A 105,402-nucleotide genomic window follows, 5' to 3' on the forward strand; every position below is an offset into this window, starting at 1 on the left:
TATTTTATAACAGGAAGTTGGTACCTCTAAATCCCCTTTGCCCATTTCGTTCATTCCTCTTCTCCTTCCCCTCTGGCAACCACCGGTTTGTTCTCTGTTTTCACGAGTCTGTTTCTATTTTTCCTTTGTTTGTGTGCTTGTTTTGCCCATTTTTATATCGGGTTGTTTGTCTATTTATTGCTGAATTTTAAGAGTTCTTTATATATTTTGAGCACGAGTCCTCTATCAAATACATGATTTGCAAATATTTTCTCTCATCTTGTGGGTTGCCTTTTCACTTCCTTGATGGTGCCCTTTGAAGCACAGAAGTTTTTAATTTTGATGAAATCTGATTTTTTTTTCTTTTTGTTACTTGTGCTTTTAATGCTCTTAAGTTATAAACAATTGCCTAATCCAAAGTCATTCATGTGGGGTTTTTCCCCCCCAAGAATTTTATAGTTTTAGCTTTTACATTTAAGTTTGGGATTCATTTTGAGTTAATTTTCATATATGGTGTGAGGTAGGGGTCCAACCTCACTCTTTTGCATGTAAAAATCTGGCAATCCCAGTATCATCTCTTGAAAAAAACTCTTCTCTTCCCATTGAATGGTCTTGGCACTCTTGTTGAAAATCAACTGACCATAAGTGTAAGAGCTCTTATTTCTGAATTTTCAACTCTATTCCATTGATCTCTGTGTCTGTCCTAATGCTAGTACCATGCTGTCTTGATTATAGTAGTATTAAAATTGGAGAAGGTGAGTCTTACACCTTTGTTCTTCTTTTCCAAGATTGTTTGGCTCTTCTGGGCCCCTTTACTTTCCACAAAACTTTAGGATCAGCTTGTCAATATCTGCCAAAGGTAGCTGAGATCCTGATGGGGACTGAGTTGAATCAATTTACATGGTATTGCCATCTTCTGGGTTTGTTTTTGTGGTCAGATTTTCTCCTGGTTTTTAATCACATTCCCCCCCTTCTTTGTACATTTATTAATTTTTTATTGGATGCCAAACATTGTGAACTTTACATTATTAATCTGGATTTTATTGAATCTCTTTGAAGAGTATTGGACTTTTTCTGGTAAATGAGTTACTTGAAGGTTAGGTTTGATCGTTTCAAGATTGATTTCAAGCTCTTTTATAGTGGGTCTAGGGTAGCTTTCATTAAGGGTTGATTTAAGTCTACCTTTAAGGCATGGCCCATCTGGTTCTTTACTGAATTTTCTATGTATTCAGTGAGATTTCTTTACTGTGACTGGCAAGAATCTTCTTACCAAGCTTTCTAGTTCTATGTGAGCTCTGGGAATGATTTGTCTTCACCTCTGCAGTAATTGTTTTTCTCTTGAAATGTGTTCTGGTCCAGTTTTGTGGGGTTTCACCTTGTGCCATGTGCAGACTAGTATCCTTCCTAAAGCTTCAGGGGATCCCTTGACAGGGTCTGGGGCTCTTTTTCTACATAGGTACCTCCTCTTAAATGTTCTACCTCAGAAATTCTAGCTGCCTTTTGCCTGTCCAAAGTCTGGCCTCTGACTCCTTAATCAGTGAGACTGATGGACCCTGTTTGGGGTCCCCTCCTTGCACGCAGTGGGGATTCCCCTCTAGGCAGACAGCACATGTCGATGACCCAGATAATGGTAAGGCTCACCTGCTCTGCTTCTCTTTTGTCTCATGGACAAAACACAGTCCTGTGTGTTACCGGGTTTCTAATATCTGAAAGTAGTTGTTTCTTTTGTTTGTCCAGTTTCTTAGTTGTCTGTGGCAAAAGGATCATTTTGCTCCAACTTACTTCTTCATGGCCAGAATCAGCAGTCCCTCGCCCTCCTTGGAATACCCCAAGTCCTTTGTCTGTTGCTCTTCCAAGGTTCTTCCCATTTCTGATCTTATCATAATTGTCAGTGCGAGTTTTACCTCCCCTGTTGGACTGTGATCATCTCAAAGGGCAGAGGGCTTGTTTTATTCATGTCTGCATCCCTCCTAGTTGCCTGGCATATGGTACACATGTGGTGGGTGTTTGATCTGTCCTGTCTGTCTTCCTTCAGGCCACCTCAGATCACATCCCCACCTCAGAGAATTCCTCCCCACACTCCAACCCGGGGGTAGTGCCAGAAATGCTGGTCAGTCTCCCCTTCCCACTGGGTTCCTGTGATTAGTGCAAAGATGGTCATGAGACTCGATGCAGGACATATCAGAGCCTTTCTCTGGGATTTTTCTTTCTCTTTCTCTCTCTCTTTTTAAAGATTTTATTTATTAATTTAACAGAAAGAGAAAGGGAGGGAGACAGCAAGAGAGGACATAGAAGTGGGGGGAGCATCAGAGGAAGAGGGGAAAGCAGGCTTCCTGCTGAACAGGGAGCCTGATGTGGGGCTTGATCCCAGGACCCTGGAATCACAACCTGAGTGGAAGGCAGTTGCTTAATGACTGAGCCACCCAGGCGCCCCATCCCTGGGATTTTTCTACCCAGGAAGAGTCTTCTTTTCACACTGGGCAAAGGTCCAAAGACAGCAACCTGGCACTCCCTGAATCCTACATTCCCATCAGAGAGAATAAAGGTGACAGAGAGAGGGAAATGGAAAAGAAACGGGGAGAGTCTCTCTCTCTCTCTCTCTCTCACACACACACACACACACACACACACGCAAGGGGACCTGAGTCCCACCATCCAGACAAAACTGAGTAAGCTCAGGCTTACTCTTGCCCTTTTTATGAGTTAGTAAAATAAGCCAGTCATTTACTTTATTTATTTTTTTGTCTTAATATAGTTCTGTCAGTCGCAAATCAAAGGGACCTGACAAGTAAAATCAGCTCTAGACACTTGCTGAGTGAGTGGAATTAATTCAAACACTTGCCTCATACTCAAAGCATGTGAGGTAGTTTCCAAAAAGAAGCAGGAAGATAAGAGAAAAGTAGACATGGAAAGTAAAAAATGTGAAAACAATTTAAAAGAGAACATGAAGATCAAGATGAAGAATATAAATAAATACGGGCACCTGGGTAGCTCAGTCGTTAAGTGTCTGCCTTCGGTTCAGGTCATCATCCTAGGGTCCTGGGATCTAGCCCCATGTTGGGCTCCCTGCTCGGCGGGAACCCTGCTTCTCCCTCTCCCATTCCCCCAATTGTGTTCCCTCTCTTGCTCTCTCTCTCTCTCTGTCAAATAAATAAAATCTTTTTTTATTTTTTTTTAAAGATTTTATTTATTTATTTGGCAGAGAGAGATTACAAGTAGGCAGAGAGGCAGGCAGAGAGAGAGAGGAGGAAGCAGGCTCCCTGCTGAGCAGAGAGCCCGATGCGGGACTCGATCCCAGGACCCTGAGATCATGACCTGAGCCGAAGGCAGCGGCTTAACCCACTGAGCCACCCAGGCGCCCCAATAAAATCTTTTTTTAAAAAAGAATATAAACAAATAAAGATGAAGCCCATGAAATGTTCTTGGCCCTATTACCTACATATCATGTTCATCTCTGAGCTTCCTGGCAGCCAGAGCAAGATGGGAGGTATAGTCACTTAGCTTCCCCAGCCCCCTCACCCCCAAGGAGAAGAGAGCGGAGCACCTTTAAGTTCTTCAGGGGAAAGAATGTTTGTCCTAGACTAAAGGAAAAGTTTCAGATGGGGCTCTGTGAGGAGGTACTGGGGGTACTGGGTGGTGTGGCCGAGGCCAACCCCAACCACATTCCAGCAGGCAAAGTCTGTAATGAGCCTCCTGTGTCTGGTTCTCAGAGTAGGGTCCTAGGGAACAAGTAAGGTTGCCAAGTTTAGTCGTTAATTCTGTTGGCCTTGCCTTGAACTTTCAGTGGCTCTAGTCACAGTTAGTCACTCCCTGCTCTTTGAAACACTTTCTTCACTTGGCTAAGAGCCCTCACTCCCTCCACTTCTTCCCCACTGGGCTCTTGTCTGGGCTCCATGGCCATGTCTCCCTGACCTCTCTCGACCTCTAAATGCTGGCAGACCCAGATGTAGTCTCCAGACCTCTCCTCTCCTCACCTGCCTCTCCGGGCACAAGCCTTCCAGTACCTTCCCTGGATGACAGTCCCTCGTTCCACACTGGCCCTCGTGTCCAACCTCTCTAGAAGTCGGAGGGACCTTTTAAAAATGTGAATCATGGGGCCCCTGGGTGGCTCAGTGTGTTAAAGCCTTTGCCTTTGGCTCAGGTCATGATCCCAGAGTCCTGGGATCAAGCCCCGCATCAGGCTCCCTGCTCAGCAGTGAGCCTGCTTCCCCCCTCCCCTGCCTGCCTCTCTGCCTACTTGTGATCTCTGTCTGTCAAATAAATAAATAAATAAAATCTTTTAAAAAATAAATAAAAATAAAAATGTGAATCAGCTCAAATCAGTTCCCCTCTCAAAACCCTCTACTTGAGGGCTACTTTCACCAAACAAGATTCATGGGATATAATTAAAGATTATTTCTGTTTCCCACTGTCCCTCTAAAGCTCATAAGAGCACTTCTCTCTCTGCCCACAAATGAAGTCATGACTTTCTGTGCCTTGTTTGCTTACAGTCTTATGACCACCTAAAATCATTCAGAAAGTTCTTTTAGACGGCCCAGCTTTGTGCAGTAGCCAAGTCTCCAACCTTGGTGATGTGGTTTCCCCCTCCCCAGCCATTATGGCCCCCTGCTGAGCCGATGAGGCTGGGGAGAAGTCAGGTCAGCCCCTCTCCCTTCCCTCCTGCTCCCCCAGCTTGAGAACCAGCTGCTGTTGGAGCACAGAGAGGAGGGAGGGACGAGGACTGCAGAGAGCTTGTCCCTGGTTGGTTCTGGATAAGACAGCTGGTTGCCCTATGCCTGGCAGCTGTTGGAAATGGGCTCTCCCCCTGCAGGGTCCTTCACAGCTCCTTTCCAGGCCACCTCCACGATTGTAACCCCTGGAAAGTGGGCAGGGACTCTCTTTTGGCTGGTTCCGGTTTTCTTCTGCCTGGCACATACCCAATTCCATCGGGTGCCCCTGTCAGATGACAGAAGCCCTCTGGACAGGACTCCTGCTCCCTGGCCGCAGGCCAGGTCCCTCTGTAGTTCCACAGCCTCTCTGAAGTCTCACATGACCCTGACCCCCGGACTTCCATGGCTTCAGGGAGTCCCTGCTGAGCTCTCCAGGCAGCTTCCTTAAACCCCTTCTCCCTGGACTCGGAGATTAGAAGACAGGCCGTCATCCCCATCCCTGAGGGCAGTTTGGGACCTCCCTTCCCAAGTCTATCTCCTCGAAAGGGTTCCCTTTCAGGATCCACTCTCTCCCTTTGTACTCCTGAGGTGGCCCTGGTCTTTCAGGAGTGACAAAATGAAGGGGCACCTGGGTGGCTCAGTCGATTAAGCATCAGACTCTTGATTTTAGCTCAGGTCATGAGCTCAGGGTTCTGAGATTAAGCCCCGAGTTGGGCTCCACAAAGGGCGTGGAGCCTAGTTAAGATTCTTCCTCTCCTTCTCCTTCTGCTCACCGCCCCCACCCCCCACCCCAAATGGCAAAATGGGTTTTTCCAATATCCTGTCATACTTCCCATCATGTTTAAGACAAATCTAGAGTCCTTCCCATGGCCACCAGGCTCTGTGTGATCTGACCCCTGAGCCCCACAAAACTTTAAAATACAAATATCAGGGGGAGCCTAGATGGCTCAGTTGGAAGAGCGTGTGACTCTTGACCTTAAGGTTGTGAGTTTGAGCCCCACGTTGGGTCTAGAGATTACCTAAATGAATGAATGAATAAAAACTTAAAAAAAATAAAATATCAAAGAATGTTACAAATAATCAGATATTACTAAATATGAAGACAATCAAAGTGAATTCCTTTCCAGAGAAATACAAAATGTCAAAGTTGGCACAAAAATTATCAAAAATTTCAATAGATCAGTAACCAGTAAGGAAAAGTATCACCTAAGACACCAACACAAGAGTCCTAAGACGCTTTCACAGGGACCTTCCACAGACTTTCCAGGAACAAATGGTCCTTATCATGTATCAGTTGTTCCAAAAGACAAGGAATGAAAGAAAGTTGCCCAGTTCCTCATATGACTCCCAAACTAGCTAAGGACAGTGTTAGAAAAGGAAAGTATAGAGTATTTCACTCTGAACGCAGATGTTCAACTATGATCTACTTGGATAAAATATAGGAGAATGCCCCACCTAGGGGTAGGGAAAGGACTTCTTCTCCTTCTTTATTTTTTCCCCCCAAATATTTTATTTGGGGCACCTGGGTGGCTCAGTGGGTTAAAGCCTCTGCCTTCGGCTCAGGTCATGATCCCAGGGTTCTGGGATTGAGCCCCACATCGGGCTCTCTGCTCAGCAGTGAGCCTGCTTCCTCCTCTCTCTCTGCCTGCCTCTCTGCCTACTTCTGATTTCTCTGTCAAATAAGTGAATAAAATCTTAAAAAAAAGATTTTATTTATTTACTTGACAGAGAAAGAGACAGCGAGAGAGGGGACACAGGCAGAGGGAGTGGGAGAGGGAGAAGCAGTGTCCCTGCTCAGCAGGGAGCCCGACTCAGGGCTTGAATCAGGACCCTGGGATCATGACCTGAGCTGAAGGCAGACACTTAAGGACTAAGCGACCTGGGCGCCCTGGGAAAGGAATCCTTAAGACATGCAAAATACAAACCTCTATTCAGACATTTATGGATCCAACTACATCAGAATTAAGGATTTCTATCCCACAAAGACCGTCAGAGCTAATATAGACAGACAGGTGGTTGGAATCTAGCGAATAAAGAACATCTGCCAGTCAATAAGGAAAAGACAAGAAACACAATAAAGAAATAGGCGATCCATATGAACAGGCAACTCACCGAAGGTTTGGCTGAAAATGGCAAGAAACTGATGACGATGCAGTCTAAGAAGTAATTGTGTGATTCAATTAAAATTACGATGAGATACCATTTTATGACCAGCAGGTGAGTGGAAATTCATAAAAACAAATCATACCAATGTTTGGTGAGGGTGTGGGCAGACAGAAATCTTTGGTCATTTCCATAGGCCTGTAAGCTGGTAGAGTCTCGCGAGAGCACTCTGAAATGAGATACACAGTTCTTCCAAGACTCCACACCTTCGATCCTTGGCAAATAAGCCACAGAAATTCGTGTCCAGGTGTTCAAAGAGAAATGTATGAGGGCGTTGGCTGCAGTATGCTTCGTGGAAACGGGATTCAGGGGCAACCTTGGCATCCATCCTCAGGAGAATGGATCAGTGATGTGGAATGGATGCAAACTGTGGAACACCAGGTGACAGTCAGAATCAGTACATAGCTCTTAAGAACACGGTGTTCAGGGGCGCCTGGGTGGCTCAGTGGGTTAAAGCCTCTGCCTTCGGCTCAGGTCATGATCCCAGAGTCCTGCGATTGAGCCCTGAATCGGGCTCCCTGCTCAGCAGTGAGCCTGCTTCCTCCTCCTCTCTCTGCCTCTCTGTCTACTTGTGATCTCTGTCTGTCAAATAAATAAATAAAATCTTTTAAAAAAAAAAACCATAGTGTTCAAAGAATAAGGAACAAAAATGAGATCGACAGCATAATACTATTTATATACACTAAACCCACAAATGCATAAAAATGATATTAGATCATCCCCAAGGATCCATTCATATTTAAATGGAGTGAGAATGGGGATTGAAGATAAAGAAGAACAAAAACAAAATCAAAATAATGAAGTGGCCTTGTATCCATCGAAGATCCTTGGTCATTGTGAAATCAGGAACCCATAAACGCTGCTCCCTACTCCCGAGGGCTGGAAGAAGAGAAACGTGTGAAGGGCACAAGCAGGCGGTTCACAGAATGAGCACAAATGGCTCATAAAGTTATGAAAACGCACTAATCTCACAGATAATAAAGGGAATGCAAGTTTTAGCAACAAGAGCCCATTTTTTCATCTATCAGATTAATGATTTTTTAAAAAATTATAATACACCTTGCTGGTGGGAATGTAAACACGGTTGGTGGAAGTCTACATTGAGCATTTAGGGGAGTGATTAGGCGTTGTCAAAATGTAAATAGCTCAGAGCCAGCAGGTGTGCTTATAGGAACTTATCTTGCAGAAATACCCAAGGAGCAACAGTACATTAGCAAGGCTGTTGCTGCTGCAGTGTCCGCAGCAGGGAAGCTAGTGGGGGCCACATGCGGTCTGACAGGAGACAAGTTCAGTACATTCTGTTGGTTGTGCTGTGACGCCCTGTGACGATGGCAAGCATGGAGGGGGCTGTCTACATGCGCTGACCCGGAACCGGGAGCATAACGTACTACAAAGCAAAAAAAGTGTGATCTTGTTTTTGTTGAAAAATTACACACACACACACACACTCACACTCACACTCACACAGAAGGTATTAAAATGACCCACTGTCTCAGGTCTCAGTTTCTGCACTGAAAGTCAAGCATCCGTAAGCCGGCTCCAGACCCCTCTTGCCAGCGGAGAGGGCGCCGCTGACCCCCAGCACCCACCCCAGCGCTGGGGGTGGATGGGAGGACAGAGAGGCAGGGACATGGAGCCTGAGAAGCCTGTGCTGGTGGGCTGGGCTTCCTCCCTCCTCAGGCTTTGAGAAGGGCTCAGAGAACTTGGTTCCCAGAAATTTGGAAAGATCCGGGGGTTGGAGTCCAACTGTGCCCAGGGAGATGGAAGTGGAAAGGTGACGCACGGGGCAGCCACTGCTGTCGTGGTGACAGGGCTGCACAGGGAGCGGCTGCCTATGATCCGAGAGTGAAGCAAGCCCTCCAGTCTCAAGGGGCAGAAGACACTGGGGGTAGGGAGCCAGGCCAGGGCCGGCTTGGCGGGAGGGAGTGCCCGACGGTAATGGGGGTGAAGGGGACTGTGTGGAGAAAGCCATTCTGGGTGCAGAGCAGGGAAGCTCCCCGTGCCAGAGGCTGTGGCTGAAGTTGGGGTTGTGGGGGCAGCTTTGGGTGAAAGTTCCTAGGGGGGCCTGGGTGGCTCAGTCAGTTAAATGTCTGCCTTCGGCTCAGGTCATGATCCCAGGGGCCTGGGATCGAGTCCCGCATCAGGCTCCTTGCTCAGCAGAGAGCCTGCTTCTCTCTCTCGGCCTCTGCCTGTCACTCTGCCTGCTTCTACACACACTCTCTCTCTTTCTCTGACAAATAAATAAAACCTTTAAAAAAATAAAATAAAATAAGGGAAATGTGTGGGGCCCCTGGCTGGTTTACTCAGGAGAGCAGGCAAATCTTGATCTCAGGGTCATGAGTGTGAGCCCCAGACTGGGTATATAGTATTCACACAAAATCACACAAAATTTTTTTGTGATCACACAAAAATAAATAAATGAAATTTAAAAATTTTTAAAAGATTTTATTTATTTATTTGACAGAGATCACAAGTAGGTAGAGAGGCAGGCAGAGAGAGAGGAAGAAGCAGGCTCCCTGCTGAGCAGAGAGCCCGATGCGGGGCTCGATCCCAGGACCCTGAGATCATGACCTGAGCCGAAGGCAGCGGCTTAACCCACTGAGCCACCCAGGTGCCCCGAAATTTTAAAAATTTTTAATTAAAAAAAGAATAGATGCTGGTGTCCGTGTCTGTCAGTTACTGAAAGATTACGTTGCGTTCACATCACCTAATAAGCCCCTCTTAGAGCCCAATCTGGAAGCCAAAGGAAGGTTCATGAGAGGCAAGGACCTGAAAACATTTGTAAATTCTTCCTGCAAGGTTTCTGAGAGGCCCGCACCCCGCAGCGTGTTTTTGTTCATCCTGTCGCTCACAGACCGGTTATGGAGGGTCCCGGATGTGTGGGCTCTGTGCCAGGTGTCAAGGATACAGCCGTGAACAAACATGAGGACCCTTAGGGAGCTGAGAGCTGCTGGGAAGGATGGACAAGCAAGGAAGCTGATTCAGTGGAAGGTATATTCACTTGCTAGGGTTGCCATGACAAAGCACTAGAGACGGCAGAAGCTTAACCAGTAGGAATCTATTTTCTCACCAGTCTGGAGGCAAGAAGTCCAAGGTCCAGATACTGGCAGGTTTGGTTTCTTCTAAGGCTTCTCTCCTTGGCTGGTGGGTGGCCACCGTCCTCTGTGTCCTCACACGGGCTTTCCTCTGGGTGTGTCTGTGTCCTGATCTCCTCTTTTCTTTTTTCCATTTTAAGATTTTATTTATTTATTTGGGAGAGATATTGACAGAATGAGTGGGAGGAGCAGACTCCCCACAGAGCAAGGAGCCTGGCACAGGACTCAACCCCAGGACACTGGGATCATGAGCTGAGCTGAAGGCAGACACTCACCTGAGGCGCCCTGCTCTTCTCTTACAAAGACACCAGTCATGCTGATGAGGACCTCATTTTACCGTAATCGCCTCTTTAAGAGCCCTATCCCCCAATACAGTCAGGTTCTGAGGTGCTGAGGGTTGGAATGTCAAAGTCTGAATCTGGGGGTAGGGAGACACCAGCCCAAAGCAGGAGGGGAAGCTGAGAAAGTGACTAGTGCAGTGGGAAAAAGCCGAGGGAGAGGGGGCGAGGGTGCATTGACGGGGCAGGTTGTGGTCCTAAATAGGGTGGTCCAAGCGAGGTCTCTGAAAAGTTGACATTTGAGCACTACCTTGCAAGAAGGTGAAGGACTGAGCCACACAGGAATCTGCGGGGAGGGCATCCAGGGAGAGGGAAGGGCCAGGGCAGAGGTGAGACGGTGGGAGAAGCAAAGGGGGTGGGTGGGGTGAGCACTGGAGGACGAAGCAGGAGAGGCAGGGGAGTGGGGCCAGGTGCGTAGACCCCACAGGCCACTGTAGGACTTGGGGCTTAAGTTTTCAAGACCACCACAGGTCACATTGACACGGAGGCTTCTATCAACAAAAAACAAGCAAACGAACAAAAAAAAATCCACCAAAAAAAAAAAAAACCCAAACAAAAACACTGACACAGAAAGAATGTAGCAAGTGTTGGCAAGGATATAGAAAAATTGGTCCCCTTGGGAACTGCTGGTGGGAATGTAAGAAAAGGCGGGATCAACTATGGAAAACAGTATGATGATCCCTCAAAAAATTAAATATAGAATTTCCATCTAACCCAGCACTTCCACGTCTGAGTCCCCCCCCGCCCGGGAGAATGGGGAGCAGGCGCCCGGAGAGATGCCTCTACATCCTTGTCATGGGAGAACCGTTCACAGCAGCCGAAAGCTGGAAGCAACCCAAACGCCCATCAGCAGGTGAATGGGTAAACCCACAAGTGGTAAATACACTCGTGGATGGGGTGCCTGGTGGCTCAGTCATTATGCGTCTGCCTTTGGCTCAGGTCATGGTCCCAGGGTCCTGAGATCAAGCCCCACGTCAGCCTGCTTCTCCCTCTCCCACTCTCCCTGCTTGTGTTCCCTCTCTCGCTGTCTCTCTCTCTGTGTCAAATAAATAAATAAAATATTTAAAAAAAATACATTCATGGAATATTATTTGGCTTTAAAAAGGAAATTCTGACATATGCTACAACATGAGTGAATCCTGAGGATTTTATACTAATTGGAAGAAGCCAGTTTGAAAAGGACAAATGTTCTATGATCCCACTTATAGGAGGTCCCTAGAATAGCCAAAGACAGAGAGACAGAAAATAGAATGGTGACTGCCAGGGACCGGGGAGATGGGGAGTTATTATTTAATGTGTATAGAGTTTCATTTTTTAAAAAAGATTTATTTTTTTTTAAATTTTTTTGACAGAGATTACAAGTAGGCAGAGAGGCAGGCAGAGAGAGAGGAGGAAGAAGTAGGCTTCCTGCTGAGCAGAGAGCCCGATGCGGGGCTTGATCCCAGAACCCTGGAATCATGACCTGGGCGGAAGGTGGAGGCTTTAACCCACTGAGCCACCCAGGTGCCCCTCATTTTATTTTAAAGATTTTGTTTATTCATTTGAGAGAGAGAGAGAGATGGTAAGCAGGGGGAGAGACAGAGGGAGAGGGAGAAGCAGGCTCTCCCCGCTGAGCTGGGAGATGTGGGGCTCGAGCCCAGGACCCTGGAGATCATGACCTGAGCTGGAGGCAGACCATTAACCATCTGAGCCACCCAGGTGGCCCTGAGTTTTATTCTTTTCATAAAAAGTGTTCCAGAGATTGATAGTGGTGAGGGTTGGGCAACATTTTGTAAGTATAATCATACCACCGAATGGTACACTTAAAAATCGTAAAATGGGGGGTGCCTGGGTGGCTCAGTGGGTTAAAGCCTCTGCCTTCGGCTCAGGTCATGATCCCAGGGTCCTGGGATCAAGCCCCGCATCGGGCTCTCTGCTCAGCAGGGAGCCTGCTTCCTCCTCTCTCTTTGCCTGCCTCTCTACCTACTTGTGATCTCTGTCAAATAAATAAATAAAATCTTCAAAAAAAATCGTAAAATGGTAAATTTAGATAAGGGTTGAGGGTGGTGTGAGCTCAGATGGGGGCAAGTTTTCCAATCCTGAATCCACTTTGAGGAGGATTAACTGCCGGATAGGATGGAGAAGAGAATAGTCCAGGGTTTGGCTTGAGAACTGGGAGGATAGATAACCACTTGGCTAAGACGGAGAGGGCTTGGGTCAACCCTGTCGGGAGGTTTTGCTGCAAAGGGGAACAGAGAAATGGGGGCAGTGCTGGGAAAGGAGAAGTGAGGTCAAGAGAGAAGTGATATAGCACGTTTCCTTTGACAGAAGTGATTCTGAAGAGTGTGGAAGGTGGCCGAGGAGAGAGGGGGCCAGTTGCTGGAACCATCCTTGGGCAGCCGATAAGTGAATATATATGAAGGCAATGTATGAATATATTTGAAGTGAAGGAGAGTAAGGGCAGAGTGCCACTTAGGCAGTCTTTGGCAGGGGACATATTAGCAGAAACCTGAAGGAAGTGGGAGAGTGAGCCACAGGGATTCTGGAGAGAGAGCATTTCAGGAAGCAGCAACAGCAAGTGCAAAGGCCCTGAGGCAGCACCAGCGGGTATGCTCAAGGAGCAGTGTGGTTGGACCAGAGCGAGTGATGGAGGCAGTGGGGCAGACAGATCAAGCAGGACCTAGGCGGCCATGGGACTTTGGCTTTTACTCTATCAGAGATTGGATCCATTGGAAAGTTTTGAACAAAGGCATGACAGGCTTTGGTCTTAACAGGATCATTCTGGCTGCTGAGTAAAGAACAGAATTGGGCAAGAGAAGAAGCCAAGTGAAGGGGCCATTGTAGTGATCCAGATGAGAGCCAGTGGGGGTCTGGGGGAGCGTGTTCCTCGAGGAGGTGGGGAGAAATGGTTGGATTCTGCATGAATTCTGAAGGCGGTACCCGCAGGGTTTGCTAGCGCATGGCATGTGGAGTGTGAGAGAGGAATCCAGGATGCCGCTGGGGCTTTGGTCCAAGTGACAGGGAAGATGCATATGACGTTGGCCAAGATGGGGAAAGCCTTACTTTCAACACGCCAAGAAAAGATGCTCACTCATCATCCACGTGGGATGTCAAACGGCTGGTGGACAGGCGTCTGGACCTTGTGGGACAAGTCAGTGCTGACATGTATAAACTTGGGGGCGGATGCAAGGTGAAGGATGGCTTGTATCCGACCAGAGGAGCTCCCTTGACAAGTGAAAGTGTCTAGAGAAGGGAAGAGGTCTGCACACGTCTCATGAAAATACTGACCTTACAGTCCCATACTTGCCCTCTGCCTGGGAAGGAGTGGCCCAGAATTCATCCGGGAAGTCAGCTGGGCTGGGGTCTGAGAGCAGAGGAGCGTCCACAGAAACAAAGCTCGGGGAAGAACATGCCTGTAGGTAGGGCATCTGGTGGGATCTGCCTTCCTTTACTGGTCCCACTGGGGCTGCACCATTGCCTAAGAAGCAACAGCTCTTCGTAGCAGTTAGGACGAGCTGTGGGAATGTTCTCTGTGGATCTATGTCTATGAATGAATCTATGTACGTACATTTGTCTATTGATGTATCTGTGAACGTGACCCCAGGAGGTAGGCGCCATTATACCCAGCCCCACGCTGTCCTAGAGGACACAGAGGCTGAGATCTGAACCCCAGCACCTCCTCTGTTTTCTTAACCACCATGGACTGCTGCCTCCCAATAACGGTCCGTTATTGTTAGAAGTAATCATTACAATAATCATCACAAACATTTGCCAGTGCACTGCCTTGATGATTTCATTTCATCCTTGCAACAACCCTACCGGATGGGCCTGCAATTGCCAGGTTTGCAGAGGGGCGAGGTGACTTGCCCAACGTCACAGAGCTGGTGAGTGGCCAAGCCAGGCCTCCAGACCTGCTGCTCCGCCTCTAGGGCCTCAACTTGGCCCTCCATCGCTAAGCCGCTGGTCACACGGGTCAGCCCTAGGCGTCCCGTGGGGATTTATCATGTCAAGGCAGTTTGGTGATGCTTAGAAGTTTGGGGTAAGATTTAAATGCTCTGACTCCCTTGGGGCGCCTGGGTGGCTCAGTCAGTGAAGTGTCTGCCTTGGGCTCAGGTCGTGAGACTGGGGTTCTGGGATCGAACCCGATGTTGGGCTCCTTGTCGGCGAGTCTGCTTCTCCTTCTCCCTCTACCTCTCCCCTGCTCATGCTCACTCTCCCTTGCTCTCTCTCTCTCAAATAAATAAATAAAATATTCAAAAAAAATTTTTTTTAAAGTTCTGACTCCCTGCAGAGCCTTCTCTGGGCCCTGGTTGCCTGCTGCTTCCCCCTGGGCGTGGCCTTTTTTGCTCAATTAGGACCTGGGAGGCCAAGCGAGAGTTCGGCTTGGCTACTGTAAGGCCTCCATCAGGGCTGGGGGTGGGTGGCAGCCCAGGAGGTAGGTGGAAGGGAGAGGGCCCACCTAGGTACCACCTGGCCACCTTCCTAGGGTGTGAGGACCCTTCCAGATGGTCAAGTCTAGAGGTCGCTTGCACAGAGAGGTGGAGATACACAGGCCGAGTGAGGACAGGGGACTCACACCAGGTGCGTGAAGAGTGCCGTAGAGGCCAGGCTTGGCCCCAGGCCTCGGGACTCCCAGTCTGGACTACTCCTTAGCCTCCTGCTGAACTTTCCCCCACCGCAGAAGGACTGGCCCCATGCACATTTTTGGCCTCACCTACCCTGGCTGGCCCTCCCTGGCCTGCTTTTTGCCAGCGCCCTTGAGACTGGCCGAGAACTGGTTGCCATAGAGATGGTGGGGCGGGCAGTTCCAAGGCTGGCGGGTGGGGGACGGGGCAGGACACCAATATGCGAAACACCCACCAGCAGCTGAGCAGGACCACTTCGGCGAGACCAGGGCAGGATGCGCGGCTCCAGGCTCCAGGGACAACCATAGGGCTGCTCAAGTTTCTGTCAGACACCCCCCAGGCTGAGCAGGTGAGGGAGGCCCCATGGGGGCACTTCCAACTGCCTGGAGGCAGGCTGGCTGCCTGGGGGCGTGGAGGCCGGGGCTGGGGGAGACTGGAGCTGAGGCCAGGTGAGAGACAGCCAGGCTCAAGGCAGGCAGGGACCATAGGGACGCCTCAACGTTTCAGGGTGAAGATGAGGAAGACACCCAGGGGTGACTCCCAGGCCCCCAGGCTCCCAGCGGAGTGATGTGGGGATCCCTGCAGGAGAGGGAGGGTTTTGAGAAAGATAATGAGTTTCTGCCACCTGGACTTAGACAGTCCCACGGGGACATGACCCCACGGAGCATTTGGAGGAGCCATCCCAGACCCAGAGGCAGCATTGTACGATGGTGACAAATCTGGGCTCTGGGGACAGACTCAACACATTCTGATCTGACTCCACTTATTGGCCAGATGACCTTGGTCAAGTGATTCTCTTCTCTGAGCCTCAGTGTTCTCATCTGGGATGAGATGAGATCTCACAGGGACAACAGTGGAACAGAGGGTCCTTGGGAAAGTTAAGTGAGGTGATCCGTGAACATGCCGCACACCCAACAGGTACTCAGTAAGTAGCATCTTTGCATATTGGAAGTAGTAAGGATCAGTCAGTTTTAGTGGTAACAAGAGCCCGGCGGGCCAGCCAGGGGGCACAGGTGAGGAGGGTCCCCTGGGGAAGGTGTGAAGCCATCCAGGAGGCTGCTGGGAGCTGGGCCTCCTCTCCTGTCTTCACCTAGGGGAGGACCAGGAGTGGTGATGGTGTGATTCGGGGCCAGCAGCCAAGGTCTCGGAGCGCAGGGCAGATGACAAAGAAGGACCGGAGGCCACAGGCCCGGAACAAGAAAGGGCATGGCTCTGCTGAGGCTGAAGAGTAAGCAGCTGCACGCGACAGGCTGGGTGGGCTGCTGGATCCCCCATGGGGGGCCGGTGCCTTGACCTTGACCCCTGCTCCCTGTCCTCTCCTTCCTCAGTCTCATCCCTTCTTCTCCTCGGAAACCCTCCTTCCCCTTCCAATGGGCCTGGGAGAGCTTCACCACTGACAGCCGGGCTCTACATCAGCCTAGCTCCTTCTCGGTCCCTGGCTACCAAGTTACATCCTTGCCCCAAGCACTTCTCAAGTATAAGACCATGTGCAAGTCCACGGCCACCCTCCCAGAGGCCCAAGGCTTCTGCTGGAAGACAGAAGTGCCAAACCTGGAGAGGAGCCAGCAGCTCAGGGCCCGCAGTGGCAGCCCCACCTCCTCCGGCAAAGGGAAGAGCCAAGAACTGGAAGGGCTCAGTGAATGGGACCTCCAGCCATCTGGGAAGAGGTCAGGGTCAGGATCCGAGTCTGAGGAAGGCATTGAGCTGGAAGCCCTGGGTGCTGAGGAGGCAGAGAGGGGCTTGAGCCTTGGGGAACTGCCCTACCTCCTCAGGAGAGGGTCGATCTTAGAAGATGAGCAGTTTGCAGAGGTGACAGAGGAGGCCGAGGAGGGGGAGCACAGGGCCCCCTATAGAAGGAGGGCTGGTTCTCAGAGGAAGGGGCCCAACATTTGCAAGGAGGCCTCCAGTGAGGGTGACCTGCAGGGCAAGGGGAACAGCTTGAGCTCCAACCTCAGAGGATCACAGAGGAGGAAATCAAGGGCCAAGGACCTGGAGGGGCCATGGGACCTGGAGAAGCTGCAGAGGCATTTACAGCAAGACTTGGACTGTGGTGAGTGTGGGCTCTCAATGCCTGGGTCCCCAGGAAGCCACACAGTTGGGAAGAGAGGTTGAGTTGGGAAGAGAGGTTTGTGCTGTGCTCCAGCTGCTGGGTGGGATTGCCCGGTAGCCTGGGAGGGAGGCTACTCTCTGACTTGTCCCACTGAGGATAGGCCCTGAAAAGCAGCCCTGGAAGGCTTTGCGGACTGCTGTCCAGGCCTCCAATCGGAGTGGGAAGACCTATGCCTTGGAAGATGAAGAGACTTTCCTGTTTGCCAACTTTCCCAACCGTACCTTCCACAAACGACAGGAGGCCACGAGGTAAGGGGGAAGAAAAAGGAGGATGGGAAGAAAGGGCTGGGAGTAGTGGAGAAGCCAGAGACACGGAATCATTCACTCCTTCATTTATCCATTCTCTAATCTTCTAGTCATCCAATCTTCTGTGGATATGTCCATGCATCTACCCACTCATCCATTCACCCATTCACCTATCCATCCATCCATCTGTCCATCCCTCCATCCAACCATCCATCCACCCTCCCACCTGTACCCATTCACCCATCTATCTACCCATTCATCCACCCACCCACTCACCCATCCATTCAACCGTCCATCCATTTACCTACCCATCATCCATTTACCTACCCACCCACCCATCCATCCATCCATCCATCATCCATCCATCCATCACCTACATCTGTCTGCTTGGTCAGGTGTCTATTGACACAAACCACTTTTCATCCATTTTCCATCTTCTATCCATCCATTAGCCTACTCACTAAATGATTAATGCAACATATGTTGAATATCTACTCATGGGTGCTTAGGAGGTAAAGACAAAAAGACTTGGCCTCAGCCCAAAAAAGTCAAAGCCTGCTGGAAAAAGAGACAGATGGGCAAGACAGCCATGAGGGCAGCAGAGTTAGACAATGGCTGTACCTGGGGCTTGGACAAAAGACAATGAGAGCAGAGGGGGAAGCCTGAGAAGGGGCACTGTTGCGTTGTCGAGGTGAGGGATGATAAGGGCCTGAACCAACTGGCCACGTGAATGGGGAGGGGATCCATGTATGAGACATCTGGGGGCTGGCTCAGCAGGTCTTGGTGACTGGTTAGAAGTGTCAGGTGAGAATCCATTGCCGCATTCTATAGCACCCCTCAGTTCTTACTCTGTCACCCCTGCTTGCTTCTTATGCTTCCCAGTGCACTCAGAACAAAGCCCAGAGTTCTCGGTAAGGAGGCTCCTGTCTCCCACACCGGCCAGCCAGAAAGGCTAGAATGCCTCATGCTCTCCCTCCCTCCTCTCTCAGGACTGTCCCTCTCCCTCATTCACCCAGCTAACTCAATGCATCTTTCGACTTCCAAGTCAGGCGTCCTCCAGGAAGCTCTCCCCTGTTTTGCCTCTGCCACAGCTCTTGCCACACAGCCTTGCACTGGGTGTGCCAGGGTGCCTGTCTCTCCTTGTGTACAGGCTTAGCGCTCTCTGAGAGGGTAAGTGTCAGATCTTATCGGTTATAGCCTCCCTGGCACTCTACATGGGACATGGCCCCTAGTTGGTGCTCAAGAAATACGTGCCAAGTGAATGAGCGCATCTACCCTCCCATTTGTCCAACCGTGATTGGATGATGCATGAATTCACCAACACTGAATTTCTCTTTATGGGAAGCACTGCCCTAGGGCTGGGGAGACACTGGTGGCAAAGAGCTGGGCAAGGAACCCTGCTCTCACATACACTTTATGTGCAAGGAAGGGTAATTAATAAAGAAATGAACAAAATGTATAGCTAGAAATGGAAAATATCTGGGAGGTAGAAAGGGTGGTCAGGGAGTCTCTCTCTGACATCCGAGCAAGGACCTCATAGACAAGGAACTGGCCACCAGAGCTAGAGACAGAATGTTCCAGGTGGAGCCACGTGTCTACTCAACCGTTCATCCATCCCCTGACCCATCACGACTTTGTTTCTGTTTCTCACCCATTCATCTGTCTGTCCCTCAAACCAAAACTCATGAACCTAGTTCCTACCAGAGTTGGGGGTCAGAGGAAAGAACAAGATCTGGCCCCGTCCTCAGGAGAGTTGTTTTGCCAGGAGAAGTCAGCCGTACGGGTGAGGACACAGGGGCACCAAGCCCCACGGGGCGGCTGGAGCGGGAGGCTTCTAGAAGAGTAAGGAAAGGCCTTGAGGTGGGCCTGAGGGTTGAGCCCCCGATGCAGCTCATCATGTCAGACTTCCAAAACAAACCCCAACCCCCAGGCCTGCCATCCCTCCCTCAGGCCCCCATACTCCTCTCCCTGCCCCTGGCCTCCACGAGACCACTGCTCCCCCCAGATTTCTCCCACCCTCTTCTTTCCCTCTCCCTACCCAAGAAGCCTGCTGCAGGCCTGGGAGCGGCAGCAGCAGGAGGAGCGGCAGCAGGCTGAGCTGCGGAGGGCCCGGGAGCAGCGGGTCCAGCAGCAGGTGGCTCGCTGCCTGGCGGCCTATGCGCCCAGAGAGAGCCGGGGGCCGGGGGCCACCCAGCGCAAGCTGGAGGAGCTGAGGTAGGAAGCCGGGGCTTGGGAGGGCCTGGTGGGGAGAGGGCAGGGAGGGCACTGCAGGATATCAGATGCTGGAGAAAGGATGAAGGAGAGACCTAGCTCTCACTTTTCCTTGGGGCTGAGTCTCCACAACCATCCTCCAGCCCTGGCAGGCGGGCTGGGCCACTGATGAAGACACTGAGGCAGGAGAGGAGAAGGGGCAGAGACAAGGTCACTCATCCCACGAACAGTACCAATCCTGCAGCTGTTAGAAGCTCACGGTTAAAATGGCTTATAGGTGTTACCACGTGTTCAAATCCTGTCCTTCCAATTTCAAAAGCCAGGCATGCTTATTATCAAAATGCAGATATTACTTTAAAAAATGCAGATATTACTGAAATCATTCATGGAGCACGGGAACTGTGCCTCTGATCTCACTCTTGGCAATAGCCATGGTTTGCCGTCAGGTGGGATCCTCTCTTACTCTCCTCCTGTATGTTGACCATTAAAAAGAACCAAGCAAATGTGTATTCAAAAGCAAATCTTTTTTAGACTCACAAAACAGGCCCACAAAGTGGGCATTACCATCAGTCCCATAATTCGACAGAGGAGGAAATGGAGCTCAGAAAGCTCAAATAATTTTTTTTAAAGATTTTATTTGACAGAGAGAGATCACAAGCAGACAGAGAGGCAGGCAGAGAGAGGGAGAGGAGGAAGCAGGCTCCTCGCAGAGCAGAGAGCCCGATGTGGGACTCGATCCCAGGACCCTGAGATCATGACCTGAGCCGAAGGCAGCGGCTTAACCCACTGAGCCACCCAGGCGCCCCAGAAAGCTCAAATAATTTACCAAAGTTCACAAATAAGCTGCAAAACTAGGATTCCAACTCGGACAGCCACTTCGCCACCCTCTACCCTGTCTCCAAGTGCTCGAATGGCCGGACCGTAGAGAAAGTGTGCCAGCGTCTTCGTCCAAAAGCCCCACCTAGTGAGGCGGATAACACAAATAAAAACGATCGCCAGTGCCGCAGACATTAAGTATCTACTGGAGGCAGCTGGCAGCAGGGTAGCCCTTTCCACATCTCATCACCTTTCATCCCGGGAGAAGGGCGAGGTCAAGGTGGAGTGGAGCACTGCCAAGAGACCAGAGGGTCCCTGCCCTGCAGCCCGGCCACCAAGGACTCAACAGGGTTCTGATCACCTCCTCTTTGAGGCTCAGTCTTACTGTCTCCAATTTTGAAGATGAGAAAACCACGGCTCTTAAGAAGTCAGGGGTGTTTTAAAGGAATCCTTGCTAGACCTCAAGTTCATGGTTTGTGTGTTTATTTTTTCAATAAGGCAGGAAGCCTGAGGTTCAGAACTCCAAGAGACAGATGTCAGTAGGCGGAGTGTTTCACACACACACCTTTTTTATTTTCTATTTGAGAGCAGATGTTTTCCACGGGGCTCTCAGCCCTAACATCCTGTGACTTTTGCTCTCTCTGAGCTGTAAAGGCTCTGCCCTGCCCAGCAGGGGCGTGCTCAAGAGAGGGTGCCCTGTGGTAGGGAAGCTGTGTGCCTTCCTTTTCCTCCCAGATGTTGGACAGGGCTGAAATCCAGTCACAGGCTTCCTTTCTGCTCGGGGCTCCAAGACATGGACTTCCTCTCAATTCTAACAAACAGCATCAAGAATGAAGAAGGAAAAATATGCATGACATCATAGGCAAGACGGAGGCTGAATGCCAGCTCGCTCCCCACCCCCGCCTTTTGTAACTGCTGAAATTACCTCTTGAACGCTGAAGACTCCGTTTTGCAAAAACTTCTGTTCCTGGCCATGGGTTTTCAAGTTCATCTATTTTTTGCAAGTGGAGGAGGGTTCCTTCCCTGGCACAGAGCCAAGGGTCCTGGCCCAGTGAGGCAGTGTTTTTCCACGGGGTGCCTGCATGTTTGCTTGAGGTCTTGGAGCCTTGTCTGCTTCTCCCCTACCTCTCTTGTGTGTGGGTGCTGTCACCACACCCCAAGACCTCTCTCCTGTGCTTCACAGGATTCCTGGCCCCGTGTAGAGTGTGGCCAGAAGGTCCCTCTTGCTGCCCCGATATTGGGCTTGACGAGGAGACGTGTATCAGACAAGCACACAAATCGGGTTTTTGTAAATGGATGTGTGCCTCCCCCGGGGAACCCTAATCTTTTCAGGAAGTGTTCTTTCCTTTGCAACATAATTCTGTTGTTCCTCCACCCCGTTTTCTAAGCTGTGTGCTTACAAGAACCACAGAGAATGGTGACAAACTTATCTAAACCCTGCCACAGTGCAGAGAAAACTGACCCCAGAGCCCAGAGCAGGGTCTTGCCCTAAGCCACGGCCCCCGGCCCCCGTTTCTGGCTCGCAGGCGCAGTGTGAGAGTGTTCAGGGGTGTCAACGCAGGGACAGGAGGGTGTCAACGCAGGGACATCTGTGCAAGCAGATGCCAATTTGCTTTGAAGACAGTGCCGGCCCCTCTCCCTTGGGGGTGGCTGGGAGCCTGGATGAGCCCTGGCTGGATGGCCTGTGGACTTGGGCTCAGTCTCTCACTTCCCAGCTGTGTGACCTTGGTCAAGTCCCTGCTGGGCCTCAGGCTCATCATGGGTAAAATGGAGCATATAATTTCCACCCCACTGACCTCAGGAGGAATCCAGGGCAAGGAGGGGAGTGAAATCACTTTGCAAGGTAAGGGTGGGGAGCATGAGGTGTCCTCAGTGAGGACGGGAGTACTTAAGGGTGGGGATGGCTTGAACTCAACAGTTAGCTGCCCAGAGGCCTGTCTCCCTCCCCGCAGGCGGCAGGAGCGACAGCGCTTTGCTCAGTATCAGGCAGAGCTGCGAGGCATCCAGCACAGGGTGCAGGCCCGGCCCTACCTGTTCCAGCAGGCCATGCAGGTGAGGGCTAGCACCCAGACAAGCATGCTCCCTCCCTGGGAACGGCGCTTCTCCTGGGATGAGCGCATAGGGATGTAAGATGAGCGTGGCTCCTCTCCGACGGGGCCCCGGGCCACTGTCCATCTGGAGACCCCGAGACCCTCTCAGTATCCCAGCACCGTTTGTCCTCAGCAGCCTTGGTGCAGAGCCGGAACCCTTCTCTCCACTCAGGTCAACGCCCGGCTCTCGGTCACCCGGCGCTTCTCCCAGGTGCTCTCAGCACTGGGACTGGATGAGGAGCAGCTGCTGGCTGAGGCAGAAAAGGGGGACAGAGAGGGCACCTCCAGGAAACCCAGGTGAGGCCACCTACCTAGCCAAAGAGCCGGCTGTGCCCACTACAAGGGGAAGGGGTGCCATTGCCAGTACTCTGGGCCCTATAGGGTCTCCCCGAGCTGTCCCCCTACCCACCTCCAGCCTGGGCTGGATACCCAGCAAAAAGCTGAGAAAGCTCATGGGCAACCATGTTGATCTGCCTTAAATCTAAGCCTCAGTCCTGGCCTGGTCCGCCCCACTCGGCCTGAAGGACTCTGCCTAGCTCTAGCAGCCAGCAAGTCCTTCCCCAGGCCCTGTCCTTCATGTCCCCCCAGGAAGGCAGGACCAGGGTATGTTCTCGATCCCAACAAAAAAACTAAGGACCCGAGGGGCAGGGGCTTCCTGGAAGACACAGGAACAAGTAAGCTACAGAGTGGCCAGCGGAGTGACCACACACCAAGGCCCTGTTAGGGGTGGCAAACTAATCACCCCGCAAATAGTGTCCCTTGTGCTTTAGGACAACCTGGTGCACAGCAGGGATTTTGAGGCTCATGCATAAGGACACTGAGGCTTGAGGAGGGAAAATCGTTTGCTCAGAGTCCACACAGCATAGCAGGCAAATTTGAGCCCACATGGGCAATAATGGCCTTTCCTCTCCCAAAGCCCGGTATCCTTGGGCGTGGGCATGGGGAGCTAGAGCTCATGGTCTCTATCTGTGTCTCCGTCTTTAAGGAGCCACAGGTCAACGGGGGCGAGAATGGAGCACTCTTTTGAGAGTCCTCCAAAGACAGAGCGCACTGGAAGCCAGCCTGACAGGCACTCCACTCCAAGCCCAAACCAAGAGTCCAGCCCCTAAGAAAACAATTAAATGCTTTATGGAAAATACCGCGTGTAATTTCTGGTGCTGCTGGGAGAGGCTGCAGGTTGGGAGCGGGAGGTAGCAGGTGGGCTGCGGGCTTAGCTTGTCCCATCACCCAGGAGTGCGGTTCCGGAGCTGCTCCTGCGGGGGGGCACCTCACACAGCAACAGCCACAACTCCTCTACCCCCTTTTCCAACATATGAGCTGGATCCTAGGAATTGGAGAGTGAACACAGGGCCTAATGGCCTCTGTCTTTGAGAACTGGGGCGGGTGGGAGGTGGAGTTTGGACCTTTCAAGGGGTGCATACCTCACACTGTAACAGATGGGTTGCACAGGGGCCTCCAGACCTAGCAACTGTGGGGGTATGAGGAGGGATTATGTGAATTGGGACTTTAACTTTTAAGTAACTTCATGTAGACCCCCCCCCAGGGGGGTAGGCAGCTCACATACACGGATGTGCTGAATTTTCTACTCAGTTTCAGGACGTGCAGAGAACAGATTAAAAAACCTAATGCAGGGCGGGGGGTGCCTGGGTGTGGCAGTCAGTTAAAACTCCCACTCTTGGTTTTGGCTCCAGTCGTGATGTCAGGGTCCAGCTCCGGGCTTCTCTCCCTCTCCCTGTCCCTCCGGCTTGTGCACTCTCTCAAATAAATAGCCCCCCACCAAAAGAAAATCCAATAAAGGAGGGAGGGCATTTGCTGACAGTACCGGTTGTAGGGGCTCGGAGGCTGGCCCGTAGAGCGGCAGTCTGGGGGGAGCGTCTCAAAACAGAAAAGTCGCACACCCGATGGCGCCACGACCCGGGGAGACCACTAGGAGGACGCCTACGGGAGCGGCAGGTGCCGTCCACGGCAAGACCATGAGTGTGGAGCGTCCCGCCGCCAGAAGTGCTTCCAGCTTCCAGGCAGCTGGCTTTAAGGGCTTATAATCGAGAGACCTGCAACTCTGAGACGGCGTCCAAGCGCCCCCAGGGGCGCATGCGCAGTCACGCTGCCCGCTTAAAGACCGCCGCCTAGACCGAGACGGCCGCAACTGCGCAGTTGGGCGTCGATCCCGGCCTTCCCATGAACCTTTGGGGCAGGCTCCGAGGCGAACGACGGAAGCCGCCACTCTTGGTTTCCGGCAACACGACAGCCGCTGCCGGGCGACCCGGAAGTGTTCTCATTTTGCGTCGTCGGGGCTCGGCGGCGGCCGGGCTCGGGGCGGACGTACCACCATGGGGTCGTCAAAGAAGCACCGCGGGGAGAAGGAGGCGTCCGGGACGACGGCGGCGGCCAGCACTGGAGGCGCCACCGAGCAGCCGCCGCGGCACCGGGAGCACAAAAAACACAAGCACCGGAGCGGCGGCGGCGGCAGCAGCGGCGGCGAACGTCGAAAGCGGAGCCGGGAGCGTGGGGGCGAGCGCGGGGGCGGGCGGCGCGGGGCCGAAGCTGAGGCCCGTAGCGGCGCGCACGGGCGGGAGCGCAGCCAAGCGGAACCTTCTGAGCGGCGCGTGAAGAGAGAGAAGCGCGATGACGGCTACGAGGCCGGTGAGGGGCGGGGCCTGGGTGGCGGGGCGTGCTGCGAGCGGGGGCGCGGGGGGGTCCCAGAGCGGGCGGGCTGGCCTGGGTGTTCAGCCCGCCGAGACACCCCCAGGCTGTCTTCGTCAGCCCTCGTTAAAGAGTGTTCCTACGGTTATTGGGTTTTAGAGGTTGTCTTCGTCTAAGCTCCGCGAGGGCAGAGATTTTCTGTTTTCTCAAAATTAGCCCATCGCGGGCCCTCAATAAATAATGAGTGAATGAATGAAGTTGTACTAGCATGTGCAGAACCAAAAAGAAACCTGGTATTGGGCAGATCGTGTAGGGTTCATAGAAGAGTTATGAAACAGTTCTGACCACAAAGGACCTATAGAAATTGGAATTTTGTCTCGAGGGTAGCAGGGAGCCATGGATTTGAACTGAGGAATGAGTTGATCGTATTGTGCAAAAATCACTGTGTTGAGAACCAGCTCAAGAGGAGTCAAGACTGGATGTCTCATGAGGGCTGATAGTGGGATGAGATCAGGCCGGTTGCACACATTGTGTACTGCAGTGGGATGAGATCAGGCCGGTTGCACACGTTGTGTACTGCAGCCAGGCAGTAGCAGTAGGGTGGGGAGACCTAAACATACTGAACTGTTTTGAAGGGGGGATTAAGAGAGCTTAACACTTGGATGAGGGTGGGAAGAAGGACATGAGGATGACTCCTTGAATTTTGGGTTGAGCAACTGGGGGGGTGGTTGTGTTGTCTGTTGGCCTTGAGGACTTTGGGAGAGAAGCGGACTTTTAAGGGGAAAGAGTTCAGTTTTGGAGAATGTTGCATTTGATGCACAGGGTTGGGGCTGAATAGAGCCGTGTGGAAGTCGTGGGTATTTAGGTGGCAAATGAAGTGCATCGAGAGAGTGAGGAGTGGCCAGTAGAACCCAAGAAATGCCAACATTTTAGTAGTAGTTGGAGCACGATGCTACAAAAATGCTTGGTGGTTCAGTATCCAGAAAGGCAGGGAATTGCAGAATCTTGTATCATGGGGTGTATGAGAACAGAGATAAAGAAGGAGTAATTCGTGGTGTCACAGGCCACAGAAAATGAAGGAAAATCAGGCAGAAAAGAATCCACTGTATTTAGAAATAAGGCCGGTGACCTTGGAGAGAGCCTGGAGAGGTTGGGATACAGCATCCAGATGAGCTGTAGGGGAAGAGGTAGGTTGTGGGGCGGGGAAGCAGGAAGGATGAACCCCTGGTGGCAGCTGGGTGGGGGAGCCCCAGCTGATGGTGTTCTGCCTCTGTCTGTGGCATTTCGTGAAGTATTCACTGATCGTGATGTGGGTAGCGGAGGTCTGAAATGCTGCTTTATCTCAGCATCCTCAACATCCATCACACACCAGGGACCAGTAAATGTATTTCTTGACTGGATGAACTGCACAGAGGACACAGTCATGCTCCTAACACGGTCGCCGACCTGTGGGGGGAAACAGACCCGGAAGTGAGTGATGGGGCTATGGCACTCAGGGGAGAGCCGTTCATTCTGATCAGTAATTGAGCAGGAGTTCAAGAAGGAGGTGGCATTTGTTCTCTGCGTTTGGACAGCTTGTCGATCAGAGCTAGGCCAAGGAGGGCAGTGCAGGCTGAAAATGGAGTATATGGAAGTGGAGTGGAGGCCGAGGTGAAGGATGCAGCAAGGTTGGACCTTTTGGCTCAGGAGAGGAAGGTTATGTAGAGAGTTGGGGTCTCAAGAGACTAGGACTGAGGTAGGAGGAACTGCTTGGGTCGAGGAGAACTGCTGTGTTCGGGTGTCCCAGTAAGGCCCAGGAGCTGGTGAGGGGGTGCCTGCAGCCGGAGCCAGAGATGCCGCCCGCTGCCCTCCGTGTGGCTCCTGAGTCCCGCTTCTTGTTCCAGCCGCCAGCTCCAAACCTAGCTCGGGAGATGCCTCGTCACTCAGCATCGAGGAGACCAAGTAAGTTGGGTCTCGCTCATGTTCTGCTTTTATATTCTGAGACAGAGGGCTTCTGGGGCAGCTTTCCCGGGGGCGGGGGGTGTCTTTCACCCACCAAAGCATTCTCATTGGAATTGGAGCGTTACCATTTGAGTTACGGAAGAGGACGCCAAGAGCCAAGCAGAAAGCTGGCCTTCTGCTGGTGAGGGGCAGGCCGGGCCAGCGCCCGTGTTCCCTGATTTGGAGGCCAGTGTCCATCCCAACGTCCTAGGCTGCCTGGGTCAGTCCCTGCTTTGGGGACCCTCAGGACCTCTCAGTTCCATCCTGGTTTCACCCCCTGTCTGTCCAGAAATGCCTTTGGTGTCCCTATTTCGTTGACAGCTCTTAACACTCTTATTTCTTGTCCTCAGTAAACTCCGGGCAAAGTTGGGGCTGAAACCCTTGGAGGTCAATGCCGTCAAGAAGGGTGAGTGTGGGGCGGTGGATGGGGCTGAGGGAGGGCCTTTGGGTGGAGGCGAAAGACCATCTGAAGGGGTCTTTGAGGAGGGTGGGGTTATGGCTCAGGTTCAGCACCATGTAGTCGCTGTGTGTGTGTGTGTGTGTGTGTGTGTGTGTGTGTGTACACGTACATACATACTTGCTGGTAGGCAGGAGGCCTTTCCTTGCAGTCGTGATAGGGGAGGAGATCCGGGAATAGGGATTCTCTTAAGCTCAGATGGCTGGTGCCATGTGCTTGCTCCGCATTAGCCAGGGCGAGACACGTGCACAGGTGCTGCAGACCGATCTGGGCTGTGCAGGTGTTGGGTTTGTTTCTTAAAGTATGATTGTGGCGGGGGGGGGGTGTTTGTAAGCCGTGGAGGATCCCATCATGCCGTGTGGGGTGACATAGAAATGTGGGCTGAAGTGGGAGGAGAGACGTGAAGGATTCACCCCCCCACCCTCGACCCGGCCCCTTCTGGCCCCCTGAGCTGGAAAGGGGCAGGGTGAGTGGCTCCCTCCTCTCCCCACCAGCCATGGGCAGGCATAGCCTCACGTCTGGGCCCCCCTTCCAGAGGCGGGCACCAAGGAGGAGCCCGTGGCAGCCGATGTCATCAACCCCATGGCCTTGAGACAGCGAGAAGAGCTACGGGAGAAGCTGGCGGCTGCCAAAGAAAAGCGTCTCCTGAACCAAAAGCTGGGGTGAGGGGGGTCAGCAGGGCGGGCAAGGGAAGGCCCTGAGGAGGCCGCCCAGGAGCTCTGGAGTCGGGTGCCGGGAACAGGAGTGGGGCTCCCGGAAGACCGCTTTCTCCTCTCTTCAGAAAGATAAAGGCACTGGGGGAGGACGACCCCTGGCTGGACGACACCGCGGCCTGGGTCGAGCGGAGCCGGCAGCTGCAGAAGGAGAAGGACTTGGCAGAGAAGAGGGTGAGCGCCTGGGCAGCTCGGGGTGGTCGCTTAGTGCCTCGTAACCTGGCTGGCTGGTGGGGCTGGAGACCTGTCCTTGGGAGGGGACCGGGCCCAGAGAGGTCGGACGTCCGTGGTCGTTGGCTTCGGCTCTGGATTCTTAGCGGCTGACCCATAGGGCCTGCCTTCGCTTTTTTGTACTCCCACTTGGTAAAGCCCCATGTGTCTTCCAGTGATGCTGAATGGCCTGAGGTCATAGGTCACCCCCTTCCCATCCCACAGGCCAAACTGCTGGAGGAAATGGACCAGGAGTTCGGTGTCAGCACCCTGGTGGAGGAGGAGTTTGGGCAGAGGCGGCAGGTGAGGCTGCAGTGGTGGCGGGGGACCGGAGCGCTGTCCTGGGTGCTGCGATCCCGGGGTTGGGCGGGTCAGGGCTCCTGACTTGGCTGGACGGTCCCCTCCCCTGTAGGACCTGTACAGTGCCCGGGACCTACAGGGCCTCACCGTGGAACATGCTATCGATTCCTTCCGAGAAGGGGAGACTCTGATCCTCACCCTCAAGGACAAAGGTGGGTTGAGCTGCGAGTTCCAGTGGGGGGCGTGGGCGCTGCTGCGTCAAGGGCAGGCTTGAAGGACCACCACTCCTGCCCTGTCCGCAGGTGTGCTGCAGGAGGAGGAGGATGTGCTGGTGAACGTGAACCTCTTAGACAAAGAGCGGGCAGAGAAGAACGTGGAGCTCCGGAAGAAGAAGCCCGACTATCTGCCCTACGCAGAGGACGAGAGCGTGGATGACTTGGCACAGGCAGGCGGGGCAGCGAGATGGGGGCTCTGGCTCTTCAGGAGCCAGGCTGGGTCCCAACCAGTACCTGTTGTTTTGCAGCAAAAACCCCGCTCTATCCTGTCCAAGTATGACGAGGAGCTCGAGGGCGAGCGGCCACACTCGTTCCGCTTGGAGCAGGGCGGCACTGCTGATGGCCTGCGGGAGCGGGAGCTGGAGGAGATCCGGGCGAAGTTGCGGCTGCAGGCTCAGTCCCTGAGCACCGTGGGGCCCCGGCTGGCCTCCGAGTACCTCACGCCCGAGGAGATGGTGAGACCCGTGGCCTGCACCCGCACCTCGTAATTGGGGTGGGGATTCCTCCCTCTCTGGGGTCACGTGCAGCTCGGGGGCGCTACAGAGGAAGGGCGAGTGTGGGGGCTTGGCCCTCGTGGTCAGCGGTGTGTGGCAGCCGTGGGAGGTGCTGTGCGGGGACAGTGACCGTACACTGGGACGGATGGTTCTGAGCTTGAGTCGAGCTCTGCAACATGGCCAGCTTGCGCCCCGGGGAGTCCCTTACCTGTGAGCCTGAGGCACCTGATTTGGAATGGGGGTGGCAGGAGCCGTCTCTTGAGGGCCGCCGCGAGGACTAGTGACAGTGTGGCAGGCTGGTAGTGTTACGGCGGAGTGTGGATTTCGTATTTGGGATGATTATGAACACAGAGGTAGACCCATGGCTAGATTGCTGGGCCTTGTGATTAAGAGCAGGACCCCGGAGCCCGAAGAGAAGGTTCACAATCCTGGCTCTCCCATTTAGGAGCTGGGTGACCTCAGGCAAGGAACTTAGCCTCTCTGTGCTGGGGCTTTTCTCATCTCACAAGTGGGATGAGATCAGGCCGGTTGCACGTGTTGTGTATGTGTGCGAAGTGGCTGAAGGCTGGCCTGGAGGAATGCTAGAGAAGCGTTCATTCTTCGCATCCCGAGGTGGCTCAGTCGGTTAAGCGACCAGCTCTTAATTTCCGTTCAGGTCTTGGTCTCAAGGCTGTGGGATGGGGACCTGCGTGAGGCTCCGTTCTGGGCTCGGAGCCTGCCTAAGAGACTCTCTTTCCCTCTTCCTCTCCCCGACTCCATCCGTCCCTCCCTCCCCCACCTTTAGTGAAAAAAAAAATTTTTTTAAGTCTTCATTCTTGGGGGCTCGTGAGGGCCTCCTTTCCCGGTTCAAGTCTCATCTCCCCTCTCCTCCCCTCAGGTGACCTTTAAAAAGACCAAACGGAGGGTGAAGAAGATCCGCAAAAAAGAGAAGGAGGTGGTCGTGCGGGCCGATGACTTGCTGCCTCTGGGAGACCAGACTCAGGATGGGGACTTCGGTTCCAGGTGGGCTTGGAAACAGGGTTGCGGTGCCGGGGGCGGACTGGCCTAGGGGCCCGCGCTCATGGGAGAGGCCCCTTTCCACAGACTGCGGGGCCGAGGCCGGCGCCGAGTGCCCGAGGCAGACGAGGAGAACCCCGAGGAAGAAGAGAAGGAGCCGGCCCCTCAGCCCCCGCAGTCCGATGACACCCGCGTGGAGAACATGGACATCAGCGATGACGGTGAGGGCCCGGGCAGCCGAGGATGGGTGGCAGGGGCCGGGCAGAGTGCCCCGGGGCGAGGAGGCGATCCGAGCAGGGGTCCCCTGTGTTTCCTCCAGAGGAGGCTGCAGCGCCGCAGTCCGGGTCCCCGGAGGTGCTGGAGGAGGATGAGGCGGAGCTGGAGCTGCAGAAGCAGCTGGAGAAGGGGCGCCGCCTGCGGCAGCTGCAGCAGCTGCGAGATAGCGGTGAGAAGGTGAGGGCCGCGGCGGGCCGGCCGGGCCGGGTGTGTGCGGGCCTCCCCGGGGCCTTCGGGACAGGCGCGTCTCTGGTGACCTGTCCCCCGAGCGTGGCACCTGCATTCCAGTCTGGATCATCTTTTTTGTTTAATGTCGTGCTGTTAGTGGATCTCTTTAAGTTCAAGCAGTATTTTTGCTCTAAGATATTTTAGAGTTGGAGCCTTCGCTGTCTTCTTCCTTTCCGTGGCTGGGTGCGGCGCGCCTGCTGCGAGAGTGCCCTGTCCCGGGGCCGGGGGAGTCCCTGGTGGGCCGGCTGGCGAGGGGCCGTGTGCTCCTCTCTAGCTGCGGTCAGAGGGTGGGACGGCAGGAGAGCTGGACAGTGGGTGACAGGTGCACACGTGCACACGCCACACTCCCGATGGCACCTGGAGCCTGCAGCCCGGCCGTGGGAAGGCCGAGCAGGTGGCTGGAGGGCTGGCCTGCGTCCGCCATCCAGGGAGACCTTGCGGCAGACGACCTTTGAGCTGAGACTTAAATAACACTGAGGAGCCGACCTCGCAGAGATTCGGGGTGCAGGTGGGCAGGCAGCCCAGGCACTTGGGCAGCGGAGACGGCAGGTGGGAGGGGTGGCCTGGTGGTGTGAGGGGAGCAGAGGCCGGTGGGGTCTTGTGGTCATGATTTTTGCGGTGGGCGCCCGCCGGAGCTGGGCCCTGCCTGCGTGCCTTGTGGGCCACCTCGTTCATGCTCAGAGCAGCACCTGGGAGGAAGGTTCTGCTCCCTCCGTTTTACAGATGAGGAAACTGAGGCACAGAGGCCTTAGGCAAGTGGGACCAGGGTTACCTGGCTGGTAAGGGGCAGAGCTGGGGTTCGAACAGCCGGACTCCACGGTCCGTGCTTGTCATCCCACCCCCCCAACACTGGGAGAGCGAGACGTGGGAGCAGGGAGCCCCGGGGGCAGCCGTGGGGTAGAGTGGTGGGGGCTTCTGCAGAGGTGGCGGAGAAGCCCCAGTCCCCGAGGTCAAGGCGGCGCAGAAGCCGAGAAGGGCTTGTAAGGAGGGGGGTAGGGAGTCCTCTAACTCCTGAGAGGCGGGCCTGATTTGGCATGGTGGAGTCCGCAAGACCGAGGCCAGGAGGACATTGGGGCAGCCACTTGGGACAGTCCCTTGGGGCGGCGCAGGCAGATGACGGGCCATCGGAGGAGTCGGCCCCCCCGGGTCTTGGCCGCTCTACCGTCACAGCAGCAGCAGCAGTGGGGTCACTCGGTGAGCGGGCCCGGCTGCGAGCCAGGACAGCGGGACTCAGAAGAGCTGGTGCTGGGCCACGCGCCGTCTGCCCCTGCTGTAAAGCAGGTCAGAGACAGGCGGCCGTAGCTGAGAGCGCAGAAGTCCTTCCTCGTGGAACTTTCATTCTTCTGAGGGGACGTGAAAGACCAAGACGAGGTCCGGTGGGAGAACCAGTGGGGGCAGAAACAGGAGGAGGGTAGTGCGGAGAGGAGGAGCGAAGGAGTGCACTCGCTTTAAGTCAGTGGTCAGGGTGGGCCTCCCTGAGGAGGTGACAGTTGAGATCAGTTGAAGTGAGCCTCAGAGCCATGGAAGGGCCCAGTTCCGAGATGAGGGAGCGCCTGGCCCCTGAGGCCCCGAGGCGGGAGCCACCGTGCTGGCTCAGGAAGGTGGAGGAGGCCTGCGTGGCTGACGCGGCCGCGGGGAGAGTGACGGGGAAGGAGCCGGTCACAGGCCATGTCGGGCCGACGCTTGCCATTGCAGTGGGCTTGGCAGGCGGAGTTGGGTCTCTGAGGAAGCCCAGGGAAGGCTGTTGTCGTCCCCCAGTCGGAGTGATGGTCAACTGTGGAGATAGGCATGGAGACGGGGAAGTGGCCGGGTCTGGAATGCATTTTTTTTTTTTAAAGATTTTATTTTTATTTATTTGACAGACAGAGGTCACAAGTAGGCAGAGAGGCAGGCAGAGAGAGAGAGAGGAAAGCAGGCTCCGCTCAGCAGAGAGCCCGATGCGGGACTCGATCCCAGGACCCTGGGATCATGACCTGAGCCGAAGGCAGCGGCTTAACCCACTGAGCCATCCAGGCGCCCCTGGAATGCATTTTGAGCGTAGAACCAACAGTGTTTGTCAGTGCGTCATGTGTGAGGTCGTGCATGGGTATGAGAAGTTCGGGATGATTCCCGAAAGTTCCGACTTGAACAGCGGTCCGTTTGCTGAGGTGAGGAACAGGCAGGAATGCTCCTGAGATGGGACGAGCTCGGGGAGGAGCAGGTTGGGGGAGCTAACCAAGCATTCGGTTTGGTGAAGTCAAGGTGCCTTTTTTTTTTTTTTTTTTTTTTAAATTTAAGATTTTGTTTATTTGACAGAGATCACAAGTAGACAGAGAAGCTGGCAGAGAGAGCAGAAGGGAAGCAGGCTCCCCGCTGAGCAGAGAGCCTGACGCAGGGCTCCATCCCAGGATCCTGGGATCATGACCTGAGCCCAAGGCAGAGGCTTTAACCCACTGAGCCACCCGGGTGCCCCTTAAGAGGCTTTTTTAGTAGCAGTGATAATACAGAACAGGCAGTTGGATGCGTGAGTTTGAACTTTAAGGGAGAGGCTGAGGCTAGAGGTATTGGCGGATGTCAGTAAGCGCGTGGACCGCGGTTAAAGCCACAGGATGGGCTGGAGTCACCAGGACAGTGACTGTGGACGAAGGAAAAGAGCTGGAGACGGAGAGCGTGTGAGGACAGCAGAGGACAGGGTGTCACCCTGGGAGTCCCGTGACGAGAGGCTCTTGCGAGGAAGCAAGTAAGCATCTGTGACACGTGTCGCGGAGAATTTGATCAGGCAGCATGGCGGTCACTGATGCCCTCGTCTGAAGTGGCCCCCGGGGCGTGGTGGGAAGTGACGATCAGACCACGCCGGCTCTAGCAGGGCCGCTGGGGACAAGATTACCAGGTGGGAACCGGTGGTGTTTCTGTACACCAGGAAGAGGTAGAAAGTATAATTTTGAAAAAGATCCCGTTCACGAAAGCAGTAGGGACGGGGACGTCTTATGGGTAAAGCTATCAAGGCAAAACAGGAAGGAGATAAGCTTGCTACAAAATTAAAGGATTAAATTAAGGATTGCAACAAAATTAAAAGGAGTATATGACGTGCGAGAGCCGTATGGGGAGAATTGCCGTCCATCTTTCAAAGACCATGAGGAAGACATAAAGAAACAGACTGTCGTGTTAGGCAGCTAGGGCCGCCGCGACACAATGCCACAGACTGGGTGGCTTAACCAACAGAAGTTTAGTTCTCAAAGTTCTGGAGTTGGGAAGTTCAAGATCAAGGCGTTGGTAGGTTTGGTTTCTCCTGAGGCTTGCGGGTGGCCGTCTTCTTGCTCTGTTCTCTCTTGGCCTTTCCCTTGGGCGCCCGCAGCCTTCAGTGTCCCTTTCTCTTATGAGGACACCAACGTACTAGATTAGGGCTCTGCCCTTATGACCGCCTTTGATCTTAATCATCTTCTTAAAGGCTCGTCTCCAAATACAGTCACACTGGAGGCAATGTTTCAACATACAGATTTTGGGAGGACACAGTTCAATCCATAATGTCCGTGTCTGTGGCTAGGACTCGGTAAAGAGATGAAATTCCAGTGAAAATTCCCAAACGGATTTTTGTGGAACCTGAAAAGCTAATTCTTGAATTTACTTGGAAGACCAAAGGGCCGAAAAAATCCAAGATGCTTTCAATAACAAAGTGGTGGGCTTTGCTCGGACAGATCTCACTTGAGGTCGTTGTGGTAATTGAGGTGGTAAAATAGTGGCCTAAGGGTGGACTGACAGGGCCGAGACCGAGTGGAAGGCCCAGGCACGGACTCCTGAGTAGGAGGAGAGCTGCTGAGCCGGCCGGTGCGGGCACTCGGTTCAGCAAGTGCTTTCTGGACAGTCACTTACCCATTTGGAAAAAAGTGAAATTGGGTTTGTACTTCACACAAGATGTACTTACAGATAGATTAAGAACTGAAAAGTCACAAATTAATGTTCCAGAACAAGGTTAAGGAAATGATGTTTGTGACTTTGTGGCAGAGAAATATTTTTTTCTCTTTGCAAATTTCATTACAATCCACAGAACAAAGAATTGAACGTCTTCACCATTTTTAGACGTCCGATTCCCCTGAAGGGTTAAATGCGCCCCCGCTGCTATGCACCCATCCCCCCAGCCACCCCCAGAGCTGTTCTTGTCTCGAAAAGCTGAAACTGCTGAAACTCGTCCCCGTTAAACACTGGTTCCCGTCCCCCCCCCCTCCCCTGGCCACCACTGTCCTACTTCTGTCCCTGGGACAGAAAGTCTCCTCTAGGGACAGCCTATAAGGGCAATCACAGAAGGTTTTTTGTGACTGGATTATCTCAAGTGAAAATTTTTTTAAGTTCTGAAAGTAAAGCATAAACCATGAGGAAGAAAACCAATAACTACTGAGAAATTAAGAACTTCAGTTTTTTTAAAACGTCACCACGAGAAGACATTTGCCCACATGTATAGAATTATCAATGGGTTGGTGCCAAGAATATCCGAACAACCAAAATTGGCAAAACAGAAAAAGGGGCAGTAGACCTCAATGGGCCGTTCACAGAAGTGGCAGGGTAGATGGTCCATAAAATACCCCATGAGGGGGCACCGGGGCGGCTCAGTGGTTGTGTCTGACTCTTGTCAGCTCAGGTCGTGATTTCAGTGCTGTGAGATGGAGCCCCAAGTCGGGCTCCGTGCTGCGCGTGGAATCTGCTCGAGATCCTCTCTCCCTCTGCTTTACCCTCCCCCACCTACCCCCCAGCGCCTCTCGTGCACGCGCACTCTTTAAAAAAGCAAAACGGGCACCTGGGTGGCTCAGTGGATTGAGCCTCTGCTTTCAGCTGAGGTCATGGTCTCAGGGTCCTAGGATCGAGCCCCGCATCGGGTTCTCCGCTCAGCAGGGAGCCTGCTTCCCTTCCTCTCTCTCTGCCTGCCTCTCTGCCTACTTGTGATCTCTGTCAAATAAATAAATAAATCTTTAAAACAAACAAACAACAAAATAGAACCACCCCCCAGTGAGGCCCGGCTTCGTGAATGGTCAGGGAAGAGCCAGCAGGTCAGTGACAGACCAGGTCATACCCACATCACTGGACAAGAACGTCCAAGTCTGGCGATAACAAGTGTCAGGATTCGGAGCAGCCAGAATTCTCACGTGCACTTTGCAGCACGGAGGGGTCTGATGAGCTTGGGAAGGCGTTGGAAGTATTCTTGAAGCAGCAAGTGCGCGTGCCCTCCGGCCCAGCACGCCCCCTCCCGCGTGGGTACTGCGGACACACACCTGCCACGTGCTGGGGGACACGGGCATCCGATGGCTTGTGTTCGCCTTGTCTGTGATGGCGGGAAGGCCCGTCCGCGGCGTGCCAGGGGAGCTAGGTGAGGACACGCTCCTGGAATGTGGTTCCGTAGTGAAAAGCTAAAGAAGTGCAGCCACTCGGGTCAAGATGGATTTTAGAAAAAAGAGTTTTCTTTTTTTTTGAAAGATTTAATTTATTTGAGGGAGCACGCCAGCTAGAGAGCGAGCATGAGCCGGGGGGAGAGGCAGAGGGAGAGGGAGAAGCAGGCTCCCTGCTGAGCAGGGCCCCCCCCACCCCTGACTTCCAGCCCCGTATGGGACTCGACCCTAGGACCGGGGATCATGACCTGAGCTGAAGGCAGACGCTTAACCAACCGAGCCATCCAGCCGCACGTGTGTGTGTGTGTGTGTGTGTATCTGTTTTATACATATACATATACGTATATGTTTATATTTACATCCCATCGTAGGGAATTCAGATTCAGATATATAAAGTTTTTAAAATGCACAACAAAATAATACCCTGTTGCTGGATAGGACTTTATGTGGAAAAAACAGAGGAGAAGCCCGTGAATCATGACCACGGATAAGGGGCGAGGAGACCGTGAGGCTTGAAGGAGTGCGGACCGCGGTCCTCGGCCTGGGCGATGCGTGCCCGGGTGTGTGCGGCTGTCACCGTCTTTAATAACCCACGTGCGCTTCGTAGAGCCCTTTTGTTTATGATGCCGCTCGCTAAGAACATACACGTAACGTAGTAACATGGAAGGAAGGGGCGCTGAGCGGCTGTGGTCCCTGGAAACTTCTCTGAGGAGCTTGCTGTCCGTGAGACAGCGGGGCGGAGGGGGCGGCGAGCCTGGGCAGTCCTGCGCGCCCAGGGAACGGTGCAGCCGAGGGGACAGCGGGGACCGTCGTGGGGGGCCACGCCGCCGGGCAGGGGGGTGGCCCACAGGAGGAGCAAGGCAGAGGTGTGGCGGGTGCTGGAAGCCTGTGGGAGCTGCGCAGGCAGATTCTTCCCGCCCTGCGGCCTCAGGGCAGGGTTCTGGAAGCGGCTTGCCTTGAGTCCCGAAACGGGTGTTGGTGGCGGTGCAGGGAGGGTGGCCGCGGGCCGACAAGAGGCCGCAGTGTGCTTCGGTCCCGGAGGAAGACGTGAGGCTGTGGGGCTTTGGAGAAGGGCCAGGTGGAATTTGGAGATTAATTTAAAGGGCGGCAGGAAGCCGCTGACGGCAAAGCCGAGGGCTGCGGTGGGTGTAGCTGCGGAGTGAGAGCGGCCGGGCGCCGGGGAGCGGGCGGCCGTCGGAGGTGCTCTGTGGACGGGCTCGGAGGGCTCCTCTTCCTGCCGTCGGGGAGGACTTGGGGTTTCTGGGTCTCGATGGCACCTCGCCAGAAACTTCTGGGTTTGCGCACAGCTGCTCCCTCCCCCAGGTGGTGGAGATTGTGAGGAAGCTGGAGTCCCGCCGGCGGGGCTGGGAGGAGGACGAGGACCCGGAGCGGAAGGGGGCCATCGTGTTCAATGCCACGTCGGAGTTCTGCCGCACCTTGGGCGAGATCCCCACCTACGGGCTGGCGGGCAACCGGGAGGAGCAGGAGGAGCTCATGGTGGGTCCTCGGACAGCCTGCCTCTCCCTGCCCCCCCCACCTTCCCCTCCTCTGTAGCTCCCCTCTGCTCGTGCTTGGGGTCCCCCCTGCCGGTCAGGTCCTGCTCAGCTTCTCCGTAACTGGTCACAAGCTTCGGTGCTCCGGCAGGTTGGGCCGGCTGCGGGGGGCGCCGAGGCTCCCTGGGCCGACCCTGGTCTCTGACCCCAGGACTTTGAACGGGACGAGGAGCGCTCCGCCAACGGGGGCTCGGAGTCGGACGGGGAGGAGAACATCGGCTGGAGCACCGTCAACCTAGACGAGGAGAAGCAGCAGCAGGATGTGAGGGGCGCGGCGGCGGAGGGGCGACGGGGGGAAGAGCAGGACAGCTCGGCTGCCCACGGCGCCCCCGCCCAGCCCTGCCCCTTCCTTGCCGGGGGACCGTGACCGCAGGGCTGGCTGTCCCACGCTGGGTTGGGGTCTGCAGAGCTCGGTGTGGCAGCGAGGGGTCTGGCCTAATGCCTGGTCCCGGGAAGGACCCCGCGCGGCTATGTGTGCCGGGGACGAGGGGGCGGAGGGGGTGAGTCGGGCCCATGCGGCCACTGACCATCGTCCTCCCCGTGTGCCCCGCCCCAGTTCTCTGCCTCGTCCACCACCATCCTGGACGAGGAGCCCATCGTGAACAGAGGGTTGGCGGCCGCCCTGCTGCTGTGTCAGAACAAAGGTGAGGGGCTGCCGGCATCGGCGGGGCGGGGGCCAGGCAGCTCCCGCCGCTCCCCCAGGACTGTGGGCTGCTCCCCCGGGGCCCAGGAGCTGAGCCTGTGCACCCAACCTGGGGTGGTCATAGCCGCATCTGACCTTTGTGCTCCGTGTCATCCTGTTGGTGACGGCTTTGCCCTTCAGGTCGCGGTGTGGCCGGGTTGGGGGGTAGGGAGGTGGGAACTGGGTCGCGGAGGCGGCAGGGGCCGTGGCTGGAAGTGAGGCTGGCGAGAGCCCCCGCTGAGGGCAGTGGCCAGGAGTCTGACTGCCGCTGTCCCCAGGGCTGCTGGAGACCACGGTGCAGAAGGTGGCCCGGGTCAAGGCACCCAACAAGTCCCTGCCGTCAGCCGTGTACTGCATCGAGGACAAGATGTGAGTGTGGCGGGGCAGGTGAGGGAGGCTGCGGGCGGCGGGAGGGGCTGCCGGGGGAGCGCCCGGGGGCAGCGCAGGCAGCTGCGGGCCCTGAGCGCCCCATCTCTTGGCCCAGGGCCATCGACGACAAGTACAGCCGGCGGGAGGAGTACCGCGGCTTCACCCAGGACTTCAAGGAGAAGGACGGCTACAAGCCCGACGTGAAGATCGAGTACGTGGACGAGACAGGCCGGAAGCTCACACCCAAGGAGGTGAGCGGGGCCCGGGGTGACTGAGTCACAGAGACGCGGGGCCTCGGCCTTCCTAGGTGACACAGAGCTGCGCCCTGGGTCCTTGGTTCCACCCACCGCTGGCCGGCGGGGCCGCCGAGGGGTCAGCGCCTCGGTGCCCCGGGTTCTGTCTCTGGTGGGCCCAGCCGGCCCCGTCACAGGCCCGGTTCCTTTGCCCACCTGCCCCCCTACGGCCTGACGTACCCTGGGGGTCGCCTTTCTGGGGGTGACGTCCGGGCCGTGGGCTGAGTCATACTCGCGGTCCCGCATCCCTGCCCCACATGCTTCCGGCACTGTCCCCAGCTGGGTGTGCCCTCCCCCCAGCCCCAGCCCACTGGCTGCCTCAGTGTCCGTGTGCTGGTCCCACTCAGGATCCCGAGTGCCCCTGTCACGGCACATCCAGCCCCAGAACCTGTCTCCCGGACTCTGGGGAGCCCCTCAAAGGTGCCAAAGTCATGATCCTTCTCCCAGCGCCTTCCCACCACCCCTCAGCCCGGCACGGGTCGGGTGAGTCCCTCCCCCTCCCCTGCCCCCTGGACACAGGCGGCTGTAATGACACTGGTCCCGCCCGTGTCCCCAGGCTTTCCGGCAGCTGTCCCACCGCTTCCACGGGAAAGGCTCAGGCAAGATGAAGACAGAGCGGCGGATGAAGAAGCTGGACGAGGAGGCGGTGGGTGCCCAGGGACACGGGGGCGGCTTCCGCACCTGCTGGCACTGGGGTGGCTGGTGGCCTGGGGCCTGCTCCCGCCCTGTGCTGACCGGCCCTCCTCCTGCAGCTCCTGAAGAAGATGAGCTCCAGCGACACCCCGCTGGGCACGGTGGCTTTGCTCCAGGAGAAGCAGAAGGCCCAGAAGACGCCGTATATCGTGCTCAGCGGCAGCGGCAAGAGCATGAACGCGTGAGTGGCGAGGCGCCGCGGGCGGGGCCGGGGGACCGTGCAGGGCCTGGCGGGTGGGAAGGCCTGCTCGGTTTCCAGCCTCATGCTGCTCTTCTCTCTGCAGGAACACCATCACCAAGTGAAGCTGATCTTCCTTGTGATCCCCTCCCTGACTTTAATATTAAATAAAGTTCCCTCCTTATTTTTTCCTCCTTCGTCCTGGTGCAGATTCCAGGGTTAGACCCAGGAGGGAGGGGCAGGCGGTGCCGGGAGGCGCACCCACACACCGCCCTCAGGTGGGCCCCGCTTGCTGTGTGACCTCAAGCAAGTCACTGAACCTCTCTGAGCCTTAATTCTGTGTTCGTATAGCCAAAACACGTCTGTTTCCTAGAAAGTCCCGTGAAGATTAAATGAGTTCGTTCATTCGTTCATTCTCCAGTCATTCAGAGGCGAGCCAGACCCCTCGAGGTGGCTTTGAGTCTGGCATCTGCTCAGTACGACCTGGCCATCGGAGGACACGGATAGCTAAAAGAGGGAGAGAACCCTCCAGATCCTCTAGGACAGCCCTCCACCCGCCCTGGGCCCCAGCCAGCCAAAGAAGCCAGTCGGTTTATTTTCTGCGCCCCCTCTCCTCACCACCCCTGGCTTCGTCATACGGGTCCTGGCGGGTTGTCCGAGGTCGGTCACTCCTTGTCTCCCGCATGGCTGGCTTTCAGGTGAGAAGTGGAGGGGTTGTTAGTGCCTTGGTCGCCCTGCCCTCTCCCAGCCCCCGTTGCTACACAGATCACGGCCCTGGGCCCAGGACTGCGGGGGGCTGCCGCCCTGCGCCCGGTCTGCAGGGAGACTTGTCCCGTGTACCGTGTCCCAGGGAGGTGAGCTCCGAAGGATGCCGGGACGTGCTGGAGCCCCGAATCGAGGGCAGGGCGACCGGTGGCTCCCATGGAGTCAGACCCGGTCTCCTGCCCCCACCGAGGCCCAGGTGCACGCCGGGCTCACAGGTGGTTCGTGGGTGTTTAACGGAAGCAAACAGTAAGAGAAGAGAAGGATGGTTTAAGTCGTCTTGGAAAAGGCCAACAGTTGCCTTGGCGGATAGCTACTGGTGACAGGTTCATGACAAGCCAGCAAGTGGTCACACCATGCTTCCTTGAGCTCGTCGTCTCCCTCATGAGGTCTCGCTCTGATTTAACCTTCGGCTTGGCTGCTTCTCTGGTCCCTCGGAGGTGCCCACAGGCTTGGAGCACCGCGCAGGGGGCAGCATTCCGGACCCCTCCCACCTGCCCCGCCCCGCCATCCTCCCAGAAGTCTATGAGGCCCGTCTGGTGGGGTGCGTGGTCTGGCTGGTGTGGCTCCAGCCCCGGCTGGACTGTCAGAGCTCAGCCTCACCCTCTGCGGGCAGACGTCCCTGGGGAGGTCATTGCCACCGTCAGACCCGGAAACGAGGCCTTGCGTGGAGCACAGTGGACCAGCGTCATACTGATCGGGTTTAGCCCATGATGTCTTCTAACTCTGACCCCAGTAACTGACTTCGTAAGTGGTGAGCCAGGGAACGGGAAAGTCTTCTAGTGGCACTCCGGGGCCCCTCCAGGAAGCCCCCCAGGTTGGTGCTGTCTGCCTCCCCTCCTCGTCCCGGCTGCTGACCCCTTCCCAGCCCTGATGTTCACTCGCCCCCTCCCAGGCTGTCCGCCCACCTGGCTGGGGCCGGAAGGCAGCAAGGAGTCAGCTTGGCCCCCCAGGAGGTAGAGGCTGGGGACCACCGAGTCCTTTAAGGCCTGAGGTGGGCAGAATCCAGGAGAGGGCGAGTCCCCGCTCTGCGGCTCATCATGGGGCCCCACCAGCAATACTTGCCCAGACCCTCGCCAGCTGGGGCAGCACTTCAGCCGTGCAGGGTGGGGTGAGGGTTGGTGAGCTCTTAGCCAGGCTGGGGAGCCAGCCAGCTGGGCAGGAACCATCAGGGCTGCTTTTCCACTGACGAACTGTCTGACCTCGGGCAACTTCCCACAGAGTCTCCACGTTCTTTGCAAAGCGGGACATGATCTCAGGCTTCCAGGACTGGTGTAAAGCACACTTGACATTCACCCTTCTGTTACTTCGACATGAATTTACTGAGCATCAGCTGGTGGCGGGCCCCAGGATAAGGAGCAGAGCAGACAGCTGGCCTGGGTTCCTGGGCGTCTGATGGGTTGGGCAGCCTTGTAGCTACGGCAACATCCGACATGAGCAGGACTGGGGAGGGGGGCCTAGCCAGTGCCCGTCCACGTGGCGCCTGGCCCCTCAAGGGCTCCAGAGACCCCAACCTTCATTCACAGAAGCCCGTTCAGCCGCTTGCCAGCATCTCCCTCTGCCATCGGTGCACATGGCACCCTCGCTAAGAAGTCCCAGGGGCCACCCAGGACCCCTTCTCCACTCCCTGCCCAGCTCAGCTCTTGGGGTGGCCCCTCTGGGCATGGTTCCGAAGCAGGCTTGAGCTGGGCGCTGGCCGGGGCGGGCTGCCCGCCCTCCTTGCTCTAGCGCTCTCCTCTGGGTTGGGCCCACACTCTTCCCAGGACCTCCCAACCCTGTCAAGTCCCAGCAGCCATACCCAGCCTGTGGCTCCCCCTGGCAGTTAATGGCCAGTTTCTGTGTTTCCCCACTTTCGGGTGAACGTCTGCCAAGCCCACAGGATCAGGACTTGCCCCCTTCGGAAGGGGACTTGCTGAACTCAGCAACCTTCACCACACTTCGTATCCTGGGGGCTCAGGCAGGTCCTTGCTAACCAGGGATCCCAGCGCAATGGGAAAACGTGCCCTCCGGACTGCCCTCCGAGCGCAGCCTGGCGGGGCACAGTTCTTACCTGTCTGCCCCCAAGATACCATCCTGGTGCCCCTCAGTGCCAAGCCCGCCGCCGTGCCAAGGAGCGAGGCTCCCACCCGTCCCAGCGGGCATCCTCAGGAAGGGCTCGGCTCCGGTGGCAGAAGGAGCTGCCAGAGCAGGGCGAGGGGCTGCCTCTGAGCTGTCAAGCCTCTGGGGTATCAGAGTCAAGGGACCAGAGGGGACTGTTTCCCAGAGGAGGGTGGGGTGTATGGCAGCAGGAGGAACATCAAATTCCCTTTCTCTCCTGCGTCACTGGGCCAGGTCTCCCCCAGCTTGTCCACTGCTCCTGGGTGTGTTCCCGAACCCCCCACCAAGCCCACCTCCCTGGCTCCCAGCTGGGGAGAAAAGCCCCCACCTCAGATTTCCCAGGTTTTGCCAGCAGGAGCCCCTGGAAGCTGGCTTTGGCGTCCTTTTGATGTGTCCATCCTTCTTTAAGCCTGTCCTTACTCTCTGGTACGGCAAGTCCTCCAGGCCCGGCTGCACATGCTCTGCCCTAGTCCTGGGATCAGTCATTTCCCCAAAGCAACGGCTCCTTTGGGCGAAGGCAGTATTAAAACCCGAGCTCCGGGTGCTGTGCACTCACGGCTATGGGGGTGTCCCTGCTCTCCAGCCCTCTCGGAGCCAGGAAAGGAGCAGCTCCCGTTCCCATCTAGACTCATTCATCAATACATCATTTTGACCTTGGACTCCTACTGGGGTATCTACTCAGAATAAAAATAACCATTACGAAATTAATTAAATCTGGGGCACCTGGGTGTTCTCAGCTGGTTAATCATCTTCCTTTGGCTCAGGTCATGATGTTGGGATCCTGGGATCGAGGCCCGCATCGGCTCCCTGCACGATGGGCAGCCTGTTTTCCCCTCTCCTTCTGCCTGCTGCTCCCCCTGCTTTGTCTCTCTCTCTAATAGATAGATGAAATCTTAGGAAAAAAAGAGAAATTAACTAAATTTAAGAAATCTTAAATGCGTTCAATAGTCTTATTGTTAGCACTGAGAGTGGAGTAGCTACTTTAACATATATGTTTACGTTGCTAATAAGTAATTATGTTAATGTTATCTGAAGCCAAAATTTTTTTGCATAACAGATATAAATCTTAAAATTATGTACAATCCTGTAATCTTACTTTTGAATTACAAATATCAGTATGAAGTCATAATTTTGGATATTTGTTTAAGTAGGCTCTACACCCTATGTGGGGCTTGAACTCATGACCCCGAGATCAAGAGTGGCACCCTCTACAGGCTTGCCAGCCAGGCACCCCCATAATCCATTTTCTTATTTTGAAAGAAATACATTCTTCTTAGTTCTGTCCACTGCAAAGACCTCGAAGCAGAGACAACCCAATAGAAATGAGCGACACTCAGACTACAGTCTTAAGAGGACACTCCCTGCTAAAAGGAACCAGGGTTCTTTGGAGAAAGGCTAACTCTGGGTCTGGGACAGGAAATATGCAAAATAAGCCTGAAATCTCTTGTCAGACTCGGTAGCAGGGAATGAAACACTGTGGGGTCTTGTCAGATTGACAGAGGACACACCTTTAAGGGACTGCCACCAGCCAGAGACAGGATGGATTTTAGCATCAAAAATATCCATGGGTTCTAATACATTTTTAAAAAGTCATGAGTCCATAATAATACTTTTAAAACTTGATCACGTCAGAGTAAGTTGCTTGGGCCTGGCGCTGGCAATGCAGGGTCGGGATTCCAGCCCCTAGTCTCTGCCTTGAGAGGCTGCTGGGGGGTTTCCCCCAAACTTGAGGCTCAGCGGGGCAGCTCTCCTGGGGGCCCCTCCCACCCGCTTCTGAAGTCTAATCATCTCAGACTCTTCCCCTAGTTTCCTCAGCTATGGGGGTGCCAGTTGCTTCCCCGGCTGCCCTGTGATAGCTCAGTGTTCACTCTTTTGCCTTCTCGACTCTTACAGACCTTGTTTAACGTTTCTTCAGATGATTTCTCACTGTTAAAGTAGCTGGGACAGTTTCCCTCTCCTGACAGGGATCTGGCTGGCATGGGCACCAAATATTTATGCTGAAATTGGTGCAAAAAGAAGAAGAAGAAGAAGAAAGAGAAGGAGAAGAAGAGGAGGAAGAAGAAGAAGAAAGAAGAAGAGAAAAGAAAAGAAAGTAGAAAAAAAATCAAGATTTTTCTTGCCACTCCTATACTTATATTTCAGGTACTCAAATAGCAGATAATGAAAAGCTTTTCGTTTTAGAGAAATTCCAGCTAAGAATACAGAACGAATGATCTCATTTGAAAAACCACCATGTGCAATGCCTCATTCATGTAGGATGTAGGCGAATACCGTCCACAAACAGCGCTAAAACCATCCCGTGAAGCTTGGTAGGGGACCTTACCCCCATGCACCTTGCTAACAACTCCTGAACCCACGGGTCAGTTTTCACATCATGAAACACAGAACCACCCCCTGATGTGAAACCGAAGCATCACCTGAGAGGTGTTCTTTCCAAAATGATAGCTTCTGCCTGTCCCTAGCAGCCTCCGTGAGAAACCGGCGGCCTCAGCCCACCTTAGACCGCGACTCGAGGGTGCAATGGGCTAGATCCGGCGTGGGCGGTCCACGGAGCGGTCCAGCTCCGTTGGCCAAAATAAAAGGCATAAGAAGAGGTGAGAAGGGGCTGTGGTGGATGAAAGAGACACAGAGACGTTCGCAGGAATCAGTGTAGACCCTGTTCGGACCCTCGTGCAAGCAGGATAAAAAAAAACATACTTAAGAGCATCAGAGCAATCTGAACACAGACTATTGGGTGAGGAAATCAAGACACAATGATACGGGCATGATGGTTACATTAAGAAAAACAATACCCGGGAGTCTGCTTCTCCCTCTGACCTTCTCCTCGCTCATGCTCTCTCTCACTGTCTCTCTCTCTCAAATAAATAAAATAAAATCTTAAAAAAAAAAAAAAGAAAAACAATACCCTTCTCTGCTAGAGAAACACGCAGTATGCACGTACATACATTATGCACAGGGTGTGTGCATTCTGGTGGGTATAATCGGGAAGATGGGATGCGATCTGGGGTTTGGTTTAAGTTCCTCCAACACTGAAAACTAAAGAAAGGAGCACCTGGCGGGGGCTCAGTCAGTGAAGCGTCTGCCTCGGCTCAGGTCACCATCCCAGGGTCCCGGGACCGAGCCATGTGTCCTGCTCCCTGCTCAGCAAAGAGGCTCCTTCTCCCTCTCCCTTTGCCTCTGCTCCCTCTGCTTGTGCTCTCTCTCTCTCTCTGTCAAATAAATAAATAAAATCTTTAAAAAAAAAAAGGAGAGAAGAAAAGAAAACTGTGGGGAGTGGGGACTTACAAGGCAGGGGGCCCAACGCGATGGTTATCGAAGTTGGGGGATGGGTTCTAGGGAGCTCCCTATGCCCTCTACTCTTGAGGATGTTTGAAAATGCCTATTATAAAACTTTGTTTAAAAAGAGAGAGCAAAAATATGTCAGCTTAGCAACAGAAAAATGTATGTATGTTCAGCCAAAACCATGAACAGGAATGTTCAGAGCAGCACTATTTATAGCCGTCCCAAACCGGGAACGATCCAAATGTCCATCAACAGCCGAATGGGAAAGTGGTGGATATTCACAGGAGGGAGTGAAAACCACGGATGACTCCTGGAGGCCCAGCACAGAAGTCACACATAAAACTGCACACATTGCTTCCTTTACTACAAAAACAGGCAAAAGTAATTTATGCCAGGGCCCCTGGGTGGCTCAGTGGGTTAAACCTCTGCCTTTGGCTCAGGTCATGATCTCAGGGTCCTGGGATCGAGCCCCGCCTTGGGCCCTCTGCTCAGCGGGGAGCCTATTTCTCCCTCTCTCTCTCTGACTGCCTCTGCCTACTTGTGATATCTCTTTTTCTCTCTCTGTCAAATAAATAAATTAAATATTTTTTTAAAAAAGTAATTTATGCCATCCAAAATCAATGTGTTTCTGGAGGTAGAGACTGAAAAGGATCAAGGCGGGGCAATGAGGGGAGCTGGGCTGGGAATGTTTTATTTCTTCATCTGGGTGCTGGATACAGGAGTGTTTGCTCACATAGTGAAAATATATTGAGCTGTGTACTTACTACTTGTGCGCTCCTTTGTATGAATCGTCGTCAGGAAGAAACTTACAGCGCTGGGCACCTCGGTGGGACAGCTGGCGGAGCGCCGACTCTTGCTTTTAGCTCGGGCGGTGATCTCAGGATCATGAGATCAAGCCTCATGTTGGGCTCCGCACTTGGCACAGAGTCTGCTTAAGATTCTCTCTCTCCAGGGCACGTGGGTGGCTCAGTCAGGTAAAGCAGCTGCGTTGGGCTCAGGTCCCTGGGATCAAGCCCTGCATCCGGCTCCCTGCTCAGCGGAGAGCCTGCTTCTCCCTCTCCCTCTACCTGCTGCTCTGCCTGCTTGTGCTCGCTCTCTCTCTCTCTCTCTGTCAAATAAATAAATAAAATCTTTAAAAAAAAAGGTTCTCTCTCTCCCTCTCTCTCTCTGTCCTACCCCTGTAAAATAAACAAATAAATCTTTTTAAAAAACCCAAAAGTTAAAGTATATGCTAAAACTGGAACTAAAACTAGAAGGATACAGAGAAGATGGGTGTGGCTCCCACGCAGGGATGACACAGCAAATTGGTGAAGTGTTCCATATTTTTGTAAACAAAAATGATTAAATAAAACAGTCATAGTAAAAAACAAAAACAAAACCCCTTAAAGATACATGGGCTCGAGAAAGAGGATGGGTACGGGTACATTATCACAGATCGGGAAGAAATCAAAGTAATCACTAGAGACTGTTTTCAGAAAAAGTAGGACAACCAGCTGGAAAATCCAGAGGAAATTAATAGCTTCCTAGAATAGTGTGAAATACCAAGATTGACCTTGAAACAATTTGAGTTCGTGAATAGATTAACAACTAAATAAGAGATTGGAAAGATGATCAAAGATGGTGACGGCAAAAAAAAAAAAAAAAAAGTCAAAGAAATTTTGGCTCCATTTATAAGATTGTAAACTGCTTCACTAACTAAACTTGTTAAAACTTAAACAAATTCCTGTTGCTCACCATGTTATCTTAGAAGCTGGTTCTTGTATCCCAGGAAGTTTATCTTCTTCTCTTATGAAATACACACTAAGTTCATGCTAAGATAGGTCAAGCATTGGGTACGATGATTACACAAGTAACCAAAATGTCCAGCATGAGAACTGAGGCAAGTCTAGAAACTCTTTCACTCGCTTGAGGAACTAGTAAAAAGCTCATTTTCTTCTGTTTTCTTGAAGGGTCTGCCATTTCCCAGGCCTGTAACCACTGTCTTCCTCTTAGAGTTGTTTTGAAGAGCTACTATGAGTTTTCCGAATCTCAACAGTGTAGAGGCGCCCGGGTGGCTCAGTCGGTTAAGCGTCTGCTTCTGCTCTGCTCGTGATCCCAATGTCCTGGGACTGAGCCCCATGTGGGGCTCCCTGCTCAGTGGGGAGTCTGCTTCTCCCTCTCCCTCTGTTCCTCTCCCCATCTCGTGCTCTCTCTTTCTCACCAAAAAAAAATACATAAAATCTCTAACAAAAATAAACACAATATAAATCTTTGTTGTGGTTATTCTTTCAACTATCAAAAAAGGCACCAGACCCAGATGGTTCTAACTCACCTTTAAATAGCAGATCATTCGAACGCTGTTTACACTCTTCCAGATCAGAGGGAAAGACGGTAAGCACTCCGACACGTTACATGATGTTAATAAAATGGTAATGACCAAATCCGATAATGCTGCAAAAATGAATCTCAGTTATAAATAATATAATTGCAGACCCTCTAAATAAAGTACCAAATCAGGGTGCTTGGGTGGCTCAGTCTGTTTAAGCGTCTGACTTGTGATCTCAGCTCAGGTCTTGATTTCATGGTCATGAGTTCAAGCCCCTCGTTGGGCTCCATGCTGGGCACGGAGATGACTTAAAATACAAACAAACAAATCAAATCAAATCTGGCAGCATATCAAAAGAATAATACAGGTGGAGAGCCTATTGACATAATTCATAACACAAAGAAATAAGAAAACCGTGTAATTACACCCATTACATCTGATAAAAATGGATCATCTATTTCAAAGGAAAACAAAAGCTCTAAGGAAACTAGAAGCAATGATGTTGAATGCAAGTGCTAACACTTGGTGACCTTCCAGAAGAGAGAGAGGTCGGGTGTGGACGCTGAGGTCCTGGGCCAGCCCTGCGAGACACCCCCAGGAGCAGTGCTTCCCCAACAGAGCCCACTTGGAAGCTTCAAGCCGGTGCTTCTCCTGGCTGTGGCACCTGGGAGACTGGTTCTCTGGCCCTCCTGCCATTCCATGAGCGTATTAGTCAGGCTTCTTCAGGGAAACAGAACCAACAGCATCTACCCACAGGTAAGAGAAGTTTGTTATAGGAACTGGTGTACACGATTATGGAGGCTGAAAAGTCCCCCAGTCTGCCATCTGTGAGTTGGAGACCCGGCAGAGCCCATGGTGTGACTCAGTAGAAGTCTGAAGCCCAAGGACCGGGGAACCGACAGTGTAAGTCCCAATCCAGGTCTGAAGGCCTGAGGAGAGCCGATGTCCAAGGCAGGAGAAGATGGATGTCCCAGCTCAGAGAGCAAATTCACCCTTCCTCCACCTTCTTCTCTCTTCAGGTCCTCAACAGATTGGCTGATGTCCATCAGCATTGGGGAGGGGAACCTCCTTTTTTTATTAAAAAAGGTTACTTTGAATTTTTAATTTTTAAAATTAATTTCATTGGTAGAATTTAGTGATTCATCAGTTGCATGTCGCTTGTAGAGCACATTACATCACGTGCCCTCCTTAATGCCCATCCTCCAGGTATCCCTTCCCCCACCCTCTGGTCCTCCAGAAACCTTCAGTTTGTTTCCCAGAGCTCAGCATCTCTTACAGTTTGCCTCCCTCCAATTTTCATCTTATTTTTCCTTCCCTTTTCATTAATTTTGTTTCTTAAATTCCACAAATGAGTGAAATCGTGTGATATCTGTCTTTCTCTGACAGACTTACTTTGCTCAGCGTAATACCCTCTAGTTCCACCCACATCGCTGCAAATGGCAAGATTTCATTCTTTTTGATGGCTGAGTAATATTCCATTGTATGTATACACCACATCTTCTTTATCCACTTGTCTGCTGATGGACATCTGGGCTCTTTCCATAGTTGGCTATTGTGGCCATCGCTGCTATAAACACTGGGGTGCATGTGCCCCTTTGGATCACTCCATTTGTGTCTTTGGGGTAAATACCCAGTAGTGCGATTGCTGGGTCATAGGGCAGCTCTATTTTCAACTTTTTGAGGAACCTCCATGCTGTTTTCCAGAGTGGCTGCACCAGCTGCATTCCCGCCAACAGTGCAGGAGGCTCCCCTTCTTTCCCATCCTCGCCAGCACCTGTCGTTTCCTGACTTGTTCATTTTAGCCATTCTGAATGTTGTGAGCTGGTATCTCACTGTGGTTTTGATTTGAGTCTCCCTGATGCCCACTGATGTTGAGCATTTTTTTCACGTGTCTAATGGCCATTTGTATGTTTGGAGAAGTGTCTGTTCATGTCTTCTGCCCATTTCTTGACTGGATTTTTTGTTTCTTTTGGATGTTAGTTTGGTAAGTTCTTTATAGATTTTGGATCCTAGCCCTTGATCTGACAAGACTTGGCAAATATCTTCAGGCAGCGGGACCTTCTTTACTCAGTCTGCCGATCTAAATGCTAATCTCTTCCAGAAAAAGACTCACCCAGAAATAAAACCTCTCTGTGTATCCCTTAGCCCAGTCAAGCTGACACATATAATTAACATCCAAATGTGCCACCTAAAATGGTCTACAAAATTCCTTTTTTCCTTAAAAACAAACAAACAAAAAAACAGAGCAGTTTCTATTCTCTACAGCTAATGCCTTCTATTTGTCCTGCTTCCTATTGTTTTTCTCCTTCCTTGCTTTCCTTTTTCATGATTGACCTTTTAATGCCTTTTCTTTCTCCTGGCTTGGGAGTTATACACGCATTTTCTATTTTTTTTTTTTTTTTTTTGGAGATTACCCTTAACACTTCAACAAGTGCATTAACAAAGTCAAAGCTTACTCGAGGAGCTGTCTCCCCTCAAACTATACAGAGCCTTTAGAACACCATATTACTACCCCTCTCTGTTCTTAAGGGTCCTGTTCTCCGGTACTCTAACTTTTTAAGAGCCCCCGCACCCCCCCCCCAAGTCCCACATCACCACCTTTCCTTCTTGCCTTGTAGTTCTCTTCTCTGGAGTCACTTTCATTCTTCCTGACGTTCATCTGGAAACTCCTTCCTTCTGTTGGTGATAAACTCTTATGTTCTTTTGGTCTACATGTCCTTGCCCTGGCATAGGATGGGATGGCCTTCCTCACTCACGGGGCTGGGATGAGTCCAAGTCCTTCCTTGATGGCCATTTCTCTGAAGTCCCAACACCCTGGAAAGACAGTCTGCCTTGCTCAGGGCCTGTCCTCAGGCTAAGCTGGGTCCCAACCCTTCCTGCAACACCTGTCTCCCCTTCTCAGACCTGAATTACCAGATTCTGCCATCCCAAAAGATTCCCTTGGGGGGAGCCTGGATGGCTCCATTGGTTAAGCGTCTGCCTTCGGCTCGGGTCATGATCTCAGGGTCCTGGGATCGAGCCCTGCGTGGGGCTCTGTATTCAACATGTAGTTTGCTTGAGATTCTTTCTCCCTGTCCCTCTGCCCCTCCCACTCGTGCTCTCTCTTTTTCTCAAATAAATATAATAAATCTTGAAGGAAGAGAGAGAGAGAGAGTGAGTGTTGTCAGAATCCTTTAGCCTGGCCTCCCAAGCCCTGTACCTTCTATATTTCATGTGTCCCTGTCCAGCATGGACACACCGCATTACCTCCCTTTCCTCAGACCGCTGTCCTTTCCCTTTTCTGTGCTTCTGCTCTGGAAGACACTAGGAAAAGTAAAATTGCTTCCAAGCCAGCACATGCTCTGCTTTGGGGATTGGGGAGGAGACAGCTGGGGGTAGGGCGGGAGGTTCCCAAAAAGTGTCTGGAACACAGAGAACCAAGAAAGCAGAGGACCTCTGCACAGGCCCTCTCTCACAAAGCTACGCGTGGCCACAGATGGTTTGATAAGGCAGACCTTGATTACCAAAATGCTTAATTATGGGAGAGGAAAGCACTCGGAGGCTTTGGAGACAAGCCAAGGGCGGGCGGCAAGGGAAGTAAGAGTCTGAAAGCTGCAGCAATATCTAGCAGGGAAACACTTGAAAGAGCAGGCAGAGGAGGCCTCTGGGGAGAACACGCCTTTAGAGTTCTGAGGCCGCGCCCCTCCACCTGTTCTACGTGGCCCCGTGGCCTCCTGAATCCCGTGCCATTTTCTGAAACAGGGTTCCTGGCGGCACAGATACTGCTCTGAGTCCCCCAGCACCCTGATAGGGTACTAGAAAACTCAAAGATGAGGGCAGCTCCCCACCTTTCTCCAAGCATATCCTCCATTTTGTATGTGTTGGAGGGAAGGGGACGGATCAGGCCTTGGTAGGTGACTCTCTGCGGGGTGCGGGGCTTGCACTGCTCTTGCCCTTGGCGGATCCTAGTTGGGGCGGATGGCTTGGGTGCTGCAGGCCAGGGGTAGGCGCTGACTTGCCGATTGAGCGTGCTGATTGTGACCCCTGCTGGTAGCTTCTAGAAATGTCGACAGAATATGGAGTCAGCCACCTCGTGTGGGCTCTGGGCCCAGGTCGCAGAGTTGGAACCACAGTGCATCCCCCCCGCCGCAGGAGGAAAGGGAGCGCTGTTCTCATGCAAGAATTAATGAGAACACAGTGAGAGCTGGGACTATGTCCCTGCTGAACACCCGGGACTGGTAAGGAAAAGTTGCTGATGCTTGGCCCCTCACTGGGAGCCAGCAAGGGTTGCAGACCAGACACATTTTAGCAGCCGCAGACTCCATCACAACAATAACTGAAAAAAAAACCTGCTGTGACTCCTGGCCCTCAAGGGACAGCCTGGGACAGCGGCTTTGCTCCACCGCAGCACCCCTGCCTTCGGTGGGACCAGTGGACTCTGGTGCTGTGGCCACATGGCTCGAACTGGGAGCCGCGGCCGCTGGCCTGACTTGCCGTTACACTGCTGATCCAGACCCTGGCTCCCACCGAGCCAATGTCCACCTTCCCTCGCATGTTCTTCAAATACGGGGCAGGGGAGGTGGTTGGACTTTGAGTGAAGGCAAAATCCAGTGTCCTTCAAGGCAGGTCACTTCCCTGGGGGACATCTGGACAACGACTAAGGGTCAGTTGCTGGCCATACACCTCCAGCCACACAGTAAGAAGCCCGATGCCAGTTCAGCTTCTTCATATATTGAAGGCAGCAGAGGTCATATTTAAACATTTTACTAAAGCCTTTTAGTAAAGGGGCCGGCAGACAAGAGGCCACACCTGAGGGGCCTGTGCAACGAGGGGCTTTGGGAGATTGGCCAAGTGTGGCCACTAGGCCATCTCTCCTTCAGATCCCAAGGAATTAGCCTCAGCTTCGGAAAGCATCTTCCACCCGCACTCAGGGTTTTGCATTCATGGTCTTCCTGTTGCCGAGACAAGCGCTCTGCAAACCCCACACATATCCCCTGGGCTCACAACAGATCCGTGCTGGCCAGATTTCAGCGGCCACCAACTGCGATTCTCTGCCTTACCTGGCTCCCGAAGACTGCTCTACCCACTGGCACAGGCAGGTGGGAAGCTAACGCCCCCAGGAGCGGCCTCCTCCAACAACGACAGCTGTGCACTGGTGGGAAAACAGCCTCGCTGCCATGGCCCGTGGGGGCTATTGCTGAAGTGTTAGCCACTGGCTTCCTTGTGAGGGAAGTTTCTGGTATGGTCAGCTGCACTTTCAGCCTTCTGGAGAAGTCAGCCTGAGTTGAAGTAACGAACACAACAGATGGGATAGCAAACAGAAGGGATATGTCTTAGGCATGAAACAGGGAAATCATGGGGCGCCTGGGTGGCTCAGCCAGTTAAGGGTCTGCCCTCAGCGCAGGTCCTGATCCCAGGGTCCTGGGATCGAGCTCTGCAGGGGCTTCTGCTTCTCCCTCCCCCTCCCCCTGCTCATGCTCTCTCTTGCTTGCTCTCTCTCAAATAAATAAGTAAATAAAATCTACTTTAAAAAACAAACAAGCAGGGAAATCAGAAGACCAGACTGAAAATAATCTTCTAAGAGGAAAGACTAAAGAAAACCACACAAGAAAAGCAAGGCGATATGGAAAGTAGAAGTAAAGATGCTAAAATATAAATAACAGGGATTCTAGAGAGGAACATAAACATGGAGGGAGAAAAAATTTGAAGAAATAATGGGGATAAATCTCCTGGAGTCATACAGAATAAAGCCCAAAGAGTGCCTAACGGAGAAAAAGGAGGGTGTGAGGTCGATCTGGTTGTGACGTCTGTCACCCCATTGGTCACTGGGGTTGAATTGGCTGATCTGAATGGCTAGGTACGCGTCCCCTTCCTCCCTCACTGCTCCGTGTGCATCCTTCCCAAAGCTGCATGCTTGGTTGAAGAGGACAAGCTTCCCCGATAGAGAAGGACCAGTCTTCAGTCAAGGGTAAATGAGTGGTCCTCAGTAGAACCTCCAGACGAACTCTCAAGACCCATATGTAGGAGAATATGGGGTAGCCAGGCTTCCAAGAGTCCAGACACGGCCAAACAAGGCGCTGCACGTGGCCGTCCGCCTTTAAAACACACACACACACACATACACACACATGTGCATGCACACACACGCACACACATACACACACACGCACACACGTGCGCACGCACACACACATACACATGCTCAAGAAGAAAGAAAGATAGAAAGAAAGAAAGAAAGAAGGAAAAGGAATAACTCACATCTACATACACCATCTTGAATTTTAAGACTCTCAGAGATTACGGAGAGAGGAAAGAGCATATGACATGCGAGGCAACGAGAATAAAGAAGACAACGAAGTAATATTTTCAAAGTATTGAAGGAAAAGAATTTAGAATCTAGAAATTTATAGCCATCCAAATTGTCATTCAAATATGACAGATGGGCCCCATACACCAATCGTAATGAGTTAAATGAGCTGAACGTAGCGGTTAAAAGAAGGGTGACTCGGGTTTTAAGGATCCAGATACACGTCCTAGAGACTGGTAAAGCCTGGGGAGGGATGTGTATAGATTGAAAGTAACAGGATGGAAGATAACTTCTCAGGCAAAAATAAAAATACTAAGCAGAAGAAATCTAGGGGAGCTATGTTATCATCAGATAAGATAGAAAGGATCTGTAGGGATGGAAAGCGTCACTCCATAAGGGAGGGTTTGAGTCACAAAAACAGCAATTTTAAATATGTTGTACTTAATAACATTAACTCAAAATATATTAAGCAAAAATCAAGAGGCTATAGGAAGAAATCATTAAATCCACCCCAGGGACCCACAGCTGGCGAATGTCAATCGACGTAACCACTTTGGAAAACATTTGGTGGCATCACCTAAGTTCCGACTGAGAAATTCCATGCCTAAGAACTGTCCCAGGAGGAGCTTTCACACCCGAACAGACACATCTACAAGAATGTTTACAAGAAGTGGGGAGAACCCAAGGGCCATCAGCAGAAGAGCAAGTGGATAAAAAGTGGATATAGTCCCACAAGGAAATAATGGTGGTCAAACAAATGAACTACAGCAACATATGGCAATTAGGAGAATCACTGTAATGTAATATGAAATGAAATGTCCGCCCCCACATAGGACATTCAGCATGGTATCCTTTTCATATGATAAAACAAAATTTAAAAAAAACAACAGCACATGTAGATACAAGAAAACCACATGGAAAGAAGACCAGGGCAGAGGGAGTTCAAGTGGGTTGCCTTGGGTGCGGGAACGAGTGGGATGGGCAGAGTTTGGATGAGGGTGGAGGCAAATGGTTGCTTGGGTTATTGCACAGTCCTAGACTTCGTTTCATAGTGGGAGGTTTGAAGGTGCTTATACTATTAAAAATAACCAACTAAATATTTAAAAATAGTAACTTATGAACCAAAAATGGAATTGTAATGGTAATTAGAAAACACTCAAAACTAAACTATAATGAAAACACCAGGGGAGCCTGGGTAGCTCAGTGGATTACGCCTCTGCCTTTGGCTCAGGTCATGATCTCAGGGTCCTGGGATGGAACCCCGTATCGTGCTCTCTGTTCAGTGGGGAGCCTGAACAGAGCTTTTCCCCCTCTCTCTGCCTACCTCTCTGCCTACTTGTGATCTCTCAAATAAATAAATAAAATCTTTAAAAAAAACCACACACACACACACCAGATACTTCACACCTATCAGAATAGCTACTATTAAAAAGAAAAAAAAAAAGAACCCCATTTTTGTTGGCAAAAATGTGGAGAAATCGGAACCCTTGTGTGCTGTTAGTGAGAATGTAAAATGGTGCCATTGCTATGGAAAACAGTATGGCTGCGTTTCCTTAAAAAATTAAAAATAGATTTATCTTATCATCCAGCAATTCTACTTTTGGGTGTATCTCCAAAAGAATTGAAATTAGGGTCTCAAAGAGATATATTTATATACTCACGTTCATAACAGCATTATTCGCAACAGCGAAAGGGCGGAAGAAGACTCCAAGAGTCCGTCAATAGATGAAATGAATAAGCAAAATGTCGTCTATTGTATGGAATATGGCTCAGCCTTAAAAAGAAAGTGAACTCTACCATGTGCTGCAACGTGGATGAACCCTGAAGACATTATGCTGAGTGAAATAAGCTGGTCACGAAAGGAGATTGTTTGCACATAAATGTGAGTGTAGTGAACACTAAATACACTAAAAAATGGTTATGGTGGGAAATCTTGTTTCCCTCAATAAAAAAATTCAATTAAAAAAATAACTAAATACAATACTCAATTAAAAAAATAGCAACTAAATACAAATACACATAGAGCTGCATCAAAGAACATTTTGGCCTTAAAGGGTAAGACTGTCCCACAAAGGAAAAATAGTACCTTCACAGAAAAATGATCTAGGGGACCCCTGCGTGGCTCAGTCCGTTAAGCAGCCACCTTCAGCTTGGGTCATGATTCCAGAGTCCTGGGATCGAGCCCCGTGTTGGGCTCCTTGCTCAGCGGGGAGATTGCTTCTCCCTCTGCCTGCTGCTCCCCATACTTGTGCTTGCTCTCTCTCTGATAAATAAATAAACAAATAAATGAATAAATAAAATCTTTTAAAAAAGAAAAATGATCTAGAAGCCATCTCTTTAACCAGGTGATCAAAATTAGCAGCACCAATAACTAGCCATTCTCCTTTCTGTGCTTTTCGATACGCAAAGAAGCACATATCTGTTCTGGGCTATTTTTGCCAAAATTGTTTGACCCAAATCTCAGTATGCAAAAACGATCACACAAATCCAAATGAGGGACATTTTTCTAAGCTAACTCACCTGCTCTTGTTTAAAAAGCCCATTTAATAGGGGAAAAAAACCCATTAAGGTTTCTGTTCTAAATTAAAAGAGGTTAGAGACGTGACCACTCCATGTGCAAACCACGTGTGTTGTGCACAGTGAGAGACACAAGGTGGCATTTGTTACAGAGCGGTGGCCCCACCAAAAGGCACACAGTTCTGGGCAACTGGGTGGCTCAGTGCATTAAGCCTCTGCCTTCAGCTCAGGTCATGATCTCAAGGGTCCTGGGATAGAGCCCCACATCGGGCTCTCTGCTCAGTGGGGAGCCTGCCTCCCCCTCTCTCTCTCTGCCTGCCTCTCTGCCTACTTGTGATCTCTCTCTCTTCCAAATAAATAAATAAATAATCTTAAGAAAAAAAAAAAGGCACACAGTTCTTTCAGCTTTTCTTCAGGCTGGCATGGAGTAGGAGGTAAAGCCAGAGTGTCCAGCCTCAAGGGTATATTTAGAATAAGAGCCACAGAATGAACCCAAGCAAGCGTGAGGGCAGGGGAACTATGTAAAAATCTACAACACAGAAACAAGCCAACAGTGAGGACGAATGACAACAAAACGCTGGTATTCTGAAGACCGAATGAGAAGAGTCTACGAAGACTGACAGGACTCAAAGGAGAAAGTGTAATCATATCAGATATAAAAAGAAGACATACTGTGGATACAGTCAAGATGACAAAAAAAAGCAATTCTGCAAATTACTCCGTGCAATAAACTTCAAAACGCAGATAAAATGAGGAAATAGGAAAATACTTTTCCTTGTTAGTATCAAGAACAGAAACCCGAACAACCTATTATCAACAAAAATCCAGAGTTAAAAAGTCTTTCCACCCTGGGCGCCTGGGTGGCTCGGTCGCTTGAGCAGCTGACTCTTGATTTCAGCTCAGGTCCTGATCTCAGGCTCTGAGTGTGGAGCCTGCTGAGGATTCTCTCTCTCTCTCTGTCCCTCCCCTGCTAGTGTGCACTCTCTCTAAAGAAAGTATATTTTTAAAAAACCTTCCCACCCACCTAAAGATGCCAGGCACAGTTGGTTTTACAGCAAGTTTCACCAAAAATTTCGGAAATGCAAAATTCCAATCTGGTACAAACGCTTGTAATGAAAATAGAGACAGGACACCCTAACTCGTGTTTTCAGATCGGCATAACCTTGATATAAGAAGGGCAGCATGGGAAAGAAAAAAACTTAAACCATCTCACTTATGAGACTGAATGCCAAACTGCTCCCAAATACCCAGCAATCTTTTGAAAAATAGATCATGCCTCTTTTATTCCAGGAATGCAAGGATGTTTTATGGTGAGAAACCATCAAGGTCTCTTACCACATTTACAGTTTCAAGGAGAAAAAACACGTGGCTAGCTCAGACTGCCGTGTGTGCTCCTTGGCCCATATATATGCGTGGCAGGAAGCCTGCCTCTCCCTGTCCCACTCACCCTGCTTATGTTCCCTCTCTCATTCCCTTTCTCACTGTGTCTCTATCAAATAAATAAATAAAATCTTTTAAAAAATTAAAAAACAAAAAACAAAAACGCTCAGTTCACCTGGGGACATCTGTTCACTCATGACTGGAATTTGTCACTAAGCTGGGAGGAGAGAAGTGGGATTCAGCTTCAGAGAATGACCAACAGGAGGATGCTGGGGAACACAAGTACTCTACCTCTTCCAGGATTCTTAGCTACAACCCACAGGAGCTAAATGGCTGGTAAGAGATGGAGAAGTAGAGATGAAAAGGTTTTGGGAGGGGAAATAGAGGCTCTTAGGTAAATCACACAATCACTGAGGGCTAGAGAAAACCAAAACCCTAAGGCCAGGCCTACAGATGTAAGGCCAAAAAAACCACAGCTCCACATAACCAAGCGGGTAACAGTCAAAGGAGTACTTAGAGGAAAATTTGTAGCCATAAATACGTAAGAAAACAAGACTGAAATGAAGCATGCAGTTCAATAAGGTAGAAATGAGCAAACAAACCCAAAGAAACAGAAGGAACAGCTAGTAACGTAAGTGGACATCTTGCAGAGAAAATAAAATACACAAAACGGAGGACAAATGTTTGTTGGTTTTATCTGCTCTCCCCTGTTGTCCCCTTATTCTGGTAAGAGAACTGCTCTATTCCCCAGGAAGCACGTGTTGTACATATGGATCAGGCTTGGCTCATTTGCCACTCACCCCATCCTCCCTATTCTGCCCACAGCGCTTGCTCAGGAGAGGGCCAGTGACCCAAGATGACCCAATGGTCTTCCATGACATACACAGATGCTAACAAAGGAACTTTTTGCCTATAAGGACTGAGGGTAACCCGAAGCTTCCTGCAGCAGATGATGGCAGGGAGCCCGAGATTGGCCCACCTAGCAAAGTGGAGATCATCCAAGAAACAGAGAGGGAGCCCAGGTGAAAGCATGGTGGTCCTCGATCAGCTCTGCCCACAGCTTTCTCTTAAGACTTTTGGTCAATGAGCCCTCGTTTGCTTCTGCTAGTTTAGAGTTAGATTTTGTCACTTACAGCTAACAAATTCCCAAATAATACAAATACTGTGTATACCCTTTTGCCTGAAGACACTTAAATGCAGATGAAATCTGACTACAGAAAAATATAAAGTGCCAAAATGGGCTCAAGGATAGAGAACCCAAACAGACAAAAGGCCACGGAATTAAAAGACAGGCAAGTCTCTACTCCTTAAAAAGGAACCAAACACAGATGTTTTTATAAGTAAAGCCTACCAAACTTTGAAGCAACACATAACTCCTGTTCTTCAAATTATTTGAGGACCAAGAAAAAAGATTAACTGTCTCCAAGTCCATTCTACAAGGCTAGCATAAGACTGTTACCAAATTGAGACAGGGAGATCATTAAAATAAGAAGTGAAATAGTCCCAGGAATAAATATAAAAATACTAAAGAAACAAACAAACTCTAAGAGAGGGGGTTTATATGAGATTGCAAGGATGGCTCAATGCAAGGAAGTCTGTCCATAGAAAGAACCACAATAATAAAACGAAGTCTTTCGGTTATCTCTATAGCCTCGAAACCCATCACTATTAAATAAAGGGGGAAATCCTTCAGTAAACTAAGAACAGAAGGAAACATTTTTAGCCCTAATGAAGGTTATCTATTAGGCTCCTAAGGCAAGAGTTTTGTTACATGACTCCTGAGAACAGTTCCCTCAGGGAGAAAAATGAGGGTGCCACCCAGCATTATACTGAAGGCCTTGGCCTCCATGATCCCTAAAAAGAAAACCACCAGTAGGACAGGATTGGACGGCCTGGAAAGCCAAGAGAATCAACTGAAAAACTATGAGCACAAAAGAATTCCATTAGAGGGCGCCTGGTGGCTCAGTCTGTTGAGTGTCTGCCTTCCGCTCACTCAGGCCATGATCCCAAGGTCCTGGGATGGAGACCCGTATGCATCCGGCTCCCTGCTCAGCAGTCGGTCTGCTTCTCCCTCTTCCTCTGACCCAACCCCCGCTTTGTGCTCTCTTGCTCTGTCAAATAAATGATAAAATGTTTTTTAAATTTTTGACTAGATTGGGGCACCTGGGTGGCTCAGTGGGTTAAAGCCTCTGCGTTCAGCTCAGGTCATGACCTCAGGGTCCTGGGATAGAGCCCCACATCAGGCTCTCTGCTCAGCGGGGAGCCTGCTTCCCTTCCTCTCTCTCTGTCTGCCTCTCTGCCTACTTGTGATCTCTAATAAATAAAATCTAAAAAAAAAAAAAAATTTATTGGATTAACTTGGGTGAAAAAAGACAGCTTTCCTAAATGCCAGTAACAGTCAGAAATGTAATGTCAAAAGATCGCATTCATAACAACAAATAACTCTAAAAATTCCTAGTACTAAATTGAACCAGAAAGAACCATATGAAAATAGCCTTACAAAAGCACATACACACTCCGTTTCCGGATACGAAAATTCAAAACTGTTAAGATAGCATTTTTCTCCACATCAAGCTCTGAGATTTAAAACCCTGCCAATGAAAATCTCAGCAGACTTTTTAAATGGAAATGGACAAGGTCCTGGTGTAAGGAACAATACAAAGTGTTCAAGTAACGGTGGGGCAGGAAAGAGTTCGGAGATTCCGAGGCCTGCCATGAAACATGGCACGTGCACTTACATCAACAGAACAGATGGGAAACTCCAGAGAGAGTTTGCAGGAATTTAGTTTATTTTAAAAAGGTGTTTTAAATCCGTAAAGAAAGACTCATTCAATAGATGGTATAGAGATAAATGACTACCCCTTTAGAAAAAAAAAAATTTGCCTCCCATAAAAAATAAATTTCAGACAAGTTAGATACATGTACACATTCTTAACTCATCTGAAGTTTTCTGTATATATACACATACACACAAATATAGACATGTATACGTTTAAAGCTATACTAAGCTAATAGGAGGGAAAGTGACCAAGAAGCAGATAACACGAAGCCGTAGCTGGAAAGGATGTGCGACCAGTGACAAGTCCTTCAGATTGTGTTTTAGATGGGAGAGTCCACAGCACCTCTGATGCTAAAAGATTCAGTAGAAAGGGAAAAAACAAAACGCGCATGAACTCCTTAAGCAAGAAGACAGACATGCTCCAAAACACAATAGGAAAGGTTTAAGTCCCACTGTGTTACACAGGGAAGTTGAAGACAAGACAACCCAGAAGCACATCTGTAGGCTTGGTAATGAGCAGGTGAGAGTTCCCTCCAATGGCTACAATTTCTTAACGAAGTGTGTGGTCAATACCTTACAGGGGAAGGCAGAATTGGTAGACAACATACAAGCTGTGAAACAGGACATCCCAGAGATCTATAGGCAGCGCTCAGTGTCCACCTGAGGTTTATAATTATGAATTTAGGTAAGCTGTTTTCTCTAGCAGTTACTTGAGCACAGGCCCAGACGTGGACAGCTGCGTTGGCCAGGGTTAGTCTTACTGGATAAGTACAGGGGAGGGAAATGAGGAAGTGGAGGGTGTGGATGGAATCCACGTTGCACAAGGAGGGAAGTGAAGATAGGACAGTAATGGGAAGAATGTGTGTGGTGGGTGGCGGGGGTGGGGGTGGGGTTGCAGCAGACGAAGATACAGAGGAGGTAGTCACAGAGGAGGTAGTGGAGCAAGCAAGCCAGAAAGCCAGAGGTGGTGACTGCAGATACTTGAATTCAAAAGGGGCCGCAATTCCTATCAATGGCGGGAGGTCAGGGAGTGACTAATGAGGTAGGCAGCAGCCTGGAGAGGAAGACAAGGAACTAGGGGGCCATGGTGTTGAGCGGACCATCCATGGGATGGAGAAAATGCCAGCAGAAGCAGGGCTGGAAGACTCGAAGCCAGGAGATAAACTGTTCAGGGTGTGAACAGTGATTAGAAGATCAATGCCAACAACGAAGAAAGTGTATATAACCAGTGGTGAAAGCTTCAAAGAAGTGGGATGAGGTGGTTTGCAGGAAAGCTGCGGAGTTGACAGAGCAGCCTCAAAGAGGCTACCGAGCAGAGTGATGTACGCAGCAGTATGGAGGCGGTGCACCCGCAGACGGCGAGCAGAAAGCCAGGAAAAGCAGCTTACCAGGTGCTATGAAATTTGTCCTGAGTGTCTCTTAGAGGTAGGGCACTAGGTCCTAGAGCTGTGTTCCTGAATGCCTGAGTCAGTATTAATTACCAGCAAATAATACAGATGGATTGTTCCGAGTTTCTATTAAATACATCCAAGAAGGCACAGCACAGGGCCTGGTGCTCACTGATGGCCCAATGAGAGAGAGAATCTAGGAAAAGTTCCAGCCATTCCCATTTCCTGCTCGTTTAGGACCTGCACCTGAGGGACCCACCAAGGAGCAGTTTTTCACTTCACCACGAGTCCCTCCTCCCTCTAGAGAGCCACTCAGACACCGGCACAAGTCATCACCCACCGGGGGTTTAATTCTCCTTGAGCAAAAGGTCAGTTCAGAGAGGGGGGGGTCCGGCCTTGTCCCCCATCCCGGGGGGAAGATCCGCAGAGCACCCTGAGAATGTCCAAGCTCAGAGGAGCCAAGAACTAGTCTCTGAGCAAGAGAAGTGGATCCAGGGACTCAGGCCGCCTCCTCCTCTTCGCTCTCCTCCTCGCTCTCATGATACTGTCTGCGGTTGGTGTTAACGAAGAGGTCGGAATCGTCTTCAGAGCTGGACTCTTCTCCTGAGGACTGTGGCTCTGCTGGGAGTTCTGGCTGAGTCTGTCTGCACGGGGAAAACGGACAGGGTTAACCCAATGTCTTCTAGAAAAACTAGATCTGCAATCAAGGAGCCCCACAAAAAGGAAGACCACATGGTCAAGAAAGACTGACTAAAGACCACCTTCCACCTCACCTCCGAAGTCTGCGAAAACCACTGGCTTTAATAATAAGGATTCTACAACCACGAGCTAACGCTCAGGACACTCATACCACATAGCAAGTATTATACTAAGCAATTTTACAAGCATTAACTCCTTTAATCCTCACAAAGCTCCCACTTTATAGACGAGGAAATCTAGGCTTAAGGGATCAAGTGACCTACTTAAAATCATTCATTTACAAGAGGCAACACCATGATCTCAACCCGGGACATGGGACTTCCAAGCCGTACTCCCAACCACATACTTAGGAGCATCTACCAGGGCCTCTACATAGGAAGAATGTTTCTATTTCCTCCTCAAGGCGCCAAGGCCTGAACCCCCATTTTTTTGTCCCAAGCCTTCTCACCTGTTCCTGTTGTTGTGTTTCTCAGCCACTTCTGAGAAGGCCTCAGGCCTGCACCAAGAGAAGAGCCGGGGTCAGAAAGGAGACAAAACTAGACCAGCACAAAACCTGTTTCGAGCTGTCCCTGCCTAGGATGCCATGACCTTCCCTCCTCCAATTTCACAGCTAGAAAATCAGTCTCCCCAGAAATGAGACAGCCAATGACCAAAGTAACTACCCTACCAGAGCCCTTCCTTCTGTAGAGAGCGCACGTGGTCTTTGCAGAGCACAAAGGAGATCTCAGCCTTCACTTTTTCTCCCTCTTCAATAGGGTCAACAATGAGGAAGTCCCCTGCAGGTAAAAAAGAAGAAAAAACACAGCAGATCCCGCTTGTAGTGGGGAAGGCCAAGCCGACAGGAAGCAGCTGTCTCCTACGGGCTGCCTCTCTCACCTCTCTTGATCCAGATGTTCTTCCGGTATTTGGAGGGCATGCTCACCAGGAAGCGCTGCCCCTGGGCCGTCTCCACCTCATGCAGATTGTTCCCAGGCGTCCTGAGCACCTGCTCCAAGAGAGACCCAGAATTAATGAGCCTCATCGCTTAGCTCAAATATCCAGTGAGCTGTGCTGCGTCCTACCCCCGTCCTAGGGGCCCAAGGGGACTAGAAGGAGGGGGAGGCAGGGCAGCTTGTGCCCCATGCCACTCACCCTCACGATCTGCTGCTGGTCAGAGGGCACCATGTGCTCCCCCAGCACCTCTTTCACCACATGCTTCCTCTTGGTGGCCTGAGACATGCTGGGTCCTGTTGCAGGGGCTGAGGGACGCAGAGACTGTCAGCTCCTCCTCCTGAGTTTCGTGGATGGCAAGCTCAAACCCAGGACTGTTCTGGAGATGGAGAGAGACCTTTTACTGAGAAGTGACTGTGTCCTGGTTAAGAATGTGAGCTCGAAAACCCAATTACTAGGATTCAATACCTTGGCTATTTCCTAGCTGTTCAACTTCTCTAGCTTCAGAGAAAAAGAACAGCTAACTCCCATCACTGTTAGTAGAATAAAATAACGCAAACTAAGCACTTAATACAGCAAATGGCACATAAAAACAACTCCCGTGAGGGGCGCCTGGGTGGCTCAGCTGGTTAAACCTGTGCATTCCGCTCAGGTCATGATTCCAGGGTCCTGGGATGGAGCCCCACATCAGCCTCCCTGCTCAGTGGGGAGTCTGCTTCTCCTTCTCCCTCTGTCCCTCCCCCTGCTTGTGCTCTCGCTCTCAAATAAATAAATAAAATCTTAAAAAAAAAAAACCACCCTCTTATTGTAAGTATTGACATAATCACAGAAACTAAATACATGTTCTGCAGAAGTCATTCTGACAACCGCTGGGGAAGGAAGGTGCGATAAACAGTATCTTCCTCACACGTTTGTACATCGCACGTGTCTCACAGCCACACAGCACAGATGCTGTTGTTTTGTTTTGTTTTTTTAAAACACTACAGCCAGAAGCCACTTAGGAGACTCAGAGCGAGGGTCCCTGCCAAGAACGAGTTAAAACGAGTTAACAAAAGGTCTGGTAAGCCGGCTTGGTCTGCGGCGCCGGCCAGATTTCTGACGCGGGTACTGAGGAGACAAGGGCTGGTACCACCCGGGCAGACAGCTTCCCAAAGCACACTCCTCAGCGTCAGCTCCAGCTGCCGTCCCCTGCCCTCCTCCCTATGCTGGAGGAGAGACGCTCAGAGAGAGACCCACGGGGGCGCCTGGGTGGCTCAGTCGTTAAGCGGCTGCCTTCCGCTCAGGTCATGATTCCAGGGTCCTGGCATCGAGCCCAGCGTCGGGCTCCCTGCTCAGCGGAGAGCCTGCTTCTCCCTCTCCCCTAGCTTGTGTTCCCGTTCTCACTGTGTCTCTGTCAAATAAGTCATCTTAAAAAGGACTGCTTAAAAGAAAGAGAGAGACCCACACTTACTCTCTCGCCCTCGTCGCCCACGGGCACTGCCCGAACGACCTCGTTCTCCAGGCTGGACACAGAGAAGCTCGCCCACGACTCACTTCGCAGCTGAGTCAACGAGGGCACAGAAAAGGGCCGGCGGCCACCACACTGGCGTGGACGTAGACTCAAGTCCCCCGCGCCTCCGACTCCTTCTTGACTCCTCCAAGCCCGGTGACGACGAGGACGACAGGAGCCCTCCGGAGTCGGACCCTTCCGAGCACCGTACTTCCGATACTATACCGGAAGCCTATCGGCCACCCTCCCCTGCCTTGTCCGTCCCTCAAACGCTTCCCCCCGCCCGGTCGGCCAAGGCTAAGTTCTTGAGTTCCCGATGCCGCCCAGCGGGCGATGGAGTTTTCTCGAAGGCCTCAGCTCCTTGAGACCGGATATGCTGCCCGAGAAGCGAGACCATAGAAGGCAGCCAGGCTTCCCGCAAGACGACCCGAAAGCGGTGCTCACTGAGGGCGCCGTTGAGGTCGGGGGCGCCTCATCTCTATGGCTCTGTGCGGCTAGAAGTGCCCAACTCGGAATTTTTTTTAAAGGCAGCTCGTGAGGCGACCCGGAAGCGGAAGTGGAAGAAAGTTCTAGTGTGTTGAGGTATCGCTGGGAGCAGCCGGGTGGCGGGAGGAGCCGTTACAGAAGCCGGAGCTGCTGGTGAGCGCTCCCCGCGGAGCAGGCCCCGAGCTGGAGGCGGGAGGGGCCGCGGGGAGGGGGGGAGGTGAGGGACCTCGGCGCCGCAGCGGGCCAGAAGATGCGCCTTCGGAGAGGGCCCGGGCCGCCGTGCGGGGAGAGGGCGGGGCGCGGCGCGGCGGCGCGTGGAGAGGGCGGGCAGGTGGGCGGGGCCGGCGGGCGGGGCTGGGCGGGAGCCTGAGCGATGAGCCTGAGCGATGACCCCGAGGGGCTGAAGGAGCAGGTTTACGCTCTCCGCGGCCCGCGCTTTCTGAGCGGTGCGTGCGGGCGAGCGGGGCCTAGAGACCCATCGTTTGCTTTTCAGGCCGGGGAGCCGCTCTAGGAGGGCTCAGTGCCTTCTTAGCCAGCCAAGGTCACAGAGAGAGTGACAGTTTCAGGGAGGACCCAGAACCATTCTTTTGCATAGCGGGGCGGGGGGGAGGGGCTCTTCTTGGACTTCCAAGTTCTCACATTCGTGAACTGATGAGAATTGAGTTAGCAGCCATAATGGCTGGTTCCGCTTTCTCATAACAAAACATTGCCCTGGTCTCTTGGGAGTTCCCGGTTTTCAGCCCTAACTCCCTTTTCTTGGGATTCCCAGATTCAGCTGATCAAGATGACAACCTCCCAAAAGCACCGAGACTTCGTGGCAGAGCCCATGGGGGAAAAGCCAGTGGGGAGCCTGGCCGGGATTGGTGAAGTCTTGGGCAAGAAGCTGGAGGAAAGGGGCTTTGACAAGGTGTGGGCAGGCTGCATGCACCTGGGAAGGGCTGGGGGTGGTGGACTGCAGTGTTTTCTGGTGCTTTGGGAGTGAGGAAAGCGAGAGTAGCTGTTGGGGGTGGCTATTGATGTGTGATGTGAAGAGACAGCCACCGCCTCCCCTACTTCTAGGCTCATGTGCTTTGAATGCCACGAAGTGGCCTTCTCATTCTTTCTTAGTCCCACAGAGCACTCAGCAGCATGCCCTTTACTTTGCCTGTTTTGCAGGCCTATGTGGTCCTTGGCCAGTTTCTGGTGCTAAAGAAAGATGAAGATCTCTTCCGGGAATGGCTGAAGGACACATGTGGTGCCAATGCCAAGCAGTCCCGGGACTGCTTTGGGTGCCTTCGAGAGTGGTGCGACGCCTTTTTGTGAGGCTCACTTGGGGAGCCCCCAGCCCCTAGCCCCAGCATCGAGTCTCCAGAGTTTGCAGCTGCATGGGGACTCCTCCCCTGTCCTCTACAAAGGAAGAGATTGCTGTTGTCGTACTCACTTTTGATGTACTTCAAGGTCTTTTGGGAGTTCTCTCCCCCACCATTTCAACTTTTTTGCATGCATCTCCCTTCTCCTTCCCCTGCTAGTTTCATGTCAACAATTATCGGCTTTTCCGAGTGGATTCCTGGCCCTTCCCTCACCCCCACCCCCACTGGTCTGTTTTACGCTATTTGGCTCCTTTTTTCGGCGGAATAGTCACTGTCCTTGTAAAGTTTTTTAAATCAATAAAGTCAGTGGCCTTCATGACTGGGCTTTAGGTGTTGAAAAGCAGGTGGGCTGGGACTTGCCCCAGGACTGACTAGGTCTGCCACACACCTTATCAGCACAGATCGAAACTGGCAGCTTCCTTCCCGCTCTGGAGGGCAGCCACCCTAGCCACGTGGGCCTCAGGCAGGTGCCTTGGAGTATCCCTTAGTAATCTGGCAGAGAGCGTGGGTTGTCCCCTTCTGGGATCTGGGTGGGCTGTGATGTTCCAGATGTCAGCTGAGTCAACAGCTGGGCTAGGTAGCACCTGGTGGAAAAGTCAGTGGGAGTCGGATTCCAGGAAGAGGGTGGATCAAATGTGGGTTAGAGTTCACCTGACAATCATCATGGGCTCTCCTGGCCTTTGGGAGGAATGGGCAGGGCTCTGGTCATCTCCTTGGCTCTCTTAAGGAGGCAGAAAGAACATGGACATCACAGCTGTGAATGAGTTACATGTTGGGTACATTTTTGTCCTGGTCTTTGTTGAACACTCAATATGAACCAGGCCCATGGCTGAGATCTTTGCAAACATTTCTTTCTCCCACAGTAATAAATAATTATTTTCTCTTTTATAGGTGAGGAATTCAGAGGCTCAGAAAGACTGAGTTATTTGTGGATTTACTGCTAGGAAGGAGCCAGTTTGGTTCTCAAAGTGTAACTCTAAAACCCATATACCTGAGGGCCCTTTGTCCAAGCAGCTTGGAGGGTCTTAAAGGCCGAGAGTCTGTGTTCATGACTATCAACCTCTTTCCTGCTTGGCCCCTCCCTGCAGGGACCCAGGGCTCTTGTTCCCTGGTCATGTCACTTGGCCTCTCCGAGCCTCTGTTTCCCCACTTGGAAAATGAGGTGGTAAGGATCAGCTGAAATGCTGCTTATGTACAACCAGCCCTGCCTGGATTTCCTTCCTTCTGCAGAGCATCGTCAAGGAACTACTGGCTTCTAGAATTCTCAGAGGGTTCACAGTCTGGTGAGGAGAGACCGACAGATATTAAATGCAAAACTTGGGAAACCACGGGAAGGTTCTCGTGCTCAGGGTATGGAAAAATTAAGGAAAAGTTGATAAATTCAACTCCGTTAATAGACCTTTTATTTGTCTGAAGATAACCACAAAGAGGGTGGCGGTGCTGGCCGTGGGGTGGGAGAGGGATTTGCAGTAAACACAAGCAACACGGGACTGCATCCAAGGAAGGTGACTGTGATCAAGACAAGGCAGACAACACAATAGAAAAAAGAGTAAAACACCTGAAAGGCAGCCACGAAAGGAACACCTAGATGCGGGCATGAACTCGGGAAAAGGTGGTCAGTCACAGCAATAATCGGAAACGTAAGTGAGATGCCATCATCGCTGGCAGAAACGCTCACGTCAAACAGTCCTGAGTGCTGATGAGGGAACGGAGCAGCCGTGTCCGACGCCCAGCTAGTGGGAGTGGAGATTGGCCTGAAGCCTCAGGAAAACAGTCGGGCATTTTCCAGTGAAGCTGAAGATAAGACCTGTCCTGTGACCCAGCAATTCCACTCCTGGGACTGTTTCCAGGGACACCCGCAGACCTGCCCCTCAATGCGTGTTCACAGTGGCTTTGTTCAGAACAACCCGCAATGGCTGTCCATACCATCGGAAATGAACAAGTGGCAGGTGAATTTCAGTGCCAAGCAAACAAAATGTTCAATAGTGTGAGTCCATTCATGTGAAGTTAACAAGTAGATCCTTACTCAGTCATCTCTGTCGGCGGTAAAGCTAGAAAAAGCAAGGAAATGCTTACTGCAAAAATCAGGAGTAGAAAAGTGTGGTGACCTTTGTGGGAAGGAGGCAGGTGTGAGGCATGGGGGGCCTTGGGCGTGGGGGTGGCAGCTTCCAAGCCTTAACCTGTGTGGTGGTAACAAAACAGATTCTGTGTGCTTTTCTGAATATTAGCTACATCTCTGGTTAGTAGAAGGATAAAAAGGAAACCAAAAGTGAAGCCCCAGGAAGAGAACAATTGTGTGAGTAGTTGGAGATCCTGATGGTTACGGTAGGAATGAGGGTTCAGTGCAGGGCTGGGTCTGAACGAGTACCAGGTGGCCCAAGCAGGGCCCAGTTTGTGTTACCACTTCCTGGGAGGGCCCCCACTTCCTGAGAGAGTGCCGGCCTGACTCCCAGACTGGGCTGGTAATTGAGACTCTCCCTAGAGTACCAGCCTGTGTTTCTGATGCTCTCCTGGATGGGACCAGGGTCGCCTCAGGGTCTGCTCACCCTTTGTGTTGTGATGCTGTTGCATGGGCCTGGTGTACTCCGGCAGCAGCTTGGCAGGGCCATGGCCTTCCCCTTCCTCAGTGCTGATACTGCCGGATTGTCACTGATGCTCAGGGTGGGGTGGGGGGGAAGCAGACTCCCCCCTCCTCCACAGCAGCCTGCCTGTGGCTCCTGCCCGTGCTCATTGTCAGGTTTTACCTCTTGTGGTTCTGGCACTGGGATCCACCCAGCCGAAGCCTGTGGGCTGTGCTGCCTCTGCTTCTTCCCGAGAGCTCTTCCCTGCCTCGCCCACAGGCTCTATCTCTGAGGGGGCTGGGGCCTACTTTCTCACCTCTCGCTTGGAGCTCAGGCTGTTTGTGTAACACTTCGGTAGATTGAAACCCTTTATCTGGACCCTTGAGTGCATCCCACACAAGTTCCTGGTTCAGTCCTAGAGCAGCAGGAGACAAAGGGCTTCTAGAATGTACCATAGGACAGTGTGGCTTCAGAGATCCAGCCCCAACTTAGCCTGCAGGACACAGGGACCAAGGCCCAGAGTGTTGGAGAAAGCAGACCCGTGTGGCGACTGGTAGGAGGTTAGTTACGTGTCAGCCCAGGGGGTGTCTGGGTGATGCAGTGCGTTAAGCGTCTGACTTGGTTTCAGCTCAGGTTGTGATCTCAGGGTCATAAGATCAAGCCCCACATTGTGCCTCATGTCCCGCCCTGTGCTTGGTCCAGAGTCTGCTTAAAACTGTTTCTTCCTCTCTCTCTCTCTCTCTCTCTCTCTCTCTGCCCCTTCCCCAGCAAATAAATCTTAAAAAAAAAAAAAAAAAAAAGTCAGCCCCCAAACTGCTCAACAGGCTGTGCCTGGCCAGGGGCATGGAAGTCAGCAAATATTGGCCAGTGTGCCTTGTCCCCAGCCAGAACTGGACCCCTCAACCAGTCTAGTCATGAGTGCTCAGATGTGGCCCAGAGCTTGGAGTGACCCCAGCTCCCATGCTCTGGGGTACTGCAGGGGTCCCACTGCCCCCAGAGGAAAGTGAGGAGAAGCTACAGGATGGACACAAGCCCAAGACACACCTCCCCACTTCGCCCCGTAGCAGCTCGGAGGGTCTTAAAGGCCGAGAGTCTGTGTTCATGACTATCAACCTCTTTCCTGCTTGGCCCCTCCCTGCAGGGACCCAGGGCTCTTTCTACTGTCACCCCTGGCCTTGACTGATAATAGCCTGAAGGAGCCCGCCAGACCTGGTTCTGATCTCAGTTCCTCCTTGACTTGCTGTGCAACCCAGAGCGCATCGCTCCGTGCTCTGAGCCGTATCTCCTCGGCCACCTGGTGCAGCTTTGTAGAGAATCCAGCAGCTAATGAAGAAAGCCCCTGGCACTTAGGAGCGCCGCTCCACAGATGGGAGTTTTAGTCATGATCCCATGGGATCTGACTGCAGTTTTCTTTGCCTTAATGTCTCCTTCCTGGGATGTGGTCAGGGAAAGGGGAGCAGAGTGCCGGGGAGGGGATAGCCACAGCCAGCGGAAAGTTCAGAGAGGAGGGTTCTGGGGACAGGACACCAGCCCTGAGTAGCCTCCTCCTAGGGGTGACAAGGATGTCAAGGGCCGTCCCCTGTCAGCAAGACTCTTTGGCCAGAGGCAAGAAGGGGCTGCCACGGGCAACCCAGATCGGGATGCCCGGGCCACAGTAAAAAAATGGGAGACTGCGCCCTATGGCCAGTAGGGGTGGCCAACCCTGAGCTCATACCTGGCCTAGGCCTCCTTCTGGAAGTCACGGGGGTCCAGGTAGCATGGAGTCCAGACTCTTCTCCAGATGAGACCCACAGCCCTGGGGAAATCCTCTTAGGGCACTCCTGCGCCCAGGGAGCCTCCCCCTACACAGCCTACCGCATATCCCCACGGAGAGGTCCAGGACTCGCACACTAGGAGGCTGAAACACGGGTGCCGCCAGGCCCACCACTGACACTTTCGCTTTGGCCCCCCAACCCCCTAGTAAAACAGCTTCTGCCGAGCAGTTATGAGGATGAGCAAGGGTGTGGAGACCCTGGTGCAAGGCCTGGCACGCGGAAGCGTGATTTCCCTTCCCCATCCCTCTTTGCCCATACTAGCTGTGTGACCTTAGACAAGTGACCTGACCTTTCCGATTAACGTCCTGGAGGCTTACTGCCCAAGAGTGCTGATGCGAGACCGGTGGGGGAAAGGTCTTTGGAGGCTGTTAGGTTGTGGTACAGCCTGTAGTACTCATCTGCACGGCGGCGGCAGAGGGGCGAGTGAGCTAGGGACGCATTGGCCCTTAGTGAATCAGAGACCAGACCTTGGCTAGTTTTCCAGGGAGCTGTTGGAGGTAAGTGTGGCCATGGCTGAGCTCCAAGTAATGGCAAAGCAGGCCTGGGAGCCCCCGGAGCGTGCCCCCCCCCCCGCCACTGCTGCTGCCCCAGGAGACTGCCTCTCCCTCCTCTACTCTGCACGGCCTCTTGACCTCATCCCAGGGTCTCAGGTTGGGTTTCTCCTGGCCTTGGCCTCGTCATGAAGCCACACTTGAGCCAGCTCTCCCGCCATCTGGGTTCTGTCCCTTTAAGGCAGACACCTGAGCCTGCAACTTGTGACTTCCCCGGAATCCCAAATTGGCTTTCACAGCTGGGCCGAGGGGGTGGGGAACAGCCAGTCCGGGTCTCCTTGAGAGGAAATCACTGCCCTTCCCGGCCCTGGGGTTCTGAGAGGCCGAGAATTCTGCCTGCTTAGAATATTCATCACCATACCAGCTGCCAACGGTCTGTCAGGTGCAGTAAAGCACCTCGTCTTCCAAGCCCCAAGCGAGATCCTTGGAGGCCCTCCGCGTCCCCAAGATCCCCAGGGCAAAAAGCCCCACCTCCCCTCAGTAAGATGTGATGAAAAGTACAAGCTACACTGAACCCTAAAACGTGGATAAGGAATTCCACCAAGATTCAGACTCCTTGTGGGAGTTACTTCCTTGCTGTTCATTAAACCAGATTTTCCTAAAAAACTCACAGCACCCTACTTCCTGCCACCTCCTGCCTCCACTGTTTGCGGGGGTGGGGGGGGGAGCAGTCCCCAGGCATTAATATCAGAATAACCTTAGCAGGTAGGAGTTGTCCCCTTTCCTCAGAGGGATGACAGTGAGACCTTGGGAGGCCAAGGGAGGCGTCCAATTCACTGGTCAGTAAAGGGCAGAGCCCGGTTCCACACACGCCCCTCTTTCTGGCCACCTGCATCCTGTGGGCTCAGTCTGGTTTGAGAGCACAGATTTGGGTTCGACGGCTTGGGCTCAAGAGCCAGTGGCATCATTTACTATTTCCTATCTGCATCCTTGGGTAAATCTGTTCTCTCTGTGTCCTGTTTTCTTCCTCTTCATGGAGTGGAAACATGACTAACTTCCATTCCTGGCTATGAGGGTCAAACACTGCCCGGCGCAGCATACTAGTCTCCTTTCCTGCAGGACCGAGCCTTCTCTAAGCACTTAACCTGTTGTGTCCTCACAGCAACCCATTTTACAGAGAGGGAAACGGAGGCAGCGAGCCGATAAGTAGTTTCTCCCAGGTTACACAGCTAGTAAATGGTGGCAATAGTTACAGTTCGCTTATAGTTGTTGGTGTTTCCTACTGGGTGGGCCTTCCACGAACCGTCTGCATGGTGAGCACCTGCTGGGGACTGTCCCTGTGCTTTTCCTCACCGTCGGGGGAGGGGGGCGGCCGAGTCCCTGGAGGGTAAGGCAGCATCGCTGGACGCAGGTGGGGGAGGCCTCCACTGGCCCCTCAGGCAGAAGGGAGGAGGCCTCTCAGACCCGCCCAGGCTCTGTGATCCCTCCCCTGCCCCGCCGCGGGGGCGCGGGGTGGGCGGGGCATTTGCGCAGGTAAAAAGCGGGTCGCGCAGGGGGACCAGGCATTGCCAGGCCATGGCAACTCCGAGCCTCCCTCGGGCCCTGTGCCTGGGCCTGCTCGCGCTCTGCCTTCTGGCGTTCCTCCACAATGCCTGTGCCCGCCCCCGCTCCGGGGAGGGTCTCATAGGTGGCCGCAGGGACCTGTCTCCCAGCGACCCTCAGGTGCAGAAGGCGGCCCAGGCGGCGGTGGCCAGCTACAACATGGGCAGCAACAGCCTCTACTACTTCCGGGACACCAACATCCTCAAGGCGCAGAGCCAGGTGCGGCCAGGCAGAGGGGCGGCTGGGGGCCAGGCAGGGACCGGGCCAGGGAGGCATCCCAGCTGGGGCCAGGTTAAGGGGATGCCAGGAGAGCATTCGGGACATTTTAATACAATGTATTTTGTAAATTGAATGATGCCAATAATTTGTTATGAACAACCTCTCTAGATTTCAACAGACTGGATCTAGCCCCGACTTAATTAAGCAGGGACTCTCTAGCCTCCCACTAGCCACCGCCCTGGGGGTTGGACTGGGGAGAGGGGAGTGAGGGATGGGGCTTCAGGGCCTGTGCACACCCGGCTCTCAGTGTCCTGTGTGGCCCAGGCCTCTGTCCCATTCCGAGGGGACCCGCACCGGAACTCACTGCTCCAGGGTCTGAATCCGGAGGCACAGGCCAGCGTGCGCAACATGGAGAGAGGTGCAAGGTCTCCGTCAAGGGTAGTCTGGGTAGTCTGTCAGCACTCCTAGGCACTCCTAACCGGCTCGTGCCTTCCGTCCCTTCCGTCCCCAGTTGGTGGCCGGCATCAAGTACTACCTGACTGTTGATATGGGGAGCACAGCCTGTCGCAAGAACATGGCCACTGGAGACGGCGTGGATATCGCCACCTGCCCCTTTGCCACAGGAGTGCAGGAGGAGGTAATAGGCCTGCACCCCACTTCCCGGCGTCACGGCCAGGGGGTGTCCGGCCTGAACCGGTCTGGCTGGCCTGGCTGATATCTGGCTGAACCTGTCCCTGTCTCCTGGATGATTCAGCACCCAGGCCAGGGTGGGGTGCGGAGAGGAGGAGACAGGGACTTCTCCCTCACTGGACTGGGCTAGAAGGATCTGGGATCTAGTCCTGCCCATTTGACTCACTGTCCGTTTGGCCTAGTGATTGTTTCTGTCGCAGAGTGGAGCGTCGCGGGCTGAGGGTGGCAATGCGGGCAGTCGGGCCTGGGACCCAGACTCACCCCTCCTTCTCTCCCTGCAGAAGCTGCGCTGTGACTTCGAGATCCTAGTGGTCCCCTGGCAGAATTCCTCCCAGCTTCTGAAGCACAACTGCGTGACCATATCATAGACCCCTCGGGGCATGGGGGCCGGGGGCGGCGGGGCACGGGCGGGAAGGCACTTCAGGTCCAGGGATGTACCTGTCACAATAAATTGCTGGCACTGCTTCTTGCATTGGCCTCTCCGGAGTGCTTCACCCCTCCCCCCCGGACCCCCCTTCTCTCAAGCCCACTCGTGGCAGCACCCCCTTCCCAGGCCAAAGACAGCCCCTCCCACCCTCTGCTGAGCTGCTGTTGTCTCAGCCCATACAGTGCTGACGGTGCAGGGTTCAGGCCCCAAATGTGCGGTTCTCCAAACACCCCAGCATCGCAGACCCAGAGAATCAGACCTCTAAGCACTCAGTATCCTCAGCGTGAAGGGGTGGGAGACCAAGTCTCGGGAGAAGGACGCCCCAAGAGCCAACAGGGGCCGGAGTCTGTGAATTGTCTGAGGCGGGCCTGAGCTCTGCTCCCTCTTGGCTCCCAGGATGACCCAGGGTAGCACAGGCCGGGTCCAGGCAGCCAGGCCCCAGGACGCTGAGCTCCCCACCTGCGAGGTTCCCATACCTGCCTGCGGGCCAGTCGTACCAGAGCCCCCACCGGCCAAGAGGCCATGAGGGCTGGGACGGTGGCTTTCAAGGACACGCTGTGGGCCATAGGCCAGAGGCGTCCCCAGTGCTTTGCCCCAGGAAAGACCCCTGGAAGGGGCTGGACAGGAAGCCCAAAGGGGACCAAGGTCAAATCTACTGCCCACAGGAGGGATGAGGGGACAGGTGCAATGTCACATCATTTAAAGAAAGCAGAACTGCAGCATTTTTTGCACCGCTGCATTTGTGGCTGCAGATCCTACTCACTACACACACACACACACACACACACACACACGGAACTCTCAATGCCACACATGTACACTGAAACCATAGCACACACTTGGAGGCTCCCTGACACCACATACATATCCAGAACAGCACAGAAGCACGGAGGCAACACCCTCGACCCCAGACAACCCGGAGATGCCGACAGACCACCGCACACCTACGCCTGGAGAAGGAAAGTCAGGAACCGGATCCCTTGGGAGCAGTAGGTGCGGGCAGTCAAGCGTGGTGGTGTGGGGGTAGAGAAGGCCCCCGGCCTCTGTCTCCCGCCCCTCCTGGCGCGGGGCCTCACATCCCCCACTGTGTCTGCCTTCAGTCCCCTGCCCAATGCTGTGACCTACTGGAGAACAGCCCCCAGTCCAGGCCCTGCCCTGTGCTCTCAGAGGCCTACTGGGGTAGGGATGGGGAGGGGCGGACAGTAGAGAGGCCACTGGCACGAGGAAGTCTGGGGAGCGAGTGGGCTGCGTTGGACAGGAGCTAGGGGTGCAGGGGAAAATTCAGCCCTCTTTTGCCCCAGCCCGTCAGAGGCGGCAACTCAGCTGGCCCAGGGCTCCTGTGAGCCACCAGGCAGGAGCTTCCAGCCTGGAACAGGTGCAGGGAAGTGGCAGGAAATGCTTGAATGAAAGCCTTCGGTGGTGGCCTGCAGATATCCACCAGGTGGCCTCTCCACCCCCAGATCTGTGCCCTGATCCCAGAAGCCATTTCCCCAGCACCTTCTCTCCCCAGGTTCTGGCCAGGGAGGGACGTGCCCCTTCTGCACTGGGGCCTGGTGTCTTCACCCCTGCCTGGTCCAGCCTGCAGGGAGAGGGAAGACTGGCATGACTGTCGCCCCGTGGCCCCCACTCTGGAGTCCTGCTCCTGACCCCCTCCAGCCTCTGCTGTAGCCTGGTTTCACTTGGCCAGAGAGGAGGTGGCTGCCGGAGGCAGTGGGACACCCCACTCCAGTCTGGAGCCCCAGGTCTCCAGCACCCCGCCCAGGCCCAGGCACTTGGGGATCCGAGCCATAGCCTCTCCTCCACCCACACTGTGGGGCCAGGGACTCTGGGCATTTCGCCCAGGTTCAGGCTGAAAGTAGGGGAACTCACCTAAGCCCTAGGCCAGGCAGGGTGGGGAGCGACCATTAGGCTTATTCCCTGCTTTCCTCTAACAGAGACTCATCCATCCCCCCAAAACACACACACACACACACACTGCACACCCATGCACGTGCACTGTTCCCCTGCCCTGTGCCTTGGCTTAGCCAGGGAGGACATAGAGCCATTCGGGGTTTTAAAAACTCTGTTAGGACCCAGCCCTGCAAGCCCGACGATCATTCTAGCAGAGCAGGGGACTTGTCCAGACCCAAGGCAGTGGGCAGCTTGCTGGAGGCTGAAATCCACATCCAGTGTCTCTCTCCGTCCAGGAGTCACTTCCTGAAGTCCTCTTCTCCAGCCTGCAGGGGTGGGATGGGCGGGTAACTAGGCCTGTGCTGGCCTCCACCTTCCCACAGGCCCGTGTGACTATTCGGAGCCCTCTGGGCTCTCGTGCCTGGCCCTCTGTGGTCCTCCCATTCGGGCCCCTCTCCTCCCCTGGTCCTGCCTGGCGCACCTCGAACGCAGTGTCCACGATCTCATCAAGAACGGACGCCTGGGAGCGGAATTTCTGTTGATGATGCTCGACCCCAGCCACCAGCTGCAGGAAGTGGAACAGGAGCTCCTGCTGCCTGGGGTGGGGCGGGGGACGGGGACAAGCCAGAGTTGACCTGTGCGCCAGGGTCTGCGGGGCTGCCAGAGCCCCCCAGAAAGCTCCTCTCGCCTGCCTCCCGCCAGTCCCACATTACAACTTTCCTGAGTCAGAGCTTTCGTGGCGAATCTCCTTTTCCCCCAAACTAAGAGCCCCCTTTTGTGCCAGCGGTTTACCTCCCAGTTAGCAGTTTTTCCATCCACCCGTCCTCCCAAATGCTGGCCCCTCCAGCTACCCCATACCTCTCTCTGCAGCCACTTGCCACCTACCCGTTCATCTGCCCGCCTCCCTAGCCTTTCACTCCCTCATTCTGACCACCCCGACCCCTCCCTCTCCCTGCTCTTCCCTGGACCCGCCCCTCCAGCATGTAGTACAGCCAGCCCTCCGCCTAACCGCCCCCCCGCAACCATTCACCTGCCCACTACCCATCCATTAACTCCCTTTTCACCTGCCCATTTTATAAATCCATCGTCTGGGTCCTCGGAGCACCTGGCAGGGTCCATTGTGAAATCAATGGAGGACCCAGACGTTAAGAAGAAACACTCCTCGCCCTTAAGAAGCTCAGTCAGTGGCAGTGCCAGGAAAGCAAACCAAGAGTTTACACTTGGGATGAGTAAACCAGACTGCTGAGGGTCCCCGAGGAGGAAAAGCTCATCCAGTCCTGGGGATCGGAGAAGGCTTCCAGAGCAAGTGCCACAGAGTCGAGGCTGAAAGACACCTGGGGCTCTGCCAGGCTTCAGCAAGGTTCCTGGTCTGCTAGCCCAGAAGGACTAGAGTATACTGGGGGCCAGGGCAGGCTTCAGGGAAGGAGGCCGTACAGAGTGGGTGAGTTGGAGATGTAAAGTCTGACGAGGAAGGAAAAGCCTAAACTGCTTTTACCAAAGACTGCTCTATAAATAAATAAAAAGAATAAAAGAAAGATTAAAACAAACAACAAACAAAAACAAAGGGCACACTTAGAGGAGGTGGGCCAGTGGGAAGAGTCTGGGGGCCCAGAAACCCCCATGGAAAGTGTCATAGAGGTGCCAAGGGTGCACTGAGCCAGTAGCCAAGTTGCTGGAACATGGAGTGGAGGATAGGAGGGCCAGGAGGTGAAGCGAGCAGGATTGGAACTCAACTCTCCCAACTCTTGTTCACTTGAGCCCAGCATTGGCAGCCAGAGAATATTCCAGACAGAGAAAAGTGTGGACAAAGGCCTGGAGGTGGAGAAGTATGTGCTATGCTTGGGAAACTATGCAGGGACAGCAAGGAAGGAACCAGGGAACCGAGGGAGGTTGGCAAAAGCTGGGTCACAGAGGGCCTTTGGGACTTGAACTTGGATGTCGGGTAAGGAGGGCCTGGAGGCTGCCAGTAGTCAGGCTGGCTTGGAGCCAATCCAGATGAGGTGCAGTGGGGCCCAGCTTTCAGAGGGACGGGTCTCTGTGGAGCCAGGCCTGCGAGCCAGGAAGCAGGAGTCTGTGCCGAGGTCCCCCAGCCACAAGCACAGCCGTAAGTCCCCAGCTGGGCAATCGATTCCACGGGAATGGGATGTTGACCATCTGCCTCCCAGGCCTTGACGCAGGCTATTCCTTGACCCGTCCTCTTCACCCCTCCACTTAGCCCAAGTCTAGCACCCTCAGGGCCCGGCACAGGTTCTTGGCAATAGGCTCTCCTGGGCACGGGCTAGTCTGTGTCCTAGAGAACTTACCGGGCCTGACCCAGAGCAAGGCTCAGGTCTGCTTCCTGCGTAAACAGACAGGCAGGCTCGCTGCTGCCCTGCCTTTGCCCTCAGCCTCCCAGCGGCTCTCATGGCCCTGTAGACACTGCCAGGGGGGACTCTCTCGGTGGCACAAGATAGCTTTGGGTGAACAGAAGCCACTCGTGGTCTCCACGTCCCACCCAGAGGCTCTCCATGGGCCTTGGCGCCCCACCGCCTCCCAGAGAGGTAAGCAATGTCCCTTGCCCTGCCAGACTGGCCAGACCCCAGAGCTCTCCCCTTAGACAAAGGGCCTCGCCTCCCTTGGCATCTCCTTACTTCTCTGTCATGGTCCCAGATTTTTTCTCGATGAGCTGCTTCTGTCTGGTGTGTTCACTCATCACCTCTTCAGGGTCTGGATGTAAAAAAGGGAGACAGTCAAGAAGATGCCCAGATTGAGAGGAGGTAGAAGACACTCCAGGTGTCACAAAGGTATTCAGATGGGGCTAAAAGCGTTTTTTGCTCAAGATGCCCCCAAAGGGATGCGTTCTCTGGGTGTGGAGTGTGTATCAGATTTGTGGTAAAAAATCCTCCCCCCCATTTTCCCACTACTGGGCCTTTTGGATCCACCTTGTCTAGCAGGGATTGACCCCCACCTCCCACCTCCAACAACATGTGACTCAGGCCTGGCCAATCAGAGCAGCCTATTCTTTTGGCTAGAGTGATTGGTTCCAAAATAGTCAGGTGATCAAAGCAAAGAAGATTCATTTCCCGGACTTTGCTGTAACTGCAGGAAGAAGAGGAAGTCTCTGCAGGGCATGATTGTAATGGCTAACCTGTGAGGATTTGGGACTAGAGTGGCAGGTGGCCATTCCTACTGCAAGGGAAGAGCCACCCTAAGCACAAAACCATGCAGAGGACCACAGAGCAGAGAGACCAAATCCTGACCAGTATTCAAGTCCTGGATCCAACCGTTCCTGAAAGCTCACACACTTGCAATTTGCTAAGTAATTTCTGCCAATTAATTCCTCTTTGCCTCAGCTTTTTTGCACTGAGCATCTATCCCTGATGGAAGGGACAGATGAGGGGCCTGGTGAGGAGCCCAAGAGTGGGATCCTGAGAGCTCAGATTATCTAACGTTCTGAGGATCTTTAAAAGCAGGAAGCAGATCAACTGTCTCAAAATCAATTCACTCAGAAAGTCGGCTTTATAAAAATGAACGTGTCCAGGGAACTTGATTTTTAATGAATCTCAACCACTTTGTGTGACCCTGGACCAATGTGCACACCTTGACAAAACCCTTCATGGCAGTCGAAACCATCCCAGGTAAAACCGAGTGCTATAAACTTTATAAGTTATTGGAAAAAATAAGTATTCAGTGAATCATAATTTGGGTAGTCATTTCACAAATGGGGCTTTCAAGAATTGGCGATCAGTTTCATCGCTTTTTGGAAGATTGTCTTGGAGTTCTTTTGGACCCTCAGTTCTAAGCTCTGAAAGTCCTCCTAAGTCTTAGATTTCCAAAGTCTGCCACTGAAGCTGGAATGGTGTGTGTGACTATGGAAGGAGGGCCCGCACCTGATCTGCTGAGTTCTGTCAGTGAGTCGTCCAGGATCTTCTCACGGATCCAGGCGGCCCTCTGGGAAGAAGAGGCCTTTGTCCTGCCCGAGTCCACTCCTGGAGGACCCTCCTGCCTTTCCCCCAGCCTCTGTGACCACCCCTTCATGGGGTCCCTGCCCATCACCTCCCCCCAGCCCCACCGCACCCCCAGGTCCACCTGCCCACCTCCCTCCCCCGCCATACCTCCTGCTTCAGTTTCTCCAGGCCCTGAAGCAGAGCCATCTGGAAGTTATCCACCAGGACCGCAATCACCAGGCTGGGGATGGGGGGATGGATAGTGGGGTACTCTCCAGGAGGAGGCTGTAGGAGCAGCCCTGCAACCTCCTCTGGGTTCACTGTGGCATGACCCAGGGGACAGAGCTGGAGAGGGGTGCCCCAAGGTTAGGCAGGGGTGGCGGTGAAGCTGAGGAGCCAAGGTGGGGGGTGGGGTCCTCACTTGAGGAAGATGAAGTACTGGATGATGATGTAAATCATGAGAATGGGGATGATGTACCAGGCACCTGGGAGAGAGGCAGTCGTCTGGGCTCTGAGTTCCCTGCTCACCCTCACAACACCCCGGCCAGCAAGCATCAGACACCCCACTTTGCAGATGGGGTAACTGAGTCCTCCGGGTCTGCCTACCCAGCCAAGACCCCGCCCTCCACCCCACCCGGGGTCTCTCCCACCCTGGGCACGGCTGTCCAGGTAGATGAGGGACCAGTCGTCCAGGGTGAGCATGGTGAAGAGCGTGAAGATGGTAGAGAGAATGCTCCGGAAGCGCTTGGGGTCGGAGTGACGGAACAGAGCCCGGAGGACCACAGAGAAGAGGACCGGCTGTTCAGGGCCAAAGCAGGCTCGCAGGGTCCCAACCGCTCCGGCTGCCACAAACCCGCCCATCGCAGCACCTCAGGCTCCCACCCCAGCCCCCACGGCCCAGGATACAGAGACAGGTGAACATGAGGATCAGGATGGCCGTGATGGATGGCAGGGACCGCACCAGAGTCCCGGTCACTTCCTGGAGGCTGGTCAAGAAGCTGTGGGCAGAAGGCGAGAGGGAGGCTGAAAGAACCAGGGCGGGTGGGAATCCGTGCCCGGCAGCTGGAACTGACACCCCGACAGCCGGGCCCTGCTTTCCCAGTGATCTGGGGGAGCTTGGCCCCCTTTGGAAGATGACCGATCGCAGCCGATGGCAGGAGGCTTCTCGGAAGGGCGCCGGTGTCCACAGTCTCTTCGTGCCCCATTCCCACGGGGTCCCCACACAGGGGTGGGCAGCCCTGGTCCCGCTGACCTGAGCCTCCGCAGGACCCGGATGGCCCTCAGGGCCCGCAAGCTCTTGAAAACCTTGAAGATCCGGAAGACGCTTTGGTGGTAGACGAAGGAGAAGGAGTTGTACTGAAAGAGCAGGAAGTCCAGCATGGCCATGATCATGATGAAGAAGTCTGAGGGCACAGGGGGCGCTGGGGGTCACGGGCTCCTGTCCAAGTGCCTCGCCCAGACCCCCAGTCCCGCCAACACCAGCTCGCCCGGCCAATCCCCTTTCGTCCTCAGCCTCCACTAGCAGCCCACTGGCTCCGTCCGCGCACACGCATGCACGCACACAGACACGCGCCTGCGCACGCACGCACACAGGCTCACGCAAGCACGCACGCACGCACGCGCACACACGCGCATGCGCACCCAGGTTGTTCCAAGGGTCAGAAAAATACTTGAAGCCCAGGGCAGTGATCTTGAGGGCAGCTTCCACCACGTAGATGCAGAGGAAGATGGAGTCGAAGGCCATGAAGTACCACTCTGCAGGGACACAAGGGGCTCACCCAGGGCCCTCCCCTGGCCCTGGCCCATCTCTCCTCCTTCCCCCTGGACCTCACACACAGTCGCTTCTGGGGAGGGCCTGGCTCTGCCCTGTAATGGCTGTGGGTCTTAACTGCTCCGTGCCTCAGTTTTCTTGTCCGGGAAACGGTGATTATCCTGTCGCTTGGCCTGACCTCCTGACCTCAGGGAACTCCCAGCAGCCTCTGCCTACCTGTCAATCTTACCATTTCAGAAAAAGAAAAGTTTGAGGACCCGCCCAAATCGGAGAGTGCCTTGGCCTCATTGTCATTTAAAACCCCGCTCTGAGGGGCACCTGGGTGGCTCAGGTCCTGATCCCAGGATCCTGTATTGGGCTCTCTGCTCAGCGGGGAGCCTGCTTCCTCCTCTCTCTCTGCCTGCCTCTCTACCTGTGATCTCCCTCTGCCAAATAAATAAATAAAATCTTAAAAACAAAAACAAAAAACCCCCGCTCTGAATATTCATCCCAAGCCGGGCTGGAAGGAGCCTGTTTTCCAGCGTTAGGAGATCACAGCTTTAAAAATGACTCCCCTGCATCTCCTTATTTGTACAAACAAAGATGGCCTTGTGAGGCAACGCCACCGTGGGTAGTCTGGCCAGAAGTCACCAAACAGCAGACCCATTTTGGCCCGGGAACCGTACCGGTCAGCCTGAGAGCGTTTTCATGAACTTGGGCTTCACTTAACACCGAATAAGAATGCCGCGCGCCGTATTCTCTGCTTCTCTGCTTAGTTTATTCACGAGGCGGCAGGCCTTTCTTTCACCCTGCTGCCAAGGGTCTCAGGGGCTGCATTCCCCAGTTTTCTACTCTCACCCCTCCACAGCCTCCTTCTCAGGGCCTTCTGGCCGTTCTAGGTGGTCTGTGTTCCCTCTGGCCACCCCACAGAGACGTGTTTAGGGTCGATGCGCCACCTGGTGGCTGTATCACAAACAGCATATCCTCCAGAGTTCGGTAGGCTTTTGTGTCTGGCTGGCTGACTGGTCGACCTCAACAAGGTCTCTGAGCCTCATCTTTAATCCTGGTCAATGCTGTCTACTTCCCAGGGGTAAGGATGAAATGAGCTAAGTTACATGAACCACCTGGCACTGGATCAGGCCCACAAGGGACCTGAAGCAAGATCTTTGGCTTTCCCCATGTGAAAGTGGCTCCCCATGTGAAAGTGGTGCCTAGGTGACTCAGTGGGTTGAGCAGTTGCCTTGGGCGCAGGTCATGATCCCAGGATCCTAGGATGGAGTCCCAAAACAGGCTCCCTGCTTCTCACCCCTCTCTGCCTCTGCCTCTTTCTCTGTTTCTCATGAATAAATAAAGAAAATGCTTTAAAAAAAAAAAAAAGAAAATAAATAAAAAGAAAGAGGAGAAAGGGTCTCCCCAGCTCTTACCGCCCCGGATCTCGACTTCAGCAAAGGTCTGGGCCACAAGCATGATAGTGTTGAGGCAGACAACAAGGAAGATGAAGGCTTCAAAGGGCAGGGACTGAGTCAGGTTCCTAAGCATTCTCCGTAAGTCCTGAATGAGGTAGCTTAAATTTTCCCACAACCTGCTGAAGAGGTCCATGGTGTGCAGCCTCTTGTGGGCCCGCTGAGTTCTGGCAGCTATAGGGGGGAAAGAGGGTCAAGCCTGTGTGAGAGGCAGCATGGGAATCCCAGGCATCCTCCCAGACTAAGTTGGGGTTCATCTTCATGCCTGCCTGCTTGCCTACCATACACTCACCGAAGTGTCTCTACGCAATCTTATGTCAATCCTGGGGCCACAGCCTTGACCCCTTCCATGGCAGATGCCAGCTTGTTTGGGATTTGTGGTCTGCTCAAGTGCGTCTTTTGGGCTCACGATTCTACACCTCAAGGCCTTTCTCTACCCATGTGATAACTTATGCGTGGGAAGTCCCATTTTCCACATTACCCCATCCTCTTGGTGAACTCTCCCTCTCCCTCTGAAATTCTGCTGAAACATCTCCTTTTGGCTGCCTTCCCTACTCCCATCCAGTTAGGTACCTTTCCCTCTCTGCTTGTTTGTGAGACCGCTACTCTGTTTACTGAACCACTTGGGGCCAAGCTTGGGGGATTGTGCATTAATTGCGGAGGTCCCTCCCTCCCCTTAAACAAGACCCTCTTTCAGACCCTGGATGTCTGTCAAGATGCTCACAGTTTAGTGGGGGAAATGTGGACAAACACAATCTACAGTGGTAACTGTCCTAGTATGGAGGATAGGCCACTATCACTGGGTGGTCTAGAACTGAGTAAGTGACCACTTCCCCGTCTTGGAGCCCCTCAAGGGCAGGATTTGTTTTCTCTGTGCTTCCAGGGCCCAGGCAGGGCAGGGACCCATAGAAGACAAGAAGAAATGTTTGAGAAATGAATGCATATATACACAGCAGTGACTGGATGAACAAAAAAAACAGTGGACTGAAGAGATGTATTGTTTAAGGAATAGAAGACGGGATGATGAGTGGTCAGGTGAGTGGACAGGCGATAGAATATACGTGCAGGAAAGGTCCATGCCTCATGATGAGTGGAAGGTCGGGCCTGGAGTCTGGGCCAGGCACTGGGAGTTGGGAATCGGGGGAGCAGAGACTCACTTTTGCGCTTCTGAAATTGCTCATCGTCTTCTGTCCAGCTTTCTGAGGAAGTTTTAGTGGAGGAATCCTGAGGATGGACTTTGCTGGATGTCTGGGATGCATGTGAGTGCACAGCACTGTGGGAACGAGTCAAGCTAAAGGCTGAGTGCTGTATCCATGCCGTGCTAGGTCGGAGAGTTGTTGAATGAGAGCGGGAAGGGCCAAGGACAGCTCTGGCCACACTGCGAGACTTGTATGGGCCCAAGCTGTGGGAGCTTCCATGATAGTACTCCCTGTAGCGGTGATCGCCATGGAGATCATCATAACGATGCACACTATGGTGATACTCCCTGTGATGATGTTCACCATGGTGGCCATGGTGGCCATGGTGGCGTTCACCATGGTGGCCATGGTGGTGGTGCCTGTATTCGTCAGAGTAGTGAGGTATCAACCGATTATGATAGGAGTCCACATAGGAATGATGAAGAGGCCCTCTGTGGTGGTGGGCTTCATGGTGATGGTGTCTGTCATGGTGATAGGACTCACCATGATGATGAGAGCCACCATACGTGTAGGAATCTTTATGGTAGTAAGGCTCACCTTGGTAATGGAGCCCACTATGGTGAGAAACCTCACTGTGGTGGTGGGGCCTAGCATGGTGGTGTGGTTCCCTATGGTGGCGAGACCCACCATGGTGGTAGGACTCACCGCGGTGGTGGGAGCCACCATGGTGGTAGGGCTCACCACGGTGGTGGGATCCCCCATGGTCATAAGGCTCACCACGGTGATGGGACCTTCCATGATAGTAGGGCTCACCATGGTGGTAGGACCCCCTGTGGTAGTGGGACCCCCCTTGGTGGTGGGGCTCACTGTGGTGGTGGGACCCCCCATGGTGGTAAGACCCTCCATGGTGGTGGGGCTCACCATGGTGGTGGGGCCTACCATGATGTCTTCTGCTACCATGGTGGTACTCACCGTCAAATGGACCCTCATCGAGGGAATGATGGGAGTAGATAGTGCTTTGAGAAGGAGGCAGTGCAAGGGATGTGTGGTGGTAGGCTCTGCCATGATGGTGGGCTTCACCGTGGTGGTGAGAGTGGTGGGAGTGAGGGGAATGGTGGGAGTGAGGGGAATGGTGGGAGGGGGTATTGTCATGAAAGTCTTGGAATTTACCAGGGAGGTGAGATCTACCATGATGGTGGGACCCACCATGATGGTGGGACTCACTGTGATGGTGGGACCCACCATGGTGGTGGGACGCACCGTGATGGTGGTGGACTCTGCTATGCCTTGGCCTGTGATATGAGGTTGGTGAATCAGGGTGAGATAACACATCCAAATTGTTGGTGTCTGCCTCATTGTGAGCCTTTTCAGCCAATGAAGATTGATCCATGACTATGCTGGGAACACTGGAATGAGGAGAGCTCAAAATACGAGCCCAACAGTCTCCTTCCTGAATTGTCCTTCCAACCTGTGACACTAGCCCTTCTAGGAAAACCTGAGTCTTCTCATGGAATTCTCCCTTTATGATGCCACCAGCAGACCCCTTCCCAGGTCTGATTTCAAAATGCCTCCTTCTGGGGTATAGTTCAGAATCTAGGATCATTGTGTCTAACCTCTCCATTGTAAAACAAGGAAACTGAAGTCAATAAAAGGGAAGGATTATTTCTCAAGGGTCAACTGGGAAGAAGGCAAAGTAGGAGGACCCTAAGCTCACTTCATCCCATAGATACAACTAGATAACACTTCAGTATAAATAAGCCACGGCAAGGGATGTGAGGTTCTGGGCTCTACTATGATGGTGAGAGTGGTGGGAGTGGGGAATGGAGAGAGGAGGCATTGTCATGAAAGTCTTGGAATTCACCAGGGTGGTGAAATCTACCATGATGGTGGGATACGCCATGATGGTGGGATACGCCATGATGGTGGGACTCACTGTGGTGAGCCCAATATGAAGACTGGCAGAACAAACTCACAGCTAAAGGTAGAGAAGAGGCCACATCAAAGAAGTTTGGGAGGATGGAGACATGGTTTAAGAGCAAAACAGACCATACCTGTCCACAGTGGGAAGAGAGCCAGTGGTGTAGAGAAGGGTGAAAAAGAGACTTTCACACAAGGGAGCCCATGAACAGGGAGGGTGAATCCCCCCCCCACATTTGCCTATGAAAGCAAGAGGGGCCAAATTTCATGAGTTCTTACAACCAGCCTGACTTAAAGCCTGGAATTTAAAAAATCATCAGTCTCTGCTCTGGGAGGGCCTGGAGGACATTAGGAAGTGGATTCTCTGTACTTAAAGAGAGAGCACAGCTGTTCAGATATAGAAGTTTTGAAAAATGCCAGGGGTGAATGGGAGGAGAAGCAACTTCCTAATCTCAGAGAATGACCCGAGAGACAGGAATCATGAGAAAGCCTCTCCAGGAACAAAGAACCTAGCAGGTACTATTTCCCTCTCCCCCTCCCTAGCATAAACAACAGACACCTGTGAGAACCAGTGCAGCCAACCCTCAGTACTTAGTACTTAACACTTTTTTAAAAGATTTTATTTATTGGGCGCCTGGGTGGCTCAGTGGGTTAAGCCGCTGCCTTCGGCTCAGGTCATGATCTCAGGGTCCTGGGATCGAGTCCCGCATCGGGCTCTCTACTCTGCAGGGAGCCTGCTTCCTCCTCTCTCTCTCTCTGCCTGCCTCTCTGCCTACTTGTAATCTCTCTCTGTCAAATAAATAAATAAAAAAATCTTAAAAAAAAAGATTTTTTTTATAAATTTTTTTTTTTTTAAGATTTTATTTTATTTATTTGAGAGAGAGACAGTGAGAGAGAGCATGAGCGAGGAGAAGGTCAGAGGGAGAAGCAGACTCCCCATGGAGCTGGGAGCCTGATGTGGGACTTGATCCCGGGACTCCAGGATCACGCCCTGAGCCGGAGGCAGTCGTTTAACCAACTGCGCCACCCAGGCGTCCCAAAAAAAAAAAAAGATTTTATTTATTTATTTGACAGAGAGAGATACAGTGAGAGAGGGAACACAAGCAGAGGGAGAAGCAGGCTTCCCACCAAGCAGGGAGCCCAATGCAGGGGTCAATCCCAGGACCCTGGGATCATGACCCAAGGCGAAGGCAGACACTTAATGACTGAGCCACCCAGGCACCCCTACTTACTACTTAACTTGCTTACATCAAGACCCTCCCCTTCATGCTTTGAAACATCTGCCCTTCCCAGCCACACTGGTTTCAATCTCACTTCTGCATGCCCCCTCCTCCAGGAGACCATTGCAAACCCTGCCAACACCTCATCTCCCTACCTGTGCATTCTGTGGGACCTCAGGTCTGGTGGCAGCAGGGGCAGGTCTCATTCTGCAAGCAGACCACTATACATCTTGATAAAATGTGCTCCACCCCTGTTGGGGACCAAACACCCCCACAATAGGCAAAGAAAACCTCTGTATACAATGGAACTGAAGGAAAAGGAGGTCAGAACTCAATGGCAGAGTACACACAACACACATAGGAGATACTCCCTGAATTTCCAAGCGCTGGGGACCAGGGGACACTGCACTGCAGGGCACTACACTAGCTATCAGGCTTAACAAAGGAAAGGAAAAAAAATATGCAAATTGAGAATAGCCTTAGAGAACTCAGTGACTCCAGCATTTGCTTTATAGGGATCTCATAAGAAGAGAGAAGAAAGAGGGCAGAAAGTTTATTTGAAGGAATAATAGCTGAAAATTTCCCTAATCTGGGGAAGAGAATAGATATTCAGATCTGGGAGGCACAGAGATCAGCACCCCCCACCCCCAGTCCACACCAAATTCAAACAAGGCACAAAATAATTAAAATGGTAAAAGTAGTGATAAAGAAAAAAAACGTAAAAGCAACAAGAGAAAAGACAGTTATATACAAGGGAAACCTCATCAGGCTAACAGTGGATGTTTCAGCAGAAACTTTTTTTTTTAAATTTTTTTTTTTAAGATTTTATTTATTTATTTGAGAGAGAGACAGTGAGAGAGAGCATGAGCGAGGAGAAGGCCAGAGAGCGAAGCAGACTCTTTTCAGGCTAGAAGAAAGTGGCATCATATGTTAAAAGTGCTGAAAGGGAAAAATCTGCAACCAAGAATACTCTATCCAGCAAGGCTCTCAAACAGAACAGAAGGAGAGTTTCTCAGACAAAAACTAAAGGAATTCATGACCACTAAACCAGCCCTACAAGAAATATTGAAGGGGGGACACCTGGGTGGCTCAGTGGGTTGAGGCCTCTGCCTTCGGCTCAGGTCATGATCCCAGGGTCCTGGGGTCGAGCCCCGCATCGGGCTCTCTGCTCAGCTTCCTTTCCTCTCTCTCTGCCTGCCTCTCTGCCTAGTTGTGATCTCTGTCAAATAAATTAATAAAATATTTAAAAAAAAAAGAAATATTGAAGGGAACATTTTAAGTGGAAAGGAAAGACCATACATAGGTAAGAAAAGTAAAAAACATAAGCAGTAAAAATAAGTATTTCTGTAAAAATTAGTCAAAGGATTCAGTAAATAAAAAGGGGGAGGATGTAAAATATGACACTATATGCCTAAAATGTGGTAGGTAGAAGAGTAAAGGATGGGTTCAAACTTAAGTGACCATAAACTTAAAACAAACTGCTATGTATATAAAATGTTATATGCTGAATGCTAACAACAAATCAAAGCCCAGTAACAGATACGCAAAAGATAAAGAAAAAGGAATCCAAGTATATCATTAAAGAAAGCCAATAAACTGTGAAAGAGAACAAGAGAAGAAAGGATCAGAGAAATCTGTAGAAACAACCATAAAACAGGTAACAAAAAGTATGTGCCTATCAATAATAACTTTGAATATAAGTGGATTAAATACTCCAATCAGAAGACATAGGGTGATAGTGTGGATAAAAAACAGGATCCATCTATGTGCTGCCTACAAGAGGTTAATTTCAGACCAAAAGACACTTGCTGATTGAGGGGATGGAGGAGTGCCTGGCTGGCTCAGTTGGAAGAGCATGTGACTCTTGATCTTGGAGTTGTGAGTTCGAGCCTTACTTACTTCATAAAATCTTTAGGGGCGCCTGGATAGCTCAGTTGGTTAAGCACCTGGCTCTTGATCTCAGGGTCATGAGTTCAAGCCCTGCATTGGGTTCCATGCTGGGCCTGGAGACCACTTAAAAAAAAAATTAAAAGGGTGTCTGTGTGGCATAGTCAGTTAAGCATTCAACTCTTGGTTTCAGATCAGGTCCTGGTCTCTGGGTTGTGGGATCAAGCCCTGCATCAAGCTCCATGCTCAGCCTGGAAGCTGCTTAGGATTCTCTTTCTCCTTTCCTTCTGCCCCTCCACCCTACATGTGAGCTTGCACGTGCACTCTCTCTCTCTCCAAAATAAATGAGTCTTTTTTTTTTTTAAAGAATGATGTTGGTTGTAGGATATTTTAAAAAATTAAAATAAAAGAAAATCTTTAAAAATAAAAGAAAGAAAATAAGGGAGTGGAGAAACATTTATCATGTAAATGGATATCAACAGAGAGCTGGGGTAGCAATACTTATATTGGACAAAATAGCCTTTAAAGTAAAGACTATGACAAGAGACAAAGAAGGACATTATATAATAATAAAGGGGACAATCCAACAAGAGGATATAACAATTATAAATGTTTGTGTGCCCAACATGGGAGCACCTAAATACATAAACAGTTAATAACAAACATAAAGGAAATAATAGATAATAATACAATAATGGTAGGGGACCATAACACCACATTTATGTTGATGGGAAGATCATTCAAACAGAAAATCAACAAGGAAAGAGTGGCTTTGAATGACACACTGGACCAGATGGATTTCATAGCCATATTCAGAACATTTCTTCCTAAAACAGCAGAATACCCATTCTTTTCAAGAGCACATGGAACATTTTCCAGAATAGATCACATATTAGGGCACAAACAAGTCTCAACAAATTCAAAAAATTGAAGTCATAGCATGCATCTTTTCTGACCACAACACTGTAAAACTAGAAATCAACAAGAAAAAATCTGGAAAAAGTACAAATACATGGAGGTTAAATAACATGCTACTAAACAACAAATGTATCAACCAAGAAATGAAAAAGGAAATAAAAATTCACACAGAAGCGTGCCTGATTCATCAGTTGGAAGACTATGAGACTCTTGATCTTGGAGTCATGAGTTCAAGCCACACTTTGGGTGTAGAGATTACTAAGAAAAAAAGGGCACTTAATAAATTACATGGAAACAAATGAAAATGAAAACAGACTGGTCCAAAATCTTTGGGATATGGCAAAAGTACTTGTAAGAGAGAAGTTTATAGCAACACAGGCTTACTTCAAGAAGCAAGAAAAAACTCAAACAATCTAACCTTATATCTAAAGGAGCTAGATAAAGAAGAAAAAACAAAACCCTTGGGGCGTCTGGGTGGCTCAGTGGGTTAAGCCTCTGCCTTGGGCTCAGGTCATGATCTCAGGGACTTGGGATGGAGCTCTGCATCAGGCTCTATGCTCAGCAGGGATCCTGCTTCCCCCTCTGTCTCTGCCTGCCTCTCTGCCTACTTGTGATATCTATCTCTCTCTCTCTGTCAAATAAATAAATTAAATATTTTTAAAAAAGAAAATACAAAACCCAAACCCAGCATAAGGAAGGAAATAATAAGTGATATAGAAACTTAAAAACAAACAAACAAAAACAGTAGATCAATGAAACCAGAAATTCATTCTTTGAAAAGATCAACAAAATTGATAAACCTCTAACCAGACTCATTAAAGAGAGGGGGGGGGGACCCAAAAAAACAAAATCTTTAATGGAAGAGGAGCAATAGAAACCAACCTACAGAAATACAATTATAACCGAATATTATGAAAACCTATATGCCAACAAACGGGACAACTGAGAAGAAATGGTTAAACTCCTAGAAACATATAACCTTCCAATAACTGAACCAGGAACAAATAGAAAATTGGAATGGACCAATTACCAGCAATGAAATTGAATCAGTAATCAAAAACCTCCCAACAAACAAAAATCCAGAACCAGGTGGCTCTATAGGCGAATTCTACCAAACATTTAAAAAAGAATTAATACCTATTCTTCTTAAACTCCAAAAAATAGAAGAAGAAGGAAAATTTTCAAATTCATTCTATGAGGTATCACCCTGATACCAAAACCAGAAAAAGATATCTCACACACATATACACCTACACACACGTGTGTGCGCGCACACACACACAGACAAGAACCACAGGCCAATATCTCTGATGAGTATAGATGCAAATATCCTCAACACAATATTAGTAAGCCAAATCCAAAAATTTATTTAAGAAAACCATACTGGGTGGCTCAGTGGATTGAGCTTCTGACTTCTGCTCAGGTCAAGGTGTCAGGGTGTTGGGATCAAGCCCCGAACTGGGCTCTCTGTTCTGTGGGGAGCCTGCTTCCCCCCTCTCTCTCTGCCTGCCTCTCTGCCTACTTGTGATATCTGTCTGTCAAATTAAAAAAAAATCTTAAAAAAAAACCCCACCATACACAACAATCAAGTGGGATTTATTCCCAGAATACAAAGGTGATTCAATTCAGTATTTGCAGAATGGTCAATGTGACATGTCACATCAATAAGAGAATTAAAAACCATGTTATCATTTCAATAGATGCAGAAAAAGCATTTGACAAGGACAACACCCATTCATGATACTTTCTGCAAAGTAGATCTAGAGGGACATACTTCAACATAATCAAGGCCTTACGTGAAAAACCCACAGCCAACATCATACTCAATGGTGAAAAACTGAGAACTTTTCCTCTAAGGTCTGGAACAAGACAAGGATGCCTACTCTCACCATTTTTATTCATCATAGTACTGGAAGTCCTAGCCACAGCAATAAGACAAGAAAAAGAAATAAAAGGCATCCAAGTTGGTAAGGAAGAAGGAGTACTCTATTTGCAGATGACATGATACTACATATAGAAATCCTAAAGACTCCATCAAAAAATTACTAGAATAAATGAATTCAGTAAAGTCACAGGTTACAAAATCAATGTACAGAAATTTGTTGCATTCCTATACACTAATAGTGAAGCAGCAGAAAATGAAATCAAGAAAACAATCCAATTTATAATTGCACTGAAGACAAAAAAATATCTTGGCTTAAGCTTAACCAAAGAGGTGAAAGACATGTACTCTGAAAACTGAAAAATGCTGATGAAAGAATGACTTTCCACTCATGGGAAGACATTCCATGCTCATGGGTTAGAGGAACAAATATTGTTAAAATATTGTTAAAATGTCTATATTACCCACAGCAATCTACAGATTTAATGCAATCCCTATCAAAATGTCAATACCATTTTTCACAGAACTAGAACAAATGATCCTAAATTTTGTATAGAACCACAAAAGACCCAAATAGGCAAAGAAATTTTGAGAAACAAAAACAAAACTGAAGGGCGCCTGGGTGGCTCAGTGGGTTAAGCCACTGCCTTCGGCTCAGGTCATGATCTCAGGGTCCTGGGATCGAGGCCTGCATCGGGCTCTCTGCTCAGCAGGGAGCCTGCTTCCTCCTCTCTCTCTCTCTGCCTGCCTCTCTGCCTGCTTGTGATCTCTTTCTGTCAAATAAATAAATAAAATCTTTAAAAAAAAAAACAACTGAAGGTATCACACTGCACATTTCAAGTTGTTTTACAAAGCCGTAGTAATTAAAACTATGGTACTGGCATTAAATGGATATAGATGAATGGAATAGAATAGAAAACCCAGAAATAAACCCACAGTTATATGGTCAATTATTCTTTGACCAAGGAGGAATGAATACACAATGGAAAAAGACAATCTTTTCAATGAATGGTGTTGGGAAACGTGAACAACAACATTCAAAAAATGAAACTGGAACACTTTCTTTCGCCATATACAAAAATAAACTCAAAATGAATTAAGGACCTAAATTTGAGACCTGAAACCATAAAATCCTTGAAAAGAGCACAGACAGTAATTTCTCTGACATCAGCCATAGCAATATTTTTCTCGATATGTCTCCTGAGGCAAGGGAAATAAATAAAAGTAAAAATAAACTTTTGGGGGTTGCCTGGGTGGCTCAGTCCTTAAGCGTCTGCCTTCGGCTCATGTCGTGATCCCGGGGTCCTGGCATCAGGCCCTGCATCGGGCTCCCTGTTCAATGGGAAGCCTGCTTCTCTGTCTCCCACTCCTACTTACCCTGCTTGTGTTCCCTCTCTCACTGTGTCTCTCTTTGTCAAATAAATTAAAAAAAAAAAACTATCTGGACTATATCAGAATAAAAATTTTCTGCATAGTAAAGGAAACAAATAAGAAAACTAAAAAGCAACCCACTACAGGGGAGAAGATATTTGCAAATTACATCAATGAAGTGTTAGTATCCAAAATATAAAGAACTGTTACAACTCAACACCCCCAAAACAAATAATCGAATTAAAAATGGACAGAAGACACAGACATTTCTTCAAAGAAGGCATACAGATGGCCAACCGACAGATGAAATGATGCTCAACATCACTCATCATCAGGGAAATGCAAATCAAAACCTTAAACCTGTCAGAATGGCTCAAATAAGCAAATAATAACAGCTGTTGGTAAGGATGTGGTGAAAACAGAACCCTCTTGCACTGTTGGTGGGAATGCAAACTGGTGTAGCCACTGTGGAAAACAGTGTGGAGGTTGCTCCAGAAATTAAAAATAGAACTAGCCTGAGACCCAGTAATTGCATGACTGGGCATTTACCCCCAAAATACAAGAACACTAATTCAAAGGGATATATGCGACATTGTTTATTGTGGCATTATTTACAACATTTACAATAGCCAAACTATGGAAGCACCCCCAGTGTCCATTGATAGATTAATGGATAAAGAAGATGTGGTGTATACACAGTGTATGGCATGTATAGTAGTAGAATATTATTCATTCACAAAAGAGAATGAAACCTTGCCATTTAGAACAACATGGATAGAACTAGAGAGTATAATGCTAAGTGAAATAAGTCCGTCAGAGAAAAACAAATACCATATGATCTCACTCAGATGTAGAATTTAAGAAACAAAACAAATGAGCAAAAGAAAAAGAGAGAGAGAGAGAAAGAGAGACAAACCAGGAAACAGACTCTTAACTGTAGAGAACAAACTGATGGTTACTGGAGGGGAAGTGGGTGGGGGATGGGTGAAATTGGTAATGGGGATTAAAGAGTGCACTTATCACGAAGAAAAAAAATTAAAGTAAAAAAAAGTGTGGTGGGGGAGGGGTTGGTCTAAGTTGACCCAGATTGGCAAAGCTGGACAAAGACGTCCAGGGTGACACCACATGCCCCAGCAGTCGCTTTAGCTTTTTGGTGGAAAGAACTTTAAGGGGCCATGTGGTCCAGTCCGCAGTCCTACCTAGCTACCCGCTGGCTCTGAGGTTCAAACTGCCTAGCTTAGCATAAGTAGGTACGTGATCTTGGGCTAGTTGCTTAATATTCCTTTTTTTAAAAAAGATTTTATTTATGTATTTGATAGACAAGAGGTCACAAGTAGGCAGAGAGGCAGGCAGAGAGAGAGAGGGACGCAGGCTCCCTGCTGAGCAGAGAGCCCCATGCAGGGCTCGATCTCAGTACCCTGAGATCATGACCTGAGCCCAAGGCAGAGACTTGAACCCACTGAGCCACCCAGGCGCCACTAGTTGCTTAACATTCCTATGCCTCAGTTTCTTCTGGAGATAGTAACACCCATCTCATTGGATCAAAAAAGTGCAGTTGTATAAAGCACAGTAAATGTTAATTGGTATTAGCGCTCTCTCCATCATTAACGATGATGGAAACCTCCTTCTTGGATTATTGTTGCAGGATTTCTCGGCTTTTGGTGCCCATGGATCTTGGTCACACCGCTTCAAAGAATGAAGAGATAGACTGGATGAAGAGTGGTGGGCAGCAAAGCAAAGTTTATTGAGCGATAGTATAAAGCTCCTGGGGAGGGAGGGGGCCCACGAGGGTCGCCCCTGGAGTTTCTAAGTTTAGAGGCTTTTGTGAGGGCTTCTGCAGAACTTTCTTAAGCGTTCGTGATGTGCTGAGTTGTACCAGTCAGTACTTTGGTCACCTATCTGTCCACCTATTAGGTTAATGTCTCCATGCTGATGGTCTGTGTTTTTTTTTTGCTGACCCCTGGGGGCTTATGTTTTAACTGCCCCATGCCCATGATATTGACAAGTGCTTTGTGGTTAATTGTCTTATTTTAGGACATTTTGCAGAAGTCATTTCTGCAAAGGCTGCAAAGCAGAATGTTAGTGAAGTCCTTATCTAAGGTTTTACTTTCGCTGTCCTAATTCCATATTTTCTTATTGGGGACCCTGGTCCTGACTACCTAACTGTCCAACAAACACCTAACATTATTACTAACATAAAATTACCAGACCTAATTTATTGAGGATCTACTTTATGTACCCTTAATTTGATATTCACAATCATCCCACACGATGGATATTATTACATTTTACAGAGGAAGGTGCTGTGACTCAGAGAGTATAAGTGAGTTCCCAATAAATAAAAACGCAAAGTCAGTACTAACTGAAGTCTTTCCCCTTAACACCATGCTATCCTGTCTTCCTGCTGAAATTCACTGCAAAACTGTTCCTGTGCCCTGAATTCATTCTTCCCAGAGCAGGTCTTCTAGAAGCTCAAGGTCACTTCTTTGACTATAGCTGCTTTCTAAGTGTTTGGACACAGCCAGGTCCACAGTGGCATTGAACGCCAGGTTCCCAGTAATGAAAGAGACATGCCCCTGCCCTCAAGGAGCTCAGTGTCTGTTCCCAGCAGCAGACGAGGAAAGACTTTGTGGAAGGACTGCTTCCGTACTCCCAACTCCATTCTCCTCTTCTTCCTACGTATATGGGCTCCCAATTAGAGATAACATTTCCTAGTAACCTTTGCATCTAGGGGTGGCTAAAGAGGGCAGAGACAATGTGAGAACATCCCAGTCTTGGATTTAAAGGGCTGGGCATAGGAACCTCTGTTTTCCTCCTTCCTATGGGCCAGAGTGTGGATACAAGAGGCAAAGAGGATCGATACTCTAATTTTTTAAAAGATTTTATTTATTTGTCAGAGAGAGAGAGTGAGCGAGCACAGGCAGAGTGGCAGGCAGAGGCAAAGGGAGAAGCAGGCTCCCTGCTGAGCAAGGAGCCTGATGTGGGGCTCGATCCCATCCTGGGATCATGACCTGAGCAGAAGGCAGCCACTTAACCAACTGAGTCACCCAGGCATCACCCTAATTTTTTTTTTAAGATTTTATATATTTATTTGACAGGGAGAGATCACAAGTAGGCAGAGAGGCAGGCGGGGCGGGGTGGGGCGTGCGGAAGCAGGCTCCCCGCTGAGCAGAGAGCCCAATGCGGGGGGGGGGGGGGGGGGGGTTTCAATCCCAGGACCCTGGGATCACGACCTAAGCCGAAGGCAGAGGCTTTAACCCACTGAGCCACCCAGGCGCCCCTAGGATCAATATTCTAGAGCAGAATTTTCAACCAAGGTTCTGCAGAACCACAGAATTGGCCTCGAGATGTTTCTAGGCCAGGGGTTCTGTATTGTGATTAAGAAAAAAAAGAAAAGAAAAAGGGGTATTATTTTTTGCCTTCATGTGCCTTGTGATGCCCAGGCTTTAAGCAGCCTCAGAAGCCACTAGAGGTCATTCAGCCCTGTCTGGCGCTGCGCAGTGAAACTGTGTTCATCCATGCTCATCTGCCCATCCATGAACATCCATTCACTGTTCATCCACAGTGAAACGTTCATCCAAAGCTCAGTTTTCAAGGTGAGCTCAGGAAGTCGGTTGATCATTTGTGAATACTGTGTTGCCTGGACAGGAGGAGGGGGAGACTGATGATATCAGCCTCCCCCTCCTGAATGACCTTCCCCAAAATCCCCTTATGCACTGACGACTGTCTGATGGGAGCTGACCAGCTTCCTAGTGTGATGGAAAATCAGATGAAATTTTCCTTCCAAATAAATAATTTTTACACATTATGACTCAGTGGCTTCCCTGCCGCTTTGCTGTTGACATACACACTATAAAACACGAATTATGCCAGTTAGAAGTGAATGCTGGTCTAGGATTTCATATTTTTGCACTTTTTTGGTTTAGTTATTTATTATGCCCTTCTATTTTATGTCTTACTAGCATTTGTGTTTTATAAATGCATCTAATGGCCCAGTACGGTGATTTTTCATTATGAGGTGTGAAACGAGAAAGAGAGAGCGCAGGACTGTGTACAGATCTGGTAGGGTCAGTAGTAAAGAATTACAGTTTACAAAGGCAGCTATGGCTTCAGCAATATTGAAAAGAATTTAACTACAAATTACAGCCATTTGAAAAGTAGATGAGCTAATTGGTATCAACCGTTATCTCAAAGCAAACAGATTAAGGCTTTTATTTTAAAGGTCCCCTTCGGCAAAAAGTCTCAAAGAGCGAGTGATTTGGCAGCAGAACTCGCTGTCTAGACAAGAGATTCTAATAATCCTGGCAGGTGAAATTAGAGTGAGTGAAATGATAGCGGGTGATACCAGATGAAGAAGTGGAGAGGTTCTACTCTCAGAGAAAGCAATAAGTTGATGTATTGATGAGATCACATGAAGCTGAGAAGCTGCCAGTTTGTTAAACAAACAAAAAAGCAACAGATTCTAGGGGCGCTTGGGTGGCTCAGTCGGTTAAGCATCTGCCTTCAGCTTGGTCATAATCTCAGGGTCTTGGGAAGGAGTCCACAAAGGACTCCCTGCTCAGCAGGGAGCCAACCCCTCCCTCTGCTGCTCCCCCTGCTTGTGCTCTCTCTCTCTCAAATAAATAAATAACACTTAAAAAAAAAAAAGAGCAAAAAAATCAGCAGATTTTTGGTCCAGGCTGAAAAGTAAATGTATTTTGCTTATAAACGCCACACATGTGGAAAGATGTGTAAGTGAGGGTGATAAGCAAGAAAATGTTCTCTGCTGCAAACAGCTTTGACACACAGAGAAACAAACAGCCAAACTATATTTAGTGGTTTCTTCACTTCTGCACTCAAAAGGTCTGTCTTGGAAGAACTGCCTTGGCATTTGAACTGATGGTATTCCCGTCAAGAGTTTGCTTCCCAAGATTTTACACTGCTCTTGTTTAAAATAAACAAAGAGAGCACCTGGGTGTCTTCGTTGGTTGAGCGGCTGCCTTCGCTCAGGTCATGATCCCAGGGTCAGGGGACTGAGCCCGGCATTAGGTTCCTTGCTCAGTGGGGAGCCTGCTTCTCCCTCTCCCTTTGCTCTCCCTGCTTGTGCTCTCTCTCTCTCTCTCCCTCTCCCTCTCTCTCCGACAAATAAAAAAAAACAAAATCCTAAAACAAAACAAAAAACAGAAAACAACTAAAAACCAACAAGCAAAACCTTATGTCACACACGCTGCTTACTTCAGAGAGAGATGCTAGTGTCAAAAACGCTCGGAGATGAAGAAACCATCATGTTGTAAAATGGTTCACTTGATTAAACCAAGGCTGGTTTACTTGAGAGTGTTTAAAAACACTATGCGCTACAATCTGTAATTCTACTTCTGTGTATGTACCCGAAGAATTGAGAGTAGGGACTTGAACAGATGCCCGGACAGCCCTGGTCACAGCAGTATTATTCATGACAGCCAAAGGTGGAAACGACACAAATGTGCACGGACAGCTGAGTGGATACACAACGTGTGGTATGTACCTGGCATGGGATGGTACTCAGCCTTAAAGAGGAAGGAAATGTGGACACCTGCTAAAATCTGGATGAACCCAGAAGACACGGAGCTAAGTGAAATAAGCCAGACACAAAAGAATGGGTATTGTACACTTCCACTGAAAGGAGGTATCCAGATTAGGCAAATTCAGAGACAGAAGTTTGAAGAGTAGTTGTCAGGAGCTATGGGGAGGGGATAATGGGGAGTTGTTGTTCAATGGGGAGAGTTTCAGTTTAGGAAGATGAAAAGGTTCTGCCGATGAATAGGGGTGACGGTTACACAACAGCGTGAGTGCACTCGATGTCCCTAAATCATGCACCTGGAAATATTTTTTTTAAAGATTTCATTTAGTTGGGTGCCTGGGTGGCTCAGTGGGTTAAAGCCTTTGCCTTCGGCTCAGGTCATGATCCCAGGGTCCTGGGATCAAGCCTCACATTGGACTCTCTGCTCAGCAGGAAGCCTGCTTCTTCCTCTCTCTGCCTGCTTCTCTGCCTACTTATGATCTCTGTCTGTCAAATGAATAAATAAAATCTTAAAAAAAGATTTTATTTATTTGACAGAGAGAGAGAGAGATTCAGCAAGAGAGGGAATACAAGTAGGGGGAATACAAGAGGGAGAAGCAGGCTTCCCATTGAGCAGGGAGGCTGATGCAGAGCTCGATCCCTGGACCCTGGGATCATGACCTGAGCCAAAGCAAGACACTAAATGACTGAGCCACCCAGATACCCCTTAAAAATGGTTTAAATGGTAAATTTTGTTACGTATATTTTACCACAGTAAAAAAATTTTAAAAACCTGCAAAAACTGAGACAAAGAGCACAGAAATCTCTTGCCATGTATAGGTATCTGGTGGCTTCACACTCTGTACATGGTCCATTGGGAAAGCATCAGTTGGGCTGGGGAAAGATGCTGACCCAATCTATAGGATGGGCCATCTTATCTAACTGGTGAGGACTCCTCCACTGATCTCCTTCTGATAGGAGTTGACATGGGACACGAATATCTTCCCATTCTATAAGCATTTTAAGAAGCCACCCGTAGACCTGTCTTGTAGACCCATAATGTGATCAAGTTCCCAGCTGTGTTCTCTCCAAGTCTCTGCAAGCAGCCAGCCCATCAGATATCACCCATGAGTTCATATATATCTGCACCTTAGGCTCTTTTTCCTTTCACCCACAGTGGATAACAGCTACATTGTCCAACGTTCTGCCCATTGGGATTTTCCTTCACCACTGCCCTTCCGGGCCACCCGTGAATTGTGGTGTCTTGCAGCAGCTGTCTTCACCTGGCTGTTGCTGTCTACTGTGCAGAGTCTTCCATAAACCAGGTTTGTACTTTTCTTTTTAAAGATTTTTTAGAATTATTTATTTATTTGAGAGAGAGCACACAAACAAGCAGGGGGAGGGGCAGAAGAAGAGGGAGAAGCAGAGTCCCTCCAGGAGCAGGGAGTCCAATGCAGGGCCCAATCTCGAGATCTGGAGATCATGGTCTGAGCGGAAGGCAGGTGCTTAACTGACTGAACCACCCAGGCACCCCATATAACACTTCAATTTCTAATGGGATACAACTGTGAAAATACAGTTTCATGATTCTGTGGGTCAGATAACACCTGTGGAACATCTGGGTTCAATAATAACTTGGTGTCCCATAAATCAGACATTCGATCTCTACGAAGTCCCAGTAGCAAGCAAGAAGCTACTTTTCAGAATGTAGAATGGTCATTAGCAGAGCATAGCATGGCCCAAATTCCAAGGGTCTTCACTGTGATGCCCTCCTAGGTCTTGCCGGAGGCTCTGTGTGGCATCTTTAGCTGACACCAAAGAGCCTTTTTTCAAGCCAAACATAACATCATCAGACGTATAGGTTACCCGGTAAATGAGTCAAAGCAGCTTGCCCAAATATGATATATGTGGGCTCCAAAATTCAAAAGGCATACATTTTGACATCGCTCCACTCTCTTCTTGGTGTATGGTGGAAGGGACAGCCTCTTGTCTCTCACTTTAGAAGAGATGCCCAACATGTCCCAGACCTCTGGACCCTTACACACTTTCAGGTATGTCTAAGGCATCAAGGTGTTTGCTCTGCCCCACTTACAGCACCCACTTAACATAATGGCTTCTGCTGAGGGTATCAGCATGGTGTTCTCTGTGTTGTCGAGACTGTCAAAGTCCTCTGGACTTTGGGGTTTGCAAGAGAATGTCATAAGCCAGGGTCAAGACAGTAAGATACTGTTGCAACAGATACTGATACAACAAGGTACTGTGATCCTTGCTATGTAAACTCAAACAATGTCATTTCCCATACTCGTGGGAATGTAAGAGAAAGCACTTACTAGTTCAATAGCCATAGCCAGTTGCTGGTGTTTATGTTGATTTTCTGCAACAAGGATCTCAAATCTAGAATAGGAGCTGTGATTGGCATTGTCACATCATTAACTTTGCTTTTCTGCTATCAAACAGGTAAGTCGTAAGAGGATATGCCCTTCTGAAATCCCAAATGGTGGTATTAATCTCTGCACTTTCTCCAGAGTTTTGGTATTATTTTTGGCTTATAACTTATATCTGGGAAGACAACTCCAGGGGTTTCTACTTGCCCCCCACATATATATATATATATATATATATATATATATATATATATATATATATATATATTTTTTTTTTTTTTAGCATAATAGCCTGCAGTAGAGCAGCAGGAAACCAATGAGAAATTCTGCCAACTGCTGAATATTAATATCACAATAAACAGCACAGATCAGAGGGCCTCAGGAATGTGACCTGGAATCTCTAAAGGCCACCAGTGCTAATTGGTCTCCATGCGTAATAATCAAATTAACATCTGAAAAGACAATGCATTTGTACAGAGTCGTTTTAGTGAAGCTGGAACTGGAACCGCATTTCTCAGACCTCTCTTCCCTGCATAGTCCTGACTTCTTGTGGGCCACAGTGACATTTTGTGTAAGATTTGGAAAGCGTAGACATGAAACAGGAGTCGTATGAAAGACTTACAACCTGAGTGGGAAAACCCTCCTTGTTCCATTAGGAAGGTTGGTCTGGGGGCACCAGACATAGCTGTGACTTATTCACAGGGACCATTGTTTGGGGACTCACCTTGCTGTCCTGGGACAGCATCTGGGTCTGTAGCTCCTCCAGCTTATGCCAGATCCTTCTTCAACTTCCGTCGCTTCTGTTCTGGTGCATGTTTGCCTTCCTGACACTGTGCCAGCTTCTCCTGTAGGTGATCTGCATCATCGAAGTTGGAAGCTTACGTGCAGAGGGGGACAGATGTGAGTTCCGGTCCACCCTGTAAGGTCTAGCTTGCCCTCATAAATGCCAGTTGGTTCTCACTTCCCCCACTTTGCAGTCATGTCAACTGCCTGCCTGCTGTCCAGGCGGGCTCCAGCACCAGACAAAAAGACAACGGTCTTCCATAATCAGCTCTCACAATTACGTAGTCTTATCCCTACCACACATCTTTATCTCTTTATCGCATACAACCACTCCTGGTAATTTTGTTCCTCTGATAAAATCCTGGCTGATACTTCAATAAAAGTATCACTTTCACAGAAGTAACTTTTAAACGGTAACTTCAAAAGATACACAAACTGCCATTTTCTTTGTTAGAAGAAACTCAGAGTTCAGTCCATGTCTCTTGTCCCTTTGTGACCAAAGGTAAATAAATCAATGTCTCTGTAGATACCTTATCTTCACAAAGTGCTTATGACAGGCTTTGTTTTGTTTTGCTTCCTAGCAGTGCAGTGTGAACACAGAATCAAGAGCAGCTCCTTTGCCTGAGGAAAGAGGGGAAGGTGGTGATAGATTGAATGTAAAAATAATCCCCTCCTTCTATCCATAATGCCCCTTGAAATGGGACTCTGCAGCATCTATTTTCCTGCCTCTTGAATCTGGATGGGTCTGGTGACTTACTTTGGCCAATAAAATGTGGCAGAAGTGATGGAGCATCTCTTGAAAGCCTCAAGAGAGTTTGGCTGTTTTCCTTTGCACTCTTGAACTCACACATGGGCAATGAGAACAAGCCCAAGTTAATCTGCTAAAGATAAGAGAGACCAAATAAGACACAGCTGAGTCATCTTGGTTGAGGTCATCCTAGACTAACCAGATCCCAGCCAACCTGCCAGCTGACCGTGGACTGTGAGTGAACAATCAAGCCCAGCCCAGATCAACAGAACCACCCAGAGGACCAATAATCTGATGAGAATCATTTTTTAAAGCCTTTATATTTGGGGGTGGTTTGTTACAGAGCACATTGCTAACTGATGCAGGAGCACAGAAAAGGGACATTAAAGAATGGGTAGGAACTTTCCATGTGGATCAAAGGAGAAAAGGCATTGTGGGCAAAGGGAAGATCATGTGCAAAGAATGAAGGTATGAATGGCCCCTGCTTTAGGCAGCAGCGTGCGGTAAATGTTTAATACCATCTCTTCATGAGTCGTTCTGACGGGAATATTGGCTGTGTATTTTCGCCTTTGTTAATGAGTAACAAACTTTTTCCATGAAGGACAAAGGAGTAAGCATCTTAGCCTTTGGGGGCCATACAGTCTCTATAGGCACGACACAACTCTGCTATTGTGCAGAATCAACCACAGAATAATAGCTGAATGAATGAATTCAGCTGTGTTCTAATAAGACTAGGTTTAGAAAATCAGGTGGTGGGCCAGATTTGGCTTGCAGTTTGTTGAACCCTGGTCTAGACGATCAAAAAAATAATACATTGATTTGATGTATAGGGTTTGTTGATTTGTGGTGTAATTATTCCCACCATGGCTGATTTCATGCTCCTAATGTAACATTTGGAAGAAATGTACAGTAAAGCAGCACATCATTCTATAGGATTTCCATCAGGCAGATAGAAGAGACATAAATAACCTTAAGAGCGTAAACTATGATAAAATCTCGTAAACTGGGGCGCCTGGGTGGCTCAGTGGGTTAAGCCGCTGCCTTCGGCTCAGGTCATGA

At 51.1% G+C, this 105,402-nt stretch overlaps 6 protein-coding genes and 1 non-coding gene across 8 annotated transcripts; 5 read left to right on the top strand and 2 right to left on the bottom strand.

Annotated features, from left to right (window-relative positions):
• The first annotated feature begins 15,039 nt into the window (after nucleotides 1-15,039).
• On the top strand, nucleotides 15,040-23,409 carry LOC122913137 (testis specific 10 interacting protein). The gene is made up of 8 exons (XM_044259721.1): nucleotides 15,040-15,177; nucleotides 15,923-16,056; nucleotides 16,157-16,878; nucleotides 17,039-17,186; nucleotides 19,227-19,397; nucleotides 22,163-22,262; nucleotides 22,473-22,597; nucleotides 23,286-23,409. Exons 1-8 carry the CDS (start codon nucleotides 15,049-15,051, stop codon nucleotides 23,407-23,409), a joined length of 1,653 nt encoding a protein of 550 aa, XP_044115656.1. The 5' UTR covers nucleotides 15,040-15,048.
• A 1,173-nt stretch (nucleotides 23,410-24,582) lies between these two features.
• SART1 (spliceosome associated factor 1, recruiter of U4/U6.U5 tri-snRNP) lies at nucleotides 24,583-40,185 on the top strand. The gene is made up of 20 exons (XM_044259720.1): nucleotides 24,583-24,943; nucleotides 26,827-26,884; nucleotides 27,274-27,329; nucleotides 27,916-28,042; nucleotides 28,162-28,267; nucleotides 28,529-28,606; nucleotides 28,716-28,815; nucleotides 28,906-29,048; nucleotides 29,127-29,333; nucleotides 30,250-30,374; nucleotides 30,456-30,589; nucleotides 30,688-30,821; nucleotides 37,550-37,723; nucleotides 37,931-38,041; nucleotides 38,336-38,423; nucleotides 38,740-38,830; nucleotides 38,946-39,081; nucleotides 39,680-39,769; nucleotides 39,876-39,997; nucleotides 40,101-40,185. The coding sequence occupies exons 1-20, from the start codon at nucleotides 24,631-24,633 to the stop codon at nucleotides 40,117-40,119; spliced, it is 2,412 nt and encodes an 803-aa protein (XP_044115655.1). The 5' UTR covers nucleotides 24,583-24,630; the 3' UTR covers nucleotides 40,120-40,185.
• A 7,174-nt stretch (nucleotides 40,186-47,359) lies between these two features.
• LOC122914834 lies at nucleotides 47,360-47,462 on the top strand. The gene has a single exon (XR_006385904.1). It is a non-coding gene; the product is annotated as a U6 spliceosomal RNA (small nuclear RNA).
• Nucleotides 47,463-61,394: 13,932 nt separating this feature from the next.
• EIF1AD (eukaryotic translation initiation factor 1A domain containing) lies at nucleotides 61,395-66,360 on the bottom strand. Its single transcript, XM_044259722.1, has 6 exons — nucleotides 65,870-66,360; nucleotides 64,621-64,798; nucleotides 64,366-64,474; nucleotides 64,157-64,265; nucleotides 63,938-63,985; nucleotides 61,395-63,434 (listed from the first exon to the last, which is right to left on the bottom strand). Exons 2-6 carry the CDS (start codon nucleotides 64,705-64,707, stop codon nucleotides 63,290-63,292), a joined length of 498 nt encoding a protein of 165 aa, XP_044115657.1. The 5' UTR covers nucleotides 64,708-64,798; nucleotides 65,870-66,360; the 3' UTR covers nucleotides 61,395-63,289.
• Nucleotides 66,361-66,449: 89 nt separating this feature from the next.
• Nucleotides 66,450-68,059, top strand: BANF1 (BAF nuclear assembly factor 1). 2 transcript variants are annotated; one of them, XM_044259724.1, is made up of 3 exons: nucleotides 66,450-66,547; nucleotides 67,164-67,301; nucleotides 67,550-68,059. In XM_044259724.1, the coding sequence occupies exons 2-3, from the start codon at nucleotides 67,179-67,181 to the stop codon at nucleotides 67,694-67,696; spliced, it is 270 nt and encodes an 89-aa protein (XP_044115659.1). In that variant the 5' UTR covers nucleotides 66,450-66,547; nucleotides 67,164-67,178; the 3' UTR covers nucleotides 67,697-68,059. The 2 variants fall into 2 exon arrangements, with proteins under 2 accessions (XP_044115659.1, XP_044115660.1); XM_044259725.1 differs by lacking the exon at nucleotides 66,450-66,547 and adding an exon at nucleotides 66,782-66,840.
• Nucleotides 68,060-74,127: 6,068 nt separating this feature from the next.
• CST6 (cystatin E/M) lies at nucleotides 74,128-75,592 on the top strand. Its single transcript, XM_044259723.1, has 3 exons — nucleotides 74,128-74,430; nucleotides 74,942-75,067; nucleotides 75,402-75,592. The coding sequence occupies exons 1-3, from the start codon at nucleotides 74,185-74,187 to the stop codon at nucleotides 75,486-75,488; spliced, it is 459 nt and encodes a 152-aa protein (XP_044115658.1). The 5' UTR covers nucleotides 74,128-74,184; the 3' UTR covers nucleotides 75,489-75,592.
• A 2,009-nt stretch (nucleotides 75,593-77,601) lies between these two features.
• Nucleotides 77,602-87,126, bottom strand: CATSPER1 (cation channel sperm associated 1). The gene is made up of 12 exons (XM_044261189.1): nucleotides 85,734-87,126; nucleotides 84,538-84,750; nucleotides 83,005-83,118; nucleotides 82,616-82,766; nucleotides 82,270-82,361; nucleotides 82,014-82,157; nucleotides 81,785-81,848; nucleotides 81,532-81,604; nucleotides 81,307-81,367; nucleotides 80,068-80,143; nucleotides 77,919-78,033; nucleotides 77,602-77,763 (listed from the first exon to the last, which is right to left on the bottom strand). Exons 1-12 carry the CDS (start codon nucleotides 87,103-87,105, stop codon nucleotides 77,737-77,739), a joined length of 2,502 nt encoding a protein of 833 aa, XP_044117124.1. The 5' UTR covers nucleotides 87,106-87,126; the 3' UTR covers nucleotides 77,602-77,736.
• Between the last annotated feature and the right edge of the window lie 18,276 nt (nucleotides 87,127-105,402).

The sequence above is a fragment of the Neovison vison genome, chromosome 7, assembly GCF_020171115.1.
Source record: "Neovison vison isolate M4711 chromosome 7, ASM_NN_V1, whole genome shotgun sequence".
Taxonomy (NCBI): domain Eukaryota; kingdom Metazoa; phylum Chordata; class Mammalia; order Carnivora; family Mustelidae; genus Neogale; species Neogale vison.

What these genes read in the sequence shown, in the direction of transcription:
- CST6 (XM_044259723.1), top strand. Translation starts at nt 74,185, where the DNA reads ATGGCAACTCCGAGCCTCCCTCGGGCCCTGTGCCTGGGCCTGCTCGCG. An exon ending in TCCTCAAGGCGCAGAGCCAG is followed by an intron (nt 74,431 to 74,941) that starts GTGCGGCCAGGC and finishes TTCCGTCCCCAG; the next exon opens with TTGGTGGCCGGCATCAAGTA. An exon ending in CCACAGGAGTGCAGGAGGAG is followed by an intron (nt 75,068 to 75,401) that starts GTAATAGGCCTG and finishes CTCTCCCTGCAG; the next exon opens with AAGCTGCGCTGTGACTTCGA.
- LOC122913137 (XM_044259721.1), top strand. Translation starts at nt 15,049, where the DNA reads ATGCGAAACACCCACCAGCAGCTGAGCAGGACCACTTCGGCGAGACCA. An exon ending in CGCAAGCTGGAGGAGCTGAG is followed by an intron (nt 19,398 to 22,162) that starts GTAGGAAGCCGG and finishes CCCTCCCCGCAG; the next exon opens with GCGGCAGGAGCGACAGCGCT. An exon ending in GGCACCTCCAGGAAACCCAG is followed by an intron (nt 22,598 to 23,285) that starts GTGAGGCCACCT and finishes TCCGTCTTTAAG; the next exon opens with GAGCCACAGGTCAACGGGGG.
- SART1 (XM_044259720.1), top strand. Translation starts at nt 24,631, where the DNA reads ATGGGGTCGTCAAAGAAGCACCGCGGGGAGAAGGAGGCGTCCGGGACG. An exon ending in GGTCAATGCCGTCAAGAAGG is followed by an intron (nt 27,330 to 27,915) that starts GTGAGTGTGGGG and finishes CCCCCCTTCCAG; the next exon opens with AGGCGGGCACCAAGGAGGAG. An exon ending in GCGTGGATGACTTGGCACAG is followed by an intron (nt 29,049 to 29,126) that starts GCAGGCGGGGCA and finishes GTTGTTTTGCAG; the next exon opens with CAAAAACCCCGCTCTATCCT.
- EIF1AD (XM_044259722.1), bottom strand. Translation starts at nt 64,707, where the DNA reads ATGTCTCAGGCCACCAAGAGGAAGCATGTGGTGAAAGAGGTGCTGGGG. An exon ending in CTACAGAAGGAAGGGCTCTG is followed by an intron (nt 63,986 to 64,156) that starts GTAGGGTAGTTA and finishes CTCTTGGTGCAG; the next exon opens with GCCTGAGGCCTTCTCAGAAG. An exon ending in AAACACAACAACAGGAACAG is followed by an intron (nt 63,435 to 63,937) that starts GTGAGAAGGCTT and finishes TTCCCCGTGCAG; the next exon opens with ACAGACTCAGCCAGAACTCC.
- BANF1 (XM_044259724.1), top strand. Translation starts at nt 67,179, where the DNA reads ATGACAACCTCCCAAAAGCACCGAGACTTCGTGGCAGAGCCCATGGGG. An exon ending in AGGAAAGGGGCTTTGACAAG is followed by an intron (nt 67,302 to 67,549) that starts GTGTGGGCAGGC and finishes CCTGTTTTGCAG; the next exon opens with GCCTATGTGGTCCTTGGCCA.
- CATSPER1 (XM_044261189.1), bottom strand. Translation starts at nt 87,105, where the DNA reads ATGGATCAATCTTCATTGGCTGAAAAGGCTCACAATGAGGCAGACACC. An exon ending in CCTCATGTTCACCTGTCTCT is followed by an intron (nt 82,158 to 82,269) that starts GTATCCTGGGCC and finishes CTGAACAGCCGG; the next exon opens with TCCTCTTCTCTGTGGTCCTC. An exon ending in TCTGGGACCATGACAGAGAA is followed by an intron (nt 78,034 to 80,067) that starts GTAAGGAGATGC and finishes GCCCCACCCCAG; the next exon opens with GCAGCAGGAGCTCCTGTTCC.